This window comes from Liolophura sinensis, chromosome 1, assembly GCF_032854445.1.
Source record: "Liolophura sinensis isolate JHLJ2023 chromosome 1, CUHK_Ljap_v2, whole genome shotgun sequence".
Classification (NCBI taxonomy): Eukaryota; Metazoa; Mollusca; class Polyplacophora; order Chitonida; family Chitonidae; genus Liolophura; species Liolophura sinensis.
Window position 1 is genome coordinate 28,048,570 of NC_088295.1, and position 124,866 is coordinate 28,173,435.

The 124,866-nt window shown below is 38.1% G+C and overlaps 1 protein-coding gene across 1 annotated transcript; it reads left to right on the forward strand.

The window, feature by feature from the left end:
- Positions 1-23,737: 23,737 nt before the first annotated feature.
- On the forward strand, positions 23,738-115,166 carry LOC135482032 (diacylglycerol kinase zeta-like). The gene is given in 35 exon segments (XM_064761853.1): positions 23,738-24,065; positions 24,993-26,456; positions 56,923-57,028; positions 61,576-61,659; positions 66,234-66,308; positions 68,723-68,779; positions 75,320-75,388; positions 76,108-76,140; positions 77,965-78,117; positions 80,752-80,993; positions 81,432-81,552; positions 81,554-81,586; positions 81,588-81,608; positions 81,886-81,956; positions 82,344-82,407; positions 82,409-82,499; positions 82,975-83,012; positions 83,014-83,031; positions 83,370-83,382; positions 83,385-83,431; positions 83,857-83,930; positions 86,411-86,519; positions 94,623-94,822; positions 95,942-96,042; positions 97,126-97,205; positions 98,415-98,472; positions 98,886-99,129; positions 102,751-102,828; positions 103,821-103,862; positions 105,109-105,224; positions 105,762-105,799; positions 107,024-107,144; positions 107,913-107,949; positions 110,174-110,337; positions 110,875-115,166. Coding segments are annotated over 34 exon segments (3,729 nt in total). The 5' UTR covers positions 23,738-24,065; positions 24,993-25,578; the 3' UTR covers positions 110,928-115,166.
- The last annotated feature ends 9,700 nt before the right edge of the window (positions 115,167-124,866 follow it).

Sequence of the window (124,866 nt, forward strand, 5' to 3'; positions counted from 1 at the left end):
CAGTTAGACATGTCACAAGTCATTATAGGCTGATGACAGTTAGAAGGGTATGACAACTGTTGAAAAAAAATTGTTTTTTTCTGTTCTTTGTTTTGAAGTGAAAAGGAAACCTTATTTAAGCTGGAAACTGATCTGGAAATAAGCTAATTTTCACATCACGATCCCTTTTTTAGTGGTACAGTTCATGTCCTGTGGATTTTCGTTAATGAATGGTTGGATTTTATTGGGCTGTGATTGTGGGGCTTGCCAGTGTGTCAGAGGGATGTACACCCCCATTTCCAACACTTCCTGCTCAAGTGACTTGTATGTACTGGCAAGCAGAGCTTACCAATGAAAGACCTTAATTTCCAAAGTAGTATTTCCGTTCCTTATCACTTTTTTTTATCAGAGAAATATAAAAAAAAAACGAATAATGTGATTTTGTAGTAGTTGGATTGGTAGGAAAAAGTTAGTATGTTGTCATTCAATTACAATACTGTTTTCGGGAACTTCAGCTGGCAAAGTGCAGTTCAGGATGAAAAGAGTGATTTCCCTTGAAAATATCAAATATGTGGTATAATGTACAAACACACTATACACTGACATTAGGATGTATATTTAATAAAAGGACAAAACAACAAATTAAATGGACTTTGTTAAATAGTTTAGTGGAATTATCAGTTAGTAGCGTCTGTAGATGTTTACAACTTTCATGGGTAATTAAGTACATGGCTTGGCAAACAGCTTGAAAGGGATAGGCCGAGTATTTTCCCAGTGTTCTGTACACCTAAGCTAATTCCTAAACCTTTTCAACCACCACTGCGACCAATATTTTGAAAGATTCTGAGAGAACTGTGGGAAATAACGAAATAATCTGCATAATTTTATGAAGCTTGCATCTTTATTGACACAAACAAATTATTTTTGGTGTCATTTTCATAATAATTGTAGGCATAATCAAAATTCCACTGAAAAAAAGTGCTTTAGTGGTTGAAAAGGTTGAAGATTTAGCATGTAAAACATGTGGCCATTTTATTCAGTATGTTACAAAATTCCTGAGCTCCACAAGTCTATTTACATGTACATTTACATATTAGAATCCCTTTTAATGTACATATTTGAGTACTTTGTGTATATAGAGTTGAAGTGTACTATACCATGAAGGTCCTTGTTAGCCTTGCTACACAGTCTATTTCTATGTATTATTTTGAGAAAACTTGTATAGATCAAACATTGGGAAAGTTGGTATATTTCTGAAAACATTACAATTTGGGCTACACAGGAAAAATTGCAAATTTTGATTTGATTGGGACTTATTGATATGTAGTATGGCTTCTTTAAAATAAAACTCAAATCCCTTACGCTGCAGCTTTTCTATTCGGGAATGTTGAAAAACATTTTTAAAACATGACATACAGTAAGCAGTCAAAGAAAGCAGTCATATGAAGTCCATATGAGGCATATGCTTTTATTTCTGTGAATATACTGAAAATTTGTTGACTCTGATAGGGGAAAACTTGAAAGTTGGTGATGGAGAAAGAGACGTTAAGGATCGCTCTTGGCAAATTTGTATGCATTTTGATTATTCTAATGTGTCTTTTTTGATAGTATAGTTATTCCATAATGTGTATATAATTTTAAACAATAAGGAGCATATCATCAGAAGTTTTGGCCCACAAGACAAGCCCTTGATCAGTGAGGTTGTGTGCTTTATGAACCACTTCCGCCTGGTTTTACTGAGGCTTTATGACAGCTGGATTGTGCTGCTCGGTTCTGTTCAGTTTTTTTTTTCACTCATAAACTTCTCCATCATGACTATAAATTGCACCAAGAATTGTTAAGAATAGATTATGATAACTTTTAATGCTTAAAGTGGTATGTCCTGTTAGTATGCCCTAGTAAATAAACTGGAATTATCATTTTGTCTTCATCTTTCATTCAGATGTCATTAAAATATATTTTTTGTGAATGTTATTGTTTTCAGTGGTATTAAAACAACTGAAGGCTGGCAAACCTGTCCTCTCCTATTTTACCTCAGTAGAAGATAATAGTTATACATAAGTATACCAGTACTAATGGAGATAGAAAGATATTGGTTGATGGATGTCACTAAACAACCAGAGGAAGAAAGGCCTTGATTAATAAAGCCAGCCACATGCAGATGGTTGGGAGTTTCCCACCGAGCTCTTGGTTTCCTCCCACCATAATGCTGGCTGCCGTTGTAGAAGCGAAATATTCTTGAGTACGACGTAAAACACCAATCAAATAAATAACTAAATAATTATTGTAAATAGATGTTTTCAAACCTCTCAACACTAGTACAGCTACAGTACAGCCTTGTGGTAACGGTGAGGTAATCTCCATTCACATGTTTTACTGGTAAATATGGCATTAAGTATCACATGGCATTGTTGATGTTGACCAATCAAATAAATGACTAAATAATTAATGTAAATAGATGTTTTCAAACCTCTCAACACTAGTACAGCTACAGTACAGCCTTGTGGTAACGGTGAGGTAATCTCCACTCACACGTTTTACTGGTAAATATGGCATTAAGTATCACATTCCATTGTTGATGTTGATCAAAGAAATATTCAAATTTGATTTTCTTTCTTTTTCTCTTTTTCAGGTAAGTGTTTCAAGACTTTTTTGTGTGCATGAGTTTGAAGACTGAAAGGTATGTTTTCTTATTTTCGAAACAATGGATGCTCAATACAGGGGATATGTCCATATGCATGAAACCACGTCAGTAAGTGCTCTTATTTTTCAGATTTCCTGAAACATTATCTGAAAAGGTACATGTATCAATTAACTTAGTGCTAGGCACTAAAGGATTGACAACAGCTGTTAATGGTACTTGTGCAACTGTTATCCATGGAATTTCTAAAGTAATATCTAAAGTAGGCTGAGGATACAGGTAGCATTTACAGAGAGTCAGTAGACTACACATCATTGAACATAAACAGTCTTATAGTGCTTTTAAATGGACAAAACTTAAATTAAAAAAAAAATGCGAAGTCAAATATAAGTAAAACACCAATCAAATAAATAAATAAATTAAAAAAACAATTTTAAGTCAAATACTGTAATAATGGAAATGGCAATGCACTGAAAAAGCTGCATATAATTATGACTAAGGGAAGATTTTCCCCACAAGATGGAATTAATATCACAGTACAACAGTCATCTTAATGGGAACATTACATTTTTTAAAAATAATTATGTAAAGAAATAGTGTATTTACAGATTTTGGGGCTGACATCTGATTTAAAATCCTTATTAACATAGGACCAGATGTTGCAAATGAAGGGAAACAACCCTGTAAGAAAAAATATTTCTGATTTTAAGTAAAAGGGGGGGACTACTCTGACAGCAATGTTCTTTCCATATCATGGCTGAAGTCCATTTTATTACAGTACAGTGGCAGTGTTGATGAGAAAACTTTGGAAAGTTACTTAGACATTTCAGAAGTAGCACTTGACACATCCTCTTCTTATGTATTCTCTGTAATCACATTGTCCCAAATTGTTTCATTCCAGCTTACTTATTCCATAGCCGTTGCCTTTGTTAACTTAATATCCATCAGTTTACTTCACATTAATCATCTTCCTAACCAGCCATTTGTTAATCAGATTCCGATTACATCACTGAAATTTTGTGTGCTCATGGTCATTTTCTTGTCATTAATTTTCCTCACACGCACGCCTTTAGTCAAATTTTCTTGTCGTAAATGTACTATTAGTAGTCAGTTTTACGGTACATTGATCCTTGTCGCTGGCTGCATACGCCCACTCCCTGCCGGAGGAAACTTGGAGCAATGTTCATGGTAATATAACAGTCTTATTAAACTCATGGCTCTTGGCAGATCTGCCAAATAAAGCCTGCACCAGTGAACGAGATATGCCGGTAGATATATTCCTGATATGTGTAAATATTCAGTGGCTATTTGGCGCAGACTGACCTATCAGGTATTGCTCTATCAAAAATCAATAGTCAATTTCCATGTAGTTTTTGACCAGCAGAGTTATCTGTCTGCCAGAAGGATGAATGTATAACAAGAAACCCATGGCCTGAGGAAAAGTTGTGGGTGGTGCCAGATCATGCACTGCTCAAGGTTATCATGAGTGGTCAAGGACAAAGCTCACTCAACTTGTGACATTAGCAATTTGTTGTCAGTAGTTAAACGAATATTAGTTATTCGTTGTTAATTCTACTTTTGTAAGAAAGAAGTTTTTGATGTTGTGAGTTTTTTTGCATCAGTTGTTGAGCCGTAGTAGTAATTATTAAGTGATTAAGTAATTTAGCAATTTATTTATTTGATTATTTGAATTGATTTTTGTTTTATACCAAACTGAAGAATATGTAAATTGTTTGAGGGTGGTCAGACTTTGTGATGGAGTAAACTAGGCTGAGACGAGAGGAAACGTCAGCACTTGATGTGCTTCTTGACCTAAAGCTACAGTTAAACCAGCTACAGCTGGATTTGAACATACAACCTCTTTAGTCATTTTCCAGAATGGTTTTCTTCTGAAAGGAGTGTTTTAGTCACTTGCAGGAGTTACATGTTACAAAATCATAGATGTTAATGTCAGTTTAATGCTTGCACATAAGTGTTACTACACATATTGAGGACTTATATTTCTAGGTATGCATGACTGAATTTTAGTGACCAGAATGAAACTCTGCTTATATATTCAGGTAAAATCCTTACACATAGTTTGCTTTGCAGTTTGGAACTAGCTTTCTTTGAAATCTGACAGACTATAGTGTATTGTAACATGCGATTTTTTAAACTTCCTCAGATTGGAAGTTATGTGTGTTCAGTTATAATTGATAGATCCAGAGGAAGTCTTTTTATAGGAAGTAAAGTCAGATCAGTAATGAGGTTTTTACTGTTTAATAAATGGTTGATATTTATTAATGCATACTTGATCAAAGAGCAGACATGGAAATAGACATAGCTATCTATAATAAATGATGTGAGGCTTTGCTAGTAATATCTGATATATGTTGACATTGCTTGAGTGTGGGCATTTTACATGTGGGGCTAATTATGTGAGAAAAGCATGAAAAATGATATATCTCTGGAGACTGTGACGTAGTTAGATTGCTGTATGATCCTTTCAAAGACGGATTGTAGACAAATAATGCAAGAGTGCTGTCGAGCAATATTGATGTGGAAATGTGTGGAAAAATCCATGAGCTAATAATACGGACTGTAGGTGTTGGTACGATATTGGCGATAATGCAGTGTAGTCTTCTCCAGTTCAAAGATGGGTTATCACGGACAGTAATATTATCAGCTCTTCTCCAGATATATCTTACACCCTAATAAGGCTCTGAAATTGATTTTCCTTGAAGACACCTGTTTGATGTCGCTAATGTGTATCTATTTTTTGGGAAAACTCGACCGTTAAACAAGGAATATGGGTGCAGCTGGAGTGGAAGAGAGAAGCTTTTGTCGCTGCTTGAGTAGCTTATTTCATTCTTCAATTGAGTGTTCAAGATGAAAACCTAACTGCGGCTTTCCCATCAGTTTATAGCCGAGGGCCATGACGCCATTATAAGGCTGCTGTCGTCATTGCCAGCTCCTCGACTCTCTAATCACCGGCTTTCAGATATTGTTGACAGTATGAGGCAGAGCTATTTATAGCTCATGCTGGCTATTTCTGGACTAAAAGTGAAACGACTCGGTCACATGGCTGCCATGTTTAGCCGCTACCAGCTAAATATAACTTGTCTGGCTCATCACACTCAACCATGGCTGACAATAGGCAGTTTATTTATATCTGATATACAAAGTTGTGGGAAAATGTAAATGATGGATATATAAGGTTATTAGGTGTTGTCCTTGATGAATGGATGAATGTATGGTATCGGTAGGACCCACGGCATAGGGTGGATATAGTTAGTGTTTCATTCCAAAGGGAAATTTTTGTGAAAGCTTAATGTGACACTACCTGATCTACTTGATGTTGAGGCCTTCTGGAAATAATAGATTCATATCTCATATGTGGAGTTCCTGGTGATGTTTCTGACCTATATTTATTGTAAAACCTTTGGCTGCCATATTTTCTCAAATTGCCTACCCTCCAGTTAGCCATATCTGCACATGTGTACTTATAAAATGCAGGGCAAGGTGGTCAGTAATAGTGAGAGAATAAAATGAGTCTTTAAAGTTGATAGTTTTTGCCTAGATATCTACTCTCAAAGAATGGAGTAAGTAGAAAACATGCGTAAAAAATAGCCATTGTATCTATACCTGGCTAAATCATTATAAGTTTGGATTGCAGACTCCATCAGGAATTAATGGTGATCAGTACACAGAACTTACCATTCTTGGAATGGGTGTTATTCACTGATTTGGTAAAATAGCAGTGTTTTTTTTTTTAATCACTAATTGTATATAGATTTGTTATTTTATGAGCATAGATTTGTTTATGAGGCTGATGCTCCATTTCACAGACACCATGCAGCTATTATGCAAGTTTGTTTTAATAATAACAGAGCTGTGATTTTGTTTTTTGATAGGTACTACCATGATATAGGATTTTTGTTAATATTAACTTTTTGGGCTAAAAATTAAAATCACGCTGCTCTATATTAGGTATCAAGTTTGTACTAAACATTCAGTGTTATTTGATGTAATTTCAAGGTTTATTCAGATCTTTGTTGTAAATAGCTAAGAAAATTGATGACTGCATCTTACATCTTACCTGCCTAGATAGCACAGTTGGTAGAGCGTCTTCTTCAGAAGGCAGTAGAAACAGGGTCAATCCTGGGTCAGGTTACACCAAAGACCTTAAAAGAGGAAGTTGTAGCTTCCTCACTTGGCTTTCATCGCTAAGGGTATAGGGCAACGATTGGTTGACCAGTATCAGTATAATGGCGCGGACGGGGTAGCATTCTTGCCTTCGGTATAAAGTCGTCTCAGTGAAGTAGCACTTGATTCAGGCAGCACTAGATAAAAGAGCAGTGGAAATCCATCCTGCAACACTGAGGTACTTTACATGCACTCTGAGAACTGCTTCATCATCATATTACAGGAAAATTGTTAAGTGGGACATTAAACTGTTCTTAGGTATTCCTATGAGAACTGGTGCCATAAGTCAGTTGGAAATGGACCTTGCAATTATCAACTTGGAACTCTTCTTTGTGGTTTATGTGTGATATGTACATGTAAATGTCGGACTTGACACTTAGTTTAGACAGGGTCTTCCTACAAGGAAGGTAGGTGCAGTATTAAATGTTCTCCTTTATTTAGTGAAGGAAGGACCTCGCTTCTCAAAAACACTTAATATAAAAATTTGAATACGTAGATTACCACATCAGACTTTTTTTCTTTTCAAAACATTTCAAAGCTCAATATAGAGCTCTGCATGATGGGTAGAATTAAGTGTGTGAATTCTGTGTAGAATTTTGGAATTAATAATAACAGACTGATGTGCAGCAAAGCATATATTAGGTTCTCTCAGTCATGTCTGCCATCACCGATTAGGCCTGAAACAAAAGCAAATTGTAGAGGTCAAAGGAAACCAGTGCCACATTTTGACAAATGAAAGTTAGTTTAAATTATTCACAAGGTTTTACGTTAATTGAGCCAGATAATTTGTCAGAAGAAATTATTAATAAATGAGATGAAATGAGGGTAGATTATTCATTTGTTTTCCAGCTTTGACTTAATTTATGGCCTGGAGTCACTCTTGGTTCTACCGCGGAAATTTCCCCAAAATACTCAGCATAACATATTTTGACTGGAATTTTAGTGCTTGTACTTAAGTGTGCCACTACACACAAATATGGAATATACAAGTGTGTGTGCCTGCCAGTTTTGTGGATATGATAATTCATTTGAATGTGTGGATTTTACATTTTGTGATGCTGCAACATTTTCGTTGCACTTTATCCCTCAAATTGTCTTTCTACATTATCTATAACTTCATTTGTCCTTGTAAGACATGGATGTATCTGCAGCACAGGTTGATTTCAAAAACAAGTAAACCAATAAATAAATATATCAAGACCCACCTGAACAGTTGTTTTGTCTGGTGTGAAAGGGTGAAAAACACTGTATGTTTCAGCCAGCAATGAGACAAACACATTTGTCATTACATAGAACCAGGTGGTTTCCACAGTTATCAATTATTTCCCAATTATGATTAATCTAAAGCCTTTGAATAAGTATTACAGAAACAATGAACTTTTTCAGGACACAAGTACTTTTAATGTGGACCATTGTTCTGCATTACAATTTTTATTCAAGTTCTTTTGTGAATAACCAGTTTGTTTCGTGTACTGTACCTGCATGCAATTCTTTTAGCAAGCTGGTTTATGTTTTGTGTTGTTTAGAATGATAGGTTGGGATGCTCCTGTGGGTGGTAGCGGTACTTGTTAATCGGAATTGATTCTGTATCCCTTTAAGGAGCCATGAACCTTTAATAGGGAACATTACAGCCTGTTGGGGTTTTTTTTGTGTCTGAAGTTTTGTACAACAAGTATGTACTTTGTGGTCAACCATCTTGTTCATGTTCTGAACCTTCATGCAATTCTGTTAATGAAACATGTTTTGTGGTTAAGATTGGTAAGGTAGTAAAAGGGTATAGTCACTAGATTTTTGGTTTGAAAATCATTTCTTCTGTTATCTGAGGATAGGTTAAACGCCATCTTGTAGTACATGTGAACGCAGAGCCAGACTGCAGACACCAGACATAACCCATCACCCACTGTGCTGATCACCACTCCTATCCCATAGAGAAAGTTTGCCAACTTGAAAGCTTTTGGCTGGCATTGTCCCTTGAGTGCAGGATGGACACTCACAGCAACAGGAGTATACCTAGGAGTTTGATTTTATGTATAGAATAGTTACTATGATAACTATTAAAAGAGATAACCCTGACAGTGTTGAACAGCATTTTGTGGTTAATTAAGATTACTGCTTTCCCATTCAAGCTGTAATTAATCTGCTTACAAAGTTGGCTTTTTTTATGTACCGGTAATGTCTTTAACCACAAGTGGTGACAAGATGGACGTTTACAGCTTATATGTGAATCTCACCCAAATTTTGACAGTGCTCCAGTGGATAGGGCCTTCACTTCCTACATTTCCCGAGCCAAAGTTGTTTGCCCCTCATGGGTTAGCCATGGAGTACAAAGAACTTAAAATATGGAATGCTGAGAGATTATGTATGTAATAATTGCTGATGAAATGGTTATATTCCTCCATATCTTTGAGACCGCTTTGGTGGCCTAATCGGCAGACCCAAGCTCAAATCCTTTTTGGATATCACTAAAGACTTCAAAAATAGTACTTGTAGCTGCCTTACTTGGCACTTAGCATTGAGACGTTAAGAGATGTTGTGACTGGGTGGGTGTCTGTTGTCTTCGGCATGATAATTCAGTTGGGGCATGGTCTTACCCTGCAACAAGAAGACGCAGTGTATGTACACACACCTAATGACTCCTCGTCATCGTATGACTCAAAAATGGTTAAGTATGATGTAAAACCCCGAGCATACATACCTACCATATCTTTGAAACGTTTACCATGACATCTGAAGAAATTCTGCTGTGCAATATATATGTGTGAGGGTAAGCTTTGTTTTGATAAATCATCTAAATCATTCATCTCATTTATTTAGGCTGTGTTATTGTTATTGATCCAGTCCATGCAAACTTAAGGATTTACATAAACCCTTCTTTGAAAGTTGCAGTGGTAGGCCTATGCAAGAGTTCTGTAAAATTTTAACACCTAAAAGAACATAAAGTGACTCAGCCACTCTGTGGGAATTGTCGGGGTTTACAACCTTATTTGGCTGTAGAAATGTCAGGCTTAACAGTAAAACCTCTGTAAGAAATATAAAGTGATCAATAGGATAATCCACCAGTGTGGCCTGGAACTGTCTTCGGACTAGTTTAGCAGCTCTGTGCTGGGAGAGAACATGTGTGTATTGGTTTTGGGATGGCCCCTGATGGCTGGAGTAGACCCCTCCATTCCTGCTACATGAGCCAAGTCCTTATGTGGCCAAGTGGATCAAGTACCACCATCAGAACTCTCAGCACTTTTGGACAAGTTCCAGCTTTGGTCCTTGAAGGTTGTTCTGTCAAGCACTGTACAGCAAGTAGTACATGCATACATAACCATTTTCTGTACCAAAGTACTGATAAATTTATAGTTCTTTTGTTTCACTAAAGCCTTACGTGCTGTACGTGGAGTGCAGCATGTATTTGACACAAAAATGAGTAAATAAATAAATAATGCTGTAAAATTATACAATTTTTCTCACCTTTATAAGAATCCCTTTATAATATTTAATACCTAAATAAGTTATAACGATATATGTAAAATTTGCATTCTTTTAAACATGAAGAAAGTCAATAACTTTACAAATTTTAGCTACAAAATGAAAAATCAGAAGTTATGATACTGGTTGAAATAATCTTTTGAATATGATGACTGAAAAACAGAGAACGGAATTCATATAGTCTAAGAATTAAAATTTTCCTCCATTTTCTTTCTGTGTTTTTACAAGTTGGACCATATTTCCTTGACACATTGTTTTGACCCATTTGTCAGCTTAAGATTGCATGTATGTCCCAAACTTACCATTCGATTCCAAAACATATAGTCTTAAAGTTTGTTTTGTTGAAAGTGTTTTGGCTGTGTTACGTATGTTCAATTTTTTCCTAAATGAAAGTTTAATTTGTAGTGTTTAAACCGCAACTCAATCCAGATGTATTGTTGATAAATGTATGATGAAATATGTTCTTTAGAAGAGTAACAGTTTGCCAGCCTCAGCGACTTTTTTTTATCCTAACCACAAATACTAACACATGGAGAACACACCATGTGTATGTGGCTTGTGGTTTTCCGTGTTTACAATATTGCCATGGAGTACCACATGCTTGTGTTTAGCTACACTGAACACATTTTTCTTTCCCATGTTACCACTTCTGCTTCTCTCGTACTGCTCCATTTGACCCACGAATAACTGTGTAGGGTCACATTTGGTGATTCACCTGTCGTTAAATATACATGAGCAGCGTGAAGAATTAAGTTAGCTTCCATAGTTGTCTTGGAAGATTTTTATGCTTAGAGGTTTATAGTGCACAGAATTGGGAAGTCGGTTAAATGAGCATGCATGTCTGTATAGACCAAACCAGAGAAAATTACATGGTATTGGGACTGCAATAAAGCAAATATCAAACCCTGAACCTCAAATATAGTAAATATATTTGATGTTAATTTTTGTTCCACAAGTAGTAGTCTAACTGAGATTGTAGAATACCAGAATTGAGCTAGTGCTGCTAGATATTGGGGCTTTAAGTACTAGTGAGAACCTTTGGCCAGCACGGTTACCTTTGGCCAGCATGGTTGATAGATACTTCTTTAGCACTCTAATTTCTCTATGTTTTTGTTTTTTTTCTTCAGATTTTCTTTTTCTCTTGCAGAGGGTAAACTGGTTAGCCATTTGAATTACCAAATAGAAGGAGTTGTTTTGACTCTTTTAAGCTTTTTGTTTTGTTTTGTTTTGTTTTGTTTTGTTTTGGTCATGGATTTGTGTCAATATCCAGTAACACATTGACCAATGGATGTTTACTGCTTTGTGTGCTTGGGGGTTAAAATGTTTGTATTATATGAACGTGTGGAAGCTTAATACTCAGGGGAGTTGACTTCCTTGGAAGTTTCCCCGTGTAAACTTCCAAGGAAATTTCTGCTTCGGGACCGGTAGATCCAGGATCAATCCTTGATCGAATCACATCTAAGACTTTAAAAGAGCTTGGCGTTCAGCATGAAGGGGATAGTGCAATGACTGGTTGACCCGTATCAGTATAATGGCTCGGGCGGGGCGGCTTACTTGCCTGCGGTAAGTCGTCTCAGTGAAGCAGCACTCAATCAAAGAGCGGTGGAAATCCGTCCTGCAACAAGGAGGCACATTACACGTACATGCACACCCTAATGATTCCTTCGTCGTCATATGACTGAAAAATTGTTGAGTACGACGTTAAACCCCAAGCACTCACTCCAAGGAAATTTAAGTACCTAGGTTATTTGCGTTATAAACTTCAATATTCATTACACCTGTGCTTATGCAGACCAGGTGTGTTATGGAATGAGCCTGTGTGCGGTTATATAGATGAGAGTTTGGTCTTGTGGCTTCTGGCCATCCTGTCTGCAGAGAGGATCACTGTGTGATGAAGCATCAGGAGGTGAGATGAGACCTTGCGGGCAATAGGTCAGCACACACTGTCCTCCAGGCATTATTGAAAATCAGTAATTGGGCTTTTAATGAGGTACATAGTCTGCGTGCTATGGGAGAGGTTTTTAATAAAAACTAAATTTGTGCTGTGGGATCAGAGCCGCTTGGTTTGAACTGCTCGGCTAGGATAACAAGTAGTGGATTATGCAGATTAAATAATGACCAATATTTAGAGAAAAGGACCATCTAGTGATGATTGCTATGTGTTTATGTTAGCCTTTAAATGCTCGACTACTTTAATGTAGCATAGTACACCAAATACTCTTTTGTATCATTACCAGATATAGTTATGAAATGTTTTTTTCAGTGATTATATCAAATACTGTTTTATTGTAAATGTGCGTTTACCAAAAAAATGTGTAAGTAACAAAATATTCCGCAGAATGATTCCGAGTCGCACTGTTTAGCATGGTTATCAAAATACTGTCTACAGTGATCACCAAAGTAATGTTTACTTTGGTGAAGCATCGCTCAGATTGCAGGACTCCATGGTTGAACGTGGGTTTAATATTGTAGTAGTAGAGGAGCTAAATGCCAGTTAGAGAGCTTCTTGTCGTTTTGACAAATTAGCGTATGATATCAGAAGATTGCTTTATGCTAAGCAGGAGTAGGTAATTTGCTAAAAAAAAAAAAAAGGCATTATTTTAGCATTTGATAAGAGTACCAAAGTTAATTGCTTGTAGTTGTTTTTATTGCTGAGGGACAAACTTGATTATGATAGTAGAGAAATCAATGTTGTATCATGCATAAACCAAAGTTTGTTGATAGCTACACTAAAACGTAATTGTGTTAGCACAGCCTCCTGAATATTGCATCATTTATTGTGGTTCAAGATAAGTAAATTTAGCATGTACTGTACATCGTATTGTCCGTCTGTAGACAAGATGATTCATTCCAAGTCCAAGCCTGATTGTATAAAAATAACTGTCTGCAAAGTCTAGGGGATGACCCTGCAGGCTGTCAAGGATGTCTGGAAGAATCATTGATAGAATGAGTGATGTTTTACGGAAATATATACATGTATATATATATATGGGAATTCATGATTTTAGATATTAAAAGCAGTTTCATATTAGGCAGTACGTTGTATAATAGGATTGTGTTTTACTTGAGTGGATAGAGGGTAAGGCTCATTGAACAGTGGATACTGGATCTAATCCTGAATCTAGGCATACAACATCAGCAATCTTGGCACTACTTCACTTGGTGAGCAGCAGAATTGGAAAAATAGGCCAAGTACTGGTTGGTTTAATATCATTGTAATGCACCTGCCTGGGTGCAGTGTCGTGTCTGATGTCCTCAGCATGGCCTCCCAGTGAGGCAGCATGTACTCCATACATGTGTCCACATCGGATCTGTCCTGCTACAAGGAGACACTGTCTTGATATGACTGAAATAATGTTGCAAGCAAAGTTAAACCCAAATCATGCTAGCGAACAAATCTGTTTGAAGGCACATGCATGTTACTAATCAGTGTTGAGAACAGTAAATGAGAATATCATTATCTGTACAGTATCCATTAAATAAGACATTAAATACCAATTAAGTAAATGAGGTACCAAGTTTGTTAGAGGTAGATGCGTGTGACAAATGTGAAAAGTGTCAAACTCATTGTAAAGTGTTTTAACCAGCTTTTGTGTCCAGTGTGGAAAAAATGGTTAATGTGATAGCCATCTTATGTTGTTTTTTTTTATATCTGAAAATTAAGATCAGTTTTGTTCCTGAAACTGCATGCCCAGGAGTCGCCCATCTTAGCATAGGTATTTCTTGGCTGTTTGTGAAATTATGTAGATAATGTGTGGATGTGAAATTACATTGTGCTGGGCCCTATGTACATCCCATTCATGAAGGTTTTTTCCCACATGAAGGTTTTTGTCTATAGAATTGTTTAAGCTCACACTCTAGATGACAAATATCATTTTTCAGCTTGTCAGTAGAAGATTGCTTGGAGATGCTGCTGAAAATTCTGGTGAAAGCTGTCTAGCTTTACATATGAGCTTGTTATTGATTGGTTGTAATCTGCATTGTGATCTACTGCCTTCTCAGCTGCATGTAAACTGGACTCTGGAAGGGTTAATGTAATGATATTTATCAGTTTTAATTCCCTTAAGGTTGATGAGTTAATCGCTGCTGATTAAACGCTGCATTCATAATTTACCTGTCAGTAAATTTCAATGAAACATCTGTCAGCTTTATCCTCCGTTGTCCTGAAATAGACACAGATGTGCTGGAAATAACCACCGTTTCCACCTACAGGTAAAGGTTGTCAATGATTCATGATGTCCAAGCTGTCAACATCTTCGACAGGAAATTAAAGGGTGTCGTGTTTGATAAATGTAAATAAAATGGTATACGCCATGGATGAGGCTATATCATGACTGTAACAGTGTAGTGGTGTTAACCTTGAACTCGTTAATGTCAGAGGGAAATGTCAATGTTGTATTTTGTCTTTATTGCCTCGTCTAAATAATGCTGTTACTTTAACTAAAGATGTAAATTCAGATTTTGTTTGTTATTGAACAGAGCCTGTATTAATGGAGGTTATCTGTCATATCTAAATGTCTATAATTGTACATGTTTGTACATCTGTGTGTGTATGTGCATGCAGGATGACAGACCATTTTACCAGAAAGTTTCCTTCAATTTCTCTGCTAAACTTTGAGAGAGTTTAAAATACGATTGTGTTTCCAGTGTACAGGTGTGTAAATTTCAAATTAATGTTCAAAGGTTTGCATCATTTGCATTTCTGTAAATTAGTCTCAAGTATCTGTACAGTAACACAGAAATAGGAGTTTCACCTCAAATTACCCCAAGTAAGACCATGAGCTGAAATCAACCATTCAAAGCGACCATTTTCTTGACCTTAGACATTGCTTGAGTGCATCTTACATGTACATCAGTTAATTGTCCTTCTTTCAAGGGTGAATGAGAATATCGTAAGCTATATTTACTTGGACAGAATTAAGAAATTGGAAAACCACCCAGTTTAATGTGAAGATGTCAGTGTCACATATATTTTAGACTTTTTCCTGTTACAATTAAATTAGAAAATGGAAAACCATACAGTTTGTTTGAAATTGATAGACGCTAGTTAGTGTCAAGTATATTTCAGACTTTTGGGATGGAACTGCAGACTTTTTCCCTTGGTAGCCAATCTATGACAGCACATTGCCTTATTGGATAGATCTGGTGCCTTTCATGAGTGCATCTACGGCACATGCTTTGTATATATGCATGTATACATGTGGTGATTTTTGTCAGTGTTATTAATGAGGCCTTTTTGTGACTCTTGGTATGTTAATATGGAGTGTAATTGTGTGCAGTGATTGATGTTGTAACAGATTCCACAGAGACTTTCCATGTTCCCTTTGACACACAGAACGATCCATCATTCACAATTTGTTTAGTGTGATTTGACGTCAGTGAGGGGATATCACATCAGTCAAGCCACTTGAACAGCGGCCTTAAAACTTTTGTCTGCAAACAGATGCATTGATGTTCACTTCACAGTTCACACCGGCTTCCTTGTTGGTTAGTTGATAAAGAAGCTTAACATTGATTTCCATGTCAGCCTTATGGTATTGCTCTTTTGAGCTGGGTTAGGAGATCAGATCCATCACTATTTGTCACCAGCCTTGAAGGAAGCTTGCCTGATATTTTGGCTTGCAGTTTTGATATTCTGATGCCATACATTTTTTTTTATACAATCCACATCAAATTTAAGTGAAAGTATTTTTATTATTAGAGATTACACTTTCTGAATATAGCACTGATTCTAGTGCTGAAAAGTTCCTGAGACCACTGCGGGCTTCGAACCAGCGACCTCAAAGTCAGACACCAAATCGCCGGTAATACATGTGAACTGTCTAGATCACTCGATCAACAGGTAGTTAACTGGTAGGCTTTACAGTGAGTATACGTTACCCCCCTGATGATCAGAAATGGCACAGTTCAGTTGGGTGAATGTATCAGACTGGTGTAGATGTCATTTAGAAAGTGGATTGTCAAGTAACGGTATTGTTGTTATTAGAGACTACACTTTCTGAATAGTGGTCTGTTGGTGCAGTGATCTAGTATTGCTGCCAATCTTGATTGGTTCAAAACCCGCTATGGTCTCAGTCAATTTCCAGCACAAGAGTCTGTGCTATATTTAGAAAGTGTAATCCCAATAATGATAATACTGTGTCTTAAAAATCGACTTCCTAAATGACATCTATACAAGTCTCACATCAAGTTTGCATGGTGGGACTATATACTGCGACGACCATGTCTACCTGGATGACCATACCTACCTGGATGACCATGTCTACCTGGATGACCTTACCTACCTAGATGACCATGTCTACCTAGATAACCATACCTACCTGGATGACCAGTTATTCCTGGATGTGGACATGATTTGGTCCATGTAATTTCTCCTAAATTGCTGATTTTCTGTGATCCAGGTGGTTTCAAACTCTATATGCCTACACCTTCAATATTAAGGCATATTCAGGTCTAACATTTTATTTGCCCAGCATACATCTCCGAAGAATGCACTTCACATATTTCTACGAAATTTTATGTGCTTCTTCCCTGTGACCTGAACTAGTGCTTTTTTAAGTTTCCTGACAGTCAGTTCAATATTTACAAAGCTCGCCCCTTGAAATACTTGGTGTTTTTCATGTGTAAAAGTCAAAGTTTCGATTGTACAGATACTTCATGGCAGCTAGTCCTGATCATTGTCATGGTTGTGTACTTGTAAATGACAGTCACTCATGAAGGAATGAATTTAAACCCCCACCCCCAAGGGCTTTATTTGATTGGTGTTTACTCAAGAATATTTCACTTACACGACAACGGCCAGCATTATGGTGATAAGAAACCACTCAGAGCCCAGGGGATACCCACAACCATCCGCAGGTTGCTTGCAGACCTAAGGGCTATAATAGAGAATGAACAAATATGAAGTACTCTAGAGGCAGAGCGGTACTTGCCATATGACTAATACAGCCGAGCTATGGGAGCAATTACTCACTGCCTGCTTCACCATTGATGATATGTTTATAAACAAGTGAGGATGTCTCTTTTTGATAGATGTAGTCTCTTTCATGTATATGTCTGGGAGTAGTAGATGCATGAAGTCAGCCAGCATTACATGTTTGGAAGCTAATTACGTCTTAATAGACTTGCTGTAGTCAGGGGAGGGGTAGAGAAGCCTGGGCTTAAAGGGGCTAATATCAGTTGTGTCAACAACCACTTGAGCCGAACCCATGTGTTCAGCCGAAGCAAGCTGAGGTTGTCATGAGAACACATTAGCTTTCAGAGCATATAAGCCTTTAGATCAGGCTTGGAACAAAATTAAGCATTTAGAACATTTCAACTTTTAGAATATATCCACCTATTGAATATAGCATCCTTTAGAACATACCAGTCATTAGAATTCACATATATCGGCCTTTGGAATATATCAACATTCATAGCATATCAGCATTTAGAGCAGACCAGCATTTAGAACATATCAACCTGTGGAATGCATCAGTCTTTACAGCATACATGTATGCGCTTTTAGAATGTATTAGTCTATAGATCATATATGTGGAATGTATCGGCAAGGTACATCCTTTAGAACATAACAAAGCACATATCAGCCTTTAGAACATAACAAAGCACATATCAGCCTTTAGAACATAACAAAGCACGTATCAGCCTTTAGAACATAACAAAGCACATATCAGCATTTAGAACATAAAGCACATATCAGTCTTTAGAACATAACAAAGAACTTATCAGCCTTTAGAACAAAGCAAAGAACATATCAGCCTTTAGAATAACATAAAGCACATATCAGTCTTTAGAACATAACAAAGAACTTATCAGCCTTTAGAACAAAGCAAAGAACATATCAGCCTTTAGAATAAAGCAAAGAACATATCAGCCTTTAGAATAAAGCAAAGAACATACCAGCCTTTAGACTATAACAAAGCACGTACCAGCCTTTAGAACATAACAAAGAACATATCAGCCTTTAGAACATAGAAAAGAACATATCAGCCTTTAGTACAAAGCAAAGAACATATCAGCCTTAAGAATAAAGCAAGTAACTTACAAGCCTTTAGAACATAGCAAAAAACATGTCAGCTTTTAGAACAAAGCAGAGAACATAGCCTTTAGAACATAGCAAAGAACATATCAGCCTTTAGAACATAGCAAAGAACATATCATCGTTTAGAACATAGCAAAGGACATATAGCCTTCAGAACATAGCAAAGAACATATCAGTCTTCAGAACATATATAATCCTGAGTATTTCTTGTTTCACTCAGGTGTAAATAATTTTGTTAACACATAATACTTTGTGCACAAGAATTCAGTATTTTAGGTGACGTCAGTGGAATATTAATAATAACCTTTATACTTTCGGGGGCTAAGTACCTCTAAGGATCAGTGCTACAGATATTTATTTGTCAGATTCTTTCCTTTGTAGTTAGGACTGTGCAGTATACAAGTAGATGTAGATCTACGTATAAATTGCCCAAAAACATTCTAGAATAAAGTAATTATTGCAGCTCTTCTGCAAGAGGAATGAATTTGAATGAAATTAATACATTTATTTCGCATCAACCTGTGTGAGGTTTCTTTCAATAGCTTACTCACTATCAGTTTTATTCTGTACTTTTCATCCCTTGTGCTTTGATAGCAGGGGTTGCAGTATTATTTTTTTCTGTGGTAACCTGCCTGATACAACAGGTAAATTTGCTTTTACCTGTCTAAACACTGCTTGGCTAGTGGAAACTTATGAACAACTGCCGTCTTTGGATTAAAAGATGATAGAACAGTTGTTGATGTAGGCTAAATCCATTAGAAGACAAGAGTTTATTATTTTGTGCTTTAATTATTGGCAGTAAATATTATAAGTCTGAAGTGTTTCTGTGTATTTGTTGCTAACTGTTGCTAATTTTTTATTCCATTTCATTAGCTTCTCTTTTCTCGAAATCATAGGTACGTGTTAGCCCAAAGCTAAGCTGGAAGTTCCTCCCGCAACACCCAGCTTCTGTCATATGGATTTTCATGCGGAAAATTTCACTACAAAAAAAACGGCTTGAACCCTACCTTATTTTTGCTATCAACTGATTCCCTAAAGCGCCCGAAATGTAATATGTCAAAGCCAGCATTGGTAAACCATCTTTCAACTGTAATCCAGGCATTTAAAGTTTTCGAATCTCACAACTCAAATCAGTGTCTGCCACATTTGGAATTTTATTTTTTTAAACAGCTGGATTACTGTTGAAAAATGGTTTACCGTCTTCTTCATGGCCAACACTCGTGTATGTCTGAGGGTACAAATATCATGGTAGGCATTCTCCACAGCTTTATGTTGGCAAAGGAGCTTTTACTGTAGCCTAGAGTGTCTGAAAACTAACTAAACTGGAGAAGGTCGAGCACATGGTTCGCTGTGAAGATTTACTTTTGATTTTGACAGGATTGTCTGCTTTAAATATCGCATATGCAGTAACTTTCATGAACTTAGGAGTACACATAAATCTTTAAGCGTATACAGTACACTCTGTTTTAATTTTAGAAGTGTATCATCTTTTTTTAAGCACATTTACACCTGTACGCCCCTTAACTGCAGCACTGAAGAATGCAATGTTGCATGTAGGAATGTCTTGTGTTTTTTATCGAAGTCTGAAAAAGCATATTCGAGATGTAAATTTTGTTTATGTCATATTTGGTCTTGTTGGTTCAGTTATAGGCGGGTGACATTTTAGGGTATGGGACATGAATATGATGTTTTGTTTTGTGTTTGTCATTGTTATAATTTTATCTGTAAGAAATTTTTATGGTCAATGAATGGTATGGTCGGGTCTTCAGCAGTTTGTTGAAAGTTAACTAGAGCTTGAATGCCCACCTTTTTGACGACAGAACACAGAACACAGAACAGATTATAGTTTAGTTCTTAATGTACATATAATACCAAACATTCTTTTGGAATTATATGGGTGCAGATAACAATATTTTGGATAAAACAGAACAAAAAAAGATCATCAGGTGTTCAGTATCAATATGTATGTGTATGGCAAGATTAATACTCAGATTGAAAAGGGCAGTTAGTCATTAGAGGTATTACCTTAATTCTAAAGTAAACAGGGTCCTCGAATAATACACAAGGTAATTCCTTTTATCTCCTTTTTGTATTGACATCTCTCATGATATTGATCAAATAGGCTAATTAATTCTGCATAAGTGCAGTTTGAATTCATGAAAGCACAGATCCTGAAGAGGATTAATATTTGGTAAGCTTTGTTGTTCAGAAGGTTATTGGAACTTATGGCCTTCATAAGCTTTCTCTATATCTGGTAGATAAAATGTTAAAAAACACAAACTGATGCAATTTTTAAAGAAAACAACAATCTTGTCTAAAGATTGTGCATTTTTTTCCATTATTTACTGTGCTTGTTCAGTTTGCTTTTTACCCTGTAGGATTATTCTCATGTTTAAAACAGGGTTTATTCGACCTCGTTAGGTTAAATATTTATGCATTTTGATTCATAAATAATTATTATTATTTTTATATCACATTTCACCTTCAGTGTTATTTGATCTGTATGTCATCTTGCAATTTCTTTTTTGTGTCATAAAAACAATAGGTCTGATGTAAGAGGAGATTCTGTATATTATATTACTGGCTTCTTCCTTGGGCTGTTGGGTTTACTGATAATCATGCTTCTGCCCACACATACTATTTCTTAAAACTCATACAGCTTTGCAAAAAGTTCATCTGTCTGTAGCGGTGAGAGGCTGAGTGTATCCAGGTTTGAAGGACGATTGACAATAAAGTGACTGAATAAAGTTATAATTAATTACACCTGACTGCAGATGCTTGGAGGTGACTCTGGTCAGTCAATAGGCATCTCCATCTTTTATTAATCACCCTCAAGACACCATAGCTATAGCGTTTCATTGTGCTGTGAAATGACTTTACCACCCCTGAACAGCAAGCAACTGGTTGCTCTGACTTTCTTGTTGACTTCTGGGCACTTGACCATGTGACTGACAAGGCACTGAATCAATCCGGTCTAGGCATTATCTCTTAGATACCATAAGGACTATTCACTGGCTTAGACATTGATGACAACTGCACTCATCAAAAGAATTCAGAGACATGATTGCAGGTGATCGCATCTTCTAGTTTGAGGATGCAATCATGATGTGATTTTTATACAATTATGCCTGGTTTCCTCCCGCCTTAAATGCTGGTCATCGCAGTATAAGTGAAATGTTCTTGACTATGGCGAAAAAAACACCAATGAAATAAATAGATAAATATAACAGTGATGTGTACAGTGTGTAAAATTAGATCGCCACATTGGATATGTCAACAGTTGCAATTCAAGCGCAACTGAGATGCATATTTGGATTTTTGACAACTTCTAAACTACAACGTGATATAGGATGTGGATACTGATTTAATTCATTGGCCTAGAACGTTCCTTGCGTATTTTGATCATCAATGAAACTGTTGATGGTCATGGGTTTCCATCGGGTTTTGCCTGGTTTCCTCCCACCATAATGCTGGCCACTGTTGTGTAAGTGAAATATTCTTGAGTACGGCGTAAAGCACCAATCAGATAAATAGATAAATAAAACTGTTGACACCTCTGCTTAGTGCATGAATCCATTTTAATTCCATACTTTATATAATTTCTTAGTGGTATGTGTTGAACATTGTTAATTGGCAAATGGCCTCGTGATTTCTGACCCACAATCAATGGCAATGTCTATTTAGGTGGACTGCTTGTATGGGAATGTCTGTTCTAACATCTGGATTTAATGGAGCCAGCTCATTTTGTTTACATTGAAAAAAGAAGAATTTTTTTTGATTTTTGTTTCATCTTAGTTTTTTAATTTAAAAAGTTTCCTCTTGCACTATTAAAAGCACTATAAGAGATGAAACTGTTTGAAAACTAAGCTCTTTTCATTGAAACATTTCAGCTAAATTAACATGCTTAATTAGGTTATTTGTGAAACAAAAAGGTTTCTTTATGCAGATGAATATTACATGGTATGTGTTCCACCCAACCTAAAAATGAACGGCTAAACAATTTGGATCTACACAGGACAAATTTTTTATTGTTTCCATTAATCATCTAAACCTCTATGATCAGTGTGTAGTGATTCATGGCTCAGTGTTGTGTATAAAGCTATGCGATTGGCTAATATTCGTATAGATCAGTAATAAAGTAAACTTTAGATAAAGAAAACTGATAGATATTGTTCTTTTATATTTTCTTAGTGGGCCATCTTGTTTTTATTTTATATTCATTATATAAGATTCTTTTTTTTTAGACATAGGTATATTAAAAAGGAATGAATTCTTCAGCAACAAACCTTGTAATTTATTAATACAAGGTACATGTACATGATTCCTCATGTGCTATTGTTGTATTTTAGATACGATATGATCGAGAACCAGATGTATCAGGGGTTAATATTGTGGTTTTACAGCCCATAGCAACGTAAAATATTTATCAGTATTGTAACTTGAGTATTTATGACATGTTGATATGTTGACTAGTAAACCATGTTTGGTGGTATCTTCAGCATGTGCAGGCTCTGAAATTGCATCAAGGCTGTTAGATGGCCTTGGTGCCTCAGCAACCCTTTGGGTATTATCCCTCCACATGTTCTGTTGTATGGCAGGATGAGACATGTTGCCTCGAAGAGTACAGGGCTACTCTGTATTAATGTTTGCACAGTTGCATGTGTGTGTTGGGAATACCAATATAGGATGACTATTGAATTGTGAGCGGTGTACACACTGGCAGCTTGTCAGGCTAAGCTCTCTGTACAATCTCGGAACAAAAGCACACAGTAACACTGAGAGGAGGAACTTAAAACATGGGGCATGCATGTGTCAAAGACGAGCCCAGTGCACTTCGTCAGCATTAGCCACATTTGTACATGTGCCATTGCAGTTACCAAAACTGCACCATTATAAAGTTATGTCAATTTTGTAGATATAGCTTTGCCATCTTGGGCTAATGACTAACAGAGGAATCAACAAGTTGCTTGAATGGCTCATAGTAGTGCTCCACTCCCAGATAAAACTGAGTTAATTTTATTGGCGGGGCAGTTGTTTTATCCCAGTAGTTATTGTGGGCCAATTACTAGCTTGATCAACGTCATGGCCATGGCGTAATTGTGAGGTTGGAAGAGTCTGTGGTCAGCACTTTGCTGATCCCAGCTTAAATAAGAGACAGCTTCTGTAAGATGACTGTCATGCTGAAATAAGGAGCTAGTAGAAATGACGGTGGTGTTTGTGTTTTATTTGGATATATATCTGTAACAGCCAATGACAGCTCTGTTGTCAGCTTCATTGGTCCGCCTTAATGTATTTACTATGCAGCAGTTGTAAGAGGATTACCCTCTCAATCATCGGTCGGCTCTGTCAATATCAAATCTGGCAGGGCCTGTTGTGCTTGCCTCCCCTCTGTCATGTGGGTGGTATTGGTAGGTAAAAACCTGCTGTACACTATACCACTGGCACATGCTCTGACTACGACTGGCAGACAGGCAGGCAGCAGTGGATCGGAGCAGGATCAGTCAGTCCTAAAAGCAGCTGCCTATGAATGTATGGTCACTGTCACAGCACGCCGGACTCCCCTGTTGGAGACCCACGACAATCAGTCTGCAGTCATTGACTTGTCTTGTGGGAGTTAAATTAAACAGCAACATTGGGCAGTTCTTTATCCAAGAGAGAAGAAGATTTGTGAACAGGTGACTCTTGTATCTGGTGATACTGCCTCATGCATCCAGAACGCTGATGTTAGCAAGTCGAATACAGGTAAGACAGTTTTTCCTCTGGTTTGCAAGGTATTCTTACAGTTATTAGGCTTAGTAGCTTTCAGTTTCTAGTTGGCAAGAAAATTCTGATTTTATGAAATTCAGTATAAAAGTGCATGGAATGATGCCAGATTACATTAGAAAAAAATATTCATTTCCTGATTTGCCAGAGAATAAATGTAAAACTTAATCACGTGTTATTTTGAGGTGCAGTATATTGGACGTCTTGTGAGTTTTGAAATACATCATTCTCATTTAATAAACTCTGTAATTTGGTCATCCTCAAAGGTGACACCAGATGTGGCATTCTCTCTCAACCAGATAATTTTTCGGCGGATTTTATTGATTTGTGTTTTTCTGCATCAGAAAAATTTGTTCCCTGTTTCAAGTTAAGCTGTTGCCTACAGGCTTTTCTAAAGTAAATTAGGAAGACAGAATTAAATCTCACTTTTTAACCCTGTTTGATGAAATTGAGAAAATGTCAATTGTACATCATTCTGATTAAAACGTGATATTATAATACATGTACATGAAAGATGGAAAGATACACATGGTAGGATATGATGGGAAAATCTTAATCCGGTTTCCAGCTAATGTTGTAAAAAATAATTTAAATATAATATGATATTCTGTAATTTAAAATGAAAATGGAAATTCACTCTGGAAACCAATATGTTGATGTGCCTTAATTGCTGATAATTACAAAATTCATTGCACAAAGGGAATTGTTGCTGTTAGATAATAGTTATGCGTGATTTATAGATCTTGTATTAATCTGCAGTCGTCAGAAAACATTTCTGCAGATAATTTTGAATTGCTTAGCCAGCTGCTGGAAATTTTAATTACTAGTACATTGTGTACATATGTCCATTGAATCAGTGGAAATCCATTCATTTTTAGTTATCTCTCCCATTTGCCTCTTTTTCAGACCCTGTGTTACTGTGGACTCTTTGGGAGATGGTTTAAGGTTTTCACAGTATCTGAGCTATTGCCAGCCAAAGGACAATCGTTTTCTGCAACTGAGTGAATCGTTGCCAGTACCCTTCAGTGAGAGGTAATTCTGAGGGCCTCCAGATATTAAGCTGTTTAAGTTCTTGACAAAACATAGTGCTGAAAGGGAACAATTGTGGAAGATGTTGTTGGCATGTAACAACACATGTTGGCGCTGGGAACAAAAACCTGCCACATGTGTTAAGAGATGTATATCTATTATGTAGGTAGCAGGCCCGCCAACAAGCAGTGATGGGCAGATGTGGCTTTCCTCAATGCCCCTTGGTGTAAGCATTCCCCAGCTGAAGAGCCTCCATCTCCAGATCAGGGCCATGAGGCAGCCTGTACATGCAAGCAGTGCAAACCCTCCACAGGTCTGAGGCTCCAGTTATGTGAGACATGCCAGATGGAAAATACTAAGTGTGTTCCAAGTGAAATCCCTGTCAGTTTAACAATTCCCCTTGTAAATTGACTGTAGTATGGTCTGATTGTTTTTCTCCCCTGTTTAACATCCTGGTGCAAACATGATGAACCTTTTCCGCCGTGCCAGGTCACGGTCACCATCTACGGAAATTCCAAAATTGTGCATAGAGGGCAAGAACCCTGTCCCTAACGACGAACAGCCGGTAGCGAGACCTGACCTGAGAATTCCAAAAGAAAACCGACGACGTTCCACCAGCTTTGACTCGAGCAGTTTCCAGGCAGAGGTCGATCGGGCAGAGCTGCTGGACGTCCCGCACCCTTCCCGCAGATCCAGCTCCTTTGATGCCGCTTGCAATGCCTACAGCAATTATTCAGATGACAATGCTTCAGATCGGGACTCAGTCAGTAGTCTCAGGGTCCCGTTGTACCTACTACGACGCTCCTCCTTGGACATTCCCAAGCTGTGTATCCACTGTCTCCATGTGGAGGCGCTGGAGTCAGGGGAACTGGCTGACTCCCAGTCTTCCCTGGACATGAGCAGCGCAGGAGTCAGTGATGACTCCAGAGCATCCTCCTCCCTCGGAAGCTTCTCAGATGAGCTTGATTCCGATTTTTATTTTTCCACAGACGAAAGTGAGGAGGAAATAGAGGAGACTAAAAAAAGCCCGACATTTACTCTTTTTCCTAGAAGGAGCAGTTCAGTTTTTGAAGATTCTGAAAGAGACTGCCAGAGGAAAGACTCGGTGGAGTTGTCGTACACGAACGCTGTCACACTTCAGGTCCCTGTTTTGAAGCAACACCGCTCGTCTTCTATGGATGCAACTTATTCAACAGTGCCTAGTGATGACATGCGCCGCTCCTCTTGGGACGGAGAGAGCTTAGATGTTCCCAAGCAAAACCGATCAAGTTCTATTGACGTGAACCTACCTACAGAAGAAGATTCGACGTATCACGCTGTCACACCTGCTCCACACAATCAGTGAGTGTACCTGTTTTATCTTTGCAGCTGATCCATCCAGTGGCCAGATCCCTCACATCTACCCTTTGAACACAAAATGCAATAAAGTTCAGCTCAATATTAGGAATAATTTTTTTTTTGTTGCTATTACTGAAATTGTGATTTATTGTTAAGTCTGTGGGACATTTGTGTATTTAGGCCCAAGATGTGGCCAGCCTCATTTGCATTCTCTTGACTGTTATAAAAGTTTACAAAACTTTATCCGATCAAATTTCAAGTGTGTGTTTAACATATACAAAACTGCAGACAAAAATATGCCTGCATTCACATAAATGTATGTGGCTTCCTAGAGGTGAATGAAGTATTATAAATTTGGAAGATAGAAAAAAAAATTATCTTTAGGATAAAAGTATGAAAGTTCAATATTTAATTAGATTCTTGAGCTCCATCAGTTTGTCGTTTTACAATTTACAATCAATATATAAAGGCTAAGAGTATCCTTTATTCCATTAATCAATAAATTCAAGATCCAATAACGCTTCCTATGGACTGTCACTGATCTTATACAGTAGTGCAGGGGTTACACCAAGTTTTTTTTTTTTTTGTGAGAATGTAATGATGACCCAAGATACCTTTGATCATTGATCTTAATTAGTGAAAATCCTAACTAGGGGCTGTTTATCAATACATAGACCAACCCTCTATACCCTGACACTAATTAACTGAGCAGCCTGACACTGGGTGTATCTTATAGGGATCTACACACGTATGCTCGTTGTGAGCTAGCAAATCGAATATCGGTGCACTGAGAAACTACGATAAACAACAGAATATAGGGATCACAAATGATTTTGATGTGGTTTCATTTGGGAGACAGCCGTGCTCATTAGAGTGTCTAAGCACCCAATCATAACGGTTTTCACATGTCACTTTTAAATAATCTCCATAACGGATAGCCTGGATCGCCAGCATGCTTCATTGGTCATAAATTAGGTGCAGTGTTTTACTAATTTGCCTGCAATCATACGCCTACTAATTGCCTGTAGGTGGAGCAAATGTACTGTTATTTGATTAGCTTGATATGGCTGTGTGTAATCAATCTGTCTGTTACGCGGTGGGCCTTCTAATTGAATTGGTCATGTGAACTTCTACCTGTACATGCAAGTAACCTTTTAACATATACCAATTCCAGATGAGACATCAAAACTCATGAAAAGAGTAATTACACCTGTGTAAACTTTAATTTTTTTTTGTTGTTGTTGGGGGGGGGGGGGAGCTGTCCATGAAAAAAAAATTCACAAGATTTACTGGTACTGATTTTTAACTTTGTAATGAGATAATAAGCTATTGTAATAGCTGTAAACTAATTGAGGATAGGCATGTAGTGTAGTGTAGCTTGTAGAAACCCAGGATTTCAGCCTGAAATGATGGGGAGGGGGGGTCGTTTTTTTTTTTCAACAGTTATGCATTGCTTAGTGAGATACATTAGGCATTGTACTATTTCGATAAAACAGCATAGTGTTCAAAATGATGGAAGTTTAGGGTAATTGTTGTGTGGAACGAAGGGTGCTCTCAGTATCTGTTCAAGAGTAAATTGTGTATATAATAGTGAAATTATTGCAGAGCATATGTTCACAAGGACACTATTAAAATGTCCAGCAATGAGTTAACAGAAGGCATTACCTTGGAAACACTGACCCACAAGTAGTATAGAGGTGCCCTGTGTTATGCTGACCTCCACAGAAACCCGAACTGCAATGTGGTAAACCACAGGATAACTGTTTATCTGCTTATCAGTGTCTTTAGGAGTTGATACAGTACTTATTATACATAGGCCTTACCAGCTGAACTCATCTTCCAGGCTGCCTCCTTTATCCTAGTTAAGCAGTAAGCAACTGTCAAATACATTGTTGTATATAAATGAATAAACTTTTTTCCTTGTTTTGTTTTATCAAGTTTATGCATTATGTAATACTATATCTGGTCATTTTTCCCAGATTAAAGAAATAGACTTCCTGCTCCTTTAGCTTTGATTTACCAAATACTTGTATGTACATTGTGTGGGGAAATCATACGCTATTAACTGGTATGAGAGCCTTGGTGGCCGAGGGGGTTAGCATGCCAGCGAGGCTTAATGACCCAGAAGCCTTTCACCAACGTAGTCGCAGAGAGATCAAGTCCAGCTCATGCTGGCTCCTTTTCCAGCCGTAGGTGGGAAGGTCTGCCAGTAACCTGCAGATGGTCGTGGGTTTCCCCCCCAAGCTCTGCCTGGTTTCCACCCACCATAATGCTGGCTGCTGTCATTTAAGTGAAATATTCTTGAGTACAGCATAAAACACCAATCAAATATTAGCTGGTATCTTATAAATACATGTTGTAAAATGTATACTGCTACATGTAAATATGGTAGTTAAATTTAGCTTCTGTGTAATAGTATAATAGATCCATGCACCATGGGCTAAAATGTGGTGACTTGAGCTGCATACAAGTAGAATGTGTTGGTCGGTCACACACATGTACAGTGTACATATATGTTGACTAACCCATTATGAAGTGGCTACATGTCAACATGATCAGAAGTCTAATGTAGACATTTTCTTAGTCTTAATTATTTTTAAAGCTTTTTGAACATGCAAAGCCATAAAATGTGCAAATTAAAGAGTTGGAAAGACTGAAACTCTAGGTATGCTTTTTGCTTGGATTAATTTGATGGTAGAAATATGTGGTTTAACATTATCTAATAATTCCATGTCAGCATGCAGAGAATTTGCCTGAGTAATACCGTAAATGCCTTTTTATTTGCGAGCATAAACTTTTGTGGATTTGGCAAGAAGACACATTCGTGGGAATCAACTTTCACGGATCTTAACAGAATTTTTGGACAACTGATAAACGAAAATCAACCTTCAATACAGAAAAGTCACGTAATACGACAACTCAAGCATTCAAGTAACAGTCTTATCATTTAAACTTGTTTGTACCTGTGAGATGTGACAAAAATTCTATACAATGCAGAAACTTGATCAGACAAAGGAAGTTAATCCTCCTAAGCTTTTAATCTTTTGAAGACTGTTAATCTTCATAAGACGAAGCCCTTACCTGCTGTGTGAGCAAATATTTTCATCACTCCGGGAGATGACAGGATTAAATGTGATACAAATAAATCCCACTGTTTAATCATCATGCATCAGCAGTGTGAGTGAAACTTTGAATTATGACAGAAAATTTCTCTGAAATCATCATTATGAAAAGGAAGTTTGAAGTGCGGAAACCCGTGTCGGAAAGGTGATGTGACTGGAAGGCAAGTACAGTCGCTAAAAAACAGCCTCTCTCGTCATATGTATATCGTATCATGTACGCACGCCCAGTACAAATTATCGATTTGTATGTCTCTAACCGCGGCAATAAATCAACAACAATAACAACGTCGCAATGTGGCGATACTTGGACAGAGCTAAGCTTCCTTAAAAGAAAGAAAGATTAACAGATGATCAGTTAAGCTGGATTTGTGAAAGCCGGATTACATTCTAATTAGGTATTTCTAATTAACGTGTTTGAAAAATTATTAGAACTCTAGTGCTTGTTAACGAATTTATAACTATAACGCATACTACATTAATAAATTACTTGCATGGGCTTTATATTCGATGGTATTTATTTTCATGGAAATGTGTTTGATGCGAAATCTGTGAATGCTAGTACCACGCGAATAAAAAGGCATTTACAGTACTAGCTAAAACTGATATACGACACAAAAGGACATCTAAAGTATGAAGCTCTAACTACTTGTCCCTGCATGCACAAGTGTATGTCACCTAAAGGCATCAGGTCCTTATTTTAATAATCCTGTAATATTAAAATTGACTTCTTTAGCCTGAACTGACAGCTACATGGCATTCGCTAGTGCAATATAGAGTTGACCTCAGTACGTGACTGAAATGGCGATTTGTCTGAATGAACACATTTACTTGCATGTGTTATAAAACTTTTGCTGGCATATAAATCCCAAGTGCATGCCACTAAGTGGATGTGTTGTACTTGTCTGTAGAATGTAAAAATTTTGGTGACAGGTGTTTCCCAACTTGCTATCATTGAATGGAAGTCTTGCTTTTGTGCATGGAATATGTGCGTTATTCATGTACAATTGTCTGTTCATTAATATTTAAAATTAAAGTTTTACAAACGTTTTCAGGTGAAGTGATATATATTTCTGCCATGTTCTAAAAGTGGTTGTCATTTGAATATGTAACAACCTAGCTACTGTGTGGGGTTTTGTTCACAGTCCCTCTACAGATAGCTGAAATGTATCATCGTTTTCAGGACTTGAGCCTAAAAGCAATTTTCTGTCCTCTCAGGCTCATTTTGATGTCTTGTCTGTTTGTTATCCGAGTGTTTTAAGCTCATGAAATATGCACAAACACTAGGGAATATGGTTCAGAGCTGGACAACCAACAATATACTCCCCTAACAAAAGGCACTTTAGAGCTGTCACTTTGAAGCGCGTGGTTAAAGTTTTTGCTTACATTGTATATTGGGAATCATTAATACTTGGTGGAAACCACATAGTTCAGAGTGTTTGCAAATATCTTTCATATTTAATTCGTTCCATTTGTTCAGTGATGCGTTTCAGAAATGTCCTCTTTTTGCTGTTTGTTTTTTGTTTTAATTTCTTTAGTTTCTGTATGTTTTATCTTTCGCTAATTACTTCCAAATTGGATATGATTGAAATGCACTGATTCTCTTCGCAAACCATTAGGCTACAGATACTGAGGAAAGTGTTAAATGGCAAGTTGGCAGCTTTGCTAATTTGTTTACTTCAGTAAAGGAAAGCCTTAAGATATTCTTCTGCATTTTCACATTTATTGCATCGTGAAAATCAAATCAGTTCTGTCAATATGGCCCTATGGTTCAGTTAAGTTTAAGGCTGTGTAAAGCTGTAAGAGTACATAAAAATGTACATAAATCTGTCTTAACTTTGTATGTTGCCGATTGATTTGGGTGCAGTTGATTATAATTTTCAGCAGCACACAATGTGCAATAATCATGGGAATTCAAATTACAGATTTGAATTTTACAAGTCATAAAGTACGTAACATGTAGTTTCACATCAAAAAGGATTTTTCTTTTTAATCTACAAAGTATAACTGGTTTGAATATCATGGACAGTTTCACACATTTTTCATTTACATTTCAGACTTTGGTATATATGTTTCATGTATCAATTTGTTTTGACATGCAATGGTACAATGTGACTTTTCACTGCATCAATTCAAGATTAAGTGAATAACAAATAATCTGTTATAGTATGTCTCTGTCAAGGTTATTAGTTTTTTGTTTTGTAAATCTTCCACACTAAAATGTATTCTCCACTGTTCTCACCTTGAAAGTGTGGTTTAAATGCAAAAGCATTTAAATTTCGATCAGTCTTGATGGGAAAATTACCCGTCTTGAAAAGTGGTGGGAGTCTGAGACATCGCTATCTATTGCTTTATACACCCCGGGGACTCTTTGCCTGGTAAATTGCACATTCTCCAGTGACCAGTGCGCTGACTGAAAGCCATTTCTGGAAGCGCTGGGACGTTTTATTCCTCTGAGATAGAGAGTGGCGGATCCTTTATGAGATCTGATTTAATCAGGCCAGCTGAACTGCTTGGTCATTTGTGATCTAATTCGATAGAAATTACCTACAGCCATGAATAAGAGGAACAATCACTTGTCCACTTTATCGCCACTCTGTGTAGTTATTTTCTCTTAAGCTTGGCCAATTTCCCATCCGTTAATCCTAGCGCAGATGATCCGTAGGTGAGATTTGCCCTAGCATGCCAACCTCTCCTCCCACGTCATGGTAACTCATTGTTTTAAACCCAGGTGTTGGATTTTCCCCTGCCATTTTAAATGTGCATTGTTCAATTTATTATAGATTTGTTATGTGGATAGCTCAACAAAATCAATCAGCAGAACTTCCTGTTGTCACCATTTCTGGCTTTGATAAATTTGTTTCTTTTTTTCTGTTGATGGTTATACTGCTTGTCATGAGATTGGGATAATAACTTTGGTCATACAACGCTGAATAATCTTATAATACATGTAGATAATGTTACCTACATTGTTTGCTCTTTGGTCCGAATATATCGTTCAGAAATATTGATGTGGATCATTAAAAATTTAGTCGAATCATGATTAAATCTGATCTCTTTCTGTTGTAAAGAAGACTAAATTTCATTGATTTCAGAGATTTTCACATTTAATCAAGTTAATAATGGGTATATACATGTATACACATAATATATTGAGCTTGAATATTAATATTTTTGTAATGAAATGCAAGAAACAATGCATTGATGGATTCTGAAGAAATCATTGTAAGTATTTTATAACTTCCTGAGGTTCATATGTGTCCTGATGGAGCCTGTTAGAGCCATTATGTCCTATTGTTTAAATCTGTCATCTTCTCATCTCAAGAACTCCAGGATGCCTGGAAGACACTCCTTTTTCTTAAACATTGTGGTCATCTCACGTCATACCTTTGGATTTTCATGGGAAGTGGTTATAATTAACTTCGGATATGAATAAAATGGTGTCACATTCATGTACATGTAACCTGTCCTGATATCATGTCCACTCTGTCACCTGGTGACATTGTCAGTAGACCATACTGTCGCAAAAGCCGGATAATTCATACGATAAATTCTTCGCTGTGTTTTTATTCGCAACAGACTGTTTACTAACACAGCTCGCCCTTATTCTGCCAGTGGCGCAGTTGAAGTATTAACAGCAATGTGGTAAACATGCTCTTCCAAAGGCATCTGACCTACAGCGACATGGCGACATTGATTATTCAGTAAATAGACCCCCCGTAGATACAGACTTTACCTTTCCACATGGTTTACACAGAACCTAGAGCTCAGGTATCGATCACCGGGACACCATCACTGTCCGTTCGAGTAGACAATGGCAGAGACAATATATGTAATTGTGCTTTGTTTCATCATTGGAGGAACCACAGCAGTTTTCAGGTTTAAGGGCATTTTTTCCCCCTGTTCTGTGTGGGTGGGAGGATCCTGTTGATGACAGCGTCAGTGGCATTTACTGCAATAAACATTTACCACACCTATATATGTGAGACTAGCAGGCAAGGTTGTCAGTGAATGCATGCTTACTAATCATCATTATAAAAACAAGCATGGTTTATTGTGCGTGTGCAAAATTTCCAGCATGTATGGTGTACATTTACATTTAAACTCTGTTATTTAAATATGTCAGGTGCATATAATTAATACTATTGATGGGAAAGGGTGTGCTTTAATTTGTCTTTGAATTCCTATATTTCTGAGACCAGCTATTATATAGCCACTCCTTGGATACCTAACACTTTAATGATCAAGAAATGGATGGCATTTAAGATTTCCATATCACATTTTGTGCATTAAGCTCTCTTCTCACTATTTGATTGAAGACAGTCAAATTTTCACTATACGCGAAACACGTTTTCCATGTATATGTAGGTCTAGAGAACTTGTGCCAGATAGATCGGATTGGAAGTTAATTCTGTCAGAAAGTCTTTGTCATATAATTAATGCCACGGGAAAGTCCTTCTCAAGTGGTTAGTTTGATTGGTGGATGGGAGGAATCCCCAACTGGGACGTGCTCCTCCTGGTTAGAATCCCTCTGTGTCAACACCAGTATGATGGAGTTGCTAGCTCATTGTTATTGTTTGTAGGTGAGCGATAGAAACCATTTGTCAGCATTTCCTGTAGACACAGGAACCAGCTGTGGATTGCTCCCCAGATTGCTGGTTCTTCTCCGCCCCTTTAACCTTCAGGCAAGCCGAGATTGATGCCATCTCAAACCATTCACTATGATTTATCACCTAAACCACTAATCATCCAATACCTGCATTGTACCACAACAACGGTGGAGAATTGTACCCTAAAACCCATTGGGTTGACTGCGGTATAATTTGGAAAGTCGCATACAGTGCACTTTCTGAGGGATGTCACTACATGTAATTGATCTGTCAGTCTGTATGTGATTTATGTTTTATTCCTCATTTATCAGTGACACCAGATCTGTATTTATATGAACTACACATGAGAAACATGTATTTCTGTGAATCAGTCATGATGGACGCACGTACACAGATAAATCAGTGGTGACGGGAATATTTACTAACCTGTCAGTAATGACAGATATTTATGTAAACATGTCGGTTATGATGGGAATTTCTGAAGACAGATTCACCATGAGTGGCATTTTGGTATAAAGCTCATCTCTTTACATAAATATCAGTTATTTGTTCAGGTAAAGCTGTCAAGACGATCAGGTATTAACATAATATAAACTTGTAAGCATGTAGAATGTCCATGTTGATTCCTATATTTCTGAGACCAGAAAGAACGTGAAAAGTAAGGTGGTTGATTAAGTTATACTAATGCAACTAAATTATTATGCAACTATCTTAGGGTTTATGTTTGTTATTTAGTGCTCATGGTGAGATTGCTCCTGTATTAGTTTTACATGTACCTGTCAAAAATAATTATGTAGTGCCTTTATCTGGTGTGTTTCCAAGATGTACTTTCTGAGAAAGGGATTGTGTCAGCTGAGGTTTGTATATATATGTATATATATATGTTTAGTTGCATTTAATGAAGTCCCAGAGATTAATAGCAGAATAATTTCTTTCGATGTTGAAAAAATTGATTGATTTATTAGTGGTCGTATTATGGTCCAACGTTTCCCTTATATTAATTTACAAAACAACTTTACCTAGAGTTATAATATTTCCTGATTCTTATGCTTCTGCCACCAGAGTGCACAGAAGAATATCAGAAATTAGCCACATGACTTAAAATTTACAGAGCTATACCCTTTCTTTATTATACGTGTATATTATCATGTCAACATTGCATGTATTCGAAGAACTTGAAATGGTGTGAGCATGTGTATTTCAATCATCACCACCAAGCCTAATGGCTTTGTCTGTCATTCACGCAGACAGATGTGTCTCGAGGTTCCCAGTCTCTTGTTTTTTCATGATGACTTTTTCTGTTCAGTCAAAAAATTCAGTTATTTTCTTTTCCAACAAGAGTGCTGAGTGGAAGGAAAGAAGAAAAAAAATATCCCTGAAACTGAGACGTGTGAATACATTGTGTATTTTCCATTCTTTCACATGAACATCTACATGTAGATGCCTGTAGCGGATTTATGGATGATCAGGATGTTGGCAGACACCGGACTATAGACCAAAGGCCTAGTTATGAACCATTCACGGTAGCTAAAGTGTGTTCTGCTCTAGAGCTCTTCAGGAGAATGTAGTGTCTGGTGGATTGGACCTGTTTGATACCGCTGAGAAGGCAAATGATATATGAAGTGTGTTTTATCGTGAAAGTTTCATTCCGTTGTGTTCCTTGGCCCAGTGCCTATGTTGACGACAGCGAGCTGCATTGGTTGTCACATGTCTCACCTGGTATTAAATACGATGGCAAATGTCTTGTCATTAACTCAGGGGCCCACCTGCTTGATTGGGCTCGTCCCTAATGGTCTGCTGATGACATGCCTTCACACAGGGTTCAGGGTAAACATCATGTTTATTATCATGTGAGATGTGTGCAGCCAGCTCTGAGAGGATTATCACACATTTGCTACTCTCCACTTCCTGGCCAGTGCTTCAGGCCCAATACCGGGTTTCTCTCACTCAGGGCGCCTCTGCATCAGAGGTCTGCTCAAATACTGGCTAAGACATGGCTTCTGTAGATATAACCCCTTCATTCTTGTAAGCTCCATTTACATGTAGTAAGCCATGTAATTGTCATTTGATTTCTATAGTATTCATGCATGAACTCTATTTTAAAATATAATATTGAGCCTCAAGGAGGCAATCTTATGGCACGTAAAAATACTACAAATAAAGCAGACTTGTTATACAGCATTCTTGTTTGCTTGTATCTTATCAGATACATGTAGTTGTAAAAAATGATCATTAGCTTAGAAATGGAAGGCTGAGAAGTTATATACCATATGAAAATTCAGAAAAAGGTACATGTAATGGTATTGTGTGACAGACAAAACACCCTTGGAAGTTACATGGTTCATATCAAAGCAGTCAAGAGGGCTTTTATTTTAAATGGCAGAAATTTACTTTTATTTACCAACAGTGTTGTGGTTTTGTTAGGTTTGGTAAAATATGAAGACCATCACATTTCTGAAGACTATCTGTTGAACATGATGTAGAGAATAACTTATTCAACATGCGATTTCATGAAGGCATGTTACTTATTATGGTTTATTCTGTCTCCATTCAGATCCCTAACACTTTCCAGTGATCAGCCAATAATGTGCATGCATCTCTATGCATTATAAGCTCATTCAAAAAACATGTCAGTTTAACGAAGTTTCTCTGAACAGTTCATAGTAAAATGTTATGTATGTAATATTTGCATTGTCATTTGACATACCAGTATAAAATCATATATTCATTTGTTGGCAAAGCGTATTAAGCTTTAATTGTATATGGGGTTTAATGAAAAGCTGAAGAAGGTATTAACCTTTTTCTTGCTGATGAAACAACATTTGATCCAAAAGTATTATAAGGAGTAAAACACATGCACCTTCAGATTATTTGTGAAATTGTCGACTACGATTTAAAATCAAAACTTAAGCTCCATTTTGTATAACCCAGAAAGCCAGCAAATTACATAAAAATTGGATTGTTTGTAGTGTTTGTGTGGCTAACTCGCTTTAGGTAGAGTGAAGGCATTGATAAAAGCTTTCCATTGGTTCTACCCTTATAGATGTTTTGAGAAATTCTCTTTGTGTTTGATCAATATTTTTTTTTTCAATATCTATTTTCCTGTTGCATTGTTTCTGTTGATGAAGTGATTTGACTACTTAGCTGGCTGCATTAGCTGGCAGTGTTATGTGACAGTAGCCAGTAGGCCTGGTTTGCCACTGATCCCACACCCACTCACCAAGCCACCGGCCAGAATCGACAGCCTCAATTTTATGCTGTGCTAGACAATGTGATTACTACCTGTTAACTGTCCCCTCCAGCGGGCTAAACCTACATCAGAGTCCCTCTAATACTCACACTTAGCTCCACACTTCTGTACAGCAGCCAGCCTCCCCAATCTGAACACAAGAGTGTTCATTACAATAATCCAGTTGGAATGGTCAAGTTTACCAGCTCTCACGTAATGTTGGACGTCCAGAGTTAGCCACTAACTTAGTGAGCCCTAATGGTCAGCCTCATGTAGGCGCCAGGCCAGTCTGTAACCTGATAAAGCCTGATAACTGATGGCAGATACACATACTCAGCCAATATTACTTTGTGATATTCCTGTGTATATGCTGTATGTTTAAGCCTGATGTTAAGTACATGTAGCCAGGTAGATTTCACAAGGTCATGTACTTTGGTGAAACTCTTGTGAAGTACATGTAGCCAGGTAGATTTCACAAGGTCATGTACTTTGGTGAAACTCTTGTTAAGTACATGTAGCCAGGTAGATTTCACAAGGTCATGTACTTTGGTGAAACTCTTGTTAAGTACATGTAGCCAGGTAGATTTCACAAGGTCATGTACTTTGGTGAAACTCTTGTTAAGTACATGTAGCCAGGTAGATTTCACAAGGTCATGTACTTTGGTGAAACTCTTGTTTCTCAAGGGTTGCTTGAAGTTCTTATGCTTTTCCACCCATCTTTCCTGAGTGTCATAGACTGGTTTGAGCCATGTGTATGGCTGAAGCAATGTCTTAGACTTATTTGGTGCATAAGCTCCAAGAGAACTTTATTAACTGTCATCAAGTTGAGTAAATTCAATGTTTTGCTGGTTTTTTCCTTGCTTTATACTTCTAAACTTTGTCAAAGTCAAATTTAAATGTGGAGAACTGAATTAACTACCCTGATTGTGGTTTTGCTGTAGGCACCATTCAAGTTCATCCAATCTTCTGCAGATAACTTCCACTTAGAGCACTGCTGGTAGATCATGTAATGGAAAAGGATTCAGTTTTAAATTCCAAGTCATTCTTTATCTTAAAATGTTAGATGTAAAGTGTAGATGTGAGAATCATTGAAACATATGACTTCATTGAATCGACCATTACACCAAAGCCAAACTGTCAATGGATACCGCACTTTTTGTGTTGATTATTACCTGGGATGAAAATGTTCAATCCAGTACATGTTAGTTTTTCATCCTGTTGGTGAAGTGTTAATTGCTTGTGAGCTCGCTTACAGAAAAAGATCATTCTCCTTTAGAACAAGTTATTTGCCTTGTATTGTCATGGTAGTAGAATGTGAAGTTACAAACTGTTGATAGCGGCATGCCTCCAATCTGCCACAGCATTTCTCGCCATCCATATAGTCTGTATGTTTATGTAGTCGTTTGTTGTTAGCCCATTTTACTTCCAAGCTGGCAGATGAAGAGAGGAAAGGTGGAGACTGCGTAGGTGACTGAGGCTTGGTGGAAAGATTCTCTCGCCAGCCATTACGCAGTTGGCATTCCTGTGCACTTTGATATGTCTGTGTTGATGGTTTGTTATCTTTGTTCGCACAGCTAGTAAGCCCTCCAACCAGTCTACATCTACTAACTGCATCACAAGAAGGCTTGATTAAATAAAAATTTCCATTTTCCAGCATACCCACTGAAAGGTCAGTAGTTTGATTAGCCGCGGATTGTGTAGGGATTCAGCAATGTGCCTTTCTTAAAAAGAACAGTGTCACAGATTCAGAGTATTTCCTTTTACATTCTTCTTTTGGAACATTTACTTTTGGAGACTCACTGATATATATATATATATATATATATATATATATAAGTATGGTGTTATATAGGCATTTATTTATGTAGCCAGCCAAACTCTTGAGGGAACCTCTTGAACCTGTCAAGAAGTGAAGTATAGAACCATTTGGACTACATGGATCTCTCCACCCTCACAAACCTTTCATGAGAGCCATCAAAAACCAGGCATCCTTCTGGTCAGTAAATTTGTTTCCTCTAGCAGAAGTGGCACAAACAGTGATTCCCTTCTCGGTATGTCATATAGGGCTATTATTAAAGGACCTGTAGCAGTGAAAGCGAGGAGAGTATAGTTTTCAGTGCCAGGATATCCCACGATCTGCTCCTTAAACAACGGCGAACACGGGTATATCTCACAACTCTGAAACAAGATTTCCATTTAGCTAATGGTCAATTTCATCAATAATATAAACCTTCAATTTGTTTTAGGTAGGGTGTTCTGATGCTCTGCCCTCATCGCTGATCCCGTCTTGGGTGCCCAAAGCTGCCTGAAGGGCGCAATCAGCAGTCGCTCTCACACCAGCTTAAATCTTATTACATGCACTTTTGAATAGTTTATGTTCAGGTCCGCCTCAGTACTCTATCAAATGGGAAGTGGATTGGTCCACTGCTTCAGTGGCCCTGACGAAGCTTTGCCGTTCAAGCCCCTGAGGATATGAGGAACGTGCGTACCAGTGAGATCTGAAAATACCCATGCTGTTTACATTATACAACAAAATTTAAACAAAGCCCCATCTTGTTCACATTCACACAGGCGTGATGGGGTAATTTTACAGGCATTTAAACTTGATGGACATGTACACGTATGGATAGAAAAGCAATTTTGTTTTACTAGGTTCAGGTTGTGTTTTTTGGGATGTAGGTGGTATATAAGGAACATTGCTCATTCTTAGTTTTATGGGTTTTTTTTTTTTGAAGAAAAGGCAGCAGATGTGACATGTGAATGCAGAAGGTAGTAGAACTATTGTGGCTCACTCCAAAAGATATGCTCTCTGGCAGTATGTGGGAAGGTATGCGGCAACCTGAGGATGGTCGGGGGCTTCCCCCGGGCGCTTTCCTCCCACCATAATGCTGGCCGCCATCGTATAAGTGAAATATACTTGAGTACAGCATAAACACCAATCAAATAAATAAACAAATAAATCCAAAGCTATGAAAATTGTGTTATATTTTGTGATTTCCATCATTGTCGGGGAATATACCAGATAGAGATGAATCTCAACACTGATTTAGATGGCTTTAATTCACCTTAATTACAAATTTGAGTCTCACTCAGCCCATTATTTGCATTATGTATCAGTGTTCTGGGTAATAAGCAATATAGTACATATAGTTTTGGATGTGTCATATCGAATTCCTCTTATAATGATGGAGTGAGGATGGCAAAAATTATCTTGGAATATCTATGGACTAAATAAATGCACGTTAAAGCTAACTTTTCCACTACTACCTGGGACCTGTTTTACAAAACTGTCGTAACACAGCGTCAACCTCATTTACCATGATGACTTGTCTCTACACTATGTATTGTCATGGAATTTATGCCTGGCGCAGTTTGTGTCTGTTTTGTAAAACAGGCACCTAGCCTCCATATTAGAGTGCTTCACATATATTTGGCTGAAGAATTGAGCAAAAATTGATGGACAGTTTTGGTCAGGGAGAGCTGATTGAAGTTGTTGTGACTCATTGTATGGATCGAGTTAACAAGACAGTGTACCTGTAGCAAGGTCATGGACCACCAGACCTAAATTTGCCAGCTGATATTTCAGGCTATATGGAGTTAATTGTACATCATTCATTTGACTTCTTCACTCTTGTGGGATTTCAAAGGGAATTGGCTTCTAGAGGCTTCGCATCAAAGGAGTGGGCAACAATAGAGCTTCAATAAAGATTTACCTGGTGTCCCGTGTCCTGACATTAACCCTCTAGAATAATCCATAGTTGCTTCGAGCACATACATTCTGTGGAAGCACATCTGGCTTTTGTCCATTGACCTCAGTGAGAGCATCCATTAAAGCTCCCACCAGAATGATAAGTATACCTGTGGTGAATGTTCTGGCAGGTCAATAGGTGTGTGGTTATATGCTGGTACATCAGCAGTTTGCAAGAGACAGGCCATTTTCGGCTTCCCTGGGGCATGTATGATTGATAAAAGATTCAGTAGCATGTGTCTTCCCTGACATATACCTGTAAAACCAAGAGATTCCTGACAAAACTACAAACATTCATCTAAAGCTGTGTTAGTGAAACCAGTTCACAAAATAATGCTCTGATTTATTTAGAACAGTGATTTCAACTGATTGTAGACACATCCATGTCCATGGCCTGTGGTAAATTATGTGCTTATGTTAAGGTTTTTCATATTGGAATAGGGAGGTTTAGTCAAATTTATTGTACTGCAACTGAAAAATGAAAAAGTATTTTATGGTTGCATTGCGGCTTGTTATACAGAACAGTGACGTGAATATCAGTTTCTTGTTGTTTCATGAAAGAAGCAATTATGGTGAGTCAGAAAGCCAAATTGATGTACTTACAGATCCATTGTTGTTTCACACCCTGTTGGTTTACAGTTAGGCAAACACGCCTTGTGTATTTACCTGGCTAACTGGCAGTTCAGAATGTGCAGATGTTGATGGTGTATCAGCCTGTGATCTGACTGTTTCACAGTTTGATACGTTATCTGTTTGACAAGGCTTTGAGCAGACATGTTGACTCCACCTTGGCCTCACACTTCACTGAACATCCCATAAACTGCCATCAGAATTTACTCCAAACTTCTTGTTATCACTAGTGAACAAAATAGATTTGATTCCTTTTTATTAAAGAAGTCCTAGCACTTTGTCTATTTTGTTATGCAGGAAAAATTTGAATATGTGTTTGTACCATCAGGAACTTTGAAGAATGTTGCAATATATATATATATATATATATCTTTTAGTTATGAAGTAAGTAAATCATTGTAATTATGTGGGAGAGTGTTGCTGCTGATGACAGCGTTCAGCTAGATGATTTTGTACAGCCTGGGCTGGATGTGTAGAAGCTGTATGCATGTGAAAGTTTATGGTTACACGTTGTTGTAGTTCTTTGGGTTAATTTTCCAGCAGCCACATGCAGCTCAGTAATTCTGTCTATTGATCAGTTGGCTCAGTTTTTAACATTCATAGGAATTAACTGAGATGACACAAGCAGAAAACTTATCAAAACCATAAAATCGTATGTTTGTATTCTTTGATGGAAATATCCATGTATCATGATGAACTTCTGAACCTCATTTCAGCAAAGAAACTGTTTTTATAATCTAAATCTAATAGGACATAATAAGCATGTGGTAGTAAAGTCATTCATTAGGTGCATGTCAAGATAAAATTCCCTCATCAAAATCACTGTGATTCTGTGTGAATCTGGTTTAGGTTTTGAATCCAAATAATATGATTGTGTTAAGGCTCGTAGAGCTGCATTGCATGTATACTCAGAGCAGAGAAGCTTACATTCAGCCTTTATTAGGACAGCTGTTGTTGTAGTGTCCCTGTGTGGACTGTTAAAAGCACCAGCTTGGTGTTCTACCTACCTAATTGCATGGCCTTAACATTGGGTTTGTTGACTGAATGAGATTGTTGATTTTATCAGACACCACAAAACATCCACCATGACCTGAACTTGCACCCCTTTTGTTTGTTTTCCTGATTGCTGGGTTTACCTGTCAAACACACTACTCTATCCCATTCTATGCTGTTTACCAGTTTATCGATATGAAACCATTTTCTGCCAGTATGTTTCTCTCAGTGCTCGCTGTAGCCTTTGTGTTTAAGAATCATTGTTGCCCTGGGGTGCTCGGGTGATGCTGACGATATACTCTGGCAAATATTTGAGGTGGACATGGGGTTATTGAAAGAGCCCTGTTCATCACCTTGATTCCACCTTTCCTAGCATTACGTCTGTGATTCACAATGCACTATAAAGCACTTAATGGGAGCTCTAGTACTGTGGAGAAAATACTGACATATCTCACCGTTACGACAATTCTACCTTGTGCAAGTAGTCACTCATAGCTGGACTCTTATAGGGCAAGCATCTTGGCTTCACTGTGATCAATATATTTGACACTGCCAACAAGTTGTAGTGGAAAGGTTCAAGCATAGTGTATTGAATTCATAGCAGAAAGGTTTTCATAACCAACCTATTACCATCAGTAATCCTCCCAGCTTGATGTATAATTGGGCCCAGTTCTCAAACAAATATTCCTATGAAAGGAGTCATTTGATTGTCTTTGTGTCATTTTTCTTTTCACTGTCGGTCCTATTTCAGTTTTGATGAGTAATTAATACCATCTTTTTTTACTTTTCTTAACAAGATGCTATATATGTTTATTGTAGTGTGTTCGACATTTTCAACATTTCATTGAACTTGTCCATGTGAATGTGTGTGAATGTAATCAGTTAAATATGATTTACAGCTTTCAGCTTTCTTAAAAGAAAGCATATGAATTTCATCTATTCCTGGAAATAGCCAAGGCTCTCTGTCTATTTAACAATTCTGTTAACAAGGTGATCGTTGAGTTTCATCAAAATTTCACCACCATAATGCATATCATAGTCCTTAAATCAATATTTCTCCCTTCGCATATGGGTGCGTCCAGATCATACATGTATATTCACTGTAAGAAGTTTGAACCCATTGACAAGGACTATTAAGGTGATGTAAGCGTTCCTGTAATGAAATTGGGATATTTATTGAAGACGGCTGAAAATTGCAATCGCCATTAAGTGACACTGGTTTCCTTGTCCTAAGGAGAGAAGGCCCCACGCAGGGAATCTGGTATTAAGACAGTTGTATTGATAAAGTAGCGCGTCGCGTGATGGACTTAGCCTTGAAAGACCCGATATCCGATCAGCTCCGTAACATGGCTAATGGCCTAGAAGCTCTGATCAGTTACACTAGAGAACACCCGCACACGATGATTCCTCCAGTCTTATAATGCTGAACTGGAACGGGTCTGGCTACGGTTGTGAACGGTGGCTTACCGAACATGGTGTAGTCTTAGTGACATACCAAAAAGCTTGGCAAAATTAAGCCAAACACAAATACTCGTATATCTTCTTTGAATAAACTGATAAGTCACACATGTATTTCAGCATTTGGTTTCTTATTCCCCTGTACTAATGTATTGAAGACAGTTTGTTTTGCACCTGACCATTGGCGGATGTGGCAGTGTGCCGGAAATCTCAGCCAATAATTAGGCAAGACACTTGAAATCTGGTTAACAGGTTTGAACATCATTCTTATAATCTGAATAATTTTTGAAGCACATCGCTTTTTTTTTTTTTTTTGACAAGCACAGACTACTTGGACGTGTAAAATTATAGCCCCCTTTTAATGAACAATGTTTCATTGTTACCTCCTCAAACCCCATGCTTCCCACCTCTATAACAGCCGACCTGCCATATACCCCTTTACATATCCATGCTGTTTATTTACCTCTTCCCTTCTAAAGCTGTGTTTCAGTTACAGAGGCTAAACCATAGGCTTAACAATGCAGTTAGTATTAAAACAGGCATTTTGCTTTTCTGCTGTTCTTTTTAACATCAGTTGCATTGTGTAACCATTAATTGCATTAAATTTCACCCTGTTGATTCATTTATAATTTAGTGCTCAACTCAAAAACACTGTTGTGAAATGATTCTTAGATTAAAGTTATGCACATTCTATCAATTTATTTTTTAAACTGTTCCTGCAGACATTGAGAAAGCATAAATTACCAAAAAACTGCAGTAATTATTGTAGAAACTGGAATTTGCTTTACATCCACTGAAAAATAATTATGCATATCATTTGATTCAGTTTCCCATTGACATTATAAATACATGTACCATGACACTTTAATATAAGCACTCAATATAAAGTAAATATGATGTAAAATATCTTGTGATATGACTTTTACCCCATTGCCAAAATTCTCCTTGGGGCATTGCATGTATATGCATTGTTGTCGTCTTTCCTTGTACCATCTGTCTGTCCATCATTTCATTTCTATGTAAACACGCTATCTCTGGACACCTGTAGCCATGTTTACCAAAGTTATATCATGCACTTAGTCATTGGGAAGAATCCTGTTAATTTTCTGTGGCCTTGATGAATGTTTTCAGGGTCATTTAAGTTATATTTTGTGATCATAACGTCTCTTCAAGCAATTTTGTTAAACTTTAATCACATATGTAGACACGTAGACATAAGCAAGAAACATATTGTTTTTATTGACGACCTCACTCGTACATGGGAAAGTCTGCCAGCAACCTGATGATCATAGGTTGAGCCAGGTTGCCCCTCACCATAATGGCTTGCAGCTATATAAAGTATAAAATATAAATAAAAAAATTGATGACCTATTTTTTCAAGGTCATTGGGTCTGTTCTCGCATTATCTTGTAAACAAGGCAGTATCTCTTGTCAGAGGGATATTCAGTGCATTTTCGTATTTTTTTATATTCTATTCACTGTTATTAACAGTTACAAGATTTTGAGTGAATGTTATTGAAGTGTTTTAAGATTCTTGCAGAGTATTTCCAGTCAGTTGGAGCCCTATGGCCTGCTTCTTTCTGCAATAATGCAATCAGATTGATCACTTACAGAAAATTGCGCAATAAGAATGTCTCCTCTCAGTATCGTCTTTGGCGGACATTACACCATTAGCTGGTCATTAATGCTCAGGTTTTCAGTGTGAGCCCCGATAAAGATGTAATGAGGTGTCAGAAATGAACATGTTCAGACCTACTTCACAGCTGTGTCAAAGAGGACGTCAGTACATGTTTGCTAGCTCCACTGTCCTCCTTAACAAAGCAGCACTGCTGACTTCGCCATATGTGTTGTCCGTTGCTATGGGAATGTGTTCAGGCCCGTCTCATCAGCGTCTTGGCACCATTGATTCTCAGGCCCTCCTCAGCTTTTTGATGACTTGAGGTTCCATCACATTGTATCATCTTTCCAACCATTTCCTCTCCAAGACCTGATTTCATTTCCACCTCTGCCTACTTTCTTACATAGTTTTCTATGGGGGGAGGGAGGGGGGGCTCTTTTGTGTGAGATTCTAAGGAAAGGTTTTATCTGAAGCCATAAACACTAATAGATATTGTGCGTTTGATGTACTATTGATGTTCAATGATGGCTAATCTTAGATTTATTAGTTTCTCTGCCTATAGTAGTTTATGTTTGAGCTAATTTGTATTTGTATAGATTTTCAGTTAAGAAAGCGTTCACATCCTGTTTTGCCTTGCAGTTCTGCAGCATGGACATATATATGTTCAAGCCATTAACCCCACAGCTGAAGGCATCTTCCTGTGGAGTTTATTGTGGAAACTGGTCATAACGTTTCTAGGGCCTCTAGGGTGTATTTCAGTGTATGCATAGTGTACATACCTATGTTCCGTGTGTATAGACCACACACTAGATCATAATGATCTTCTGTCCTGAGTACAACGTATAAACAGCAAACAAATAAATAACTAAATAATCGTTGTATGTCTTTTAAAGGCAAATAAAACATCATCATATACTGCAGCAGACCTTAATCTGATTTGTATAGTTTTAAAACTACATTGTAATGACCAAGACCTACCCGGGCATACCTGCTACTCCACATTTTCCAACCAGTAGTAATGTTTCTTGACATGGCACACGACAATAGGTGATAGGTGTAGTACTAGTTAGGGTTAGTCTACTGCCGCTGTAAGCATATTGAATATGTCAACACTGGAACATATAGCTGCTACTGAGGTAATCAGTCTGTGTGTGAGCAGAGAATGCTTAGACCAATGTTAAATCGAAAAGAAATAAAAAATAAAAAAAATACAGCAATTGAACTTTTAGGGCGTCCTAAAAGGAATATGAAGATTTTGAAATTGGTACTTCAAAGAAGAAAGACTGACTATATATGGATGCTTGTATCATGAATGGCCTTTGAAGTTCTCCTTGTGGAGCCTGGCATGTTTACATGAACGAACACAAATGACATTGTGATGGGAGTTGTTGGGAGCATGTCGTGTGTGCTCGTGAGATTTGAGGCCCGCTTGATGACAAGGTCACTCATGTTTAAATGTCAGTGGGTTAACCCTTACCACTGACCATCAACAGACGTCCCTACAGCGCCCCTCCCTTCTGCAAGTTTCAGTCTAATGAGTGATCGTCATATCTCCCTGCGTCTGTGATCAGGACTCATCATCACATTGATCAGCCTGGTGACATAACTGAGCACACTTCACATGGCCTCATGGGTGTATTGATCTCCCCTCAACGGTGTCTACACACAGCCATCTTTTTTTTTTTCTGTCTCCCACGCTTAATGCTTTCTCCTGTGTGTCTTGTACACTAATTGGAATCCTGATGATGGTCCTGCTGTGATATAGTGTATTGAATTAAGGCACAGAGGGCGTATCTCTTTGCAGTTTTCATGTAAGTGCCATGAAAAAATAAATACCAAAATTTTTGAGGGAGTAAAAATTTGATTGTTACATACAATGCATGTCCAAGAATGACTTTGATAATCGTGTAGAATTGTCCTTGTGTGGATTGGATATAGAATTAATAGCTTAATATTAATGGAAAGAAAAAACTTACCAATTTTCATAAAATATATTTTTTGTTTCGATGGAATGTCAAAAATGCCAACATGTAACCGTTTTTACTTTAATTTCTATGAAACGTGCGCATGAAACGTGTGCAAAATATTAAAAAGGGATGAATTATTGCTGTAATTGAAAATGTCATGGCATATAGGTTGGATCTTTAACACTTTACAGGTCGTATATAGCTTTGTTGTTAAAATTGGCTCTAGCTTGTACATGAAGTTGGCTGTTAAATTATTGTAAAAGGCCCTGTTATGGAGGACTAAGATTAGAACTTTCAGTGGGCGGGTTTTACAACATTGATTTGTGTACAAATCCATTCACTTTCTGAAGATTGTAGATATATGTACATATTTTTATATTTAGTTTTAATTTCAAAGAAGTGATCTTAGTTGGATTTGACACATCTGAGGGAACAGTGGCCGTGGCATATGCCATGTTGGTGTTGACCATGCTATGCAATAGTGGAGATTATAGTTATATTACATAGTTTTCCATTACATCGCTTTCGATTTACATGTACATGTATTTATGTCAGCTTGAATCAGATATGGACTACTTCTACCATGGCTGGTGAATAATTCTCGCTGTATTTACATATATTTTGGCACATTTGTCATTGTAACTTGCACCTTAAGTACGATAACAGGTCTTCTGATTGAGGGGTGTCAGGAACGGTATTCACTGTGTCTGCGATCAGTTTGACCTTCCCATAACTCCATCTTCCCGAAAGGTGGGGATTGAGGCACTGTGAGAAAGGCCAGTCTATGTAGGCCTTACTAAGATCATACGAGGCACGGTATCTTACAGGTAATGCTTGGGGATAGTTTAGTAGACCCATGGGTGTTGAGGTTACATGTCTCTACATGTGAACTAAAGGTTGTGTTGCTTTTGGCTCCAGAATACGGCTGCAATAAAAAAAGTCATTGTGATAGTTGGGTGCCAGGCTGTTATACGGCAGACCAAAGCACATTGAGCTTTCAGTGGTTCAGATTTGGGGTTGGCGCTACACAAGCATTTGATATATGTGTAACATTTCATGTGATATACTGAATTTAGCCTATCTAATTTAGCCTGTCTAGATCTGGATCACACTGTTGTTTTGATGCCCTATTGTTGTGATGTGTCATGTTTCTTTGACCTTAGTGCAGAATACACATTGGATGACCTAGCTGCAGCTGTTACACGGGTGGAATGTACTTTTGTGACAGCCTTATTACACAAGGTTTAGTAATGGCTGTTTTACTATATACGCTCAGAGAAGTACCTTTAAAATAATCGGAAAGGTCCATATGTAACATAGACATGGGGTATTAGTCTTTTATATTCTCTTAATTTTGTATATTTGAACTTATACGTAATTGTTTCAGGTGTACATGATTTTAAAAAAGAAAGTTATGATAAAGCTTCCAAATTTGGTACACACATTCTCCTTAATGCTGGTAGGAGCTGACCTCCGCAGGTTACTGGCAGACCTTCCCACCTATGTGCGAGAGGAAGGAGCTCTGAAATGGCTGAAGCATTGTGGGCATAGGTACTAGTTAATGATGGAGCGCGCTAGCGCAGCATAATGACTCAAGAGTCTCTCACCAATGCAGTCGCTTTGAGTTCCAAGTCCAGCTCATGCTGGCTTCCTCTCCGGTCGTACGTGGGAAGGTCTGCAAGCAACCTGCGGATGGTCGTGAGTTTCCCCCGGGCTCTGCCCGGTTTCCACCCACCATAATGCTGGCCGCCGTCATATAAGTGAAATATTCTTGAATACGGTGTAAAACACCAATCAAATAAATAAATAAATAGTTAATGATGGATCAGTAGTTCAAGTCAGGACAGTGATTGTAAAATGGCTAGGTCAGTGTCATTCACTATATGGTCGCAATTAATTAACAGTCTGTGAACACATTCTCTTCTTATACATGAACACGTATGTCTAGGTTCTGTAGCTCTGATTAAAGAACATCCCTAGATATCAAGGACTGCTGAAATGACCCTGGTTGTGCAATTTGAGCAAAACCAGTTTCTGTAGTGTTGACTTCAAAGGTGATATTGTCATCGTATGCTTGGTTAGTGTTCATCGTAACAAATGAACGCAGTGTTGAAAGTCTTATATTAAGTAGACGAGGACACATCATAACTGTCATCGCCTTATATATCTTATTAGACTGAAAAAAAGAAAAAAAAAAGAAGAAAAATGTATTACCACTTTCTTTGATTAGTTTTCTGTTGGTAATAGGAAGCTGTACAGCTATAATGGCAGATTTTCTGCCGCAGGTCAGGGATGGCACCATATATTACCTAAGGTTTGCGTGTGGCTTTGATTACATTAAATGCTGCGATGGAGACCTCTGGTTGAGGTGCCTGCCTGTACGGCTATTTACTGGATATTTTCCCTGAGCTTTACTGCTCCACTGTGGTCAACCATTCCTAGACTTACTGATCTGCTTGTATTATCTGTCTAATAACTCATTGTCCACACAAGATGTCTTCTCATTGGTCACTTTCTGTGTTAGTTGTCACATGACTTGCCTGAGTATTCACCCTAGGAGAATAATAATAATGAAAGCATATATATATATATATATATATATATATATATATATATATATATATATATATATATATATATATATATATATATATGATGATCCCCGCTTATGGGTGAACAACAAGCATTTTGAAAAATATATGTGACAATTTGGATCAAAACTTACAACTTTTAACTCAGGTTGTTCATGGATTTTAAGATTACATCTGCTTGTAACTTAAAGGAATACAGAATCATATCTGATTGGCTGAACAAGACTTATTCAAGCGTGACCAAAACTGGAGGGTTTAACACAGGAGCCCCTATATCTACTTTTAGGCAAACAATGTCGATGCTGCTTCCCTTTAACATGGCTGTAGGAAGTTCAAAACTCCCCAAAAAAATTATTATATAGGGATCATTGGACACAATAGGTTGTGGTATTGGCTATCCATGTTCTTGCACTTATCAAAAAGAAAAAAAAGTGAAACAAAATTTATTTGTCCATTGTCTAGCTGTATTATCCTGTTGTACAGAGATGTTATAAGCTGTTCAGGATGTATTTACAAATAAAAAAAGATATGTTCTCAGGATTCTTATCCAAGTGAAGGCATGGAAATCTTAATGATTGGTCTCTTGTTTGGGTTCAGGCAGTGATTGCCTGGAGTTGTAGACTCACTATATTTATTATTTGCCCAGCACAAATCCAGGGATATGATGGACAGCCATGGGCTGCCTTATTACAAGGAGTCACTCTTTGTCCCTGGCTGATGACCTGAATGACATAACCTTAACCTGCCTTAGAGGGTCTGTTATTGCAGTTCTGTTTGGGGAGCTCCCCTTCTTCTTGGGAGCCTGGTGGGAATCCTCTGAGGGTGAATGCCCCCCTCTAATATCTGAACCTGACCTGCAGATTCTCTACCTGTAATCCACAGTAAGAAGCAGAAAATGCTCCCCAGGAACTGTCCTTGCCCTACTGCCCTACATTCTCAACTGCCTGTTCCCAGTCACTTTTCTGTCAGAGAAATAGCCACCATTACTTTGTTCTGATCTCAGTTGATGGTAACTGTATATGAGTGGTAAATGTACACACACAAGGCTATAAGGCTACAAGGACAATGCAAAATGGATTCCTAAATCATTAAACAGTGCATGGTGACCAAAATCGTGTCATTATCAGCTTGAAAATGTCAAGTTTGTGAATGTGTAACTATCAGCTGGAAGCCCAGAACCTTAGTTTTGCTCTGCAGTTGTGACCTGTATGTACTTAGATGGGGAAACAAAGGCAAATCTCCACATGTCAGAGATAGTTAGTTGGTACATGTATGTCAATCTAAAAGTGCATTTTCAATATACCGAAATGAAAACTAATTTAATATGGCCAAGGTAAATTATGTAAGTATTTCATTACTTCAAAATACTTTACAAAGGTAAATATTTTGTGATTTATAATTATGATACAAATAACAGTGATTTTATTGACTTGTGTGACAGTGTCTTTGTAGCATCAGGACTCTTAATAATTTAACTGTAGTTGTTTTCTTATATATAATATCCTGGAATGTAAGTAAAAATATAATATTTCGAAAAGGTAGTGTCAAATTCAGTGGTAATGCAGTCATCTGGTACTTTTTACTTTCTACTCCAGCTGGAATGTTAAATGAAATATTTGATTGACAGTACATTATATCGAAAACAGAAAATAATATGATGACCTAAAGCTGCTTAAGTTAATTTAAAGTAGTATGATAAGCGATGTAAATCCATATGTTTATCATTACACCTCTTTCAAGGTATTCTGCAGGATATGTAGTTACAGTATTAAACATGTATGGGGTTTAGGTTAATGCAGACTGTTGTTGCCATTATTGTTGCATTGTCATTTAAAGAGACCTCTGATCATTACTGACACAGCTTAGATAGGACTGCTTCACCTTATCACTCCTTCCTGAAGGATAGCATTGATAGTATCGGTCCAGTTAAAGATGATTTCTTGGACTGAGTGTGACAGCCTTTCCCAGTGCTGCAGCTCAAAATACCTATATCATCTGTATTTACAAGTCTTGTCTAATGTTAAGTGTCCTGTTTAATGCCTTCTGGTCCCCTAAAGGTGGACTTATTGCCCAGCCTCCAAATCACATCAACTCAAGACATCTTCTGTGCATTACATGACATCAGTCAGGTGAAATCCTATTCCAAATGGTATCTTCAAGCTCTTCCATTTATTAGTCTCAAGAGGAAGTAAAGACTCTGAAAGCCAGCACTGAACCACTGTTAATAAACCATTGTGCTATACAGTGTACATCTCTCAGTGGAGGCCATGGTATGTTATATAAGAAAAGGACAATTTTAGGCTGTTTTCAGCATTTCTGTATTTTGGTGCTAAAATTGCATTTATTACTTCTGGCAAGAGTGCAGACAAAGTGCAGCCTTACCTGGATAGGCTAACAGGGATTGTAACTTGGTTTTGCCCAGGGTGCCTTTTAAAGTTGCTGTGTCCCAAGGAATCCCTGAAAGCCATACTCTTTATGTATTAAAGATCAGAACTGCTGATGATGGTCTTATTGGTAGACTTTAGGAAATCCACCCCTGAGCTTCTGATGTGAATGTCACTTAGGTGGGAGTGAGCTCACAGTCTAGACTTGAGATTTATACCCTCAGTTTTTCACAGATTCTCTGACAAGTTGTATCCCTGGATATCTATGTCTGTGTGTAAATGTATACATGTGGTATTTAGTACAGAAACGTTATACCAGCTAATGCGCTTATCAGGAATAAAGCACCAAAAATCACAGATACATTATTTGCCGAATTGACCAGCATAAAATAATGAGTCAAATCATTCATCAAGATAGCAAAGCATTAGATGAAGATGACATGGTGGGCTTTCCTTTGTTGTTGTCGGCCATATTTAATTGCTTAGTGGCTGGAAATGATGATAATCTGCTGTGCCTGGATTGTGTTTTGCCAGTTGATTTCTCATGTCTATGGTCGTGTCCTTGAGCTAGATTTGTGCCTGACTATATGGCCCAGAGTCTAATAACTGTACACTTTATAAAAAAGGCCATTTGGTGCCATGGATAACAAGGTGTTTGTGATTCCCAGGTTTCATTAGCTGGAGACATCGAGTCCAAGAACACCAGACTTTGAAAGCTCTGCTTGCCCTAAGGATGTCTACAATGAACATGTCAACCTACTGCAACTGTGGCATTCAATCTGTTCAGCTAAAAAGCCTATTGTTATGTTCTAACAGATTCTGTTCTGAATTTCCTTCTGTTACTGCTGATTTCATAAAGTTATAATGAAAGCAATACTTTAATAATAAAGACGCATTAAAAAAAAATTACTGTACCTGTTTTTATTTTTGACATGTTTTTTTTTTCATGATACATTCATATAGTCACGTAACTTTAGTACATACATTTCCATGTATAAAATGGTGATATATATACATATACATATTCCATGTAGGAAGGTAATGTTAGTTGTGCCCACATGGTTGGACAATACTGCCCACATGTTCTAAAGTTTAAGTCCAATCTTTGACTAATTTCAGGGCTATTTGTATTGGATTGTCCAGACAGCTTGCTAGATACAGGGCTATTTGTATTGGGTTGTCCAGACAGCTAGCTAGATTACAGGGCTATTTGTATTGGATTGTCCAGCTAGCTAGATTACAGGGCTATTTGCATTGGATTGTCCAGATAGCTAGATAGATTAAAGCCACTAGCCCTAACAATATTATATACTACCTGTGAATATGCTTGATATATTGCAAGATCATTTATGACTGACTGAATAATTTATAGGTGGCTGCATTTAAATTATCAACTTCCAAACCTTTAATGTTTGTTTTCCAATTTCGGTGTCTTAATGGTAATGAATTTGTCCAGGATGAATCCCTAAAGAAGTTGGGTGGACAATACTGTCCATCCTGGGTCTTCAAATTTGACAAAACGCTGCATATCTAAATCATTAACAATTCAACCATGTACATAATATACATTGTATCTTTTGACACATTCAAAAGACTGTTCTTGTGTTTGGGCAGGCCATTTTAGGATTTCTGTGAAAACTCCAAGTGCCCACTTGACCATCTGACTTTAATCTTCAAAATTGTTTCAAATATGTCAGTTTCAATTTTTCATTTCATTTTTTACTTTTGGTGTCAAGTTTGTTGGGTGTTTAGGGTATAGGATGAAAGTTTGTAAATGACACTGTGCCAGGTATACATGTTAGTTATTTTCATGAGTGCAGTTAGAAGGTTGTGACAAATGTGCCAAAGGAGAACTCGGAGCAAACGAATACTGAATGACTTTCCCTCCTTTCATCCAATCATTGCGGCTTGAGTATTTAATTGAATTACCATTTATTTTAAGTTGACCTTTAAAAGTTCCATCCCAAGGTTATTGGTGTGGCATATTTTGGACGTTTGTGCATGTGCTGTTGATCTGATAAGGAAGCTGGGCGAAATTGTTGAGATGGAATGCATGTAGCTTGTCTTTGACTGTCAGGCTAGCCATACTGCAGATATGTCCGCCACTATGCCCAGGGGGCCAAATGCATTACGCAGTTGTCGGAAGCTAATTGTATTAGTGTATGGTTAATGTTATTTAACCACCACGTTAGAGTGAAAAGACTGGTCATTTGTTGGAAGCCATGTCAGACAGTGTTCAATATTTCATAGCGCAGCCCCTTGTGTTGAGAACATCTCGTTACCACGTGGAAGATCAGTCTTGGTTCCTTATTTCCTTACACCCTATACTTGCAGCTGACATGTGACATCTAGTGTGTTTCTTTTCCTCCCAAAGCTGAATGACAGCCAGCCTGTGTCATCTGGACTCTAATTGCTAAGCTAAAGGTGAATGGATTGCTTGCTTTTGGCAATATAGGGGGATTTCTTGAAACAGATATTTAATAAATATTTATCGTTTTCTAGCCATGTTTTCATCATTCAGCATTCAATAAAAGTGTCAAGAATTCAACATGATGAACAGTAGTTTATGGAAGGCTTGGGGTAAAGTTTCAATAGTTTCTGTTGACTTTTCCCTCTTCACATTGCTGTTTTGACGTGAACATGTCATCAGTTATATCATTGCTTGTCCTGGTGTGTCAACCCCTTTGCCCTGTGGATGATAACGGCCAAGGTTGATATGGCAGCGTAGGCATGCCCAAGCCCACACAACGTACACAACAGATCCATACTAACTCCTCTGTCCATTGGGATGTAAGTCTCTGATTTCAAGTGAATTAGCCTCTCTATCAGGAAAGCTCTACAACCGTTCTGTCCTCTATTGCCTTTTGTTGTTGTTCCGTTCCACATATCTGTTTCCTATATATTGCTGGTTTTAGTTCTGCGTGTCAGATCTTTCAGAACTGTAATTATATTTGGCAGTGTAATGATTGACTGAATATGCCCTTCTGGCTACACCTCAAAGCAGGAGTTCCTCCACAAGAAAAAGAAAAATGTGATTCAGTGTTAAGGCAAAGGTATTGGCTCTGGAATTGGCATGGTATTGTTCGACTGTATCGTTTTTTCCCCAGAAATATTGTTGAACAGTGAGACTGAGAACTCAGTCGGAAAGCCAGTACGTGGCAGGTCGGACATTTCTTTTCAAACATTCCATTTGCTGCTGGACAGCCCAGTAGGGAACTCCTCCACATCGTTCAATATTTGGTCACATTGTTCATCAGTTATGTAAAAATTGACTCCAAGGCCAAGGACTTCTGTTGATTGCTTTCATTCGTCCGATGGTTAAATTCCCCTGAAAGTAGTGGGTGACATGCTCTGCCTATTAAATTGATAATAACTACTAAAAACAGATTCCCAAAGGGAATGTTCATGTGTACATTTATGATTTAGATTTTGTCTCCAATATAGACAACATACTTGGTTTTTATTTTCTTCTGGGTTTTTTTTTTCTTTCTTTTTTTTTTCTTTTTTTTTTTCTCCCAGTGTATATGAGCTATTGTAACACTGACAGTAAATCAACTGCATGGTGCAATCACTTAGTAAGCTCATATATGCAGGACTAAATCAACACAGTTAAAAGTACTGGGATTGCTTCAATTGTTTATCTTTGTACTGCTCTGTATATTGCAACATTGTGTCATGAACTTAACCTTCACACACAAGTTGTATATACATGGAGTTTTTTATTGGCTCAACTCACACAAATATTATTACATGAGGACTCGTAAGGATTGGAGCCAAGAAATGAAAAGTTACTATGGATCTTAACCAAAATTAATACTGACTTAATTTATACTCTCTCATACTCTATATGAAAACAAAATGCTACAGACTGAATTCATACATTATAATGGTTACATTCACCAAAATGCTACTTTGGCTATTAAATACAAGATTTTCATGCAGCAAGAACTTGAAGGAATCCTGTTTATGTTTGAAGGTCTTGCGCCAAATTTCATCTTATCACATGTGATATAGATTTATTTTTCGCTAAATCCTGATGTAAAGAGGCTGACTGTTCCATTAACTCAATTATGCAAGGATGATTTTAATCAGGCCTTTGTTATCTTTTTTTCTTCTTGACAGAAAAGCAATATCCAAAAGTACCTTCAACCATAACAACTTCTTACACCCAAGTCACGCCGAGCATGGCTACAGAAAAAGAGAGCTTCGTTCCACAGTGGACTGGTGTGTAAGTATTTTCCTAATAGATTTGACATGTTATTGTCATCATTTAAACTTTCAACAAAAATTCCCATGAATTTGATATTTGATATAAAGGTCAAGGTTTTCTCTTCCCCTGTGGACAGGGTGGAATATTTTATTTATGCTGACAGTTTGAATGATATACACTAAAAGAAGATGATTGAAGTTGTGTTTCTGTTCTGAGCAATAGCTGATTCAAATTCCTGCAAACATCCGTATTTTCATGCCAGTGCGCTTTTCAAGATCCCAAAGGGTCTAATCTAGATTAATTCTGAGTCTCATACATGTACCTGGATCTGGCCCTTGTTTGTACCACGAAAGTGCCCTTTTTTAGGCAAAAAATGACTAAAATAAAGCCATTTAGTCTTTAAAATTTACTCTGGAGTATACCTCACCAAAAGCATATTTTGATAAAAATGTAACCTTTCACTGTTGCTAAATTGAACAGGGTACAGTATCATTTCATGCTTGACAAAAATTCTAATATTTCGCCCACAGTAAATAATGAATTGTTTTAAGTAGCAAGCCAACATTCAGCTCAAGAAGAGCTATAAATGATGTCAAGAATGCACTTACTGAATAAACATACATATAAAAGAGGGGTCATGGAAGAATATAGGATCCAATCAGTCGTCCAATACTACATGAATGTTCAGTTAACTTTATTTCTCAAAAGACCAGAATTGTAAAGAAGGCACCAAAATCATCTCGTATATTAGCCTTAAAGCATAAAAGTAAAATATGTATAGTGCTATGATGGCATGCATCTGGTGACAGTTTTGATTCATGCAATGCCATGGATGTTGGTATAGAATTCAGTACATTTTATACTTTTATTGCCCATTAGTTGCTAATTCTCTTACCGGAATTGTTTTCTTTTAACTTTTGAATGCTCATTTTAGCCAGGATAATATAAATTTATTTTAATAAAGGCAGACAAGAAGAATAAATCAGCTTCACCACAGGTATCTTGCAAGAAAGAAACAAAAAATCACAATCAGAATGAATGAGATTGCTCATTGGCAGTCATTCATGGATTATTTATGGGTTACTGTTTCATACTGTGCTGCCAACCTTTTTTTTTTCCCCTAATATGCCTGTTTGAATGGAAGACTTCATTGATTTATTTCAAGATTTTTTTTCCTAGTTTGAACATTGGTGCTCAAGCCCTGAGTGTCTGATTATTAACCACTGAGCTCCTTCATTTTGATGCGAAACCTTCAAGTCTGCTGTAGGGTAATCATTATATATGGAATCATTGGCTCATGAATGTTACTGGCTTCCTGCTGTCACCCATTCTTGGCTTTTTAACGAGGGCCTAATTAGAGCCTCATTAACTGTCAGTGGCTTCATCTTCCAAAGTGAGTAAGGAATGGTTTGCAATATCTGAAGATTTATGTACATGTGTGTACCGGTAGAGATCTTCAGTTTGGTTGGTTAATCCGTATTATGTTACAATATTTTGCCTTAAATAATAAACTACTCTTGTCGAGAAGAACCCAGTGGGAAACAGTTGGTGTTTTCAGTTGAGAATAAATCAGATTTGTTTGTTGAATGTGCTTGGTTGAATGTGCCTGTTGAATAAAATCCATAGGGTAGTTGAGCAGTATCGGCTGAGTGTTAGCTGAAATACATGCCATGGAGTTTAAAGTCATAACACTAGCGGAGAGTTATATGTATGGTTTCACACAGTGAGTTAAACCGAGATCAGAGTCAAAAATGACTTGGATGAAGATGTCATATCTATTGAATACATGTGTGTTCTATCACTGTTCTGAAGATAGCTTTCAAAGTACGTTTTGAGAATGATGCATTACCTGAAAGTGTGTTTAAATGTGATTTGTTTTGGTGAAAACCACTTTTAGTCTGAAATGGCAGTTCAGATTCTCATCTGATGCTGAGCCTTGATCGTAGACACTTAAAGTTTGCGTCTTGCTTGTGTCTAAAGCTTGTTTTAACCAACTTTGTTCCATATTGCACTCTTGTTAATTGTCATGTATTCTTTTCTTTGGTGCTTGCAAATAAACTCTTGATATATCAGCACATACATTAAGGATCTGAGCAGGAATGGTTCTTATTTGGCTTGACAGTGCATTCTTTTGGCACTAAAAATTTTGCCGTAATTAAAGCATTGCAAATCAGATCTTTATGACTTGTTCCCTGATGATGATTGTAATATATCTGTACAGTGTGCTGTGTTTAGCATTCCCCTAATATAGACTTCATCACTGCGTACACAGTTTTGTGACATGTATATGTATCTCTGTGTTGTTGGTGCATGTACATCTATGTGGAAGTTTTGCTGTGCATAATTACACTAGCTTTTAGTGTTGTTTAGATTAAGCTGTTGAAAATCATCCTTATTAATTTGAGGTTTCTGGATGTAGATGCCGCCTACTGATGGAGTGGCATGTCTTTTGATCATTTCAGCGAGAGTTTTATAAATAGGATAGCTGTGGAGTTCCGAGAGGCCAGATTAGCAACATTGTTCCTGAGTCTGATCTCCTTGTGTTGATAGAAGTTGACAGTAATTACAACATGGTGGTTTGATTTCTAGCCCTTCATCACTTGCGAGACTGTTTTTAACCAATCGTGATATGGTATCATCTCTATAGAAACATTAGCTTACAATAAACAGCTATTCTTAGAATGGAATGGATTTTTCAGGGCTATATTTAGAAAACCTTGGAGGACTTTGTCTTCATACAATGGCCCTTTAGGGGCTATGTGTCTAGTATACACATAAAGGTGTAATTATGGTTAGTTGTGTGTAAATGTAAACATTGAGCTGTATGATGGTTTCACTGCCCCTTTATTCACCAGTTGTTGTCGTGTTTTGTATGAAATTCTTCATCTACTTATCCGGCATGAAACTTGTGTTGCATTGTGGTTTCCTGTTATGGCATCCAGTTTTACATCGATCCTGTTGCTTCTTCATCTTGTCCTCCATTATATCAGATAGATTAGAATAAGTCCATTGTTTAGCAAGAGCCTGGGGCTTTTTTTTTCACACGGACTGCTTTGGTTATTTGTATGTGGAAAGCAGTTTCAAGAGTCACCTGATTATAAAGGTTTAATTTATATCTTCAGTGAGTGAGTTCATAGGATTTGTGTACGTGTGGTAAATTCTAATGCCTCAAAGTGAATAGAATATCATATTCTTTTATATCATTGTTCATAACCAACAATGCCAAAGGCTAAGGTTTATTATTTTGCTCACTTTCATAATTAAGTCCTGCAGCTAGATCTCTGACAACTTACATCCAGCAAATTTACTGCTCTTGGTTTAGTTCATTGTTAGAAAACCACATCATCTTCTGTACACAGCATAAGTAATAAACAGGCAACATGTACCCATATTTCATACCCAATGAAATATCTCAGTAGGGAGGGATTGTTGTCAGAGGAATTTAAAGATACAGTTTAACAGGGCACCGGATGCTTAAACTTAATTTGCTTGAAATTTGTCAGCTAAAGTCAGAATGACACCTTAGAGCAAGACTTCGTGCTATCGTGTTTATGTGTCTGTCCTAGCTATTGTGATAAGAATTATTCATTGCGAAGAGGGATTTGGCATCACATAAACTATATCCCCATCCCCTCAACCCCTGTAGGCATATAGTTAAGGAAGCAGTTTTCAGAGCAGTAGCCGGTAAAACAATATAGTTATGTTGCCTGTCAGTAGCAAGATGCAAGAAATAAGACTCTGTAAAAGCTCAAGCTCTAACTGTGAACAAATTGTTTTGAAAGTCCAGTGGAGGAGAACCTAAGGAAATAGGTTAATGTTCGTATTGTGGCAACTTGTGTCAGATGACTAGGGAATAACTGTATAACATGATGTATCGCTGCTGTTTTCTGTGGTTTTCTCTCTGCTTTTAATACCATCTTCAAGCTAATTACCTGGAATAGCTACATATGGCAGTGGTGGGTAACATGATAGAATTCATTCTTAGCCTGCTTTTGCTTGTTATTCAAACCACCTGATGCCCTTCATTACTTAAGAAATGGACCGGAATGTTGATGTAGGTCACTCATATGGATCACCTGTGCCTGTGACAAAATGAGACAAAAAAAATCCTTTTGACATCTTGTGACAGTTATATCTAACAGACAGAATGTGACAAAAGGCAAAAGCATCAGAATTTGAATATGTCCCTTTTGCATTTCGAAAGTTTATCAGTGCTGGAAATATCAAGTGACTGTATGTGGCAAATTTCATAGCAGTTTGTTTACTATAAGGGGGTAGGGGGTGAGGATGGTGATCAAATTATGATAGGTCATCCTGTAAACGAAATCTTTCTCACAGTTTTCTTTAGATTCCAAGAATTTTGCTGTGAAAGTGACAAAATTAATGGTCATAATTTTGGGAGGCTGGTTGGTGAGGTAAGTGGGTGTGTTTTGATGGATCATCCTTGAAAGGAAACCTTTCAGACAGCTCCTCTTCTAAAGATTCTATGTATTTTGTGTCAAATGCGACAAAATGCTCATAAAAGGCTATTATTACTATTAAGAGAACATTTATTTTTTTTTCAGGATGGGGCGTATCACAGTGAACATCTGTGGGTGGACTCAAATGCCTCAGGGGATTGGTGCTACCTCCTTGAGCCGGAATGTTTGGTGAGTCCAAGTGTTTCCCTGTGACTACCCCTGTGTGGCTTTGTGATTACAGTGTCTACCTTGTATCTATTAAAGGTGTCTGGAGTCTGGTGTGATTCCTTAAATGTAAAAAATATTTCTCATTTTAAATATTATTATTCCTTCTTGCAAGTATCTCAAGGCAACTGTGACAAAATATAAACTTCCAGTACCCAGGTAAGTATTGTAACACAGTTTTAAATGTTGGCTTATGTCCAAAATCATTTTGACAGTTTGAGGAATGCGCACTGAACCATCTACTTCATGCTGTGCATAATAACCCAAAAGGAAACAACACTTTTTAATTCAGTTCATATATTAGAAACTTTGTCCATGACTGTACCCTATAAGTGAGAATGTCTCTCAGCAACCTGCAGATGGTTGTGGGTTTCCCCTGGGCTCTGCCCTGTTTCCTCCCACCATAATACTGGTCGCTGTCATGTAAGTGATATATTATTGAGTATGGCGTAAAACACCAATGAAATAAAATAAATACACTGTACTCTAGGCAAGCAGGTTTTTAATATCATCTTGCCAAAGAAAATAGTTATCTTACAAAGCCATGTGTTTGTATGTGTGTGCATATGAATGTAGGATGTATCTAGGAAAAGAGTTGATGTAAAGGTACATCGAACTCTGTTCAGAACCAAATATTCGCAAAATCGACTTGAGCAGGAACTCTGCTTGAACCAGCCACAATTTGTTTTTGATTTCCTCTTTTATCATGATCTTCTGTGAATAATTAGGTGATTCGATTATCAGCAGCCATCTGCTACTCGGAAATCCAGCGGGTTTGACAATGATGATAAAATCGCCATGAACATTAGCATATATATTACGAACATGTGGAAGAGGTGGAGATTGAACGTGGTTCCTGTTTTCTGGAGTTTCGTGCATCTGCTTCACCTGAGGCCTTCAAGTCGATCACTATATGCAGACAGGAAACAAACTGTAATGGGTCTCTTGTACAACTCAAATCTTTGATGCTGAATGCAAAACATATCACAGTCTGTTTATGTTGGTCAAAAAGTATTAAATATTAATTAATCAGTTACTTAACCTGTACAGTTTTTTAATCTGCAAGAAATTAAAGTGTAAATTTCTACTCCTTACTTTAACAATACTGTATTGAATTCCACTGTGAAAACCTTTTACCAGGAGAAACGAATCAAAATACACATTGCATGATTTTATGAAGTATAATATCTGGGTGTCTGATGTATTTGAAAGAAAACAAATGTTTGGTGTATGTCAACCTTTGATTTAGTCATCCAAAGATTGTCTTCTTTGATTGTTCTGTACGCTTGTTGATGTCAATTAAAATGCAATATTATCCTCAAAAACTTCAATGTACATCAAAGTGTGGAACTTTGTTCTGAAGTAAGAAGTCCTGGCAAATAATGTCTGGCAGATTATTCTGTGAAGGCTGCTCTCTTCTGACAATGAAGGAGTTGAATGCAATCCACCAATAAAAACACTTTAGCCTAAGATTACCTAAGTAGTTATTGATGACCTTTCCCACAGCAGTCATTTCAAAGTCGATACTTCGTTTCTTTGACTAATTTCTGGAATGGAAGTCAAACTGCAGTTTTGAAGCTGTCTTTTTTTAGGCAGTCTCTTTTTCTCAAGAATCTCAATCTGAAAGTGATCTAACCAAAAACATTGAGAAGAGCATGGCTTTCAGTTGATTGCTTGTAGGGAAATACCTGCATTTGCAGTAGTATATCTTAAGACTTTCTCTGTAACATACAAGACTTTCTCTGTAACATGCAAGACTTTTTCTGTAACATGCTAGGAAGTAAGAAAGGATTACAAGTGAAGTGTTGCTATGATCTGTACCAATACTTTACTAAAGCCAAGCCAAATCACTTTCGGAGTACGGCGTAAAACACCAATCAAAATAAAATAAATCAAATCACTTTCGTGTCTGTTAAAGGCTTGCATGTTTTCACATGCACATGTCCTAGGTGTGATGTCATAGGAGTGATGCCATGGGTCCGCTTTATTGTGGTGTACAAACATACATGTAAATCAATTTTGAGTATGGCATATACAAAAGTTATCAGTTAAAAACTGTAACAGGTAGACCTAAGTAAGTGTTATATACCAATACATTATAAAGCCTTTCTATAGCAAGACTAACATTTTTGAAAAATGTCAAAGAATAGAAACACATCAGTTCATGAATATTTCCTAAACACTATGTATGAAGTTGTCTGGGAAGATTTTAATGAACGGGATGTAGCTGAGTTTGGTTTTCATACAGTGGATTAGATTATTGACTGTGAGACACTTTGATGTCCTTGATCAGGAAAGAAGTGTGTATATGGACAGAAAATGCAGTGGGCTATGCATGTAGGATATTCAAATATTCCCAATTCTGTCTGCCTTGTCCCAACAGTCCTCTGCCTCCAACATATCGGCCTGTCACTCATTTTTTTCATATTCCTATTATTATCTCAGGATGCTATACACATCGCAGAAGTTTTCTTGACCAAAATCTTCAAGTAAAAAAACAAAAATTCATCAAAACAAAAGCTGATTGATAATGTTATTAATACTGCTCATTGCCATGACTGATAATGTATGGGAATTCCATGATCTCACTGCGTGGCACTGAGTAAGGTGGCTGTGATCCCTCTGTTATCTCTAATGCGGTATTATTGTAAGTGTCTGCAAATTACTGAGAAACTACAATTTGATGACCCTGTAAATCTTTCCCCCTGATACTCATCTGTGGCTTGCCAGGATCGAAGGTTTGATTTCGAATCAGATTGCAGCTTCGTTTTTCCCTCTTTCATCATATCCTCATTTTGGCTGTTGAGATTGTCCCTTTTTTTAGTTTAGTGTTTTTTTGTGATGCCATTCTTTTATAGGGTGATTGATCATTACAGAGACAAGACTCCAAATCCCTATTGCCCATATATTTTACACAGTGTCCATCATGTGGCGGTTAAACACGCCAGCTTCACGTCTGTGGCCGGCAGACAGTAAGTAGGGTAATGAAAACACTTGGTATCCCTCCGTGGGATAAATGTGCATGGAAGTGGTATTTTCCGGGGATCAGCAGGGCCCTTGTTTGAAAGCTGTTGTCAGGACTCCCTTTGACTTTTATCTCATTGATTTTGTATTATCCCCCACTGGAAAAAAGTCTTATTTCAGGATATTAACTTTAACAGTCAATCACCTGTTCTAGTCAATCACCTCCACTGTATGTAGGTCACGCTGGACTTCCTTACTGGGGAACTTTGCCACTTGTTATCCTGAGGGATGTATACATCAGGGTAGAAGTAGGATGTTAGTTAGTGGGTTCAGGCGTCATTCTAGCTAAATATCAGATTTGTTATAAGCGCTGCTTGGCAAAGATGTGCATGTAAGTTTTTTTGTCAAGAATGAATAATTTCTTACAAGAAAATCATAAGTGTTGGCATCTAAAGTGTCATTTTGAAGTGTATTGTGCTTAAGAAAATGCACTTTTACAGGCCAAATATGAGATGAAATACAGTATATGGGTTTATAACTCATCAATTTTTTTTCTCTTGAACATTGATTTATTTTCTGGATGGACTGCCTGGGTGACCTTGATGTCTGATATTCTTCCATGACATCAACAGTGTTCTTTTGTTCTTGTTTGTTCATTACCATAATACACAGCTGGCAAATTTGATTTGGCATAATGGCCAAATCATGGTCCGTACACAGTACAAGAAGGGTTGTTATTGTATGGTTCTCTGACAGCATACATGAGCCAAGTGAGTGTACCAATTTAACTGGCTTTTAGATATACACTCTGGTTCCTGTACCCTTGTGGATTCTGCCTATGGAGTTGTAGATCCTTTAATGAAATGACATTGTCCAAGTTAGTGCCAGTTGTTTTCCCCAGTGAATGTTGAATAGGAGAAACTTTTTGTTATAAATTGTTATAAATGTATCGTGTCACACTCCCCATCCATCAGATTCTGGATAAAATACTAATGATCTTTAAAATTCATACAGACTTTGTCCATTTCAGAATATGTACAGCATTATGAAGTGACGTGAAATCTCGGCCATGACTATAAGTTAACGATTTTGGTGAATTTTATGTTTTGTAGATCGTCACATCAGAGAATGTTATTGTGCATACAGCAAATAAACAAACACATGAATATATCTGCATGCCTGTTGTATTGTTTACCAAATTTCAGGGCTTTTCATCTCGGCTAAAACAAAATACTGTTTAGGAAATGGCTTTATGATCACTCAGTATTAGGTATTGATCACTAGACTTGCTGCAAGCTGTCAACAAAGACTGATGTCTTGATAAGTTGCAGGGTAACTTTTTGCTGGTAAAAACAAATCAATTTAAGTTAGAAATCAAACCCAAGGCCCACCTCATTGATTTGAAGCTGAGGAAAATCCAAGTTTCTTTATGTAATCATGATCTGACGTTGTCATCAGTTTATGAGTTGACAAGTTTATATTTGAAGTGTCAATAAGACATCCACATCTGTATATGTATGTGAATTCTATTGATTTTTCTGATGAATAATGATTTTATTTGTATTTTTTTCCAGAAAATGGGCCCACGTAAAAAATGTTCAGCCTGCAAGATTGTTGCCCATGTGGACTGCATTGGAAGATTGGAAAGAGTAAGTGTACTGGCACCAGAGCTGCTTGATTACAAGATTCTGAAGAAATGTCACAAACACTTTGGGACGATATATAATAATTTCCAGTCTGGTGAAGAAAGGTTTTTGCCAGATTACTTATTCATTGGCTGTTTATAGTACTCCTCACTTCACCATTGATTTTTTTTTTCTCTCTGTGCCTGTGTTCTCGCCTGACTTTTCAGGCACTTTGTAGCTAATTATGCGATATAAATCAGTTCTCTGAATACAAGGCCTGCTAGACTAGGTGAGAAATGTAATTACTTCTGAACAAACTTGCCTGTTAATTCATCCGGTTATTATGGTTTCATGTAATATATGGCCAGTTAAGCGTGACATTTTCAAGTTCTATGATCCATCCTGTCCCCTCCCGACAGTCTTATTCCTTAACAGTTTGCAGGGGTAATGATAAACACTGCGATAAATCTACACACTGATGGACAAAGCTGACGTCTGAAGATTTCCACTGTGGACATATCAGTAAATCACCACAGCTCTTGTCTCTAGGATGGACCTTCTACTCCTGCACAGTTTCTCATGTCCCGCAGGTCATGTTTGACTCCTTTGAAAAAAGGACGTGTATCAGTTTGGTTATTTATTATTCTCATAACCAGTACATTTATTTTTTGTGAAATCGTACTGTGTATAGATTAAAATTCTTCGATCAGCTTAAATTGGCTGTTCATTTAGGCTTTACATGAACAAGCTACTTCATTTTCATCAGTGATCAGGGAAATAACAAAAGAATCCAGCTTGGTTGTTATAGTTTTTCTGAACAAGGTACTTTAAAGTGGTAGTTTTTCATGGCCAGGAAATTAGAAAAGTGCCTTAATTTAGCTTGGTTGTTCATTTAGATTTTTTGTGAACAAGATACTTATATATATTTATAGCTGAGCATAATCAAAAAGACATTAAACTCAAATCAAACAATCATAATCATGAACAGAAGAAAATGCCTTAGTTGGGTTGTTTATGTTTTTATTCTCCTGTGAGTCTGTTGATTTATATTCATAGCTGATCATGGTCAGGAACAGAACAAATATTTTTGCTTAGATGTTCATGTAACTTTTTTGTTCACAAGCTACTTTATTTTCATAAGTGATTGTGATCAAGAACAGAGTAAAAAGCTTTAGACTGTTTGTTCATTTAAACATTTTGCAAGCAAGGTACTTATCTGTGTGGTGACCCAAAACTTGATTATTCTGTGACTCATTGTGTTTGACGCTTGGTGTATTTGAAGTTGCCCATTGATCTGTTTCATCAAATTGTGTTACATCACATCACTATTTCAAATAACTTTATTGCAATAAACATAAAACAACTGGTTTAGGTAACATTAAAGTAGCATAATGAAAACTGAAGTGAAGGTACAGGCATAGCACAAAGAGCAGTCATTGTGTTCTCTTCAGACATGCACACTCTGATGTGCCACCACTTTGTGTAGCACCAATTGATGTGACAGTATTGATGTATTTCTGTAACCATGGGTAAATAAGTTGGTGCTAATGAACAGAAAGACAGTGTGTTGTTAACCCAGATTATCAGTTCTAGAGCAGACAAATAAAGCGTGTAAACAATAAATGACAATATGAAAAAGGTGCTTTATGCATACTGCTGAAACTAAGTGCCTGTCTCTATGGATATGGATCAAGCAATAGGTATTATTGTGAAACACCGTTTAAAATGTGAACTAGATTGTTATTTTCTCCATGAAATGTTTTCTTTTTAACTGTACATAGAGACAAAAATCCGAAGAAACATATGATTTTTGAATGAGATAGGCTATAGTTGTTGCCAGTATACATGATCCTATAAGGTTTAATGGTTTCATCAAAAACAATGAAAGTGCATTATTTATGTCTAATCAATGCTTCATCTTAACAATTGTAAAGATCTGGCTCTGATGTTTAAAATTGTTCTCAGGCTTTTTCCACCACTTCTGGTTAAAAAAAACCTTAAGTCTAGTTTCATATTGAATTATTCAAAAAAATCTTCAAATGATCAAAAGTTTAGTGTTTAAAAATTTTGTTCTGTTATGAAAGGCATGGGAATCAAGAGGTGTCATGAAAGTTAAGAAGTGTTGCAAATTAAACTTTTAAAATGAAAACTGTATATAATTCTGTGGTTACCATGAGAAAGTTTTGTTGATTTATGGACCTGTTACGATAGGACTTATTTATATTGTATACATGTTGCACTTGTATATCAAGACATTTTTCCAGGCATTCTTGTTTGTTAGAGCACAGTAAGCTCTCTTGTCTGTGGTCATGATAGATATAAATGAGCTCCATTCTTGTCAGTTACTGTCAGTGAAAACTATAACGTGACCAACAGCAGATATGTATCAATACAACATATTACTCACAGAATGCTTATCTCTTATTGCGTTTTTGCAGAAAAACATGAGATGTAAACCGACCTTCAGAGAGGCTGGTGTGCGGAACTACAGAGAGGTAATCATGCAGCCTGTGCTTATTGTTATGCATGTATGACACAGCACATTTACATATCCTTGTCACTCCATTGCAGTCTTTGTAAGGATGCTTGTTCTTTGTACAATACAACCATTTACATATAGATCTAATACACAGTGCTAGGATAAACTATTTCCAGTTGGCTAATCAACTTGTTATACAACACGAATTCCTTTATTGTTGCACTTAAAAACATTTTGTCTGCCAACAGTCTGCAGATGGTTGGCTTAAAACCCCAACCAAGTAAATTTTGCATAGTACAGAAGAGGAATTGTCAATTGCTGAAGTCCCGATCATCACACTTTGGTAAGACTAATTATCTGAGAGGCCCCCATTGGTTCATTTGACACAAGCATGGCAAGCTCGCCTTTGCTACTTGACACAAGAATGGCAAGCTCGCGGTTGCTACATGACACAAACATAGCAAGCTGGCCTTTGCTACTTGACACAAGCATGGCAAGCTGGCCTTTGCTACTTGACACAAACATGGCAAGCTGGCCTTTGCTACTTGACGCAAGCATGGCAAGCTGGCCTTTGCTACTGGACACAAGCATGGCAAGCTTGCCTTTGCTACTTGACACAAGCATGGCAAGCTGGCCTTTGCTACTTGACACAAGCATGGCAAGCTTGCCTTTGCTACTTGACACAAGCATGGCAAGCTCGCCCTTGCTACTTGACACATGAGGCTTTCTTCCTTCTAAATCCCCTCAGAAACAAGTAAAAAAAACATTGTAATGCTTGTGTGTAATATCACGGCTGTCTGAGTACACATGCCGAAAAAGTGTGACGTAAGACAAGAAAGGAAAGGAGGCTTAAAACTCTTATGTTTAGGTATCAATTAAGATCTCCCCATTAGGTTTATTCCCAAATTCAGCTCCTGTTAGGTTGGTTTACGATTTCAGATAAGCCTTGAGGTTTCTCAGTTAACTGTCAGAGAAAGGGCAGTGTGTTTGTCTTGGCTTTATCTGTTTTCCTCCCTCCCCCTCCCCCTCCCCCTCCCCCCTCCCCCCAATAAACCTAACCGCTATCTTGTAAGTGAAATATTCTTACATAAAATGACAACCGGGTTAAGAGGTAAATAATTATCTCAGAGTGTATCTTGGTATTTAGACCTCATTTTACTGGTGCCTCATTTTATTGCACAGTCAAGGCATGTCTGTATGGTTTACAATTGTTGTTAGAAATGTTGTGGACTAAAAACCAGAATGCTCTTAATTACGGTACAGGTACTACACATAGCCACTTTTACCATAGCTTTATTGACAGATTTTTTCCTTTATTGGATCGGTGTTATAAGCCACTAGCTCTCAAGACTATTTTACTTATATGATGACAGTCCTGTTTATTGCTGAAGGAACTAAGTTTATGTGTATGTTCAGTGTTTATCACTGTTGACTTGGTCTCCCGATTGGGTTCGTATATTATATTGAGCTTCTAGCTTTGTATTACCTCTCTGCTTAAGTCGTGTTTTGCCTCCCAAGGTAGGCATAAACTTTCCCGCTAATCATTATAACCTTTTAAGCATTCCAAAGGGAACATAAACAGTATCATGAATTATTGTAATGTTTAAGTGGATTGTCCTTTTTGATCACGTGAAAGGCCTCTGGCCAGGAAACCATGTCTCATTCTTCACATGGGAACATCTTGCGTTTATGGCCATCCTAAATGAATGAGCATATTAAACCTGGCATGACCCACCTGATAACTTCCACTATTAAAGAGAATATTTCATGAATGTTTTAGCTAATGAGAAATATGATAAGAGTTATCTTTGATGTGTAGATGACGTTATGGGCCGAATATCTAATCATGCGGAATTGATAACTGAAGACTGGAGAATGTGCCTGATGAGTATGTGTATACACACACACACACACACATATATATATATATATATATATATATATATATATATATATATATGTATATATTCATGCATACATGTATGTAATGATATCAGATCAGTTCTCCACAGCCAAGAAACATGTACATTGGCAATAGCCATCAGGCAAATAGGGCAGACTCTTGGGATCTTGATTACATAGGGTCAAAAACCTGACATTTTTGTACAAGTCATAAAGCTGTGTCCTCGGAGTAAATCATTAATAGTGGCTGGGCTAGGCTGGTGTACATAACACGCAGGCCTTTGTGTGTGTGGCCATGAAACAGGGCCTGCTGGGAACTGACCGGATCACCACCATGCCTTCCAAGTACAACATTACCATCAGTGTTCAACTGCGCAGATTAAATATACATGAGTGTTTTTCCGCTAAAGTGAGTGGAGTATTGCACCTACCGCTGAACTCCCTATTGGTACATCTATTATTTATGCTTCCCCCCCCCCACCCCCCACCCCTTCTCTCCAGTGTATTACACACATGGTGGAGCTGACTCAGTCCATGGCTTGATGTGCCCTCTGGGCACTGAATCCGTAGAGTTTTCGTAACAAACCTCTGACCTAGGTACCATGTGGAAACTTTCCCAGAACTTGTGAAGTAAAAAAACGCAGAACCGATGACAGGATAAGGAAAGATTAGCCCATCTGTTAATGAGGAGATTGATGGAACTGAAAAGCAGAACAAATTGCCAATTATATGAGATATGAGTATACAGTGAAGAGCTAAAGATATAAGCTAGGATATTTTACGTTTGCACTGCCATAAATATGTATGACATAGCAGTTAACTAGACTGGCAGAAAGACCACAGACGATTCCATAGATATAACAATGATCGTGTTCAGTGATTTAAAGGCCATATGTCAGTTACATGATGATTATTCCATTGAAGGAACATTTCACGATAAATGAACAGCTGTGACATTTAGTAGTGTACAAAAAATACTGATATGAACAGTGGAGATAACCCACTTAGGTGGTCTCTGAGAGCAAACCTGACATGCTACGTGGAGGCCACATGCAGGTACATGTAGATATGTTAGCTACTTGTAGACAAAAAGATACAAATGCCAACACACACTTCATATCAAACGTGCCGATATGTGCTGGCTAATGACAGGGAGCTTGATTTCTTTGATCCAATAGAATGGTGCTTGAAAATAAAACAACTGGACATTTTCATTGTTGCCAGCATAATTTTTTTATACACCCGTAGTTTATGATGTATTATGGCCTGGCATTGTCCATGAACTTTATCTACATAACCAGTTCACTTTAAGAATAGAGCTGTGAAGCGTAAGGTGTTTATGTACCTAACACTGGTCCTCAAGGCTTTCGAAAATGAGCTATGCCCGTTTTTGCGACTAGTTTTTCATATTGTAATGAAAAAGCTCTGCATTGTGTATATCTGTAGAACTTCTTCACTTAGAGCTTCTAAACTTGGGCACTGATGCACCTACCACTGGCCAAGAAGCCTGTTGAAAAAGGATCTCAATGGGGAAAGATGTTTAGATTTTTGAAATTTCATTTAAAAGTGTTATTTCTATGAATATGAACGATGTTGTTTTAGCTAAAATCAGTGTTTTCGATCACAATTATGTTTTATTTCATTACATATAAAAACATTCATATGTTGTTGTTAAGTCAGCGGAATCTGAAATGAATGACTTCAAATTCTTTCCATGAAGGGCAACGACTGGTTGACCAGTATCAGTATAATGGCTCGGGTAGGGTGGCTTACTTGCCTTCGGTAAGTCGTCTCAGTGAAGCAGCACTAGATAAAAGAGCGGTGGAAATCTGTCCTGTGACAAGGAGGCACATTACATACACCCTAAGGTTTCTTTCGTCGTCATATGACTCAAAAATTGTTTAGTACGACGTTAAACCCCAAGCACCCACTCACTCACTCACTCACTCAGATTCTTTCTTTATTAAACAACGGCTGCCTATTTTAACCAGTGATATTGCTTCTACAACATGGTGGTGTTTTTACTAAGCATATATTTATGTAGACACCTTCTTTTGCATTTAGAAAGCTGTACACCACATTGCCTGGTGGGGCTGAAGGATCAGTGTAGTACACACATGCGTACATTGAAAACACAGGTGGACACATACCAAGGCAAAATGAAAGTACACACACGCCAATCATTATTTTGGGGAAATTATTTTGATTGAAACGTCTGTGATTGAGTACATTTAATTGGTTCTTAAATCTACAATTGTGGCGTTAACCCTTACTCCTAGGGAAAGTACAATATACTTGGTTTACTAAGGTTTCCTGTTACTTCAGGTTTAATTAAACAGGCTATGTATGCCTGGAGGAAGGATCTGAAGTTTCCTGGCACAGAATATAATACCTTTGTGTAGTAAAGAAACTCCAGACTCTATCCAAGAATCTAAACGGCAGCCTGAGACTCAAGGAAGTCATTCAGGCTGAAAAGCTGCTTCAAACATCGAATTGGATTTGATCAGGTAGAAGTCTTTCTGGACATAAACTACCCAGTTTCACAGTTGACCGTGTGAGACTTGGAAGCATCGAGAAGACCATGAAGTACAGTCTGGTCTGCTATTGGACCAATTTCATTTCCGGTGTGGCAGTTCTTAATTTTCCAATTTTTATATTTATCCTTACATTCCCTCTCCCCCCTCCCCCCTGCAAAAAAGCAAAAATGATAACTTATTGACACAAAGAAAAATGATCATCTAAACACATAAATAACCTTCATGACAAATTCAGCAATTGTGCATTTCCCTCAAGACTAGATTTGCTGGTACATTGTACACATATGTGTACATGGATGTGCTTACTGTAATTATTCAACCTTTTCACCTGTGTGCAAGGTTGTTTATTCAAGAATATTCTGATGGCATTATTCTGTGGAGACTAATAAAATTATACGTTTTTGGCCCCAAAGTTGGCCAATCCAACCAATGTCCTCAGTATCAAATTAAAAGTGTGTAAAAATTTCACTGAAACTTGCTCTTTCATATGCGAAAAGATTGAGGAATTACGATAGTGTAAAATTGGGAATTGATTTTTACTTTACAAAAATCTTAATATCATTCAGGTCTCTACTGTAAATTTCATGTACTGGTTCTTTTTCATAATCCTGACCTAATTTGCCATCAAGAACATCAGGGAAATGATAAATGTTTCAGACTGCTATATTTGCTGTGTTTTAGAGCTGGATCCGCTCGACTGATGTGAATTATGCTAATAAGAAAACCAGTGTGTTTGCTGCTTTTGTAACAAATGCCTGCTTGTTTGGAAGCAATAAAGCCTTGGTTTGGTGATGTGGTTGGATGTTGGTTTGGCACGTGTTTGTCCCGTCGTGCCGATACCTCCATGGGGAAATAAACCTGATCGCATTCTTGCCTTGTAGCTCTGGCATTATGGCATATCTGTAAGCCATCAGAGATTAAATATACATGGGCATTTTCTCGTGTAAGTGAGCAGTAGACTTGTCCCATGTTGACCTCGGCTGGAGTAAAATCCATCATGCCAGTGTAGTACACCCCTGAGACCCGTCCCTCAACTACTCCACGTTTCTTGCCACTTTCAGACAGTCATGGATTTGAAAGCATCCTTAGTCAGAGTACACTATATTGAGTATGTAACAACAACCACACATACATGTGGGCATAAAGGCAAATATTTACATGCATGTGTGAGATATTTCTGCCCCGATTTACGTTGAAAGCATTGAATTTACAACTAATTATGTAAAAGAAAAATAAAACATGGTTCTCACTCTTCACACTGAGAACATTGATTTATTTTCTTCATGTTTACCAGATTTCACACAATTTGAACATACGCTTGCTTTTTTTTTTGTACAAAGGCTGCATAGTTACAGTATTTAGTTTACAATACCATGTCTCTTCCTGGATTAACATATTTGATGATTTTCATTGTGACATGTCAGCAAATATTATCATCCACACCTTTCGGTTCTTGCACACGTGCACAAAGAGGTGGATTGGTAATTTGTAGCGTAATAGTTGTATAATCTTGTTCCACAAGAAAACTATGTGTATGACAAAATTACATGGTTGCAGTCCTTGCTAGCAGTTATTAGGTTTGTATTTCAAGTGATAGCCCAACCCAAAATAAGGGAAATACAGCTCTTTGGTCAACTTTCAAGTTTGTTAGTAAATTGAGATTCTGCTATAAGCATTGCCATAGTCCAGTTTGACAGGTCTTTTAAAGGATGGAAGTTCTAGGGAACATTTGAGGACTTTTTATGGAAAAAAAAATATTTAGGTATATGTATAATGGAAGAATTGAAGTTATTTCTTCAGAGAAGACTTGCCTATTCAGTTGTTGAAATATGCAAATCTTTTATCATGTCAGGCTTAGACTGTGTTGTTTACAGCCAGTCTGAAAGCATATAATGATTGGTACAAAACAATTAAAACTGGAAACCATTGATCAATATGAATTACAGAAGCTGCCTTTGGTGTTACACGCAATAAATTCACAGAGAAGACAATATGTAGACATGTATGCAGACGTGCTTTTCAGGACTGGTTTTATTGTCAAGTCATACATGGCTTTTATCGTGGCTGCTGAATTTATATGTACCATCATTCGTGTTTGTGTATATTTCCTTTGACAGCAAACGTACATGAGACATCACTGGGTTCATAGAAGAAGACAAGAAGGAAAGTGTAAACAATGTGGGAAGGTAATTGTAGGCTTATTTGACCATCATACCTTATCTATTTGCTGATTCATTTAGAACTTATGCTTGCAAGCCTTCTTTGTGTAAGATCTTTTGTAATATTTTCGGCTGTATTTTCAAGCTGTTGATGTGTGCGCAGTGGATATTAATATACATTTGAAGCTTAGCCCTCATTGTGCTCCAAACTATATATTTTTTCTTCACACTGTATCAAGGTTCTGTCTCTGGCTCTTTGTACCCTAATGGAATACTAAGATTTTACATGTTATTTTTTTAATAGAAAGAGCATAATAAATTTATTGAATCATATTTTAAGTATTCATGTATTACATAAGCAAGAAAAAAATGAAAGTTCCATATACTCAAACGTGAATAAATATTCTGAACGAAAAATATACATTTGAGAGAAAAAAAAGAATTTTTTTAACTTTTATGTTTTGATTTATTTATTTATGTATTTGATTGGTGTTTTGTGCAGTACTCAAGAATGTTTCACTTATACCACCATTATGGTGGAAAGAAAACGGGCACAGCCTGGGGGAAACCCACAACCATCCGCAGGTTGCTGTAGGACCTTCCCACGTACGGCTGAAGAGGAAGCCAGCACGAGCTGGACTTGAACTGACAGCGACAGCATTGGTGAGAGGCTCCTGGGTCATCACTAGTGCCCCCTATATGTTTTGACTTGTATTATTTAACCTGTATTATTGGATTTTTTGCAGTCATTTCAGCAAAGATTTTCTTTTCAAACAAAGGTAAGTGAGCATTTATTTATTCCTACCTTACATGTACATACAGACTTTGCTTTTCAGTGAATATTAAGAGATGGTGGAAATCGCAATATACGGCTTGATTAAGTTTAAACCTAACCTATTTTAGAAAGTCTGTCTTAGAGAACTGGATACGAGGAATACACCAGAGCAATATTAACTCAAGAGATTTGATGATATGAATGTCCCAAACCATCTGTGCTTCTAGCAGCGGAAATTGTTCAAATTCAATCCATCTACAATACAAATTAAGCTGCAGGCTTTTAAAGTACATGGCTCACACGTACATGCATCAATAAAGGTGAATGTAACTGTTCGCTCAGACCGTTGAACTCCCTGTGGACTGGGATGAGATAGAAAGATGAGAAAACCCTTTTAAACTTTGTGGTGTTGCTTGGTCAGAGTGACCAATGAGACCGTCTGTTCACCGTTGGGTTCACATCGACCACGTAAGTTGGTGAGCTAGGGAGAAATAGCGGGCCAGGGCAGTAACCACTCTCCCTCTACATCCCAACGTTTCTCGCGGCGATTTTATCAGACAATTTTCTTGTTCTTTATTTACCCGAAACCTTCTGAATGGATCTGCCTCTTTGAATGTCGTTAGCAGTTCTCGAGAGAATCTTCCCATTGTTAGGGTTCCGCTCCACAGGAGCAAGATGTCTGGAGGTCTGTTGATGGGTGCGACATGGCGGATATCACCCCCATGACCTGGTCTGGCCTTGGCTGGCAGGGTACCACCAGTGAGAAGGGCACTGTCATATCCAGTGTAGCTCTCTGCAGCAGAGGACTTAATCACACACACAGTTATTAGTTTTCACTTCAGGCACAGAATTTCACACCAGATGAACCCTCTTGGGACTGCCACAGGATGATTATTGTTATAACAGATATAGCCAAGGCTTAATTGAATAGAACTAATTCACTATTGACAAGAGTGGGATAGCTATAGGAACAAATAGGAGGCATGCATGCAGCTACCTTTACAAGCTTTTTTTTTTTTAGTTGATGAACATAATTTCTAGCATATTTAAACAGAATCTGCTCACAGCTATGCCTAATTGCCAAGGCTAAATATGAACAGCCCTGCCTGCAGTAAGGCTGTAGAAACTTCTGCGTTAGGAGTGGCTTCTCAAGCATTATTCTGCAAGATCAATTATTTTTCAAGGTGCATTGGGAATGAGAATTACTTAGTTACATGTTTTTTGGCTGGCCGAAAAAAGCCACTGGTGCATCTTAGTGACACTTCTGATGATACCCAGCCAAACCACAACTGTGAGATATCAGCCAGTGAATTTACAAGTGCATGTACACCGGTACATAGTCAATATGTGATTGTGCCATGATGTGGCTAAAATACTATGGCAATGATATGGCAATATCACAGGAAACCCTGTCAAGCATTTGTTCCATCATTTCACTCAGATGATGGATTTCCTGTGACCAGTGGGTCACATGTTCAAATCCAGCTATAGATTTGTGTCCGAAGGTTGGTCAAATATGATAGTTTTTGCACACAACAAAAACACCTGGCAAACATGGGAAAAGGTTGAAGAATTACAGTACCTTACATTTCTGTGTTGAAGGTTCACTTTTGCCAATTAAAGCTCACTATATTTTGCTCCCTAATTAAAGTGTGTAATATTTGGTGTACAATAAATGGTTATACTGGTTAATGTGGACTCACCAGCTTGTTCATGCTTTGGCACCATGCAAAAATGGAACTCATCCACATCAGCCGATATTCAGTCATTATATAACCTATAGATATCAAAACTGAACATATTACCACTGCCTGTGTTTGTTTTGCAGGAGATTATTGCAATCAGTTGTTCTTGGTGTAAGACTGCCTATCACAACAAAACCAGCTGCTTCATGATGCAGCAGATTGAAGAGCAGTGCACTCTGGGAGTGCATGCCAGGATTATTGTACCACCATCTTGGCTGATCAAATTACCAAAAAAGGTAACATTTATGATGATAATGTCTTATTTTAAACCCGGAAATACATGCGGATGCTTCCATCGATAGAATTTATTTATTTAGTATCTTGACTGATGTACAAACTATTTTACATGTAATGACCAATTAGATACGACCGTGAGGCAAAAAATTAAGCAAACAATATTTGGGACATTTGGGTTTTCTTTTCTTTTTTTTATTGGCTTTTTTCATTTTCAGTGGGTTTTTTTTTCCTTTTTTTTCAGTTTGCTGGCATTCAGTACAATGAGACATAGATATTAAAATATTTGTGCACTTGGTCATCAGTAAAAACTGTTGGAGTGCTCACCTTGATAAGTACATCGTTTGTGAAAGTGCAATTTTGGTTTGTTTCGCCATGTTTGATGCTCTCTTCAAAGGCAATACTGTGACATCACTCTTGTAATATCTTGTTTTTATGGCTGTGAGAATTTAAAGACTCAGTCCTTTTATTTACTGGGTTAATGGGATTTTTTGGCCAGTAAGGAGTTCCATAAATAATCCTAGCATTGTGATAAAGGTTAAAAACACATGTATTTAGATTCTGGTGAAACAGAGGTTGTGTATGACAGCTGTAGAACAACAGATGACCTCAAACTAGCCAAACGGGGAAGGGCCGTGTGTTTTGGGCAGTGGGCTTTGGCCCGTTAATTGGCTGATTAAGAATACAGTTAGCAGCCTGCGGGGCAAATTCCTCTGGGGTAATATTTCAGACATCACCCAATGTCTTCCCGGATCACTACCAGCATTGGAGCACAAAGTGTAATGTCTGGCACATACGAAAATGGTAAAGGCTAGATGAGGCCATCCAGCATCTCAAATTTGAACATAATAGCCTACAGCGAGCAATTATTTCATCTGATTTGTTTTTGGCGGTGAAAAGTGCTGTGGTGGGAGGGGTCAGGAGTTTATTGGTGTCATGGTACAGGTCTAGATGACCAGGGTCAGGCCACCAGCCAACCACGACAACATATCACACAGACTGGGCTTTTGTTACTGATAGGTGGTAACCAGAAATCAAATTACCTGACAGATTGTGAGAGACGTTGGTAAAGGCAGCATCGTTACCGTTGGCTGAAGGTATTCATCAAGGTTTGCTGGCCTCCACAGTCAGTCGAATGTATTTCCTGGAGCATTAAGCTATAACCCTTCTCAATCTCAAGCTGACTGAAAAAAAAAGCCGTAAATCTTTCTGTTAAATTGAGGCCCTTGGTTGAAGGCCAGAACTGAATTGCTGGATCTGAAGTTGCCAGAGAATGTTCATCTGCTCTTGGGAGGCCAGATGGTTTGCTGCCTAGAAATGTTAACAGTATTTTAAAACGCCTCAGTTTCTTATGTACATGTAAATCAGTTAAGAACAGTGTGTCTTCACACACTCAAAAAAAAAAAAAGAGGAATTTGGCTGTTATTTTGTACCAGATGAATCAAATCTTAGAAACTCATTATGAAACTTACGCTATGACCAAAATAATTTTAATCAGAAATTGGATTTTTAAGTTTGACTCAATTAAAGTTGATTTAATTAGAATTTGATGATATACATGTATGGGTCCTCTTGGTTATCATACACCCAGAGATATGACTGTGGTTTTGTTTGTCATCGTTTTCACATACACATTAAAGTAGGATGTAGAGATATTTCTGTCTGTTTTGTAAAAAAAAACCCAGACAAATGTACTGGTGAATATTTTATTTATTTATTTATTTGATTGGTGTTTTATGCCGTACTCAAGAATATTTCACTTATACAATGGCGGCCAGCATTATGGTGGAAGGAAACGGAGCAAAGCCAGGGGGAAACCCACGACCATACTGGTGAATAGATCAACTGAAACATACTTTCTTGAGGAAGTGCCACACAACATTATTCAGGCAGACAAATGATTGTGTCTTTTTTTTCAGTACACTACGAAAACCATAATCTTCTGCATTGTTCTTGATTTCGACATGTCTTGATTTGACTCACTCAGTTCCAGTACGTGTACTTGTTGACCACTCACCTTGTCTTATTTTTCACTTTGTAACAATGGTCTGTGCAGTTTGTTGGCAAAATCTTCAATTTCATGGTAACTGATCTGGTCAGGGTTGTACATCTAGCTATTGTTATTAAGCCATGGGGTTTTATTAATCTACAAAGTCTTATTTTGGTATTTATTTATGTGATTGGTGTTGAAGGCTGAGTGTTTTGGCACTTAAATGATGTTAGTTTTACAGGTGGAGAAGACTGGATTACCTGAAGTAACCCATGCAATGACCTATAATTGCCAATTGCCTGACAAACCTCCTGACTTAAAGCCAAAAACAAAACAGCTATAATTGCCAATTACCTGACAAACCTCCTGACTTAAAGCCAAAAACAAAACAGCTATAATTGCCAATTACCTGACAAACCTCCTGACTTAAAGCCAAAAACAAAACAGCTAGAGCTGTGTGGAGTCAGACATTCAGTCTGATTGGTCAATAGTGTGAGAGTCATACAGAGCCAGATTTCGGTTTTACAAATTTAGATTTATAAATGAGATAAGCTGTGAATTATTCATTGTTATATAAGCTGTTTAGAATGCGGGGATAGCTGAGCTCACAGATCTTATGATAAAATGTGTTTTATTTATGTATTAGGGTTCTTTCAAGTCATCATTACGAAAGAAAAAGAAAGCGTCATTAAAGAAAAGGAAGAGCAAAGAGGACCTGAAACCATTCATAATAAAGCCTGTTCCTTCGAGTAGGCTCAAACCGCTACTTGTTTTCATCAACCCAAAGAGTGGTGGTAACCAAGGGGCTAAACTCCTGCACAAGTTCCACTGGTTACTGAATCCACGTCAAGTGTTTGACTTGTCTCAGCATGGAGGGCCAAGATATGGGTACGTACTTTTATTTCATACTTATTCCTGATTTATTGCATATTATATCATTTTTAAGTATTTCCATGTATTATCCTCTGTAGACTGGTAAATCTGTGTGGATTAAGACATAGTGGACAACCAGATATGGTGTCATCACTGATTAGCAGGTTGTGGTAGAGCTTCTGAAGCTTGTAACATTGTCTAGTTACTTTGGACCTGTTCAGGTGTCTTTTCTAATTGACATGATATGTCTCAGACTTTTGGGGAGGGTTGGAGGATTTATACTATATTGCTTAGTATCAGAGATACAAATTTGTGTAAATTCAAATGGAACTTAAAAATATCATAACTTGCAAACTTACTTATTTATGCACAAGGCTTTGTGGATTTTGAAAATTGCCAGGGCTCAGTGCCCATCTGCTGTTACGCATGGGTATTATTTTTCCTAATTCACAGCCTAGAACTCTACAAAAAAGTGCCTAACTTACGAGTGCTAGCGTGTGGGGGTGATGGCACTGTGGGGTGGATTTTGTCAACCATCGACAGCTTAGAGATGTCACCACCACCACCTGTTGCCTATTCTGCCCCTGGGCACGGGGAATGACCTGTCCACGCACCCTTAACTGGGGAGGGGTAAGAAACCGTTACAATATATTGTACGAACATAACCTTAGTCTGCATGGTTCCTAGTTATTAATAAAAAAAGATGTCTAAAGAACACAAAATATTTTATTTTAAAAAGCAGAAACTTTTTCAGTCAATATACAGATATTGATAACTATGAAATTAAACTTAATATTTGAAGTCTTTGGTACATTAATACATTCATTGCAGCATGTGGTCTTTTGATGGATACAGGTATTTGTACTTTTGTGGCTGTGATAAGGTAGATATGTTGTTGGCTTTTCAGGGTTATACAGATGAACCAATATGTAAAATACTATGCAGTGTAGAAGACGGTACAGTGGTGCAGTTAGACAGGTAAAACCTTTTTTTTGTGGACTGGAATATTAAGATTCATGTTAGTAACATCACTCCACAATAAATGGAAATTAAGGTCAGGTGATTAACATAGCAATTTCCTCCTTAGCTGTCAAAAATAGTCTTTTTGAAGAAAAAAAAGTGTTTTTGTCATGGTGAAGTATCAGGAGAATGAAATTTGAAGGATTATGCTGGTGTTTAAAAAAATAATAAATATGTAAATTGGTAAAATCTTGTATTGCTCAGTGTGAAAGGATCCTGTAGATAATTTTTGGTTTTTTATTCCCTTCAGGTTATTGAACCTGTCTATTTAACTGTACATAATTTTTAATGATCTTGTGAGTGCCCTTAGTGATGTGACCATGTTTGTTTCCATGTGTTATAAAGGTGGAATGTAAAAGTTGAACCTAACGTAGGTGTGGAAGAGGAGCCTTCCGAGAAGGAAGAGGTGATAAATGGAGAAGCTGCCACTGGATGTGTTCAATAACTACTTCAGTCTGGGTGCTGATGCTCACGTGGCCTTGGAGTTCCATGAATCCAGAGGTTAGCATTAATTACATTTAAGACAGGGTAAAACAGGAAAAAATGATGTTTTCTTATACCCATAAATTTGTATTTTTAGTTAGTCAGTGTTCTCTCTGCACTAATGACGTGGTCTCCCGGATTTTTTTAGGATATGTAGTCCTTAATCTGTAAATCTTAAAATTCTGTGCTGGGCTGGGTGAAATTTTCATATTAGAATATATTTAAACATTTCAAGGGTTTAGTATTTCTCACAAATTACATTTAACACTTAATAGTTAGAGATTAAATAGCTCAGAGACTGAGGTGAACTGTAAAGGTGTTTTGTTGTAAAATTATTTATTTGCTATTTAATTGGCCAGATGAACATAAAATGAATTCATTTGATTTTTATTTTTGCACTAGCATTTATTCTCATGGGTTCAGTACTGTCTTTTGATTTAATATAATATATAGCCATGTGAAGTAAGTATTTCTTTATTATCTTAATTTGTAGAAGCAAATCCAGAAAAATTCAACAGTAGATTCAGGAACAAAAATGTTCTATGCAGGAGTAAGTATTTTATCAAGTTGTCAAGTTCACCTGAGGTGAAAAAAAAATGATTTTATGAATGTGCTGAATTGGAGTTTTGTCCATGTGTCAATTTATCACCCCTCGTGTCATACTTCTTGTAGATCCTGTTATAACATGTTTTGTGGATGTGATAGTCTTGTGAATGACATCAATAATCTCATCCACGTCATGAAGCTGAAAACATTGATATTGAAGCAGAATGGCCAAATTTTTAATGATTGCACGTATTAAAAACCGGTAGCATGATATTCAACTTGTACACATACCTGTTTGAGCTGTCAGTACCCATATAATGTTATCTGACTGCCTGTTTGTAGGCTGGAGGAAGAGACCTTTGAAGAGAAGCTGGAAAGGCTTTGCAGAGCACATAAAGGTTGAGGTAAGTTCTACATAAAACCATACAGCTTCATTCCTAGAACTGGAATTCCTAGTTTTAGCAGTAACCAAAGGGGACTCATGCTGCAAATGGTACAGGTGCTACACATATGGTGGATCAACCAAAGGGACAAAACTCTGGACAAACTCTCCTATGCAGAGACCCTTGACCGAAGGGTTAAATTTAAAATTATTTCAGATCATCTCTATCAGTTATATTGTAATCAAAATGTACTGCATATTTGTTAATGTCAGATTTGCTGCCTTTTATGTCTGTATAGCTTTTGTCAGCATAATAATAAAATATTATACAGTTTGTTAGTATCCAGAAGAACTTTCCGCCTTGTGCAGGTATGTGAACTGCCTTTGTCATATAGCATATGTCAGCTGATGAGACTTATGACCAGTTACTTCACCTGTTCGTTTCAGTGTGATGGGGTTGATCTCACTTCCAAAATTCAAGACATGAGGCTACACTGTCTTCTCTTTTTAAACATTCCAAAGTAAGTATTTTAGTAATTGGCAGTATAATAAGACTTCTGACTTCTTATTTATTATATTTTTTCAGTCGTTATGTTTCAAATTTAAGGATAGTTTGTTTTGGGTTTTCAAGATGTTCATTTTGTGGGTATATGATGAAGTGCATAATTGCGCCCAGATTTTGTATATTAAGATATAAATCTTGATTATGATTTATTTATTTTGTTTATTTATTTATTTATTTTATTTATTTGGTGTTTTATACCATCCTCAAGAATATTTCACTTATAACAACGTGAGAGGAAAAACCCATGACCATCCGCAGGTTGCTGGAGGACGTTCCCATATAGGAATTTTGATTTTGCATGGAAGTGTTCATTCATTATGTTGTGTGTAATTCATGTTAACGGAACACTATAACTGGGAACTTGATGGCCCCGGATCAAATTGTTCAAAACTGTTTTAAGACCAAATATCAGATTAGACTTTAAGTCAAGTCTTTAACTATGTACTTAGCCCAAAAGTAATTGTGTAACAGTAACGTGTAATAAATATGAACTAAAACAACTGCATTGGGTGTGAAGATTGGCTAAAATTTTAAATTTAAAACACAACTTAATACCAGTATTAGCTAATACACTCTCGAACAACTGGGCCCAGCTGCTTAAAGTGCTAACTAGCTTGACCCTTGAACGGTGAGGTCACATGTTCAAATCCGGCTTGAGATGATTTGTTGGTGGCTTTAAGTCAGAAGGTTTCTTAGGTTGCTTACGAAGGTGGTGGTTTGCTTAGGCACTTGGGTTACTTCCATTCATGCACCTGGCCAGTATTGTAAATGTAGACACAGAAGTGAAAACATTTTTAGTGCAGTGTTAGACACCAATCAGCAACAGATGAATAATATTATTGTACATGTATAACTAACAAAATTAATGAATTGAAATCACTTTGCAATTATTTCTCTATTTTTTCTTGGCAGACATGGAAAAAAAAAAATCGGTGAATAGCAGAAAGCATTTATAATTTGTATGGTGAATGTTTTTCCCTCCAGCACTTGACAAGACAGCCCTTGGCTAAAACAATTTTCAATTGAAAGCAGGATAATCAAGCTTTCTAAAAAGTATCATACTTTATTATTTTAATGAGATTTCACCTAATAACATGAATAACAAAATGACAACACTACACAAATGACTGGTGTGAATCGAGGCAACCATCTTGAGAGTTTGATCCAGCCAAACACGTTGCTATCAGGTTGTGCGGCATAAGCTCTGACCTAGCCTTTACCCATTCACTCCATGAAGTGACATATGATAACACAGAACTACTGCATAAGACATCATTTACAACGATTTTTTTTACATGTGGCACCAGGGCCATTTCACACAGTGTTGTGGGACAGGTCTGTATCATTTACAGACCACCACAGATGTAAAATCAGTTGATTTACAATCCGTGTAATATTCACTGACGGTATCACAAATTATACCAGACAGCTGCATACCGTCTCGTTCCAAACAACATTAATCTACCCAGTAGACCCTGACATTTTTGTCATTCATGTTAGAATTTAGTTAGCATGCAGGTGCTAAATAACAAATATAAGTCAGTGAAAAATGCGAAAGGATTATTGGAATGAGAAGACGGCATCTCATCGGACAATGCATAAAATCAATTAAATCTTATGATATAATATTTTTTCTCTGAATTTATAAGAACTGAAGAATTTAAATTTTGCCCCTTGTCTTTCTCGCATGTAAAGGATTTTTTTTCTGTTTTCTTTTATAAAATACAGTAAAACTGTTGAAATGGCGTTTTAAGCTGAGGTACTTTCTCTGACGTCAGCGGTAACTAGGTCAGCACCGCTGTCATCTTACAAGCCACCACTACAAAACTGAAGCACAAAATCCTGTAACAGTCGAATGCCTAGATCAACCTCAGTGGTACTTAGATTTATTGCCATTTGTGTCAGAATTGAGCATAAATCCAGTTGCACAACAATCCTGTTGTAATTTTGTGAATATTTAATAGGGGACAAAATCACCAGCACAACCCCTCCGGAGGCTACGACCTAAACATAGAAAACCCCGGCCGTACATCTGCAGGCTACTCATAAACTGTATAAATGATACAGTAGGCCTACTGTTCAAGCAGTGGAAGAAAAATCCTTCCAGTATGTCCATTTTCCGAGAAAGCTGTATATCACTTGGTCCTTCATCGCTGAAGTCCACAACCTTAATCTGCCATAAGCTACGGCTTAGACTATTATACAGGATATACCTTGGACATTAGAGAGTTAGAGTAAACGCGACGTCACCTTGCTGTCGATAATGGAGACGCGCTGAAGCTGTGACAAGATGAATTTTCAACAAACTTTTACTGGGTTACTAAAGAAATATTTAATGCCTGTTTAAGATACTTTAAATGGTAGTCTTTTAATGGACATAAACTTTAGCCACTTGCTGTCTTTCACTTTAATACATGTGTATTTTTATATTGACAGGTATGCAGGGGGGACAACTCCATGGGGTAACCCCAATGCCAGTGGGTTTGAACAACAACGACATGATGATGGGTTTTTGGAGGTTGTAGGGTTTACATATACCTCACTGGTAAGGCTTCACATATTTGACATTTTTAATGCGTTCGAGTTTAAAGTAAAATACTTGTATGATACTTTAAAAGAGCAGCCTACGCTTTCAGGCCTTCTAGATATATAGATAATGTGCTTTTATTCTAACATACTTTATTGGACTATATGGTGACTTTCTGTTACTGTGCAGTGTGGATATGGTTTACTTCATACCCTATTTCTTCTCATTTTTAGGACAGATATAAGTAGTTCTGAAAGCAAGAATTACGTTTCTCTCAGTTTTTTGGGAAAATAAGGACAGGGATATGCTGGTCATTAGATATACTAACCATGTGAAAAAAAGAAAAATTTTCCATATCCCTGCTATAATTACATGTATCCCGTAGTTCACTGACCTTTTCGACCAGCAGGCATCAAGACACAGCTATGTGCCAGACCGTGAAATTGACCACTTCTACATCGGATAATCAAAACTTAAAATGGTGCTGCAATAGTGGGGTGGGTGCGGAGATTGTTTTCGCCTGGCTAAACAGGTGGCTAAACAAACATCGCCACAGGAATTCGGTGCTCATGCTTGGTGAAATGAAAGTAGTCCGGTGGATACAGGCTTGACAACACCTTTATTTTTATCCATGAATTAAAATGAAGAAACTATCAAGCCACAGTTCTTCACAAACGTCACAAACGGTCCCATAAATAAATGTAACAAATCAGCACACAAATGTATTTCAGCAATGACGACTTGAGTGACAAGTATCAGTCCTTAAGCTCCCGTGATACAGGGGAGAGTTTTCCAAGCCTCACACATGACGACCTGAGTGACAAGTATCTCTCCTTCAGCTTATGTGATACAGGGGAGAGTTTTCCAAGCCTCACACATGACGACCTGAGTGACAAGTATCTGTCCTTAAGCTCCCGTGATACAGGGGAGAGTTTTCCAAGCCTCACACATGACGACCTGAGTGACAAGTATCTCTCCTTCAGCTTATGTGATACAGGGGAGAGTTTTCCAAGCCTCACGCATGACGACCTGAGTGACAAGTATCTGTCCTTAAGCTCCCGTGATACAGGGGAGAGTTTTCCAAGCCTCACACATGACGACCTGAGTGACAAGTATTTCTCCTTCAGCTTATGTGATACAGGGGAGAGTTTTCCAAGCCTCACGCATGACGACCTGAGTGACAAGTATCTGTCCTTAAGCTTCCGTGATACAGGGGAGAGTTTTCTAAGCCTCACACATGACGACCTGAGTGACAAGTATCTGTCCTTAAGCTCCCGTGATACAGGGGAGAGTTTTCCAAGCCTCACACATGACGACCTGAGTGACAAGTATCTCTCCTTCAGCTTATGTGATACAGGGGAGAGTTTTCCAAGCCTCACGCATGACGACCTGAGTGACAAGTATCTGTCCTTCAGCTTATGTGATACAGGGGAGAGTTTTCCAAGCCTCACGCATGACGACCTGAGTGACAAGTATCTCTCCTTAAGCTCCCGTGATACAGGGGAGAGTTTTCCAAGCCTCACGCATGACGACCTGAGTGACAAGTATCAGTCCTTAAGCTCCCGTGATACAGGGGAGAGTTTTCCAAGCCTCACGCATGACGACCTGAGTGACAAGTATCTGTCCTTAAGCTACCGTGATACAGGGGAGAGTTTTCCAAGCCTCACGCATGACGACCTGAGTGACAAGTATCTGTCCTTAAGCTCCCGTGATACAGGGGAGAGTTTTCCAAGCCTCACGCATGACGACCTGAGTGACAAGTATCAGTCCTTAAGCTCCTGTGATACAGGGGAGAGTTTTCCAAGCCTCACACATGACGACCTGAGTGACAAGTATTTCTCCTTCAGCTTATGTGATACAGGGGAGAGTTTTCCAAGCCTCACGCATGACGACCTGAGTGACAAGTATCTGTCCTTAAGCTCCCGTGATACAGGGGAGAGTTTTCTGAGCCTCACACATGACGACCTGAGTGACAAGTATCTCTCCTTCAGCTTATGTGATACAGGGGAGAGTTTTCCAAGCCTCACGCATGACGACCTGAGTGACAAGTATCTGTCCTTAAGCTCCCGTGATACAGGGGAGAGTTTTCCAAGCCTCACGCATGACGACCTGAGTGACAAGTATCTGTCCTTAAGCTTCCGTGATACAGGGGAGAGTTTTCCAAGCCTCACGCATGACGACCTGAGTGACAAGTATCTGTCCTTAAGCTCCCGTGATACAGGGGAGAGTTTTCCAAGCCTTACGCATGACGACCTGAGTGACAAGTATCTGTCCTTAAGCTCCCGTGATACAGGGGAGAGTTTTCCGAGCCTCACGCATGACGACCTGAGTGACAAGTATCTGTCCTTAAGCTTCCGTGATACAGGGGAGAGTTTTCCAAGCCTCACACATGAAGACCTGAGTGACAAGTATCTGTCCTTAAGCTCCCTTGATACAGGGGAGAGTTTTCCGAGCCTCACGCATGACGACCTGAGTGACAAGTATCTGTCCTTAAGCTCCCGTGATACAGGGGAGAGTTTTCCGAGCCTCACGCATGACGACCTGAGTGACAAGTATCTGTCCTTAAGCTTCCGTGATACAGGGGAGAGTTTTCCAAGCCTCACACATGACGACCTGAGTGACAAGTATCTCTCCTTCAGCTTATGTGATACAGGGGAGAGTTTTCCAAGCCTCACACATGACGACCTGAGTGACAAGTATCTGTCCTTAAGCTCCCGTGATACAGGGGAGAGTTTTCCAAGCCTCACGCATGACGACCTGAGTGACAAGTATCTGTCCTTAAGCTTCCGTGATACAGGGGAGAGTTTTCTGAGCCTCACACATGACGACCTGAGTGACAAGTATCTCTCCTTCAGCTTATGTGATACAGGGGAGAGTTTTCCAAGCCTCACACATGACGACCTGAGTGACAAGTATCTGTCCTTAAGCTCCCGAGATACAGGGGAGAGTTTTCCAAGCCTCACACATGACGACCTGAGTGACAAGTATCTGTCCTTAAGCTCCCGTGATACAGGGAGAGTTTTCCAAGCCTCACACATGACGACCTGAGTGACAAGTATCTGTCCTTAAGCTCCCGTGATACAGGGGAGAGTTTTCCGAGCCTCACGCATGACGACCTGAGTGACAAGTATCTCTCCTTCAGCTTATGTGATACAGGGAGAGTTTTCCAAGCCTCACACATGACGACCTGAGTGACAAGTATCTGTCCTTAAGCTCCCGTGATACAGGGGAGAGTTTTCCAAGCCTCACACAGGAAGACCTGAGTGACAAGTATCTGTCCTTAAGCTCCCGTGATACAGGGGAGAGTTTTCCAAGCCTCACGCATGACGACCTGAGTGACAAGTATCTCTCCTTCAGCTTATGTGATACAGGGAGAGTTTTCCAAGCCTCACACATGACGACCTGAGTGACAAGTATCTGTCCTTAAGCTCCCGTGATACAGGGGAGAGTTTTCCAAGCCTCACACAGGAAGACCTGAGTGACAAGTATCTGTCCTTAAGCTCCCGTGATACAGGGGAGAGTTTTCCAAGCCTCACGCATGACGACCTGAGTGACAAGTATCTGTCCTTAAGCTCCCGTGATACAGGGGAGAGTTTTCTGAGCCTCACGCATGACGACCTGAGTGACAAGTATCTGTCCTTAAGCTCCCGTGATACAGGGGAGAGTTTTCCAAGCCTCACGCATGACGACCTGAGTGACAAGTATCTGTCCTTAAGCTTCCATGATACAGGGGAGAGTTTTCCAAGCCTCACGCATGACGACCTGAGTGACAAGTATCTGTCCTTAAGCTTCCGTGATACAGGGAGAGTTTTCCAAGCCTCACACATGATGACCTGAGTGACAAGTATCTGTCCTTAAGCTCCCTTGATACAGGGGAGAGTTTTCCAAGCCTCACGCATGACGACCTGAGTGACAAGTATCTGTCCTTAAGCTCCCGTGATACAGGGGAGAGTTTTCCGAGCCTCACGCATGACGACCTGAGTGACAAGTATCTGTCCTTAAGCTTCCGTGATACAGGGGAGAGTTTTCCAAGCCTCACACATGACGACCTGAGTGACAAGTATCTCTCCTTCAGCTTATGTGATACAGGGGAGAGTTTTCCAAGCCTCACGCATGACGACCTGAGTGACAAGTATCTGTCCTTAAGCTCCCGTGATACAGGGAGAGTTTTCCAAGCCTCACACATGACGACCTGAGTGACAAGTATCTGTCCTTAAGCTTCCATGATACAGGGGAGAGTTTTCCAAGCCTCACACATGACGACCTAAGTGACAAGTATCTGTCCTTCAGCTTATGTGATACAGGGGAGAGTTTTCCAAGCCTCACGCATGACGACCTGAGTGACAAGTATCTCTCCTTCAGCTTATGTGATACAGGGAGAGTTTTCCAAGCCTCACACATGACGACCTGAGTGACAAGTATCTGTCCTTAAGCTCCCGTGATACAGGGGAGAGTTTTCCAAGCCTCACACATGACGACCTGAGTGACAAGTATCTGTCCTTAAGCTCCCGTGATACAGGGGAGAGTTTTCCAAGCCTCACGCATGACGACCTGAGTGACAAGTATCTGTCCTTAAGCTCCCGTGATACAGGGGAGAGTTTTCTGAGCCTCACGCATGACGACCTGAGTGACAAGTATCTGTCCTTAAGCTCCCGTGATACAGGGGAGAGTTTTCCAAGCCTCACGCATGACGACCTGAGTGACAAGTATCTGTCCTTAAGCTTCCATGATACAGGGGAGAGTTTTCCAAGCCTCACGCATGACGACCTGAGTGACAAGTATCTGTCCTTAAGCTTCCGTGATACAGGGAGAGTTTTCCAAGCCTCACACATGATGACCTGAGTGACAAGTATCTGTCCTTAAGCTCCCTTGATACAGGGGAGAGTTTTCCAAGCCTCACGCATGACGACCTGAGTGACAAGTATCTGTCCTTAAGCTCCCGTGATACAGGGGAGAGTTTTCCGAGCCTCACGCATGACGACCTGAGTGACAAGTATCTGTCCTTAAGCTTCCGTGATACAGGGGAGAGTTTTCCAAGCCTCACACATGACGACCTGAGTGACAAGTATCTCTCCTTCAGCTTATGTGATACAGGGGAGAGTTTTCCAAGCCTCACGCATGACGACCTGAGTGACAAGTATCTGTCCTTAAGCTCCCGTGATACAGGGGAGAGTTTTCCAAGCCTCACACAGGAAGACCTGAGTGACAAGTATCTGTCCTTAAGCTTCCATGATACAGGGGAGAGTTTTCTGAGCCTCACACATGACGACCTAAGTGACAAGTATCTGTCCTTCAGCTTATGTGATACAGGGGAGAGTTTTCCAAGCCTCACGCATGACGACCTGAGTGACAAGTATCTGTCCTTAAGCTCCCGTGATACAGGGGAGAGTTTTCCAAGCCTCACGCATGACGACCTGAGTGACAAGTATCTGTCCTTAAGCTCCCGAGATACAGGGGAGAGTTTTCCAAGCCTCACACATGACGACCTGAGTGACAAGTATCTGTCCTTAAGCTCCCGTGATACAGGGGAGAGTTTTCCAAGCCTCACACATGACGACCTGAGTGACAAGTATCTCTCCTTCAGCTTATGTGATACAGGGGAGAGTTTTCCAAGCCTCACACATGACGACCTGAGTGACAAGTATCTGTCCTTAAGCTCCCGTGATACAGGGGAGAGTTTTCCAAGCCTCACGCATGACGACCTGAGTGACAAGTATCTGTCCTTAAGCTTCCGTGATACAGGGGAGAGTTTTCCAAGCCTCACACATGACGACCTGAGTGACAAGTATCTGTCCTTAAGCTTCCATGATACAGGGGAGAGTTTTCCAAGCCTCACGCATGACGACCTGAGTGACAAGTATCTGTCCTTAAGCTCCCGTGATACAGGGGAGAGTTTTCCAAGCCTCACACATGACGACCTGAGTGACAAGTATCTCTCCTTCAGCTTATGTGATACAGGGGAGAGTTTTCCAAGCCTCACGCATGACGACCTGAGTGACAAGTATCTGTCCTTAAGCTCCCGTGATACAGGGGAGAGTTTTCCAAGCCTCACGCATGACGACCTGAGTGACAAGTATCTGTCCTTAAGCTTCCGTGATACAGGGGAGAGTTTTCCAAGCCTCAAGCATGTGGTGTTTTAGAAGTGTTAGACGAGAACAATCTCCAGACATTCCTGATTTCAAAACCACAATCATAATCTCAACTTGCACGGATTGAACATTGTGTTCACATATGTGGAAATGGATACTCAGTTACATTAGCATCATATTGCAACAATTGTAAACATTGTGTTAATTTAAGGCTACATCTGTCCCTACTCACATTTTCTGTGAACTCAGTCGCATGTGCATAAGTCTTACAGGTTACTGACAGCTTACAGATTTCAACCTGGACCAATTAGATGAACTTTATTTCATTGACCCACACGTTGAAAAAAAAAAACATTAACATGATTGTGAAATCTCCTGCCAAATCTAGACTAGCAGACGGAATCTCAAAAAGGCGCCACGTGCCTAGTCTTTGCATTTTAATTTGGGTCTGTGTCACTAAACCAGTTCAGTAAAGAAATCATAAAGTCATGTGGCAGTATAGGTGTATTACAAAGATATTCACAGTCATGTGGCGGTATAGGTGTATTACAAAGATATTCACAGTCATGTGGTGATATAGGTGTATTACAAAGATATTCGCCGTCATGTGCCGGAATAGGTGTATTACAAAGATATTCACTGTCATGTGGCGGAATAGGTGTATTACAAAGATATTCACAGTCATGTGGCAGTATAGGTGTATTACAAAGATATTCACAGTCGTGTGGTGATATAGGTGTATTACAAAGATATTCAGTCATGTGGCGGTGTAGGTCTAGTACAAAGATATTCACAGTCATGTGGTGATATAGGTGTATTACAAAGATATTCAGTCATGTGGCGGTGTAGGTCTAGTACAAAGATATTCACAGTCATGTGGTGATATAGGTGTATTACAAAGATATTCAGTCATGTGGCGGTGTAGGTCTAGTACAAAGATATTCACAGTCATATGCCGGTATAGCTGTATTACAAAGATATTCACAACACTTACATGTAATCTATTTACCACAGGCAGAATTCAAAAAACAAATTCCTATAAACAATGTTGTAATTTCAGGCCTATACCCAGAGCTGAATGAAGCTGCGACTTGCATACCAATACAGCTGGGCTGCTCATATTTGAATACACTCAGTCAGTTTTAGATTGACCCTTGCTCCCCCAGATTTCCACACAAAGAAGTTCAACCTAATGAAAGGACAAAAAAAACTCAGACCATACCATCGCCCCGCCCCCCCCCCCCGCTCTTCCCCAAAAGTTTGAGTCAGACCAATTATTGCAGGTCAATCAGGTAACCCACAGACAGACAACTAATTTTACCTCACCTTGTATCGGCTCGCATGTTATTATGAATGATCTAGGTCTGAGTAGAAATTTAGTGTCTCACTAACATGTTCGCCATACCTGCACGTGTTTGCTGCACAAACTCTTACAGATGAGCTTATTACATAAAGTTGTGTTATAGGCTATTACAGTGTTTCGTGGTTCGTCATGGCCTGTAGTGAACAAATGACAGTACACAAAAGACAATGTAGCTCGGGAAATCACTTGAGCTAAGGGGCCTACATTTTTGCATTGTGTGTTTTACTCAGACTAACCATAATGCCGCCTCTTCACTGGCAAGAGTGTATTCGTGCACATTGCCAGCCAGTTGACACATGCCGACTTTAGATATTGTCTATAGTTGTATGGGTGAGAACCATCAATCACCCGTGCTGTGCTGTTCAGCTTTTCTGATCAGATTCCCCAGCAGACCCAGGCCCTGTTTTGTCACCTTTCCCTCGAGCATTCCGACCACAAGTGCTGCTCAGCTGGTTAAAAAGGTCAATGAATTACAGTATTGATTAAAACGAGCAGACCAGGTGTGGCAAAAATTAGAAGAATTAGGATATATGGGTAGGGGGTTGTCAATTTCTGTTGGAGCTGAGCAAAAATTTCTGAACTTTTCTAGCAAACTTTTAGGTTGAGAACAAATGAATTTCTACATTAGAACTCAATTTTGTGGTAAATTATTTTACGGTTGCATTGCAGGCTGCCCTACAGGTGGGAGGTCACGGTGAACGTCTGATCCAGTGTCAGGAGGTCAAACTGACCACTAGTAAATCTATACCTATGCAGGTGGATGGTGAACCCTGCCGCCTCCGACCCTCCATTATAACCATATCTACACGAAACCAAGCCAATGTGATAGCCAAACCAAAGCGAAGAGGATCTGTGCCAATAGCTAATGAGTAAGTTGTTTATACATGTTTTCTGTTTGCTTTTTGCCGGCTATACATCATTATGTTCTTGTTAATGACATTAAAATTAAGACTAAAGAAGTTAACATTCAATATGGCCAATGCCAGTTGTCGGTGAATTGATACTAAACCTAACTGTAAATTTAACCCATGACTACCCCAATTCTTCAACCTTTTCAACCACCACCGTGACCAATATTTTGAGACTTTCTGAGAGAACTGTGGTGTGTAGAGAAACCATTTACAGAGGTTTATGAGGCTTCCATCTTAGGTGACACAAATAAAACATTTTAGCATCATTTTCCTAATAATTGTATGCATTCATTTAGTTGAAAAAAGTGCTTTATTGAAAGTTGAAAAGGTTGAAGATTTACCGTGAATAAAACCAATAAGGAAATTTGTAATTTTATTTTTTCAAAGTTTATTTCTAGAATTGTATCATTTCTGATTTACATGAAGTGTGATATAGTTTGAGAGGTTCTTTTGATCTGTATTGACAAATGATACAAAGTGTCCACAGACCAACATTAAAAGGAGCATTTCTTTCTCAAACATGTATTATTGTATAATAGCTTCAGTTTCATCAGTAGTGACATGCTTTGGCTAAAATTTTGACTAACCCCTGTTCAAAATGAAGCCAGCTCATGTTACATGGTTTGTCCAATGTTCCATCAGGCGGTTTGTCAGGGACTGAGATTGAATTTATAAGTAAATAATAATGTCTCCAGTAAATGTGACATTTATTATCATAGAAAAGAAGAGAAAAAAAAATTGGCCCACGTGTGTCAGCGTGTGATACGATTGTTTACAAGTGAATTTTTAGGATCCTAACTTTTAATCAAGGTTGGCTTCCTCTTTGGTTGTATGTGAGAAAGTCTGGCAGCAACCTGTGGATGGTCATAGGTATCCTCCAGCCAGGTTTCCTCCCACCACAGGGAATGCTGGATGGCGGCGTATCAGTGAATATTCTTGACTTCAGTGCAAACCCTCCATCAAATAAATAAATAATTAAAATTACTGACTGACAGTATGAACAGTTGCCTGTTCCTGGTGGTGGGTGAAGAACAGCCTGGATTACCCCATATGTAGTCCTGACATTGCTTTTTTCAGTCCCCCTTCCATGCCAGAGAGACTGAGAGTTCAGGTCAGCCGTATTCGTACATCTGACTATGAAAACCTCAACTATGACAAAGTAAAGTTACGCCAGGCCTGTAAGTCCAACAACCTTGTTCATGCAAAGGGCTCATCAGCACTGCTCCTTAACCTTTGTATTCTCTATGTATGTATGCATGCTTAACTCATCATTAACATCATCTTCACAAATACTTTACAAATTTCATGGCACTTATTGCAATATTTCATGCTGTAGGGATTGTCTCCCCTTTGCAATTTAGAGCAGTAACATTGAATTCATGTCGTAGATTCTAAAGAAAATCCACTTCATCAGTTCTATTGTAATACTAAAGCAATTAAAGTGTTTTTGTGGGTAAATGTTCTCAAATGCTGAGCACAGCACAACTTTCGATTCATGGCCCTCAGTATAGCAAAGCACAGGGTATATTATGTTGGCAGATGTGTGTAAATGTACAGAAAAAGCATTTACCTGCACCACTCTACTAACATGTTACTGGCACTGTTCTTTTTATTCTTATATCTTTTACATTTTATTTATATCTTTATTCTTCAAAATATTGGCAAAAACTAAAAACAGAATGAAGAAATGGGGGTGCTTGAACCACCTGGCATTTATTTCTTAACGATTGGCTTCTGCTGCTACTTCCATGGCATGTTATTTCACTCACTTCAAGAATGTATGGCATATTATATGGTACATGTACACACGTAACTTAATTGTACTTCTACTGATACCATTAACATTAGGTGCGTGTAAGCTGAGGGAAATATACAAGTGTTCTTATTATATGATACACCAGTTTTGAACAGTGGTTAATATCAACACAAGTAATGGATAATTAGTTAATACCATTACAACTGATGTAACATTCATGATGATAGTGATGTAATGAAGTACCAGGCGTGTAGAGATAAATTCATTGAAAAAGGATATGTACATTTCTGAAGGACTTCAATGGGAAATTTAGATAAGCAAAGGTAACTAGATGTTCAAAGTTTACACACACACGTGGTACAGTTTATGCACTGGATGTAAATGCATTTCTGATAATTTACCAACAAAAAATCATTTGTAAGGTTTTGTCTGGAAACCACATGGGGTTAAGTGCTATATTCTCACCATTTGGACTGTGTACTATTCTGCTCTTTCTGCTGGCCAGCTGTTCCTCTGGGCATCATACTAGTCGACAACAACGCTGACCTGGAACAAGTACGACAACATGTCAACAAACTCCTGGAGGTAGGACAATATTGACAATGTACCTTTTTACCTGTATGCCCGACTTCATCCACATGTATGCCCGACTTCATCCACATGTGTGCCGGACTTCATCTATGTGTATGCCCGACTTCATCCACGTGTGTGCCGGACTTCATCCACATGTATGCCCAACTTCATCCCAAGTCCCCCACCTGTAAACATGACCACCATAAGGTCAAATTTCAATCAAGTAAATGACTAATTACCTTTATAAACTTCCGGTTTGCTCCAGGTGCTCGTGTTTGCTCCAGGCACTCTGGTTTACTTCAGGTGCTTGTGTTTGCTCCAGGTGCTTGTGTTTGCTCCAGGCACCCTGGTTTTTACTCCACGCACACTGGTTTACTCCAGGCTCTCAGGTTTGCTCCAGGCACTCTGGTTTACTCCAGGTACTCTGGTTTGCTCTAGGCACTCTGGTTAACTCCAGGTGCTTGTGTTTGCTCCAGGCACTCTGGTTTGCTCCAGGCAGTCGTGTTTGCTCCAGGCACTCTGGTTTACTCCAGGTACTTGTGTTTGCTCTAGGCAATCTGGTTTACTCCAGGCAGTCGTGTTTGCTCCAGGCACTGTGGTTTGCTCCAGGCAGTCGTGTTTGCTCCAGGCACTCTGGTTTGCTCCAGGCACTATGGTTTACTCCAGGTACTTGTGTTTGCTCTAGGCACTCAGGTTTACTCCAGGTGCTTGTGTTGCTCTAGGCACTATGGTTTGCTCCAGGCACTCTGGTGTACTCCAGGTGCTTGTGTTTGCTCCAGACACTCTGGTGTACTCCCGGTGTTCTGGTTTGCTCCAGATGCTCATTTTTGCTCCAGGCGCTCTGGTTTTTGCTCCAAGCACACTGGTTTTTGCTCCAAGCACACTGGTTTGCTCCTGGCACACTGGTTTGCTCCTGGCACTCTGGTTTTTGTTCCAGGCACACTTGTTGCCTCCTGGCATACGGGTTTGCTCCAGACACTCTCGCTTCCTAAAGCCACACTGGTTTCCTTCAGGCACACTTGTTCCTTCAAGCCACCATTCAACTGTTGCTGGTCACTTCTAAATATTATTTCATACAATACATTTTGTGGAGCAGTATATTTAATGTTGTCCACATGATCTGGTTACTTTTATAGAATTGCTAAACATTGTATGATATTTAGATGCTGAGTCATCACCAATAAGAACATTACACATAATGTTTTACACATGTTTTCACAGGACCAGACCGGCAACTCTACAGAAATCCAGCGAAAATCCAAATGGAGCTTCCTAGATTGTAAGTTGACATCTAAGACAGACAGTAAGAAATCGCTTTACTGTTGTTGTATGACTGTTTAGCTGGTACCAAAGTTTTAATTGTAGCTTGATGAACATAGCACATGTACACTGAATGTGCCATACAAAGTATGTGTGATTATGGTAAATTGACGAGAACACTGCATCATGTAAGTTTAATCTTCCACTGGTGCGTCCATTTGTACACGTCTTTGCTACCTCTATAGACTTTGAAAAGCACAGCTATATTACTCATAATTAAGAAAATTTTCGAATTCCAGGCATTGTTTATCATATTTATTCTTTCAGCTGAACGGGTTGAACGCTTAAGGTACTTAAGCATGCTGATTTATTTATACAGAATATCACCTTTCCATTCAGATATTTTAATTATTTTCTTGGTTTAATTTTCAGCAACGAAGGGAGAGCGTTTTTTCCCCATTGGCCGATCCCAGGAACAGTTACATTACATTACCAGTATATCCTCCGAAGACTTGTACATTCTCCATCCAGAGGTCACAGACACAAATGTTAACAAAATCGATCAGAACGGGACAGAGCCAGTCATCAACCAATCAAATCACAACTCTCATGGCAACAGTAATGGGGACTTGATATTTACCTTCTCTATGCCAGTGACACCACCCAAGTCACCTGCGTAAGTCTCTGTGAACAGTTATCACAATGTAGTTTTCACTGTTACTCTAGGCTGAGTGACAGCTGTTCAAGTATTAGCTGTTATTTGAAGTGATATTGTCATTTCCCTTTAATATGACCATTAACTTTTAGCTGTTATGGTAGAGTAACCGTGTATTGACCCAGAGTTGTCATTACTAATATGTTGTAAAGGTGAAGGAATCCTCATTACTCTATTTGTCTAACAAACTCACTATAAAGCGCACCACAAATTTATTTATTCTTTTGACTTATGAATTGTAAGAACTAGTGGACCCTCAGTTTAATGGAAGCCTGTCTCCTCATGATTGGTCAGGGCATGGATGGGCTGCAGCCAGAACAATGCTATAGCTGATTGAATCAGTGAGGGACTGTTTGCTCATGATTGGTCAAGGCATGGATGGGCTGCATCCAGAGCAATGCTATAGCTGATTGATTGAATCATTTAGGGCCTGTTTTCTCATGATTGGTCAAGGCATGGATGGGCTAGGTCAAGAACAATGCTATAGCTGATTGATTGAATCAGCGAGGCCTGTTTTCTCATGATTGGTCAAGGCATGGATGGACTGCATCCAGAACAATGCTATAGCTGATTGAATCATTGAGGGCCTGTTTGCTCATTATTGGTCAGGGCATGGATGGGCTGTGTCCAGAACAAGGCTATGGCTAATTGATTGAATCAGCGAGGCCTGTTTTCTCATGATTGGTCAAGGCATGGATGGACTGCATCCAGAACAATGCTATAGCTAATTGAATTAGTGAGGGCCTCTGCCCTCATTATTGGTCAAGGCATGGATGGGCTTTGTCCAGAACAATGCTATAGCTGGCGGATTGAATCAGTGAGGGCCTGTTTTCTCATGATTGGTCAGGGCATGGATGGGCTGCGTCCAGAACAATGCTATAGCTGATTGATTAAATCAATGAGGGCCTGTTTTCTCATGATTTGTCAGGACATGGATGGGCTGCGTCCAGAACAAGGCTATAGCTGATTGAATCAGTGAGGGCCTGTTTTGCTCACAAGACTACATTTTACAATCACCTTATGCAGGTAACTTGTCAGAAATCTGTTAACATTGTGTGGGATAGGATTATGTGTTGGTCCACAAGGCTGATTGAATCAGTGAGGGACTGTTTTCTCATGATTGGTCAGGGCATGGATGTGCAGCATCCAGAACAATGCTATAGCTGATTGAATCAGTGAGGGCCTGTTTTCTCATGATTGGTCAAGGCATGGATGGGCTGCGTCCAGAACAGTGCTATAGCTGATTGATTAAATCAATGAGGGCCTGTTTTCTCATGATTGGTCAAGGCATGGATGGGCTGCGTCCAGAACAATGCTATAGCTGGCGGATTGAATCAGTGAGGGCCTGTTTTCTTATGATTGGTCAGGGCATGGATGGGCTGTATCCAGAACAATGCTATAGCTAATTGAATTAGTGAGGGACTGTTTGCTCATGATTGGTCAAGGCATGGATGGGCTGCGTCCAGAACAATGCTATAGCTGGCGGATTGAATCAGTGAGGGCCTGTTTTCTCATGATTGGTCAGGGCATGGATGGGCTGTATCCAGAACAATGCTATAGCTAATTGAATTAGTGAGGGACTGTTTGCTCATGATTGGTCAAGGCATGGATGGGCTGCGTCCAGAACAATGCTATAGCTGGCGGATTGAATCAGTGAGGGCCTGTTTTCTCATGATTGGTCAAGGCATGGATGGGCTGCGTCCAGAACAGTGCTATAGCTGATTGATTAAATCAATGAGGGCCTGTTTTCTCATGATTTGTCAGGGCATGGATGGGCTGCGTCCAGAACAAGGCTATAGCTGATTGAATCAGTGAGGGCCTGTTTGCTCACAAGACTACATTTTACAATCACCTTAGTGCAGGTAACCTGTCAGAAATCTGTTAACATTGTGTGGGATAGGATTATGTGTTGATCCATAAGGCTGATGGTTACGTAATGTATTTCATCTAAAGTTAAGCATTTTTCTTTTTGGCTTGTTTCTGGCTGATTAATGCACATTTGGAAAGTCCACTAGTTTGATTAATGTCTTGTCAGAAAAACTTCAGTGTTAGAATCATAAGTATCATTTTAAATCCTTTGTGCTTCTGAAAGTGCAGGTTTACATACCAACCTTTAGGTGAAATGCGGTAATCTTAATACAGAAGTTTATTAACTTGATGTGAGAATTAGTTTTACATTTGTGTCATTCATTATTACAGTGCTTTAATGTACTCACCACGATATCACTAGAATCCAACAAGACATGCCAGATCTGAATGGAATATGTAATAAAGGGAGATAACCATGTAGCCAGCTTGATGATTTTACTTAGAATCCATTTAAGCTTCTTATTTTAGAAACTAAGGACTTTAGTGCATGGCATGTATTCATGGAAGATCAAAATGGACAATATAAATTCGATGTTCATAAACAAGTACAACCTTCAGTCGTGATACTGACATTATGCAAATTTTCAATGAAAAACATTCAGAAATTATAAGATTTTCAAGGTTAATCCTGAAACTGTAATGGTGCAGTAGTATTTCAGTGTCATATCTCTCTGTGACTTTACTGTAGGAATGTTATGCAGTAAAGATATGTGTGTTTGTATAAAAGTTTCGTAGATGTCTAAAGTGTATAACTTATTTTACTATTTGGTGGACATCCTTGAAGTAATAAACATGGGTGCTGAGGCAAAATACATATGTAAACATATATATATATATATATATATATATATATATATATATATATATATATATCCAGTATAAAATCAGTATGTAGTTATGCTATATACTCTGTTTGATTACCCATGGCATTAAAATATGTAGGTTTTTAGGTCTTTCCTGTTGCCTGTTGCAGCTATATTTATTATGGAGATAAACCTTTCCCCTAGTCCCATATCTAGACTGTGCATACATAATTAGCTTTCTTTATAAGCTTTGAATTTTTTTTTTTTTTTTTTTAGTCTTGATTGCACTTTGCTGATGCCTTATTCACTTTAAACTATCTTATTTTTAAAGATTCTGGGTTAGTTAGTAGGTGCATCTCTCTATCACTCTGCAATTCCTTGATCTGTGGCGTAGTGTACAGATAGCCAACTATGAATACAGTAGGATGCACGTGTAGTGTTACGGATTAAGCATGTGTAACAGTAGTGGTAATAGACTGCCAATTCTGCGCAGGGCTAATCACTTTGAACTTGAATTCTACCTGAGCACTGAAAATTTAGGCCTGTGTGATAGGAAAATGTTGTCAAAAAATTGTTCAACTACATCACATATTTTCTAGCCAAACAAACAGATTGGATGAAGACTCTGTCTTTTCATCAATGGCTTATAATTATAAAAGGGTGTATTTATGTAGAAATTTGGGTAGTGGCAAGACAAGGTTGATATGTCAGTCTGATCCAGATTGAAAATATTAAGAGCTTTTTCGATGGATCAATTTACTGTACAGCTTGGACTGCGCTGAACAATTGTCATTGATGATGACATATCTGAAGACAGGGCGAATTTGAAGTCATGCCAAAATGCAAGTATGACTATTGCCTGCTTAAAGTGAACCATACATCAGATTTGATTGTCTGTTTTAATCAACAGATACACGGAATTGCCCCTGGGGCAGCCTGAGAGCAGAGAGCCCTTACTCCAACCTCCCCTGCCAGGCTCCAATAACAGGTCTCTGCCCTTCTTCCCATATCTCTCACATTGTAGCTATGCTCTGATGTGGTACTAGTAATCTTCAGTGATGTCTGCACCAGCCAATCAGATTGCTTCTTCCTCTGCTCCATGCACCCACTCCAGCTGTGATCTCTTGTGTCGAGACATCCCATTGGTCGTCCTGACAGGTGATTGTCTCCGCTGTATTTCATTGGCCTGCCCCTAGCTCCTCTCTCATCCTCTCTATCTGACCCTCATGTTCCTGACCCTCTGTCTTTGATGACTGTCCCGTGCCTCTCCTACCATTGCCCTCTGTCCCCGTGCCTCAGTGACCAGTCCATATCACTATACTGTATAAAGTGGACCTCTGATGCTGATGTACATTTTATGCCCTGTTTAGTTTATCTGCTTGTCTTGAGCAGCAAAAATTCACCCAGCCAATGTTTTACTGTGACTTGCATGCCTTTGATAACACATCAGAGTCTTTAACTGTTTTTTCATCCAGATTAAATTTGGATTCCAGATGTTTAAATCAACACAAACATCCATGGTATCAGTGGATAAATAATGGAGATAACTCTGACAGTAAAGATGTGGTGCTATCAAAGCCAAACTATGTGTTCGAGTGATTCTGTTCTTGGATTATTTAGCATTCCATTTCAGCATCCATGCATCAATATACATATATAGGATTTGTGGAATGTAGAAATTTGTCTTCCTGTTAAACATGTTTGTTTTTTTCTTTTGTGCTCTAATTTGTGTTTCTTTTAAGCTGTAATATGATGTTGCCTAGCTCTCTTTGTTTTTTGTAAAGTCTTTTCCAACTAATATTTCTTTTCTTTAATTGTTAAAGTAACTTGAAATGGTTACTGGTCGTGTATGTATTTTATGGCCCCCCCCACCCCCCTTTCCCCTTTACCCCCTGGTACCCCATTCTGCCATGTTTCCTGATTGTTTTAATCATTTATATGTTGATTGTTGTACCTTTCTGTTTGTCACCATGGAAACAGGAAGATGCTTGCCCATAATGCTTTCAAGGTGGTGAATGCCTGGTATGTGGACATACATCCATGGAGATGAAGGGGTCATCTTTGATTTTCATTACATGCACATTACATTTGCTTTGATTTCTTTTTAATCATTTCATATCAAAGTTTGAGTTCAAAGTGTGTTGTGTGTCATCACTATCACAGGCACTTTTTTTTTACTTTTTCATAGAATTAACTTTCTTATTTTGGTTTAATTTGTTTTAGTTTTGGATTCGTGCACTCTCTATTCCAGTTTAAAAATGGTGATTTTATACAGCTATACACAGGTAGAAATGCCTAAGTATTTCATGATGACGTAATAGTAACCTTTCATGGTGTATGTTCTGTTGGCTTCAGTTAAACCAAAGTATTCATCATTTTCAAAGATTGCGTTTAAGATGACCTCCTTTATCTCATAACATCAACACAAAGCATGTTTGTTTTTATAGCTGATGATATTGGTTTTTGGAGTTTTTTGCTCTTGCTTTTTATCATTGTCTAAACTCAAGTTATGTGTATTACTAATTTATTGTGAGGTGTATTACTAACTTCAGGTGTTAGGCACATATTCCCTGCACATATTATGTGTGACATTTTAGGTGTTTTCACAAAATTAATTTAATGGAATCTACGGTGTCTCCATATTTGCTTTTCAGGTACATGTATATTTTCTTCATTTAACCTTTTTAACGATAGATTGGCTGTGTGCCCAGATACATGCAGAACTGAATTTTCTTGTTCTCTAAACCAGTTTAGATGAATAACACATATGTATTGCACAGTGGAGAGTATCTCTCTGTTTTCTGATTATTCCATAAGCAAGCAAATTATCATAAATTTTTGCTGGTTGAAATATTTCTTGAAAATGTCTTGAAATTTAAAATTTTGCATCACATTAATATAGTTTTATGGTGTATGATTTATTCCCAATAATGGGTATGGACATCCTACTCTGCGCAAGGAAATAGGTTTATTTCTGTCTGCTGTTATAAAATTAACTGTGATTTGCCAGAGAAAAATGGAAATTTTGACTACTGAGGTTTTACATAGATGGCAATGAAACCTGCATATAACATTCTATAAATTTGTTTGGAAAGAATATATTATTACATACATTGATGGATTCTTTCTGTACTTGGCAGACTGGTTTTGTGTAAGATTTTGAATGCAGTTGTGAATATAAGCAGATCATGGTATTGTTCAGAATACAGGCTTGTAGTGTTGTTGTTGTCACATCCCCCCTCACAGTTCGTGTTCTGTCTCCTACCAGCTCAGAGCCAGGTTCTCCCAACACCCCAGAGTCAGAGGCAATACGGTACCAGTTCTCCAGTGTGGCGAGTGCCACGGCAGAGATGAAGCCAGCTCGCCTGTGCCTCAAGGACAGCCGTAAGTTGACCTTGGACATTACAGAGCAGCTTATTAAGGCTACTTATTTACACATACGGATGTGCACCAGCAACAGTTTGTGTTTGTTCACGCACAAGGAAGCCGGTGTTTCTCTGTATGTGTCAACACCGGTACTGTATTTCACGTGAATTTCAGTATCTTTCAAGTGACACATTTTGCTTTATTCTGACTGATTCTTTCACCTTACATTATTTCAAATGAAAAAAATTGTTTTTCAGTCACAAAATGGGGAACGTTTCCTGAAGTAATTCAGGCCTAAGTTTTGTAGTCTGTTGTTCATTTCTGCCTTGGAGATGACTTTCGGTGGACAAACTGCTAGTGCATTGCTTCTGTCAGCCACTTTTGGATTACCGAGTCGCCATTGAGCGGTAGCAGGTACTGGTAACCTGCTCAGCAGATGTTATTGACGTAATCTATATTTCTTATACATGTGTTTGTTTTTCTAGATTTGTTAAATCTATTGTAAGACCATTGTTAGTTTGTTTGCCTTAAAGAGTGTTCTGTTTTGTATTACAGTGCTTTTGGATGCCTCGAAAAGAGGAGACTTACAGAAGGTACGAGAACACATTTACACAACTTTTACTGACACAAGTCAATTTTTTTTCTTATTGCACCTAAATTAGAAACTTAATTTCGTGTACCTAGAGACACATGAAATAAGGCCTCATTAATAGTAAGGCAAAATTTCAGGTAGCACCACTTTTAACACAGTCTAGTCTTTTGGTGCTAGTACCAAATCTGGAGGAAGAATTAAAGATTTCTACATATATGTGGTACGTGTCCAGAGGGCCATGTCACAGTCAGTTGGTTATGAGAAGTTGGTTCAATCCAAGCCTCAAATATAAAACGGCTGATGTACCTTAGCTTGCCCCACTTCAGGCCTTGGAGGCAGGTATTGGAGCTCAGCACTCACATTGCAAAGATTTCGGAAGATCACTGCCTCCCACCAATATGGCATACACATAGGAATGTTTGCCAGTTAGATGACAAGGACCAGTGGTTTACTTCATGCACTCTGGTTTCCTTCAATTTTTGAACTCGCCACTGTCTTATATGAAGTGAATTATTCTTGTACAGACCCAATGAAAAAGAGAAATAAATAAATATGTGTAATGCCTCCTGGAATTTGATGCAAAATTAAATAAATATGTGTAATGCTTCCCGGAATTTTATGCAAAATTAAATATGTGTAATGCTTCCTGGAATTTTATGCAAAATTAAATATGTGTAATGCTTCCCGGAATTTTATGCAAAATTTCAAAATTTTATACGAAGTTCCAGTGCAACTTTTCTTTTGCAAAAAACCCATTGAGAAAAGAAGTAAGTGTCACAATGACCAACTAATGTCATATTGGGGGTACGGTGTCCCACAAACTGGAATTTTCTGTCCAAACAGGATTCATCATTGCTCTTTTGTCATACATTACTGTTACAAGTTCACTCACAAATCATCATCTCAAAGGTAGCAATGAACATTAGTCTAAACAGCTTGGACTTGAATTATTGTAGACAAGAACAGTTCAATAATCAGACTGCCTCACATTTGTCTCACTTTTTTTTGCAGTTTATTAAAAACTGCACAAAATGGCAAACAAAGTAAATGTAACTTATTGGTATAATATATTATTTTTTAATGCTGCCTAGTGTTTCCAGATTGTTACATTGTTAAAAAGTGTGATGTACAACACACAGGAGAGAATAATGACAGTTTAGTCTTACTAAAGTTCTCACAGGTCCCAAATGCAGTGATTGTGTCACCTTTGTTAATCTGTTCACAGGTAAAGGATATGCACCAACACGGAGCTAACTTACTGGTGACTGATCAATATGGTATGACAGCTCTACATCACGCAGCACGGTTTGGTCATAAACACATCATCAAGTACCTCATAGAATATGGTAAGTGCCCCTGTTTTACCGGTACTTTATCTGTAGTCAGTACTGCATTAATGTGACACCAAGTCACAGCCAGTGGGTCTGCAACAAATGGGGTGTGTGGGTTTCATCAGTAGTTTTAGTCAGGTACCCAGCGATTTACTTTGGGCACTCCAGTTTCCTTCCTGACTGGTATTATACAAGTGCAAAGTTCTTTAGCATGCAGTTAACACCAAATATGTAAATTAAGTGAGTTATCTCCCTTTATATGATATGAACCTGGGTAGGTGTGATTGTTTCCGCCTGTGTGATTTGCCCATGTGTCTACATGATAAACCCAAACACAGTTGCACATTCTAGTTCAATAATCTTGAGCAGTATGTATAACAAACATTTAGAGAGTCTGATGTTTGACCAGATGGCTGAGATGATTGTTTTTTTAATCGTTAGGAAACAATGTTTATTCCCATCATCAAATAGGACATCCTCCAAATTTGCTCACAGGGCCTTTGTGGCAATTGGTCGACAGTGATTATAAGGAGAGTCAAAAGTAGCTGTCCTGCTAACTCCTTATAAAAGCAATAAATTCTTGCATAATACCAGTCAATTACATAACAACATTAAAGCTGAATAAAAATCAGTCTTACCATATTGTCTAGGAAGAAGGCTTTTATGTGCCATGTTTGTACTTTGAAATCTCTTCCAAATTGAAGCAGGTTGAATTTTGTGTATTTTTATTTGTCTGCCTTCGTCATGTGTTGTTTCCTCAGCCCTGCTCTTTGAATGTTTCAGCACCTCCTGTGATATTGGATATGGTTGACGTTGAGAAGTGAGTATAAGCTTAATGCATTCTTCCAGAATTAATACTTTCATGCTACTCATTGTTTGGAATGTTGGTTCACTGTATTTTGTTACAAAATATGAACTTTTTAGATCTTGTGTATTAATACATAAATTTAAAATAATGCAGTCACCATAAGTTGTTCATAATATTTTATGTGTTTACAATTATTGGCCATTTGGCTGCTACCAAGAAGTCATTTAATTTATTGCATACCAGCTGAAGTTACCTCCCTTCCCTGCCGTTCTTATAGCTTACCACTTAGTATAGATGCTGGACCCAATTATCATATGTGGTCATGTCCTCATTATCGCCATTGCTGCTCAGTTTGTTTTCTCATTGGCTGTTTATAAATCTCACAAACAGCTATTAATATATAAAGTCTAAAGGAAGTCCCTCAATACATTTTACTTATCATTATCATAACTTTCAGATGATAATACACAACATTTTGCATCCAGATTTGGTCTCCTAGCCATGTCACACCAGAACTTTAGTCATATATATACATATGTATGTGTATATATATATATATATATATACATAAAATATATATATTTTTTTACACCTTCTTCAATATTATCATTATTCAGAACACCATATGCTCAAAAGTAAAAACAGACTTAAATTAAAATAAATTTATTACACATGCATCACATCCTCCTTTGTAACATATTATTCAAAGATAATAGAGCCAAATAGATGGTCCCAGTTAACCACTGTACAAAAGTTATTTTCAATTGTCCTTTTCTCCTTAAAAGTCAAGGCAGCACCTGGCTTAAGCATATTTCATTCGAAAGCAGGATTCTTAAGCTTTCCAAAAAGTATCATACTTTATTATTTTAATGATATTTCACCGAACAACATGTAGAACAAAATGACAATACTGCACAAATGGCTGGTGTGAATAGAGGTAACCATCTTGAGAGTTTTATTCAGCCAAACAGGTAGCATTTACCCATTCACTCCATGAAGTGACATGTGATAACACAGAACTACTGCATAAGACATCATTTACAATGATTTATTTAGCCACAGGGCCATTTCACACAGTGTTGTGGGACAGGTCTGAATTTACAAACTACCTGAGATGTAAATTTAGTTGATTTACAAGTCATGTAATATTCAACAATGGTATCACAAAGTATGTCAGACGGTGGCATACTGTCTCGGCCCAAACCACATTCATCTCCCCAGTAGATCCTAGGCCTACTTAGACACACTGTTGAAATTATACAAATATATTTTTTCTCGTTCAGTGTATCGCTTAGTCAACAGTTTCTAATAACAAATGTCAGTCAGTCAAAAATTCATTAGGGATACTGAAGATTGATGGGAAGGTGAAGACGGCATCTGACCGGACAATGAATAAAATCTTATGATTGTTTTTCTGTTTATGAGAATTGAAGAATAGAATTTAAACTTCGTTCCTTTGTCTTTCGTGTATACAAAGGAGAGTTTTTTTCTGTTTTCTTTTATAAAACAATGTAGTAAAAGTATCGAAAGGCTGTGTTCAAGCCAAGATGCTTTCTCTGATGTTCACGATAACTAGGTTAGCACAGCTTTCATCTTAAAAGCGACCACTACAGAATTGAAGCATAAAATCCAGCGACAGTCGAATGCCTAGATCAGCCTCAGTGGTGCGTAGATATATTTCCATTTGTTTTAGAATTGAGAATGACTCTAGTTGCATAACAAACCAGTTGCAGTTTAGTATATATTTAATAGGGGTCAAAATCACCTAGACAACCTCTCCGGAGGCGACGAGAAAGCTATTCACCACTTGGACCTTCATCGCCAAAGTTCACAACTTTTATCTGCCGTAGACTACTGCTTTGACTATAATATGGAAATAACATTGACGATAGAGTGAACGTGACATCACCTTGCTGTCGATAGAGACGCGCTGAAGCTGTGTCAAGACAAAGTTTCACCAACTTTTTACTGGGTTAAAATATTTCTCATGAATATTTAATGCCAGTTTAAGATACTTTGATTGGTTGTCTTTCAGTGAACATATGTCAGGTGCTGTCTTTCACTTTACGGAAAAATCAAAGAAGTATAGAAGACCATGTTTACACATAAATTTTCACACTCTTTCATCTGAGGTTTACATGATTTTCATGTTGTCCTCTCCTTCAAATAAGTCAAACCCTGTTGCTGTTTGAAATGTGCTCCCCTCAGTATGTGTTGCATTGTTTGTTTTGTGAAGGGGTCAGACAGCTTTACACAAAGCAGCGTGGTACCAGAGGCGGACGATCTGCTGTATGCTGGTGGAGGCAGGGGCATCGCTCACAAGAACTGATTACCAAGGCAACACTCCTCGCCTCCAGGCAGTGAAAGCTGACGACAAGGAGCTGTCCGCGTACCTGGAGAGTGAGTGTTAGGGTAAACTATAACATACATTGGTCATTCTCCACTAACACACATACTCTAAGAAGGTACTAACAACAGTTTACAGTTTGATAACCTAAGCGTAAGAATAATACATAAAATCTAGAATTCCGTTAACTCTAATATGTCTCTAATGTGTGGAAGTTTTCAAAAAAAAAAAAACAACATTATCAAGAACATCATCTTTTATCAGCTTTTTCCAGTGTTCTGGTTATTGTACATTTATAATAGTAAAACAGTGTTGTAATAAAGACATTTACACGTAGTGTTTTTATTGAAGAAGAAAAAGAAATAATAGTGTTAAATCTGTTGTAATAAGAAGAGTAATTTATGAATGTATCTTTATAGAGAACATCTGGTGCAATTTGCACACTAGGAAGTTAAATGTGTTGAAGTAAAGTGTTGTTAAGCACGTTTATTCTGTATTATTCAGTTTGAGCAGAATATAGTCTGATTGTGAATTTAGACTATCTATAATTTTGCTTAAACTAACAAATTCTGTTTTCTGTTTTCTGCTAGGTCAGGAACATTTTCAGTTGGTCGTTTCTGAGGATCAGGAGACAGCTGTGTAACAGAGGAGGTCCGTCTCTCTGTCAGCCTGTGTGTCGATCCATGGGTCAACCTCATGTGATATTTCCCCAAACTGTTGTGTACCTTCAGGCATTCCAGGTCAAGGTTGTGAGGTCAAGGTCATCTGACTGTAGGATGGGATTTCAGATAAACAGTGTTTCCACAAATGTGGAAAAGAGTAACCTAATTATTATCTCAGCTCCTGACATTTTCCTATCTCTGATTTATATGTATAATAAAAAAAACCAAAACAGGGTGCATTATTTTGATGAATAATGAAGACTCCAGAGTGAGTTGTCACTGATTGCTATACCCTTGAGCAGTATGCAGCTAATGCAAACTTACAGTAGCACCATAGGACAACTTTTCTACTTTGTTCATGTATATTTGAAGTGTGTATGAGTGTGGTCTGGTAATGTATCCAAGCAAAGGCAAACTGGTTTCCACATGGTGAACTGTCTGGCTGTTTGTATTGTTTCGTGTTTCCAGTTGGTACGATGAATCAGGGATTTATCTAGAAGCCGAGGCTGGACGTGGGAACAGAGAAAAACTTGATACTCTTTAATTATGCAAACATGATATGACAGTTGCAACTTTTCAGGCAGACTTTTCAGCACAGAGTGATTTGTGATATGTGTTTGTCGTGTGATTTCAGACCATACATGTACATAGCCTGCCATGTGGATAGGGCAACACTGCCCAACCTGTGTACATTTTGTTAATTGTTGTTCTTGTTCTTGTTAATTGCTCTGCAAGAGATGTCCTGCTCAAGCCATAGTTTTAAATCCACTCTGTCTGTTTTGAGCTATAAGCTTCTTCCTGTATTCTAGACTGGGTTGATTGGTCAGCAGCTCGGGTACTCCAGACACCCTATTTGCATATAAAGAGTATTGTTACACCAATTTTTATAATGTTATGTCATTTCAGACAACTCTGGCAGAAATATATGTTGATATTTAGCTTTATTTTTCCATATACCATTAACTTTTCCATAATATGTGACATGAGGTTAAGTGTGACATGATGCACATACTATACTATGTAGACCGGTTTTCAGATATGTAGTCTAATGGAAGAATTAAATATGTACAGAAGACTTGTACATCTTTATCAGGATATCTATATATATATATATATATATATATATGTTTGCGTTCTATTACTTGGTAACTTATTATTTACGCTTGGCAAAGTGTTACCTTTACTGATTTAATTGATGTATTATCTGTGATTTACATTTGTACCAGCTTTCCCTTTTCTCTTTCTACATTATGGGTTTTTTTGTTTTTTTTTTAATTTGTTATAGTGGTTGACTTAATCACAATTCAGGTGGACAGTTATTTATATATATATATGTAGATGACATGGAATGGTTTGCCATATGTTTGAACTTGGTCAGTCGTGGTGCGGGCACTACATAGACCAAACTGGTGGTATACACATTGTACAGAAAGGAAATGTCTGCAGCTTGTCTTTTTTACATTGCTTCTTGTTCATATGCTCAGCACCCACTCTATCAACCTTTCCAGAATAAGCAGCTGAACTTTACATTATTGTCCATTTCATAATTGAGAACCAGTACAAAGAGTGAAAAAAATCGCTTAAGAACAAACGTAATTTTAAGCGATAATTTCATCTGCAGTTTTACTGAAGTGCTCGTATTACCAAACTGTGAGAACAAAAATTGTTTGAGTCTATAGTGCAAATGGTTCATAAGAGTTGTCAGAGAATGGTATATGTGGGATTATGTCTTTTATTGTCAAAAAAATGGTTTACTATTAGTATCAGATACGTTTTTCATGGATTCAGATAAATATATATGATGTTCTGAAATACAGCTTTTTCTATACAAAGATTGCCTTTGCGACAACAAGCCATGTCATGTCCATTTACAACCATACCTACCAAAGATGACGTATGTTTGTAGATGAATCATTTGCCAGGTTTCCAAGCAGCTCTTTAACACCTTATCTTGGTATTTTGTACATTGTACACAGATTGCAGTCATGTTTTGTACAGATTACGGATTTATATCAAAATATTTATGTTTGTGAAACCTAAATGTTAACAGCAGAAGTTGACCACTTTTGAATTTCACCAGTCATTTTCTTGGAATGTCATGACAGTTTATGGACCCAATATTCTAAGCACAAGGTGACAGTGTTTTTTGTAGCACTTTGATGTTTTTTTCTCATAACACCTTTCAGATGAATATGCAATGATTTTCTTTATCACCTTGTATTTTGCTTTCAAATATTTAGACTTGCTTGCCTCAGCCCATAGTGATCACTTCCACCATGTGCAGAAACTTAAGTAAAATGATTTTGTGTCTATTGCTTGTCAGATAATGAAGTCATTCTAATACTGAAACTAGGTTAATGTTACTGAGCAAACTAAACCAATTCACAGTTTGTGATCTGGTATAGCGACCACTGTAATGGCCTCTGTGACTGTCCATTCAACACTTGAACAGTATTAACTGTTTGGATGATGAACTTGGAAGACGTTTAGTGCTGGGTAAGTGAGTTGAGGAGCTAGAATTTAAAGGCAAATCTGTCCAGTTCTACTACATCGTCTCAGTGAGCTTCTGAAGCTGTGAACCTGTGTCAGGTGGTGTTCTGTGAAAATAACATTATCTCAGGAAAACTTAGTACTAGCTTTGTATGATGTTACAACACGTCGGCGGTTGTCCATGTTTTGTGTATGAAGTTTTAAATGGTTAAGTATATTGTGTCTCCAGTCTGTTCTCAGTAGCTTCTTCTCAGAGGCTGTCTCATTTGTATGCTCTAACTTTTAACTCCAAAGACACTCAGAATACGGTTTAATCTATGTACAGCATACAAGTGTAAGAACAAAAGTTTTTTTCACGCGTTTCATGCATTGTGAGTTGGGACTAGTTGTTAAAAATATTGCAGACTTCTTTTCTTTCGTTGGGGTGGAAAACAGGCTGTAATTGTAATGTTACAATTTTGAATCTGGAATTTTCCATAATATTACCTTTTTGAAAAATGTTTAGGCCAAACTGTGTCCGTCGGCTTGATTTGGATTGAAGACATGTTTAAAAGTTTCTTAGCCTCTGGCCCCGGGATCACGAAGCGATCTTAGATTTAAGTCAAAATTTTAATCATTACATTGGTTATGTTCCTTTCCGTTATTCTAGCCGAAATTTGGTGCACAATGACTTACCAGAATTTACGTTGTCGAGCAATTTTTTGACTTTGTTACGTCAGAAATAACAATTTTAAAGTGATTTGAAATTTTGAGATAAATCTAAGATCGCTTCGTGATCCGGACCCTGGAGCTCTAAAGAACCACACATTCATTCCTTAGGAACTGGAATTCATGCTCTTTGTACAGAGGCATTCTGCAATGGTGGGTAGGGGCTTTGTAGACCATCGATATCTTACAGATTCTAATGAAGCCGATCGGTGACCGTGCGCCCCTCTGATAGATGTGATATAACCATGCAGCATTCGACAATAGTTAGTACACTCTTATAACGAGCGATTCAGTGTGTTTTGACAAGTATTATATGTATTAAGATGTTCTTGTTGTGGTTTAAAATTTATATAAATAAGTTGATGTGTGTTCTTGAAGAAAAGCTACCCAGTGAAACGCCGCCAATGTACGCTACGCCAGATGTGTCTTCACATTTTAATGTGACGTTGCTTGCCACTTGTGATTTCTTCTTTTTTGTCGAACGTCCTGCAACACATTTTGTAAATGGTTCCGAAGAATAGTATTTTTTATCCTGTACAATGGAAACACTACCTTTGACCAAGGCACGGTTTTACACTTTTGGAGCACTAGACCCAGTAATGACGCTGTCAACAAAGCATTTCATGAGTTCAGCAGTAGTAAAACCCAGTTCTACAGAAACATACTTTAGTCCTGTGGCCTTTATTGTGTTCTAGTACTTCTGGAAATACTTCCGAGGTTTCAAGGTTTTCACGTCGGAAAAAGCGGTCTTCCGTAGAACAGCCACACCCGTATATCTGTGGGAAAGTGCGGGCATTTATCTGATGTGGCTTTTTTTCTTACTCTTGGTAGAAAGCAAATCTGTTGATCTTTGTTTTGTTTTGGTGCGAAAAGTTTAAAAACTTACGGTTTCAGTTTTCATACCGCATTGCTTTGCGGCGACACAGTGTTCAGACAGTGTCATTGGTTTCCATCGTCTAGTGGATGCAGTGAACCGCAATAATGGATTTATGCTGTGCTATGGATCGATATATAAATGCACTGTATGCACTATTGGATATAATTCTGAAAAACATATTACCTGAGGATACATTGTGGGTAATTAAGTTTAACAGTGTACTGGGTTTCCAAGAACAAGGGTTTTTCCTCAGTGGCAAACATAAAAACCTCCACTTTAGACAACGTATACAGTATCAGTATCCGATTGCTGTTATCAATCAAAATACAATACCTATTTGGGTAAATTCAGAATGCGATATTTTGTTGACTCCACCACTTTTTCCATGAGAAGTGGCTTTATGTCAGGAGGTTTGTTACAATGAATATAATTCTCTTGTAAGTAAATATGGATACAGCGTCCAGAATCTCTGGCACTCTGCTTCATAATTGTGTCTAATTCCTCTAAACCCGGGACTAGGGGCCGTATCTTCAGTGTGTTGAATTGGATTTCCACGTTGGATACATGAACAATTGCATTCAAAGTGTAGCTAAGATACATATTTTATTACTGACAATTTATATGCTGGCGTGGTTCACGATTTCAACGCTGACTTCACTAACTCGCCTAGAACATTCCTTGCGTCTTCCCAACATCACTGAAAACTGTTGACTGCTTCTCTGCGTGATTCCATCATAATTTCGTACTGGATATATTTTCTTAGTTCTGTAGGAATTTGTATTACACGTCGTTTTGGGAATTGACCTGGAACGTTCATTTCTGACGGCTGGTATAGGTAATAAGATACCAGGCGAAGGACGGCGCTGCTGTGCAGGATCTCTGCTATTTCCACGACCTTTAAACTTGACCGGCATCGTCTAGGTGAGCTATTCTTCAGTAGGGTGTTGAAAGTCAATTGCATTAATAATGGATATATTTTAAAACGAAGGCGCTTTGCATAAATTGGATATGGCATACCTGGGGCCACCTTCAGAAATCGTAGATCAATTGCATGTTGGGAGCATAACACAATTGTGCAACATTTTTGTTTTTTGTAAGATAATAATAGACTTGACATGTTAAATGAAAGGATGATTTCCCAGTTTGCAAACTGGAATTGTCGTGTCACAAAACGTCTGGACAGCAGGAATAGAACATATTATTTTTGTTTAAGCAACAGTGTTAACGGTTAAGCCTGTAACAGCCCCAAATATTCGATGGACAAGGAATAGGTGGTAGTTGTCCCAAAATCTCCCCCCCCCCCCCCCCACCCCTCCAAAAAAAAAACAAAAAACCAGCAGTACAGATCTTAACATAGGTTGACCACCGAAATGTGAACCGTTGAATGCTAACAGCTTTGATAAGTTTGGCACCTAGCAACCTCAGGGGGACGTCACTCAGAGCATTGTCACTACCTTACACCGTGTCCCCTCTCGTCCAAGAGTTTCAAACTTTCATCGATAAAACTTGCTCAGAAAACTGCCATGATTACCATACCATGCACCTGCATAAAATTATATTCTGTGTTGTTTAAGGAAAGTCGGGTGGGAGTGGGGGAGCAATTGGCAAGGCATTGACGATTGCACTCCAAGCATATTATCTCGAATTAGCCAGGATGGGCGTGGTAAGCATAAATTGGATAGCATAAATTCGGCCATGTTCCAACAAACTGCAGACTGAATACTATACCCATTTTGTTAGCCATATTACTACAAGTTGTTTCCGTGTGCCCTCTCTCCCCTGAAAGTGAATAAACACTTTTAGTGGAGAGAGGGAATCTTGTTTCCTGTCTGTATAACCAGATGTTCTTTAATAAGTTAGCTTAGGTATATATCTGCATATACGTTTAGTCTTTGTACAGGTAGACAGTACAGAAGAGTTTGTAAAAATTTAATTGGGCTTTCATTATTTAAGTGACTGTTCTTTAACGCCACACTCAAGAATATTGCCATTCTTGCTTCCTACCAAGGTCGGCTAGTTTTATGGGTGGAGGAAACTGGACTGCTCTGAGCAAACCATCGATTTTTGGAAAGTTACTGGCGAGCACTCCCTCGTGTGACACATTTGGTAGAAGGCAAGTTGTCGTAAGCGAACGTCATTCATGTAAGACCACACAAGACTGCACAAGCAGTCTACTGCGTATTCCATCCAAGAGTCCACGATAACAATAAAAGCATCCTGTGGAAAGTATAGAAAATCCTTTATTCGAGAATGGCGGGGGAACCCACACGACTGAAGAACAAGCACATAAACTACTCGGCAACAGCCTGTTCCTGGGTGTTCGATTAAAATATCACTTAGACAATACATCGCATAATTATCAGCTTTCTCAATGGCCTCTTTCAAATTTATGAAAACAAACGCGTCACTGATGTGAAAAGATAAACAGTTTATCCAATATGAGATAGGCTTTCACCATATACTGATGGGTAAGCCAGGCTCTCGGTGGACTGTTCATCACTACTATTTTAGGATTGCCATAAACACCTAAAACAATCAGTAAAAGCTTGATGGAAGTAAAAATGCCAAGAAGTTGAATTTCAGCCGCTGAATGTGTAACCCAATAAGCATTATCACAGTCTTCGTTTTAGTAGCATCCATAAAATTGCTAAATAGTTTGAGGAAATATATAGAAACGGCAATTATGTGACTTCTTGGTTTTTTTTCGGAGAAACTAAGCTTTGCATTATGCCAAGCTTTTTGGAGAATCAACAAGAGCTTGCAACAATATGATGGACTCCTGCATAGGTCATTCAGATATAGATTTGTATGGGATGGGGGAGAGAAAATGTTTCTGCGGTATGGCACTGGTGTATCCTGATTAAGTCTACAGCTTTTATTTCATAAAACTAAATATATATATACATATTATAACTTCTTAAAAAAACATCTGGTTATACAGGCAGGAATCAAGATCTCTCCTTTGAAAGTGAATAAATAAGCTTTTCATTTTAAATTTGGCGGATTTAGAATTTAAATTTATGTGTTGCGTCTTAGATTCTTCATGTTCCGTTAAGTCGGCTGTGCATGCTGCAAATGAATCGGAGATGATCATGGAAAGTGATATATCCTATCTTGCAAATCATAACTCAAACTACATCCGTTATTTATAGATATACATACTGAAAACTCAGATGTAACTTTGTCAGATGTAACTTTTTTGTTATTACACGGATGGGTAAATTGAAATCTATCGAGGTGTATAAGTGTAACATATAGATGGGCGCACACAAATGTATTAGCAAGGTTATTGAAAACTCTAGAATTTGTATATGTTGCCATATGCAGGCACATTTAAATACATGATTTTCATCAAAACAAAAACATATGAAGTAACATGCGGGAAATTCGATTTCTGTCCAAGCTGTAAATCACCCTCCCATATTTAGCATGGGCTTTGGTTGCCCAATACCACTACAAACCTGTTTTTTTTAGGTGAAATCTTCGTATAATCATGTATGAGCCATATCGTTTTCCTGCCAATTCCATTACTGAGCATAGTTTCCACCAAAGGACAATGCCTTCATCGCAGAGAACACCACATTTGTCAGCGCCTGACTCATGCTACTTTACACTATCCGCGCGTGGATGACCACCAGTGATAGCATGACTGCAGAACCGTCTGTTTTCCTTATGAACACGCAATCACGTCGTTGCCAAACGTCATTGTCTGGCTTGTGATACTGACCGTACACACGCATAACCATCATATCAGCACAAAATGTCAGAGAAGATACCAAAATTTAGGTTATCGTGTCTTATTATAGCGTATCTATTTTTGGTGTTTTTTAATATCACAGTTTATATCTTCTGTAACTTCTTTTGTTAACCATTTGCCGGTGTCTATTTTTTTTCTATTTTCAGATTCCTCTTTCACAAATCCATTTATACTATAACTAATGTCATCATGCAATATCATGGTTTGTCATGCCGCTTTAACAATTTATTACAATTTTAGTATAACCTGGGATTAATCCGTCTGTCTTAATCTCACGTATAACCACTGAGCATGTCTGAGTCTGGCGTACGTGGTTTCTTTGTCACTGAATATTTGTGACATTTAATACAATTTTAATATAAAATTCTGCGCGTTCAGTGATTTCTGGGTTTGTAATAATGGATTAACAGTGACGTGTTAATACTATAAACAAACTTGTAATTATTATTTATAACAAAAAATCTCTAAATTAGGTTCAGACTGGGTTATAATTATGGAGATGTCATCAGTTTTCATACCGGCTATTCTGATTTTCTCGAATCGTTGCTATAACAGTGTACCATGATCTCATTGTGCAACGGAATAACCTGTTAGGCAATGGCGTATGTAACAACTAAAAATGCATAAAATGATAACGGCATTTAGTTTTATCTTGTCACCCTAAAATGGTATACACATCCAGACACGAACGTTTTGGTGACCCAAATAATAAACGCTGTCGCTTCAAACATCTCAAAGCCCTTTGTTTCATTTAACGAGCTATATAGTATAAATACACACCACTTCGTCATCCCTGTATTCATGCCTCGAGAACGAAGAGAGTAGTTGTCTGAATTATTTATCAGCCCTGGTGTGGGGAAATTGCTATACGACGGTCATAGGCGGGCACCCGTCATCGGTGCCGTGGTGTTTAGATGGGTGGGAGGTAATCGTGGGAGACTGCCCGTGGGTAAGCAAACAGCAGATATCACAGAGACGGGGAAATCGATATACCTCACACCTTTTAACGCAGTTAGAGAGATAATGACACTTGCGGTCTGTGTATTATTGGGTGGGAGGACTATACCGAGGATGCGGAGGGCTAGAGGCGATCTCGGGGATAAACACAGCTTGTATGCTTGAAAGGCCACTCGGGTATATAATCTATTAAAGAATAACTCCAATAATGCTATCAAGATATATATGAACATATAAAAGTCGTGAAAGATGTATCGTGTACTTAATACAAAACATACATTTCTACCGTTTTACACCTGATTTTTTTTTAATATATAGGTACTCTAATTTAATCACGCTTTCTCATTATAATAAGTAAGGAGGGCTAGCCAGGGCGATACGGAAACATTGAAAGCCTTTTTTTTCAATTTTTATGTCTTAAAAATGTCTAGCATGAACAAGACGTGCTGCTTGGGTTAACGTGCTGTAAAAGTAGAATTCCTTCTGTGTTGTAGGGCAAAATTTACACTAAAAATGGAACCGGACTGGGCACGGCTTAGGTGGATTGAATCAAAGAATGCGATAGACGTTACTCACACAGTGTCAGAGAAATGTAGCAGATAATATTGATTTGTACTTTGTTATCAAAATAAATAATGTCTTATCAATAGTTACTGATAAATCAAAGATTAGATAAACTGCTGGAACAGCCCATAGTCCACTGGTTGAGTAAGGAATCGCTGTTTCACTGTCAACACCTGGTCCTCGTCGAAAAAACAGAATTAGGAGGGTTACAAATACACTTCCCTTTCTCAGAGAGATCCGTTTAAGTATGACTATGACAGTGATGTAATATACAATGTTTAACACTCAATAAATACCAAAAAAAATTAACACGATTGAAACCACAGTGAGGAGTTCGGTATAATTATGTCTCACCCATGCAGCTTAAGTTGTGGGGCAGACATATACCGGTATGTATTGATTTATTTATTTTACTTATTTCATTGGTATTTTACGTCATACTGAAGAATATTTCACCTATATTGCACATATTCTTCCTCATAGGAAGGCCTCTGACCAAATTTGAATTCAATTATGTCCAGTTGTTTGGAGATGAGGACAAGCCGTAGCCAATCAAAATGGCAAAATGGGCAAACGGAATGACAAACAGGTTTAAACTCTAATCCTGGACCTCATTTGTACGAAAGCTTAAACTCAAATTTGATTAAATTCTATGAAGAATACATCGTTGTCCAGCTTAACATTTTAAGAACAAGCCCCAGCTTATCGTAGTGTACCGGGCGTTCACAAGAACATGCGCCTAAACAAATAATAGGCCTCTTCGGTTATCCGACATTTAATGAGAAGTCTTCGTCTCTCTGGAAGCCCGGAAACAGAAACTTCTATGCTGCCGTCCCCTGAAGACAAAAAAAAAAATATCTGTTTTATGCCATCAAGATTTTCATACTAAATTTTTAAACATATTTGTCACTTGTTTCATTTTGTCAGAGGGCGGCAGTATATATTTTATACATAAATTGTGTATATATTACATTGTGAAATTGGGCGTAGACATTTGCTGGACTATGCAGTTTCTGGGAACTGAAATCTAGTAAAAGTGTATCAGCAAACATGTAGAAATGTTCACTCAATACATGTAGTCTTTAGCAAATACATCAAGGCGCGATATGTGTACGTAATATCCGGAACTCAAAAGTACATTGATATCACACAACGTATAAAACATTGTTTACAACCGTCAAGTTGAAACCATCCCATTTAAAGGGCGTTTGAGGGCACCCTGTAGTAAATTACTGCATTGCTATGAGTCTGTGTATTGTACAACTACTCATAACACTTTTGTAGGGCATTTAATCGCCATGTAGGGGGCCCTTGTTTCTCAGTTGGTTATCGCGCTAGCGCAGCGTTATGATCCAGGAGTCTCTCATCAATGCGGTCGTTGTGAGTTCAAGTCCAGCTCATGCTGGCTTCCTCTCCGGCCGTACGTGGGAAGGTTTGTCAGCAACCTGTGGATGGTCGTGGGTTTCCACTGGGCTCTGCCCGGTTTCCACCCACCATAATGCTGGCCGCCGTTGTATAAGTGAAATATTCTTGAGTACGGCGTAAAACACCAATCAAATAAATAAATAAATCGCAATGTATAATTGTTCTTTTTGTGATTGGGTCAACGAGAATGTAAACAAGTTCCAAAGGGAGACCACTGTGGAATGCTTTGTGCAAAGTGTTCTTCCTTGATGTGAGCTGTGAAAGGCTGTGCGTAAACTTGTGTCTTCAGTGAAGTGTACTACATCAAAGTGTTATGCATAGATTGTATTCAACACATAGACGTCATACATTTGATTGGTTTTTTACGCCGAGACACAAGAATATTTCACGTAATACGACGGCGGTCGGCGTTATGGTGGGAGAAGCCGGGCAGACCGGAGAGGAAGCCCGCATGGAACTGATGAATTTCTTTTGAAGTCATGGTGTTGAGAAAGGATTAGATCCTTAAAATATCATCTGAAACATCATTAAAAGTCAAAATAACAGCCTACTAAAAGTGAAACGAATATCAACGCGCTGTGTTTTACTATCCATTCCCTTTTGTCCAGATACAGTTTAGTTTACAGACCGTTTCAATAGCTTTGGAAATTTCACCTTTTTTGTGAAGATTACAATTGAGATGGTTAAAGTACATAACTACGACCTGACCTGTAACTCATTAAAGCTGAGTGCCTATCTATGGTCTTCCATCTTAGAGCAGTTAGCAGCCTCCTCTCTTTAGCCTTCCAATATTGTGACATTGTTTTAAAACAACTGTATTGAAGTCATTGATTTCTTGCCTATTATCACGGGTATTTGTTTATTAGATTTATGTTTTACGCCGTACTGAAGAATATTTCACTTATACGAGTGAATAATCCCACTTCAAGTGGGAGGAAACCGGCCAGAACGTGGAGAAACCCACGATCATCGGCAGGTCGCTGCTAGAAATAACACCGTTTCAATATAAGGATTTGGCTACAACACAAAGATATTTCTTTATGCATAAAATCTGATTTTGTTTAACGCGATACCCTAGAAGATTTCACTTTAACATACGATGGCGGTCAGTTTTGGGGGTGGTGGAGGAAACTCGAGTGCCTGTATGGAGTCAACTTCTCTTCCTGACAAACCTTCCCAAGTGTGACATATACATAGACTTGGACATCTGGGACTAGGGTAATATCACGGTTATAACGTAACACATATAATATCACGGCAATAACGTAACGAATATAATATCACGTCTATAACGTAACGAATATAATATCACGGCTATAACATAACGAATGTAATATCACGGCTATAACGTAACGAATATAATAACACTGTTACAATATCAGGAATACTAAAATTTACAGTAAAATTATTTATTGTCGTTGGGAATGCAGTGAATTGTTTACACTGGCTGGTACCATCAGGTTAAGTGTAAATTACATAACTTTGTTCTGCATGGGTATGTGCCTGTGCAGCGTCTGCGCGATCTACTCGTGCAAAGTTATGAAAAGGCATGTGAGAGGCTATTATTCATTAGGTTGTATATAAATAACTGGTCGACACGAAATAAATGCTATGCGAGGCAGTTCATAGTTACATACAGCTTTCTTACCCGGCAAATAAAGCAGACAAAAACAGACAAAAAAATAACGCTGTGTCGATAACCATACTTTTGTGGGTGGAAACCCGACGGTATGTGGAGAAGAACAAGAAAAACAAGAGTGAGCTCAACGTATATCGCATATTAGTTTGCAAGTCAACCAACACACTTCATATAAGACAACATGAACGGTCAACTGGACGAGAGCTGTCGACCATTTCTTGTCACCAAGGAATTCATGCATGCAACAATGTAAACGTAGGATTCTTCAGTTTATGCTTCCTGTCCTTAACAGCGTATCTTGATTGCAAGTTCGACGTGAAAGAAGTTATAATGTCCACGTATCTGGTTTACTCGTTTGACTTAAATGTACATTTTTCAGTTTTATGCTTTCTGTCCTTTTGAATATGCATACTTTGGATTTCAGTACTGTATATATATACACTGGCTACTATTCCTGACTTTACTGCAACGATATATAACACCTGGAAAAATTATTAAATGCATATATAATACACTGTAAAAACAATTGGGCCCAACGAAGTTATTGTGGGTGAAATTCTACTGCGCTTATTTCATTCAATAATGAATTTGACCTTTAAAATGAACGGAATATGCCCTGTTGAAATCTCGGAATGTCACCCTTCAGATACCTATATACGAGGGAGTTTAAAAATTCTTGCCGAATGTAAAGAGATTATGCAATGCTTGTAATTTCCTTTCATCCATGTATGGCAATCATTTGTGGTAGATTTGCGTGTGGGTAAAACATTATATTCCTGAATTGTGTTTACACGATAAGCTGTATAGAGCAAACCGACTGTATCAGCATATTGAATTCTGTCACATAACTCATCGTTTTTGCATATATAAAGATGGCAAAAAATATGCAGAGGTTGTAAAAATCAAAATATTTAATTGCAAGTTGCTACATGACCCTGATTGTTGTACAGTGGAAATTAAACATATATTTTTGTCAGCAAAGGAAAATAACGTTTACATGATCAAGGTTTAGACATGTGATCATGTGTGCAAATCGCTGATCACTATGACCGTGTGCAAGTTTACACTGAAAGATAAGTACATAGTGCATGCTGACAAGTGTCGTGTGATCATATCTGCTTTGGTTATATGCATTGTTATCCACTAACACTACCTAAAACTATTTACGACCCTGCATATGTCCAATATTGTTTTATCTTTCAATCTAATGTAAAATAACCGTTATGCATAATTCTTGTCAGTGGGGCAGGTGCTCGGAATTCACGGACGTATAATTACTAGGGTTGGTCCATTATAACACCTGGCGTACTGAGTTCATGAAAAGGTTTTATCAGGTAAGTTCATGAATAAGGCTATAGGTAAGACTAAATGAACTTGGTATACATATAGTATGGCTGTATTTAGCATGATAACGAAATAGGAAAGTGTTAAGGTTATTCCTGTTCTTCTAGCATATATCCAGATCGGATAAAATCACACGAGTGTTTACTGCATATGTTGTTT